Source organism: Carassius auratus, chromosome 10, assembly GCF_003368295.1.
Source record: "Carassius auratus strain Wakin chromosome 10, ASM336829v1, whole genome shotgun sequence".
Lineage (NCBI taxonomy): Eukaryota > Metazoa > Chordata > Actinopteri > Cypriniformes > Cyprinidae > Carassius > Carassius auratus.
The window spans coordinates 9359135-9503313 of NC_039252.1; the positions used below are offsets into that span (position 1 = coordinate 9359135).

At 37.5% G+C, this 144179-nt stretch overlaps 6 protein-coding genes across 7 annotated transcripts in view; 2 read left to right on the top strand and 4 right to left on the bottom strand.

Moving 5' to 3' along the window:
* Positions 1 to 14496: 14496 nt before the first annotated feature.
* On the bottom strand, positions 14497 to 16152 carry LOC113109756 (cornifelin homolog B-like). Its single transcript, XM_026273502.1, has 3 exons — positions 15840 to 16152; positions 15348 to 15502; positions 14497 to 15008 (listed from the first exon to the last, which is right to left on the bottom strand). Exons 1-3 carry the CDS (start codon positions 15943 to 15945, stop codon positions 14886 to 14888), a joined length of 384 nt encoding a protein of 127 aa, XP_026129287.1. The 5' UTR covers positions 15946 to 16152; the 3' UTR covers positions 14497 to 14885.
* A 2827-nt stretch (positions 16153 to 18979) lies between these two features.
* Positions 18980 to 21486, bottom strand: LOC113109753 (cornifelin homolog B). The gene is made up of 4 exons (XM_026273499.1): positions 21385 to 21486; positions 20651 to 20764; positions 19737 to 19891; positions 18980 to 19466 (listed from the first exon to the last, which is right to left on the bottom strand). Exons 1-4 carry the CDS (start codon positions 21473 to 21475, stop codon positions 19344 to 19346), a joined length of 483 nt encoding a protein of 160 aa, XP_026129284.1. The 5' UTR covers positions 21476 to 21486; the 3' UTR covers positions 18980 to 19343.
* A 3064-nt stretch (positions 21487 to 24550) lies between these two features.
* LOC113109755 (calcium/calmodulin-dependent protein kinase II inhibitor 2-like) lies at positions 24551 to 27485 on the top strand. Its single transcript, XM_026273501.1, has 2 exons — positions 24551 to 25315; positions 26958 to 27485. The coding sequence occupies exons 1-2, from the start codon at positions 24994 to 24996 to the stop codon at positions 27047 to 27049; spliced, it is 414 nt and encodes a 137-aa protein (XP_026129286.1). The 5' UTR covers positions 24551 to 24993; the 3' UTR covers positions 27050 to 27485.
* A 2433-nt stretch (positions 27486 to 29918) lies between these two features.
* Positions 29919 to 34608, bottom strand: LOC113109749 (claudin-7-B). The gene is made up of 4 exons (XM_026273494.1): positions 34126 to 34608; positions 31919 to 32083; positions 31582 to 31666; positions 29919 to 31444 (listed from the first exon to the last, which is right to left on the bottom strand). The coding sequence occupies exons 1-4, from the start codon at positions 34346 to 34348 to the stop codon at positions 31288 to 31290; spliced, it is 630 nt and encodes a 209-aa protein (XP_026129279.1). The 5' UTR covers positions 34349 to 34608; the 3' UTR covers positions 29919 to 31287.
* A 6978-nt stretch (positions 34609 to 41586) lies between these two features.
* LOC113109747 (fibroblast growth factor 11-like) lies at positions 41587 to 83437 on the bottom strand. The gene is made up of 5 exons (XM_026273490.1): positions 82040 to 83437; positions 64643 to 64753; positions 61612 to 61715; positions 47735 to 47933; positions 41587 to 46363 (listed from the first exon to the last, which is right to left on the bottom strand). The coding sequence occupies exons 1-5, from the start codon at positions 82230 to 82232 to the stop codon at positions 46230 to 46232; spliced, it is 741 nt and encodes a 246-aa protein (XP_026129275.1). The 5' UTR covers positions 82233 to 83437; the 3' UTR covers positions 41587 to 46229.
* A 31736-nt stretch (positions 83438 to 115173) lies between these two features.
* LOC113109751 (neuroligin-2-like) overlaps positions 115174 to 144179 on the top strand; it is a 40180-nt gene continuing 11174 nt past the window's right edge. The window contains exons 1-2 of one of the 2 annotated variants that reach the window (XM_026273495.1): positions 115174 to 115628; positions 115750 to 115904. The gene's annotated coding sequence lies outside the window, so the exon portion shown is untranslated. The remainder of the gene's footprint in view (positions 115629 to 115749; positions 115905 to 144179) is intronic. The other variant, XM_026273496.1, reaches the window with a different exon arrangement.

Here is a 144179-nt window from a genome sequence, read left to right on the forward strand (position 1 = left end):
AATAACTTGTATTTTAATTTTAATAAAAATAAAGAAAAGAATGTAGCCTTCAACTCTGTGTACATTCTAAAAACAAAATACTTTAACAATTAAATTAACAAAAATAAAATAATTTATTTCATACTCCTTATACAGACAGGTGATCTACTGTCTGATGTAACTAATATATGATTACCAATATACACAAATAGAATAAAGGTAGTAGACAAGCATTTATATAAAAAAAGCATTACAAATTTAAAAACAATTGTTCTCTGCCTATTTTAACAGGTTGCATCATATCTTAAAAAGAAAGACAAGGTATAAATATACATTTGTTTTAACTGCTGATAAAAAATAGAGAAGTAAATAAATGGTTTGCTTACTCTTTCTAGCCTCCTGTTTCTGTGATACGAAAGTAAAAGAGGACGTATTTATACTTGTCTGATTTCAAAGAAATCAAAGCACGGTATGATTAATCAGGCACACACACACAAAAAAGCAGCTAAACCTGAAGATATGTCTAATGAAGTTAGTAGGTCTCAATAGAGAGGAAAAAAAAACAAGAACAAATATTAATTTTCTGATGAATGTCTACATGAATGGAAGTGATAGAATCTCTCCACTTCTTTTTGAATTCTATCAAACTGAAAATGTACCATAATATACTTCAATGACAAATTATATTAAAAGATAGTGCCTAAAGCATAGCAGTGTAGTGGTAACAGAGTACTATTTGCCACTGATAACTGTTTGTGACATCCTCTTAGAAACCTCAGTGCCTTTGTGATCACCTCTGTCAAAGTGAAATGAATTTGAGAAGCTCTGAGGGTGAGTGTTTTTTTCTGTAGGCCAAACGGCCTTATACTTTTCTCCTGTTTATTGGATAGTTAAGGAGATAGGGTATGTTATTGTATATATTTTGTTTTCTTTATTTGTGATTCATAGGGAAGTTAGTTCTTGTGGGAAAGTTAGTTTATTTTTTGTTTGTTATTTTGGCATTAGCTCACCCCTGAAGATTTTGCTTCAACTTTTTCCCCCTTTTCCTCTTTGTTTGATTTTCTGATTTACTCAGGATACTTTGTCAAATCTGAAATGCAATATTCTGAAAACAATCAAGAGAGCAAGAAAAGTCTAGTAAAAAGACTTAATTGAGAAGCAGTGTGTGGTGAGTTCGTAGGAGGAAAGGAAGAGGACAAGGGGTTGGATGGACTGCTGACAATAGTTTTAACAAATAAAAGTAATCGTTACAAATATCAATGGTGACTTTTATTCTGACACTCGCCAACTCTATCGAGAAACACTTCTGGTTGACTCCTTCCGGTGGTCAGCAGTCCATCTCTCTCTCCACTGATTCTGTCTCTACTGCCGTTTTAAACTCTCTCCATGCCAATTACTGAAACAAGAGACAGGTGTTGATCATTTCTGCCCAAACCACTCACTTACCGTTCGTCTCCTAATTCTCTCTCCTGCTGCAGACTTCGCAAAACCACGCCCCCCCTGCCACATACCCCCACCGCCCGACTCAGGCCGGGGAGCCATCCTGGAGAGGAAGTCGGCCACAGCCATCTGAACACCCAGCCTGTGGATCACCTTGAACTTAATAGGCTTTAGAGCCAGATACCAACGAGTGATCCGCGCGTTGGTATCCTTCATGCGGTGGAGCCACTGCAGCGGAGCAAGGTCCGAACAGAGGGTGAATTCCCGTCTCAGGATATAATATGATTATATAGGATGAGGACGGCCCATCCGATGGCGAGGCACTCTTTTTCTGTGGTGCTGTACTTAGCCTCTCTCTTCGAGAGCTTCTGGCTAATGTACAGCACCGGCCGTTCCTTCCCCTCTATCTCCTGCGACAGGACTGCACCCAGCCCCCTGTCCAATGCGTCTGTCTGCAACAGAAAAGGAAGAAAAAAATCAGGAGAGTGTAACAACGGCCCGCCACACAGGGCAGCCTTTACTCGGGTAAAGGCCTGCTGACACTGCTCCATCCACTGGACCTTATCTGGCAACTCCTTTTTAGTAAGATCAGTCAAAGGACTGGCGAGGTCTGAATAATTAGGAATAAACCGTCTATTAAAATCGCACCAGTCCCAAGAACTGCCTTACCTCGTTTTTGGTCTTGGGACATGGGCAGGTCGCAATCGTGGTTGTCTTGTCAATTTGGGGACGCACCTGTCCATGCCCCAAGTGTAAGCCCAGATACCTTACTTCCACACGCCCAATCGCACACTTCTGTGGGTTGGCCGTGAGCCCAGCCCCCTCAGCGATCTCGGGACTGCCCTCAGGTGCTTCATATGCCGCTGCCAATCATTTCTAAATAAAATGATATCATCTAGGTAGGCAGCCGCATATGCAGCATGGGGCCGCATAACCTTATTCATGAGGTGCTGAAAGGTGGCCGGTGCTCTGAATAACCCAAATGGAAGGGTAACAAATTGGTGTAATCCAAATGGCGTTGTGAAAGCTGTCTTTTCTTTGGATAATGGAGACAAGGGATCTGCCAATAACCCTTTGTTAAGTCCAATGTTGAATAAAAGCGAGCTGAGCCTAGCCTATCAAGCAACTCGTCAACCCGCGGCATTGGATACGCATCGAATTTCGACACAGCATTCACCTTGCGGTAATCCACATTGAAACAGACTGTGCTGTCCTTTTTTGGAACTAAAACTATCGGGCTCGCCCTGTTTCTATTGGATTCTTCTGTTACCCTCATGTCGAGCATTGCACCTAATTCAGCTTAAACTGCCTTTTTCTTGTGCTAAGGTAAGAGATTCGGCCGGCTCCGAACTACCACGCCTGGCTCCATCTCGATATGGTGCTGAATGAGGTTGGTATAACCCGGTAGGGGTGAGAACCATTGCCAACATCACTGATTCTGCCTCATTCCATTTTTAGAGGAGCTTGAAGTGGTAAATCTGACGTGCCCCGTTCCTATTGGACCGTTGTAAGAAAGGCCACGCAGATAACTGAACAATCACTTATGCGCAACTCCAGCGCCGACAGATGCGCTTAAACACAACCAGCGTGCATGCAATAATCTGTGAGCAGCGCTCAGTTATGGGTAGAACTGCGCGAGAAAGAAAGCGAAGGCAGTACGTGGGGCTGTGCAGATGCTAGTGTTCATGCCATTCATGTACATAATATAGTTATATTGTGTGCGTTAATGACATAAAGTAAGTTTCTATTCTGACTTCTTATTTAATCATTTAGACTATCGCGTTTGGGTGATATATAGTGTGATTATGACCAGTGTCTAGATGACGCAATGCTAGATTCATTTAATATTTCCCTGTTAACTATTACAAACACAGTGTATATTATGTTTGGATAGATATTTAATAAGATATTTCTGCTATACTGTGTATTGTACAGCTAGATACTTTGAGTTTCAAATCTTTGGCTTTTAAGTTTCACCAGTAATAGGCGTTATAATTGGTGACACACTTTTTATTTAGTCACGTTTCTGTACATGTGACTATGTTTAATGGCCTTCATTATTTCTGTGACGATGCTTGTAATTACACACATTACAGTTTAGTTACTGTTTAGTTATTGAATGTATGTATATGGATACTCTATTTATATGTTATTTATTTTTTGTTATTTCTTTAATTCCAGAACCACACATACACAGAGACGGAAATGTTATAAAGCCAACTGCTAGATTGTTTGCCCATGCCTACTCAACTGTTCATTAAATAACCTAAATTCAGCAATTGGTCTGGTTCCTGTGTCCTGACCGGCACCCGAGAGTGATCACCACACAAAATAGGTCTCGGCGATATATCTCAATATACAGTCCTTCTAAGTCTCACTAATAACCGTATTACCTCATAATCGAGATCTCTGACTTGTCGTGCAAACTCAAACGGTCCCTGCCACTTAGCCATTAACTTAGAGCTCGATGTTGGGAGTAATACAAGTACTTTCTCTCCCGGTGCAAATTTGCACAATCTAGTTCCCCAGTTATACAGCTAGCTCTGGCCGTCCTGGGCTTGTAACAAATTCTCCATTAATAGCCACCCCAAAGTGTGGAGTTTTGTTCTCAAGTCCAGCACATACTGAATTTCGTTTTTGCCCTGAGATGGCCGCTCCTCCCAAGTTTCTCTCAGAACATCCAGCACCCCTCAAGGCTGGCATCCGTAGAGAAGCTCAAAGGGGGAAAACCAAGTGGAGGCTTGTGGAACCTCTCTCACTTATCCCAATTCTTGGCGTCTTCTTGAACGAATTTCCAGATCATGGATTTAAGCGTACGATTAAATCGTACAACCAGGCCGTCGGTCTGTTGGTGATAGACACTAGTTCGAATTGATTTGATGGCCAATAATCTGTACAGTTTGCATAGTGTACGTGACATAAACTCCGTGCCCTAATCGGTGAGGATCTCTTTCAGAACCCCCACCTGGGAGATTAGATGAAACAGGGCATCCACAACACTCTTAGCGGAAATGTTGCGGAGGGCCACTGCTTCAGGATATCGTGTTGCATAGTCAACTATGACTAATGCAAAGTGATGTCCCCGTGAAGATTGCTCTAATGGCCCGATGAGATCCATACCAATTATCTCAAAAGGGACCTGCATAAAGGGAAGGGGGCGCAAAGGCGCTTTTGGGGCGGCCGGTAGATTCACCAACTGACATTCCGGACAAGACGCGTACCACCTGCACACGTTGTCATGAATGCCAGGCCGAAAGAAACGGGTCATGAGGCAATTCAGTGTTGCTGCCTGTCCCAAATGACCCGCCATAGGATTAGAATGAGCCGCATGAAAATCAACAGAATCAACAACTGTGTTGTATTTACTTTTGTCAGAGCGTCTTGGGTCACTCGATACAACCGATCTCTTAAAATGGGAAAATACGGATAGGTTCCCCTGAAGCAGAACCCAGCGGTCCTGGCTCAGTTTCTCCCACCTGCACCTGCGCAGTCCTCTTCCATGCCTTATTTCCCCAAGAGGCATCCGCACATAACGATCCCAATAAAACAGTAAAACGCGGGCCAATTCGTTCCCAGAATTAGACTAACTGCTACCTCCACACTATGCTTTTGACCCCTGAAATAAATAATAATTGGGACTACCGGATAATCCAACACATCCCTGTGTGCATACCGCACCTTAACCTCATGGATTCAACAGGGGGCTACCCAATTCCCCCGGTTGAATCAGGCTTTGATGGATTGAGGTTTGGTTACATCCTGAATCCACCTAGGCCGGATATGTACCCCCCTTGATACTCACAGGTATTTGGTACTCTCCTGCCTGACCGGGGGTGGCCTGTGGGACATCCGGGACCGTGACGTGGGACGGTTGCACTGGACGCACTTGGCTGTTTTCTTTGGAAGCTGAGCGATGAACTGCTCCAGCACCACGAGGTCAATTATGCGTTCCACGTCACTTCCCTCAGTGAGTAGCCACTTGCGGCAGGAGTCCCGGAGCTGCTGGGCCATCGCGAAGGGCCAACCGGATTCCCCCAGGTCCAGTGAACGGAACAGCTGGCGATGTTGCTCTGAGGACCAGCCACCACGCTGAATGATGGCCCTCTTTTAGTCATTGAAGACCAGGAGGTTCGCCACCGGTAGCTATTCTGGTGCAGGGCCGCGAGGGATGCAATGACGTCCCCAAATGGCGTGGAGGACGGGCTCTGCATGGCGGTGTCACTCTTTCCTTTCCCGGGTTTTGGCACAAGTTTAGTGAGTTCTTACGAGGAAAGGAAGAGGACAAGGGGTCGGATGGACTGCTGACAATATTTATCTTTACAAACACCAATGGCAACTTTTATTCTGACACTCGCCAACTCTATCGAGAAACGCTTCCGGTTGACTCCTTCTGGTGGTCAGCAGTCCGTCTCCCTCTCGATTGCTTCTGTCTCTCCTGGCGTTTTAAACTCTCTCCATGCCAATTACTGAAACAAGAGACAGGTGTTGATTGTTTCCGCCCAAACCACTCACATTCGTCTCCCGATTCTCTCTTCCACTGCAGATTTCGCGAAACCACGCCCCCCCCACCACACAGTGTTGTGTTGTTTATGTTACTTCCCTGACGTAGACCAGGGACCATAACAATAAGAATAATCTAATAACAATAAATTATTTTTAATTAACATTTAATGAGCATTGTATGTCAACTCCGAACAAAGAGAGATTAGCTTCCATCTTGAACATAACTCTTCTATTTGGTTATTAAGCCAAAGTCCACCAGCGTACCATAATATGCAAAATGAACTGTTCTATGAAGTTATTAAATGTTGATCTGGAAACACATACACATATTAATTGTAATGTATTTTGTCTGTATACTCCATACAACCACTTCAGTTACAAGTAAATGCTAAAGTGTTTGACAAATGTCATCTATTTCCATTTTTGAAGAACACTGCAGTTTATCTATTTACAGTATTGTTCAAAATAATAGCAGTACAATGTGACTAACCAGAATAATCAAGGTTTTTAGTATATTTTTTATTGCTACGTGGCAAACAAGTTACCAGTAGGTTCAGTAGATTGTCAGAAAACAAACAAGACCCAGCATTCATGATATGCACGCTCTTAAGGCTGTGCAATTGGGCAATTAGTTGAAAGGGGTGTGTTCAAAAAAATAGCAGTGTCTACCTTTGACTGTACAAACTTAAAACTATTTTGTACAAACATTTTTTTTTTTTCTGGGATTTAGCAATCCTGTGAATCACTAAACTAATATTTAGTTGTATGACCACAGTTTTTTAAAACTGCTTGACATCTGGGTGGCATGGAGTCAACCAACTTGTGGCACCTCTCAGCTGTTATTCCACTCCATGATTCTTTAACAACATTCCACAATTCATTCACATTTCTTGGTTTTGCTTCAGAAACAGCATTTTTGATATCACCCCACAAGTTCTCAATTGGATTAAGGTCTGGAGATTGGGCTGGCCACTCCATAACATTAATTTTGTTGGTTTGGAACCAAGACTTTGCCCGTTTACTAGTGTGTTTTGGGTCATTGTCTTGTTGACCATGGTTGACAACCATTTCAAGGGCATGTCCTCTTCAGCATAGGGCAACATGACCTCTTCAAGTATTTTAACATATGCAAACTGATCCATGATCCCTGGTATGCGATAAATAGGCCCAACACCATAGTAGGAGAAACATGCCCATATCATGATGCTTGCACCTCCATGCTTCACTGTCTTCACTGTGTACTGTGGCTTGAATTCAGAGTTTGGGGGTCGTCTCACAAACTGCCTGTGGCCCTTGGACCCAAAAAGAACAATTTTACTCTCATCAGTCCACAAAATGTTCCTCCATTTCTCTTTAGGCCAGTTGATGTGTTCTTTGGCAAATTGTAACCTCTTCTGCACATGCCTTTTTTTAACAGAGGGACTTTGCGGGGGATTCTTGAAAATAGATTAGCTTCACACAGACGTCTTCTAACTGTCACAGTACTTACAGGTAACTCCAGACTGTCTTTGATCATCCTGGAGGTGATCATTGGCTGAGCCTTTGCCATTCTGGTTATTCTTCTATCCATTTTGATGGTTGTCTTCCGTTTTCTTCCACGTCTCTCTGGTTTTGCTCTCCATTTTAAGGCATTGGAGATCATTTTAGCTGAACAGCCTATCATTTTTTGCACCTCTTTATAGGTTTTCCCCTCTCTAATCAACTTTTTAATCAAAGTACGCTGTTCTTCTGAACAATGTCTTGAACGACCCATTTTCCTCAGCTTTCAAATGCATGTTCAACAAGTGTTGGCTTCATCCTTAAATAGGGGCCACCTGATTCACACCTGTTTCTTCACAAAATTGATGACCTCAGTGATTGAATGCCACACTGCTATTTTTTTGAACACACCCCTTTCAACTAATTCAACTAATTGCCCAATTGCACAGCCTTAAGAGTGTGCATATCATGAATGCTGGGTCTCATTTGTTTTCTGAGAATCTACTGAACCTACTGGTAACTTGTTTGCCACGTAGCAATAAAAAAATATACGAAAAACCTTGATTATTCTGGTTAGTCACATTGTACTGCTATTATTTTGAACAATACTGTATTCCTGTAAACAGTTCATCAGACATTTAAAAAAGTTTGCTCAGTTTTTAGCTAAACCAAACAAGGAAAACAAATACAAATATTAACTAATTTAAAGTATACAATATAAACACATTTTCCAAGTGCACCCAAGCCATTCACTCAGAAAAAATGATATTGATTAAACTGGATAGCTGTTACTCTATGGATCCCTTTTGATATTTTTTAAGCAAGATACATGTGGAAGACCTGTGGTGAACTTCAACATATCAACTGTCTTAATTGGTGCCATCTGGACTGCAGGACCGGTGCGGCACCAATCACTGTTGGGTGCTGCATAACGGTTAACTGCCATTGGAACCGACTGCATCATGGGATTTCTTTGCACTACTTTGATGACTTTTTTTGCGTGCTTTAATTTATCTACTCATCTGACACCAAGAACACCAGATACAACAGCAAGACACCATGATGTCCTCACAGAGACTGCCCTGTAGCAACACATACAAACAAATGATTGTTTTGCGGCCCTCTTTCTTGTATCGGTAGAGGGACAGAAATAAAAACTCACCCCAATTTGTTGTTTGTAGTGAACTACCACCCTCATTGCCAGACCCAAAATGCACATAATGTGATATTATTTGCATGTAATTTTGTAAAAATGGAAAGGCATTTAGATTCGAATTCGGCCGAATACTGGGCTTTTTGACGGGGTTCGGTTTCGGCCAAACCTTAGTTTGTTTTTTCACCGAACCCTAGGCTTGTGCTAAGCTGGTCGACGTCACGCAGCCGTTGATTGCGTGAAGGTGTTTATATGAGGAGGAACACAGCCCCTACAGTTCGCTCTAAATTAACTGTTCAGGAATCTTGAGCGGCTGGGACGATTTATACCGTAGCAATACAGAGCCAGCCAGTCGCATAAGGTGCTGACGTGGAGATAATTTTTTAGGTGCGCCTTTGATTCCTCTTAGAGAGGATCCTCTTCAGTGGTGGAAGACAAACCGGCAATGGTTTCCAATTCTGGCAAAAATCTACCTCTGTGCCCAGTGAAAGACTTTTCAGTACTGCTGGGGACATTAGTTCCCACACTCGCAACCGGCTGTCAACTGTTAATGCAGTGCGTCTTGTTTTTTTATTCTAATTAAACTCTCATTTCATGTGAAAGATTAGAGGTTTTACGTTAATTTAATTATGATGCAGGAAATGTGTGTGTGATCTTCCGTAATATTTTTCGTAATATTTGGCTACTGTTCTAATCGTAGCCTATTATAAACGGAAACTAAACAGCCTACTATCCATGTTTATTGAGTTAATGTTCAATTACATTAATTTCAGTTAAGTCATCAAACATATTCAGATTTTTAAAAAGAAAAGAAAAACACTTTTCTTTGCGTTGCTGCACTTTTATTGAAAGGTTTTGGTTGTTTACTTGGGTAAGCATAAGCTTGGTAATTGTCAAAAAAGTTTTTCTCACTTGTCATCCTGGCATAATGTTTACATTTAAAATAAAATAAAATGAAAAATACATTGCTGTGGACGTTGTTTACTTCATTAATGTGTTTAACTGTGTTAATGGAATAAGGATGCGAGTAGGATTTGGTATTCGGTTTCGGATCCGGCCGAATCTTATTAAACAGTGGATTCGGTATTCGACCGAACCCCAAAAATCTGGATTCGGTGCATCCCTACTTTAAATATACTTACAAGAACTCAAGTCCTCGCAACAGTCACATATTCCTGAATTCCACGCTTCTGTCCCAGCCTTGCCAAGAGGCTGCTGAACAACTACAGTCATCATAATGATTTGATCTTACTGATATGGAAATATGACAGAAATGTTAAAGTTTCACTGATCCTGGTGATTTGTTATCTGATATATTAAATTCTAATGTCATGCAGATTCATTTCTAGCTATAATTCAAAACCATGCATGCATTGCAGTGGACGACATTTCAGGAAAAACTGTTGATGGAGCATGTTTTAACAAGTTGAAGTAAATCAACTTAGATCCAGAAATCTTTAGTTGCTTGCAATGTGTTCAAAAACTAGTGTTCTTTCCACAAGTTAAAGCTGCAGTTGGTAACTTTTGACGCTCTAGCGGTAAATAAACAGAACTGCTTGCATCTTGCGGAAGAACATCTTAGCCGGAACTACTCTTCTCTGTTTATGCCTATGAAGAATCACAAAGGTACTGGGTTACTCCGCCGCGGTACCCCCGAAACAATCTTTAAAAATCCGAATATAAACACTTATTATAGGTGCACTTTAGTGATTCAGGGCAAGCTAAAAACACGGTTTGGGAAATGGATTCATGGTGTACTCGCTTATTATAAACATTTTTCTACATTTTGAACACAAACAAAGTTACGGACCGCAGCTCTGATTGGTTGTTTTCTTACCGGGAGCGGTCAGTAATTGCAAATGGCAATAGGACCACTGGGAGGAGCCAGAGGAGCTTGATTTTTTCACAGATTATCTGTCTCATATTCTACTGTCAGGACATAATGACAGGTTTAACAAATATGTAAAAAAAAATGTATTTTTACAAAAGTTACCTACTACAGAATATGTTATGCACTTACATTTTGAATTGTTCAAAAACAGTACAAAATAATAATAATACCCTTAGCCTGGTGTATAGTTGCAATGATGCCTACAAACTAACTACGCTGCATTAAAAAAAGAAAAAAAAGAAAAGAAAAACAGTTGGGCTCGTGAGGATGGTGAGTGTATGTACAGCAAAGATAATAACAACAAAAGATATAACTGTAATCTATTTATCTATCCACAAATTTCCAAATGAATTCATAACTTTTACTGGATTATTCTTGTGATGCCCAGAATAATCTTTAATTGATCATTTTTATTCCAAAGAATCTTAAATTACAGCATTAAAAATGCTGCATAAAAAAATAAAATAAAAAATAAATGTTTTAATTGTAACCCTACAATAAAAATAATTTGTTTATAATTATTCCATATTTTATGTACTATATTCTCTGTGTTCTTAAACTAAAACTTCTTTCATATTCATTAGACTTACAGATTTACAGTTTGTTGTGAAGGTTTTCATATTTCATATTTACTACTAATTCTTTATAAAACCCTCTTTAAACCACATTTAAATTACGGCAATATTATATGGTGCAATACTTATTCTACTCACCTAAAAAAATTCGAAATTCTACAAAAAAAAATAATTCGTGCCATATCATGGTCTGATTTCAATGCTCCAACTCGCTCTATTTTTTTTAGGTATGGTCTTTTAAGACTAACTGAATATAATATATTTCACAATGCATGTACTATGTATCAGGTGGTCTTTGGTTTGAATAACAGACTATGTGAACTTGTTCCAATCCACTATCCCCGGCACACTTACCTCACTAGAAACATGCATATCATTACTGGTAAAAACGGAGATTAAAAAGCACTGGTATGAGTGTAGTGTGCCGGGGACCGCGGATCTGGAATGAGCTGGATGAAAGTCTGAAAACCTCAAGCTTTATTTCTTCTTTTAAACAAAACCTCAAGAAACAATTACTAAACTTGTATACATCTTTCTGATGTACATACTGTTTCTCACTCTGCATGTATTTCAGTATAAATTTCTCAACCTCAAGGTAAACTGTTAAACAAAATTGTATCTGTTAAATGGGATCTCCTTCCTTTTGTTGTATGAATGTGATGTATGAAATGTATTATATGTAGGCCACACCTTTTTTTGTAATTTCTTTTTTCTTTCTCCCCTGGCTTGTCATGGCCCCCTATTATAAGCTTTAGATAGCTTCTTTGGGGGCCAGTTCACATGCATGCTCATCTTAAGTTTATATGAATATATGTATGTGTAAAAATGTGAATAAACTCTTCTTCTTCTTTATTATTTATTTCACCCATATTTCATATTTAGAGTGCATCCAATAATAGCAATAGCATGACATCATGTTGTGTTCAAGTTTGCAAATTAATTTACAAAAAGAACATTGACTAATTACCAGTGTACACAAATAGAATTTGAAAAAACGTTTTGAAAAAACCCTTGTAAAATTTTAAAAAGACAGAATGTAACTTATACATTTGGTTTAACTGCTGAAAAAAGAGAGAAGCAATAATAAATGGCTTACTTATTCTTAGTGCAACTGCTCCAGCCTTTTGTCAAAAGGAAGTAAAAGCAAACTTATGTGTGCAAGATTTAACTATACTGAAAACAAACAAACAAAAGAAAAATGTTTACTGAACCATAGAACATATGCAGTTAAACCTGAAATCATATTCAGTAAAGTATGCAAAGGAAAAAAGGTGTTGTGCTGTCTGATTTATCATGAATGGATGTGATGGAATCTCTCCTCCTCTCACTCCTTGTATTCTAACCAGAGATTTCAAACCAACCATTTATGGCACCGTTCTACATTTACTTTCATTTACTCCAATTACAAATAATATTAAATGATAGGGCCCCATTTGTAACAAAATAAGATATAAATAAATAAAACAATCCAAGATCAATAAATAGAATTTTAATCAACATAAAAAAAAAATTACATGTAAACTGGAGGCAGCTAAATTTGTCAACTGATATACGGATTTGTGAGATACCAGATAACATGAAAAGCCTTTAACTGTAATATCAACACAAAGAGCACAACATATAATACAATTATATATACATGTGCTGGTCATATAATATCATCAAAAAGTTTTCTTATTTCACTAATTTCATTCAAAAAGTGAAACTTATATATTATATTAATTCATTACACAGACTGATATATTTCAAATGTTTATTTCTTTGAATTTTGATGTTAATGACTGACAACTAACGAAAATCCCAAATTCAGTATCTCAGAAAATTAGAATATTGTGAAAGGTTCAATATTGAAGACACCTGGTGCCACACTCTAATCAGTTAATTAACTCAAAACACCTGCAAAGGCCTTTAAAAGGTCTCTCAGTCTAGTTCTGTAGGCTACAAAATCATGGGTAAGACTGCTGACTTGACAGTTGTCCAAAAGACGACCATTGACACCTTGCACAAGGAGGGCAAGACACAAAAGGTCATTGCAAAAGAGGCTGGCTGTTCACAGAGCTCTGTGTCAAAGACCAGAGATATCCTGGACTTAATAGATCCTAGTACTTTTTAAATTAGCATTTCTGCCCAGTATGGTAATTTATGTTGAATATTAATGAGCCAGCAACATATAGGAGAGAGATTAAACAGGAAACCGAAACAAGGAAATGGATGTACTTTTTTAAGAAAACCAAATAGAAAATAGAAAATTTTTGTACACAAGCACATAGAAAATGAATTTTTGTCAGTTTTTTAACTGTAATTTCATAAATATAATAGCTTAATGTGTTTGTTGGTCTTCGAGTGACGGGGATGGAGATAATACACCAATTTTATTAGCTGTTATTTTCCTATTTTTCCTCCAGTAAAAACAAAAAATTTCATACACGAGCTGTATGTTATCTTTATGTTTCATATAGCACTGGTGCTACAGACGCGGAATGTTTTTACATTAATATTCTGTACAGGGCACACTGGTGCTGCAAACAGATTAATATTCTGTACAGGGCACACTGGTGCTACAGACACTGAATGTTTTTACATTTATGTTCTGTACAGGGCACACTGGTGCTACAGACACTGAATGTTTTTACACTTGTGTTCTGTACAGGGCACACTGGTGCTACAGACACTGAATGTTTTTACACTTGTGTTCTGTACAGGGCACACTGGTGCTACAGACACTGAATGTTTTACATTTGTGTTCTGTACAGGGCACACTGGTGCTACAGACACTGAATGTTTTTACACTTGTGTTCTGTACAGGGCACACTGGTGCTACAGACACTGAATGTTTTTACATTTGTGTTCTGTTCAGGGCACACTGGTGCTACAGACACTGAATGTTCTTACACTTGTGTTCTGTACAGGGCACACTGGTGCTACAGACACTGAATGTTCTTACACTTGTGTTCTGTACAGGGCACACTGGTGCTACAGACACTGAATGTTCTTACATTTGTGTTCTGTACAGGGCACACTGGTGCTACAGACACTGAATGTTCTTACACTTGTGTTCTGTACAGGGCACACTGGTGCTACAGACACTGAATGTTCTTACACTTGTGTTCTGTACAGGGCACACTGGTGCTACAGACACTGAATGTTCTTACACTTGTGTTCTGTTCAGGGCACACTGGTGCTACAGACACTGAATGTTTTTTACATTTGTGTTCTGTACAGGGCACACTGGTGCTACAGACACTGAATGTTCTTACACTTGTGTTCTGTACAGGGCACACTGGTGCTACAGACACTGAATGTTCTTACATTTGTGTTCTGTACAGGGCACACTGGTGCTACAGACACTGAATGTTTTTACATTTGTGTTCTGTACAGGGCACACTGGTGCTACAGACACTGAATGTTCTTACATTTGTGTTCTGTACAGGGCACACTGGTGCTACAGACACTGAATGTTCTTACATTTGTGTTCTGTACAGGGCACACTGGTGCTACAGACACTGAATGTTTTTACATTTATGTTCTGTTCAGGGCACACTGGTGCTGCAGACACTGAATGTTTTTCACACTTATGTTCTGTACAGGGCACCCAACAATCCAAACCTTGGTTTTCAGACATTTTCAACATTTTCTTTATTTGAAATGAAGGCCAAAAGGTATTAATATTAGTAATATAGTTATTCATTAGGCACTAGTACCTTTTGTAATCACTACTAGTAACTATTCTTATCTTACTAGTCAGATCTGCTGTTTTTTATTTGCATCTGCAGTTTTACTCATCTTAATGCTATAAAAAGGACTTTTTAAATATCAGCCGTGTGTCAGGATTATTTACACAACACCACAGCTGCTTCAAAACACATTACAAATTCCTTGCACCAACAAGAGTGACCTGTAGATCTCGTGCTTTCATCTCTCGTGACATCTGACACCAAACACAAGCTCTGCAGAATGTGGCCACCAAGCAGTCATTACACATGTCTCCCTGCAAATCAACACAACAATATATTAGCTATACACATCACCCTACTCATTTAAAACATGTATGACATATTGTCACAATTAAAATAATGTGCATTTTTTTTTTTTCGTTACACATTAACCAAAAGCTATGGGGAAAATATAATTTGCTGTATCATTCTAAATGAAGACATGTTTGAATAGGTTTATTAAAATCACTAAAAATAAAAATTTGTGTAGGCTAATTTCACTTTTGGCCTATAACTTTCTTGTTATACAGTAGCCTACATGTGACAGCTAGCACGGCTCATTCTTAAAGGTGAAGTAAATGAAGTAAATTCTATTTTTGATTAATGATTCTTACCTCAATGCCATAACGCTGGCGCATTGAGACCCTTATGGACATTGTTATAGGTGGGACGATGCCACAGACATCCAAAAGGGGGAGACATAAACACTCACCGTATTCCTTTGCTATTATGCATGTGAAACACGAGAAACACCAGTAAGCAAAGCAACCTGTTCACAGAGAGGGACGTAATAATAATATTGATATAATGCTTTTCAGGGATTTATGACACAATTTAAACTGTTAAGTGCTGCAATAGTCTGGGTGTTAAAGATGTGAGCACTGAGCAGGTAAGTCAAAGCATCATCCCGGGGTTAAGTGCAGGACGCTTCAGGGGGAGCTGTCTCTGGTTCTGATCTATGACCGCACTAATTAGCAAATACCACTCGAAATATCTTTTGAGTTTCACTGACGAAATAAGTCATACAGGTTTGGAATGGAATGAGGGTGAGTCAATAATTTTTTCTTCCTCACTTGTTTTTTTTATTTCATACAAACTTTACTTACATTCAGGAACGTCATTGCAACAGTCACAGATACCAGACCCCCACTGATCTGAATCTCTGGAGACCATAACAGGCTGGGGCTGCATGACTACCATTGAATTCGACATGTTTACACCTACACAACAGAGAATATGATTTCAGCATCACAAACATTCAAATGATTTCTTATATTCATGCACTACCATATATGGGCTACTACTGCTTAATATTTATATCTTTTTCAAAAGGTTTGAAATAGACATATTTTGTGACATTTTAAATGTCTTTATTGCCATGCTGCTTAAAAAAAAAGTTACCACAAACGTTTCAATGATGTAACAACAATTCCCATGAAAATATTAAGCAGCATTTTTTTTTCAATATTGAAATTAAGAAATGTTTCATGGGCTGCAAATCAGCATATTACAATTATTTTTTGGAGGATCACGTGACACTGAGTTCTGGCTGCTGAAAATTAAGCTTTGCACCACATTAAAAAAAATATTAAATATAATAAATATATTAAAATAGAAAATGCATTATTCTGAAGTCATTCTAAATTATTGTATTTCACAATATTACTGTTTTTGCTGTATTTATCAAATAAATGCAACCTTGTTGAGCATGAGAGACTTCTTAAAAAATTATTCCAAAGTTTTGACTGGAAGCATATACATAAAGTTTTTTTTTTTAATTTAAATAAAAATGTATAATAATATCAAAATTATGAATTTAATACTTTTTAATCAGATGATTTCTTCATATAAAAGATTGCGTGCATCTTAAAGTGTTTACAACTTTATATGGCATTCAGAACACACGTGTCACAGTAAAAACTATTCAAGTCCAAAAGGTTAAATAATCTTAAACATTCACAGATAAGAATAATAAAAATATCTTATGATCCTGATATCGGTGTAGGAAATCTTCACTCACCTCGGTCTTGACGGCTCCAATGTAATGCAAAGTACCTGTGGTTTCTAAATCTGTGATCACAGAATTGCCTGGTGACCACACCAAATGAAAAAGAAGAAAAAAGAAAAAAAAAAAAAAAAAAAATTCACCACATTGGCTCTAAAGGAAACCCCCTTAACCTGTTAGACCGGTTCACGGCAGCATCTTTTAAGCATTACACTTAAAAAAAAAAAAAAAAAAAAGCACACAACATGGTAGAGAACTAGATTGCATTCCTCCATGCATGAGGAATACAGACATGCTTATAGTATGCAAATATTGGGATTCATGAAACTGTTGACATGAATGTCTGTACACTCAGATAAAAGGTGCTTTTCAAAAGAATATTATTAACTCCTTGTTAGGACCTTATAATTAGTACCTTAAAGGTACATATAAGTACCCAAAGCATTCATATTAGTATTTAGAAAGAAACATTAGTAATTAATATGAATACATATTAAAGCACAATCCCCACTGACAGCTTTTATATGAAAGCAATCATTCAAATCTGCATAATAAAAACTAGTTCAGAGAACAAACCAGAAATATATACAGAAAGTTTGAAAATATTTTCAAATGGTTATGATGTTAAATTCAAAAGCAGTAATTGGGAGAATGCAGCCATCTTTAACAGAAACAGAATCTTTTACAGATAGCTACATCTTTAACAGTTTTTGTCAGATGAAAGCGACTTCTGGACATCCCCTGCTGAGGTAAAGAAATAGCAGTAGCATCCATTAAACATTTCCCATAAGTGCTTCTCACTCATGAAAAATGCAATATATTAAGGACAGGACCCAGTAACATACTGAAACTCATATCTTGACATCACGCAGAATTATTAAAATGATGATGAGAGTCATTGCACAACTTGAGGCTTTTGTTACCATTATTTAACAGTCTAAGCCAAGAACCAAAGGAAATATCTGAAGCATTTTGCAGGTTATGTAAAATCACTTGGACATCTTCCAAGGTGCGTCAACTAATAAGTCTCAACTTTCTTTCTAATCAGTTTGGATTTTAACCTCTTCCTATTGTCGTTTTCATTCTGACTCATGTGACGCAGCATCTTTAGTGGTTCCACTTTATATATTTTCTGAAAACATGATTTCAAGATGCACATGATGAGCCGTGTCCTCTTCAGTAATCTCTGAGACGGACTGTGATTGAAGAGCAGAGTTACAGCTTTCTCTATGGATTTATTAGTTTGGTTCCAGGATTAAACCGTAAGCTTGATTACAGCTGGGCAGCATACAAGAGTCTTGACATAAGGCGGAGTAGGATGGGGATATCTCGGAGTCACGAAATCCTCGTCCTTTCTTTGTTGAAATGTTTGACAGAGACAACACGCCTAGTATGAAAGTTCTATTGGAATTCCTATTAAAATTAGGAATCCAACAAAAAGGATCCTAATGTGTTTTTCCTCATACAATTCCAACATTAACACAGAACAAGTAGCTCTTTCAAAGTAGTTCTAAATAATCAAATGTTCCCAAAGTATATTTTGTATTGTAAATATACTGTGCATATGCAGTATGGACTTACAGAAAATTATGCATACAAGCAACTAACCAAACCCTAGAAGTACACCACGTGCATAATAAGGCACCTTGATAGTCCCCCCCAAAAGCACAATATACCATTTCCAAATCTCACAAATCTTAATAACGACCATTGATTTAGTACTTAATCATTTATGAGTGATATATAATTGTCCATGAGGGCTGGAAGTGTGCAGAACTATTTGGCATGTTTTCATTTACGGATTAAAAAAAATAAGTATAAATTAAAAATAAAGAAGGTTCAACTCAGACGTCCAAAATTGTCAAATACCCATGAGAAATATTAAAAACTAACAAAATGGAGAAAATGCAAAATGAAGACATGACCATCGGACAGCAAAATGCTCACCGGGACTGCAGGGTCAGAAAAACAGGTGGAGAAAATAAGATGTTAACTGCAAAAGTATTAAGAAAGAATGTGAACAATTAGGTGTAAAAGTATAAGGGGACAAGCGCTACCATTTTCCAGAACTGCAACCTGGAGTTTGCAGAATTATAAAAGGTGTCAAATTCTCAGACTTTATTTGGGTAAAAAAAAAAAAAATAATAATATATATATATATATATATTTAGAGGACCGCTTACTCAAGAATAAAACGCTGAAGTATTGTGAAATTCATTAAGAATTAAGTTTTCCCCAAAGCCATTTTGGAAATCAGTATTTATTTCTGAATGGTTTAATATGCTTGAAGCAAAAAACCGTAGCATTTTAAAAGTTATATTTTTACAAATGATGTGGAGAATATTCACTTGTCAAATCTACAACATCACATCTAGTTTAGCGGATTAGCGATTAGTGATGCTCATTAAAAACTGAAGTAAGTGACATTAAAGATACAACAATACACATACCCGTAGAAGAACTTCAACATCCCTGTGTTACCACAAATTCCACTAAGATTTTGACTGAAAAATGTCATAAGCATCTTAATGCTATAAAAAGGACTTTAAATATCAGCCAGTGTGTCAGGATTATTTACACAACAGCAGAACTGCTTCAAAACACATTACAAATTCCTGGCACCAACAAGAGTGACCTGTCGATCTCGTGCTTTCATCTCTCGTGACATCTGACACCAAACACAAGCTGTGCAGAACGTGGACACCAAGCAGTCATTACACATGTCTCCCTGCAAATCAAAATATATTGGCTATTATACATCAGCTTATAGCAGTAGGAAACCCATTTTGTGGTTCAATTTGACAGATTGCTACAGTTAAAATAAGAGTATGTGAATTGAACGGTTCACAAAAGTTTGAATATGACATGAAAACCACGGTGCTTGAAAGAATAAACAAGAGTAAATTCACTTTCGGCTCAAAACCGTTGAGAAATAGAAACTAGCCCTAGTCACCCCTAAAGAGTGCTGTAAATTCTGTTTTTGATTGACGATGCTTACCCTAATGCCATAACGCTGGCGCATTGAGACCCTTATGGACATGGTTATGGGTGGAATTAAACCACCGAAATCCAGCAGGGGGAGACATAAACATTCACCATATTTCTTTGCTTTCATGCACGTGAAACACCAGAAACACCAACAAGCCAAGCAGCCTGTTCACAGAGAGGGACACAATCATAATAAATGTGTTTTATATTGCTTCATAACACTTAAATGCTTTGGAAGTATAGTAGCCTGGATGTTAAAAGTTGAGCTAGTAAGTCAAAGCATAGGGTGCAAGTTAAAACCCAGCCAGGGGTTAAATGGATTAACGGTCTCTTTAACTTTAAGATGGTTCGGAGCGATAACAAAACAGAGTAGGAAATACTACAACAGATCTTACTCCAGAACAGTGGTTTTCAACCTGTGGCCCGCGGTCCCCTAGTGGGTCGCGATGGTATTGCAGGTGGGCTGCAAATTACTGTTAAAAGAAATAATATTGTTCATATGTAAAAATGTCTAAGTCATAACATAATATCACTTCATATATAGAAGTGAATAAGAAAAAAATTATTAAACTATGCTTCCACTATTCGAGCTCGCTGATTGGTTTAAGAATAAACCGCCAAGTTCTTATATTTTTTTTTTACATCTGCTACAGAACAACAGCAGTTGTGCAAAGCGGTTAAAAAGTTATTTTCGGTTCATTGCCAGTTCATTCAATAAAGACAGTTAACAATCTAGCTTCTGAGTACCTAGTTATTAACCCAACAATAGCGGGGTCAGATCATTTTTTTGCAGTGGGCCATGCAAACACATGTGTCTGGTTGTGTGGGCCACGAGTTGAAAAAGGTTGGGAACCACTGCTCCAGAGGGTTAGTAAATGGTGACAATTTAATTCCACTTTTCATTTTATTCCAAACTTTACTTACATTCAGGCACGTCATCACAACAGTCACAGATTCCAGACCCCCACTGACCAGAATCACAAAAGAGCGGAACAGGCTGTGGCTGCATGACTACCATTTGATGCGACATACTTACACCTTTATACATAAAAAATATATATAAATAAAGTACAACAGGCAGAAGAGTTTGTCATGATTGTCAAGAACATGCTAATTAGGGGTCTCTTTAATGACTTCTTATGGGTTTCAAAATTAGAATATGGTGATGGGGTTTTTGTAACATTTCAAAGTGAAGTTTTCTAGATTCATTACATGTATATTTAAAAAAAAACAAAACACCACTTTAATTTTGATTCGAGCTTACAGCTCAAGAAAGCCAAAAATCCAGTATCTCAAAACTTGAATATTTCCGAAGATTAATACGTTTTGATGGATGAGCAGGTGGAAGCATAAAGAAAACACAGCCTTGTGAAGCACAAGAGGCTTCCTTAATTCAAAACTTTCTAAAGGTTTAACTGGCAGCCTATGATATAATAAACAGTTGATAAGTTTTCCTTTTTTAAAAGCGGTTTTCATAATACATTACATTTTAAAGCATAAGCATTTACATCTTTATACGGCATTCAAAACTGAAGTATCGCAGTAAAAACTACTTCGTTTTAATACAAAAGATTAAACAATAATTTTACAAATACAGATACGAATAATGAAAAATAAACTTCTGATCCTGCATAACTCTGTAGGGAATCTGCACTTACCACTGTGTTGACAGATCCAAGGTAATACAAAGTATCTGTTATTTCTAAAACTGTGATCACAATTAACACCATTCAGAAAATATGGTCCCATCGACAAGACTGTTAAAGTAACACTGAAGCAGATTTAAAGTTAATTAGATAATTACCTGATGTATTAAGCGGTGATTGAGTATTAGTGATGAACACCTGCTGTTAACAAACAATCGCTGAAGAGAAAAGAACTACTGACTTCCGACCGCAGCCTTAGATTAAATCAACTGAAATAAAAGACATTAAATCTCTCAATATCTCTGATTAAACAACTCCACAAACAGCTTTACCAGTTTCATACATTACTAACCAGTTTGAGTTTTTTTGTCATGTGTTTAAAAAAAGTCCTTAGATGTTTAAAAGGTTTAGATGTTGATGTTTATTGAAAATAATAAAGTTTGAAGTCACCCTTGTGGAAATAACCCTTTGATGTAGTTGGGCCCTTGACCCTTTACTACTTTAAAATTAGTTTTTCTTTAAATGCAGGTTATATTGGCCAATTATTGATAAAGTCAAAATTATCAAACAATAGCTTGATTCACTGATGTCATCAGTGGTGATGTGTAACTTATTTTCTACTATTGATCACAGCTGTGTTTAAATGCAGTGATATAAAGAAACTTAAAAACACTTAGCACCCCAGTTTTAAATTTGTACTGTTCAGACAGACATAAAAAATCTCAACAATTATGACAATATTAGACTGATTCATGTTGGATTGCATTTTAGGTGCACCGATCAACACTCATCTATGGCTCCCAGGATGCATTGCAACATAAATAAATTATGCAGCTGTATTGTCTTAATATTTTTTTCCCCTTCTATTTGCTTGATTACTTTTTGTTGTGACATTCAAAAATCATATAAAATTATGAGAATATTGTGTTGTCAACATTGTCTACGAGTTCCAGAATTGAAACCCTGTTTGTTCACCATGCTTATAAAATTTATCACATGGTCACAGTTCTTTTTATACTCATTTCATAGGATTACAATAATGCAAAAAATTATAGAAGTTTTACAGGTTTAGCTCAGTAACTTAATCAGTAACTCTAAGACTGCACATGATTTTAACATAACCAAGTTTCTTGCCATAACAAGTGTGTTTCATACAAACAATTGCAGCTAGAGAAAAACTAACATTTAAAAAGTCATGGGTCAAGAGGCAAATAAAGTAAACTATTTTCACCAAAATGGTAAATAAAAAAAATATATGTCATACATAATTCTATTTAACAACTTACGTATGAGATAGACTAGGAATAAAGTTTAGACTGTTTAAATGAAGGTATAAATGAAGCTGGTGATGGTGTTTGTGTAGTTGTTCAATCATCCTCTGCTGAGATCTTGAGAGATTTACTGTCTTCTTTTATTTCAGCTGATTTCATCTAGGCTGTGGCTGGAAGTTTCTTCAGTGATTCAACAGCAGGTGTTCATCCCTAATGCTCAAACAGCACATAATTATCTCATTAACTTTAACTCCGCTTCAGTGTTACTTTAACACTCTTGTTGAGTGCGACCATATATGATCTGAGCAGTTTTAATTTAATACTTATTATGTGACGGCAGCCATAGTGTGCCAGAAACACTCACCACACACCAGCTTATTGGTGAAAAGGAGAGTGATGAAGCCAATCAGCAGATATGGGGATTGTTAGGAGGCCATGATGGTCAGAGGCCAATGGGGGAATTTTATGGACCCACATAGACCACAGGGTGAGGACCCCATGCTGGCCTCACTAGCACCTCTTCCAGCAGCAACCTAGTTTTCCCAGGAGGTCTCCCATCCAGGTATACTGACCAGACTCAGCCCTGCTTAGCTTCTGGGGGAAACCAGTCTTTGGCTCCAGGGTGACATGGCTGCCGGCCACTTTTGCACCTTTTTAAGATTCTAGAATCATTGGAAACCTCACAATAAAACCGCCTCAGAGAGCAAGTTAGAAATATTCAGACGCCAAAGCATCAATGTTCAGAATGTTAAATTCAAAACCTGTCACTGGAAGAAAATAGCTAAGCTACTGAACAAAATCAGAAGACTTCCTCACTGAGATTCTTGCTCCGTTTTTGACAGATGAAAGCTGTTATTTAATTATTTTTCTTCTGAACATTCTCTGCTAAGGTAAAGAAATCCTGTTAACAGTAGCATCCATCAAACATTTCCCATAAGTGCTTCTCACTCATGAAAAATGCGATATATTAAGGACAGACCCAGTAACATACTGGAACTCATATCTTGACATCATGCAGAAATATTAAAATGATGATGAGAGTCATTGCACAACTTTAGGCTTTTGTTATCGTTATTTAACAGTTGCCAAAGAACCAAAGGAAATATCTGAAGCATTTTGCAGGTTATTTACATTTGCCAAGGTATGTCAACTAATAAGTCCAATCTTTCTTTCTAATCAGTTTGGATTCTATCCTCTTTCTATTGTCTTTTTCATTCTGAACTCATGTGACGCAGCATCTTTAGTTGTTTCACTTTATATATTTACTGAACGCATGATTTCAACATGCACATGATGAGCTGTGTCCCCTTCAGTATCTCTGAGACAGACTGTGATTGAAGAGCAGAGTTGCAGCTTTCTCTATTTCTCGATTTATTAGTTTGGTTCCAGGATTAAATTGTAAACTTGATTACAGCTGGGCAGCATACAAGAGTCTTGACATGTATTTATTATTGAACAGGGACAGTGCTCATTTATTAACAGCAAAATACTTTACATAAGCCAGAGTTAGCCCCAATGGCTAATTTTCATCTCTTGCCCCTTGCCAGATAGGCAACCCAGATTTAAAAAGGCATCATAAAAATCTAAAATACAGTAAATTATCACAAAAACATACAATGTACAATTACATACAATAACACTAAGGGTATAATGGCAGTATCATATACAGATAGATAGATAGATAGATAGACAGACAGATAGATAGATAGATAGATAGATAGATAGATAGATAGATAGATAGATAGATAGATAGATAGATAGATAGATAGATAGATAGATAGATAGATAGATAGATAGATAGGCCTACTATACCAACATAATAATACTATATAACTACCCCTATCTAAAGTTTTATTTATTTTTGCTTGCTGTTTCATAACTCATTTAAAATCTGACATTTGATTCTTAAAGGATTCTTATTAAATCCAGTTGCATAATTCAATAGAATTCCTGTAGACATTTCTTTAAGAAATTTGAGGGATTAACTGGAATTAGGAGAGCAGTAAATATTCCCTGGCCGTGTTTAGTCGCAAAAACACCAAAGTCATTGAAGCAGAGCGAGTGAATGACTAATGTGATACTCAGCAGAAAGAGGTGCTTTACGCCATCCGGTCCACGGCATCCTTTGACTGGAAGACACGGAACACGAGGACGGTCATTAAAGAGGGATAGGGATGCTGGTCAAGAGCAGTTGAATCCTGCTGTTTTCAACCTGATCACGAAGTGGAATGCAACACGAGCTCACAGCAGAGACAACGACAAACTGCTAACATTGAGCAAACTGAACCACCCACTGAACATAACGGTTATATCCTCGCTACGTCCGTTTCGTCGTCCGCTACACTTCTGAATGTTGTACTGTTGCGGTGGAAGGGAGAAGGGGGAGAAGGAGCACACGGGCGCGGAGGAGGCGTTGATGAACAGCGGGGAAACGGACACCGTCACCGCAGGAAACCGGGAAGAAACTCCAGCTGCAGGGATGTTTGTCGCAACGGATATGCCTGAGCTCCTGCCGCCCTCGGGGCAACTTCAACCGAGTCCTCGTGACTCGGTGTGTCAGATGCAGCATTTGCGGGTTGAGTTCAACAGAGTCTTCTTGAGCCCCGAATCCCCTCAACGGAGGTTAGGCCAGAGGGCCCCCAAACTCGGACAAATTGGACGGTCAAAGAGAGGTCAGTAATATATGTATGTGTGTGTGTGTGTGTGTGTGTGTGTGTGTGTGTGTGTGTGTGTGTGTGATTTTGTATGGTACACCTGAGCCTGGTTTTTATGTTGACCTAGACAACACTTCAGGGCCCCCATGGACTTATTTCTGACAAAGCTTCTTGTTTACAATATATCAATATAAACTACAATCTGTAAAAAAATAAATAAATAAACCCTTGGACAGATTGAATGGTCAAAATGAGGTCAGTCATTTTGTTTTGTTTATTTGGATAATTGATAATTTTTCATCCCATTTTTTTAAAAGTATATTTCATATATATTTAGAAGATTTCAAACATTGTAGATTTCAAACATTAAGCTTTAATGAAATGTATTGTGCCATTTAAAATTGAATTATGAAACAAACTGGGATATATATTCTTCATTTAGCAGACACTTTTATCTAAAGTGCCTTACAAATGAGAACAATAGAAGCAATCAAAACCAAAAAAAAAAAGGGAAATAAAGTGTAAGTGCTTGTAAGTGCAAGTCTCAGTTAGCTTAACGCAGTACACATAGCAAGTTTTTATACAATAAAAAGAATAGGGAATGCTGATGTTAGAGGGTCATTTTTATAATAATAATAATAAAAACAAGACGATAGAATAGAAAAAGAATAGAGAATGCTAGTGTTAGAGGCTCAGTTATATATATAAAAGAGTGTTGGGTTTTTTTATTTTTTCCTTAGAATTAGAATAAAGAGTGGGACAAATGAAAAGAAGTGTTTTAGCTGGTTAAGGACTTAGTTGCTTGGATTGAGTTGGGCAGGTCATTCCAGGTTAATATAAAAGTCTGGGAAAGTGACTTTGTGTGTGCACTTTGGATGGGTTAAAAGCAGAGCACGAATTCTGAGTATGGGTCACCATACTTGGCCGTATGTCATGTCACCATATGTCACAATGAATGGTGCTAAGCTAGCATAGTGGCACCGCGTGCTATAGTGATTGAGTGCATGCTCTGAGAAGGGAGAGGTACGTATCAACTTGTCATCAAGTTGAGGGAAGAACATAGTGGTATATGGAAAAACAAAATAATATTGAAAAAGCTTTTAATGCCCATTTAATTAGCCTAGTGCTCAAGATTATGGTATTAAAAGATGTTTATTGGAAAGACAATTTAATGCTGATATTTCTACAAGCATACAATGTTTAATAATCAGCTCATACAAAATCATACTGGGTTGACAGTTTCATATTTCACTTGTGCTAAAGGCCATGTAACAAAGATGTTAAAGCAGAGAACTCTTGATATATCTATAAATACCCAGTTTTTTTTAAATAATTTGTACAAATGCATAGATGAAGATTCAAGAATATCCCTTACTAGGAAACTTAAAAAAGATAGAAAGGAGACACTTAATTTGTAACATTTATATATTTTTTAATGGAGTTTCAGTGACATTTTATAACATTACTGGAGCTTGTGTGGTGATTTATGGAATAACATATTTAACAGAATATTTACATATTAAGTAAGGTTATACCTTTTTCATTAATGTAGTTCTATACTGATTTAATTAAACTGTGCACAGTGTAATTGAACACCAAAGCATGACCTAAATTTCAAACATCTCTGTTTAAAGCAAGATATGTGAACTTTATTTTATAGTGGTCATAGAGGATGAAGATCTGGACGACATCATGAACAACAACAACAACAGTGGACCTCTACCTGTCCCTCTCAGCAATGAGCCATCCTGAGCCTCTCTAGTAATATTCTAGACCAGCTATTCGGGAAATACGCTCTTCTGCCACAGGACAGTCGGGACACTTTCAGCAGGAGAAAAGGCAGACACCTCTCCCAGTATCAGATTCACACGAGATCCGCATGCGTTTCAGCTGTAGTTTAGTAGTCGCATGGCAGCAGCTGTCAGCCTACAGCAGGCCACACAGGTGATTTGTTGTGTAGTAGCTTCTTAGACCAGAGCTGTGTGTGTAACACTCGTGCCTCCCCGAGGAAGAAATGTGTATATGTAGGCTGGTTAACATATTTCTGACCAAAGGCAAAGACCAGCCACTGTAGATCACTCTGTCCTGGCTTGTGCTGTTATATATCTTTTGTCTTTCAACTTATTCATTTAGACATCTGGTAAGAAGAATAGCACAATGTTCTTGTGTTTCACTTTGTCTCTCTAAACTCTGGAAATGGATGTTGCTTCTTAGAGCAATGTTTGTATCCAATTGTGTCAACTAAAAAGGTTTTCCCTCTGGTTTTTCTGACTTTTTATTAACAGAAACTAGAAGTACATAAAGGTTAAAAAAACAATACATTTCTTGATTGCAGTGATTCCAGAACTAAACTTCTTTGATCACTTTTATTTATTAAATTACTTTTTTTTTTTTTTTTTTTTTTTACGGCATCTTGTGCCCTGAAGCTGAGTATTACATTTTTTAAGAATTTGCATCTCTAGCTGGTTTACATGCTTTTATGCCTTAAGAAACATTGCACGTTGCATTAGTTATCACTGTGAAAAACTATGCACTTGATTATTGCTATGACACATTACATTTGATGAAGTATGTAACAAGCTTTTATTTAGTTGGCTGAATGATTATGTTGCATGTATGAAGAATTTATGTTGTTTTATTGTTGCTTGAACTTTGTAACTATTTAAGCACTGGAAAATGTGTAAAGTTTGACAATAAATGACTAATGTAGAGGCTGAGCTGCGTTGCTCTGTGTCAAACTGTTCCATCTTTGTCCACTGGATGGCCACATAACCTAAAAAAATTAAAGGTTCTCCTTTAAGGCTCTAGCAATTGTCATTATTTATTGCATTTGCTACTGTTTATAGGCTTTAGTCTATAATAAAACCGCCTCAGAATATGCAGGTTTAATGTCTGGAAAAAGCCTGGATTACAAGGTGGGTTGTTTAAGGAATTTCCATAAAACATGTTCTGTCTAGGTTCACCTAACCCAATCAAAATTTTAACTTCTTGGAGCCACAATTATGAAAACATCTGCAATGTTACAGACTTTTTGAGATCTTGTATGAAGAATAAGACAATTAGACTTTTATTTCAAGCTTCTATTTTCAAGCTTAGTCTGAATTAGCAGCACCCATCAGGTTTAGCCACTTTGACCAACAAGATACACATTAGCATTTCCCCACATAGGTGCTTCATCTGGAATAATCAGCTTATTAAATTCAAGAATAAATCCTTGTTTTTTAAGACTTGGTTCAATAATAACATAATTCTAGTTTCCCAACTAATAAATGATAGTGGATCTTTGATGAATTATTCTGAATTCCTTAACACTTTTGGCATTCCAGTCACCCCAAGAGAGTTTGCAATTGTTATGGATGCCATCCCATCTGGTATTTTAATTCTCTTAAAAGGGGCTGGAAAACCAGATTGCCTACCAGATTTGGACCCTAAATTGACCTCAGTTGGTAAAATATGTTTCGCAACCACAATGAGGAATAATAATCGTAATATTCGCTCTTTATTCCAGAAAGATGTTACCAGCATACCTAATGTTGTTCCTTATTGGTCTAACTTTGTTAACAACCTGAATTGGGGGAATATATGGAACCTTCCTTACAAATATCTCCTTACGAATAAAGTAAGAGAGGTCTCTTTCAAAATCATACATAGGTATTATCCTGCTAAGCATTATCTCCTTAGGTTTAAGCTTGACATATGTGTTAACTGTTCTTTTTGTGGAATATGTCCAGAAACAATGGTACATCTGTTCTGGCAATGTCCCTATGCCATCACTTTCTGGAAAGATCTGTCCCGATACATTTCTGTTAATCTTATTGCAGATTTTTCTTTGTTTTGGAAAAATGTACTGTTTGGCTTCCATGATAACAAAAAACAGAAAGAAATATACCTAGTTAATCTATTGATCATTTTAGGGAAATATCATATTCACAAAGCGAAATTTAGTAATTCTAAACCTTCTTTTATTGCTTTTGGTAAGGAGACAGAACAGTACATCAATTCCATCCATGATTCAAAAAATAAGAAGGCTGCTAAAACCATTCAGCTATGCTCTATCTTTAATGTATTTATTTGAAACTCCCCCTGGCTCTGTTCTTTTATATATTTTTTTGTTTCTGTATTAATGACTCTATTTGTGTGTTCTTATTGTTTGTATCGTAAAGATTTAATAAAGATGTAAAAAAAAAAAAAAAAAAAAAAAAAAATACACATTAGCAGGAAATGATCTCTGATTGGCAGTATAAAGAGCAACAACTACCACAGGTTGAGCATTGTGGTAAAGTACCTTGCATTTTGTCACAAATATTTAAGTGAAACGTAAATCCTCTTTGTAAACATGTTTCATGTCATTTATTATAACAAATTATAACATTTAAATACAAATGGCTGTAATTGTTACCCATGCATATGCTACCACTTGATGACCTATTTTCTTTTCACACATATTATCCCATTACAGGATTATTTACATTTACGGCACATTTGCAGTGTTAGCCAGAATAATCAAACTATGCTGAAACAGAAGTCGGAGGACCATGTGTCTCAAAAGGCAAATTACTAAAATGGGTAAACGGTCACAGATTTCATTAGGCACATATAAAGAACGTTACAAAAGGCCAAATCTTGTTTTAAAAAATTTATTTACATAATTTTTTATAATGCAAACCAAACAGTCATAAACGTTTCAAAAAGTTAAATATTTGCATAAGCTGGTTACACATATAATATCGACTATCCTAAATAGACTTGAGGGCAACCCACCTCAAGTGGTCTAAGCACGAAGACCAAAGAAAGAAAGAACAACAGCCATAGAGAACCAGATTTTGCATGTCACATACTCATGTACATGTGGATAAAAAGAGACATGTAATTCTTGGTCTTGGACTCAGCAAATATCTACAACCTTTTCTCCTGACCAAAAAATGGTGTATAAAGCAAGAAAGGAGTGCCAAAAGATTTTGTAACATTATCTTAATAACAGGAAGGACACTGAGGAGCTGAAGCAAAAAAAAAAAAAAAAAAAATCGTTTAACTTTGCTTAAATAAGAGCCATTCCTTTGATTTACACCCCCCTCCCCCCCAAAAAAAAAGAAACAACAACAAAAAAACAGGCTTCACTGATAAATTTAGTGCTTTAGTTTCTTTATCTTTAGCCTCACCACAAAAAAAGTCAAGCTTTTGTTTATCCACCTAGTTTCAATCTAGCTGTGTAAAGCATGCCAGCAATTTCAATCTAATTCCATCAACATACCACTCGGTAACATTATAGTTCTCTTTGAGTAGTTCAGTACTTTACTACTTCCTTTCAAAAACTGTCTTTCAATAGCAATGAGTGAAACTTCCCTCAGATCATTTGTATAAAGTGAAGTATTGTTTGAAAAGAGAAGGTCTGGTATGTCACCGTCACCGGCCTGAAATTATGCAGCAAAGTGAACCAGAAATTTGTATGTTGGTCTTGGCTCTTAAAAAAATTATAAAGAAATTTAAATTGTTCTTTTCATGCACCTCAGTGTCAGACAACATAGCATAAAGTGAAACACAAAGCAAAAAAGTCAGATGAGGTCAGGACATGGCTTTAGAATAGAGATGTGTTAATGAACGGTATGAGTGATGATTTTTCCCTGAGCATGCCTCTCTCTTTAAAGTTCCCTAAACATGGCAGTCTTATAAAAGGAGGAACATACTGGGGAAGATCCCCCTCTTTCCAAACTCACATCAGTAACATGATTTATAATAGGAAAAAACAGACTTGGTGCTTATCAAAAGAAAGAAAACATAAGTGACCTCTTTTTCTGAAGTGGGCTGCTGTATCGGAGCACGAGTAAAATTTTCCCAAGGCCACTGATCTTAGCTGTCTGTTCTATTCTAAGTCAAACACAATACACGAAATTAAAATCTAAAAAGATCTGAGATCAGCTGACTAGGGAAACTTCTACAGATGCTTTGTTATTCATTATGATCTTCTCCAGCTTGTGAACTGCTGCCATGGCTCAAACGTACTCCTTGCTGCTGCTGGGGGGTCTGGAGGACTTGGGGTACTTGGGAGATGGTTTACCCTTTGGGCAGGAGGCAGCCAACATGCCTCCACCCATTATGTCCAGGAACGCACCTGCCCAGGCAATGAAAATGGCTGCACCGAACTCATACCTATAGAAATATATGATAAGAATATTATGATATGAGTATTGGCTTTCCTTTCTGGAGGAACTATAAAACAAGGTAAAGCACATGGATAAAGGACTAAACATAATTTGCTTGTGGTTTGCACCCACTTTTGAACTTACTTTGTGTTGACTGGTGTGAAGGGGTTATAGAAGTCCCGGACGATTTGATTTGTAAACCAGCCGCAGGCGACAATGCTACAGAGGGCTGAGGAATGGAAGAGAAGAGATAAATAAGTTACTTATGAAAAAAAGATTCCAAACATGTTTTTGACCATTTTTGTCCCCAAAGAGGAGGAAGTGAACATTTAAGTCAGGCGACAGATTCTGGAGCAATAACAAAGCACTGATTCCTAACCTGGCAAGAATTCCTTTAACCTTGGCATTTAATACCTTATCTAGATCTTTTTGATGAAAAAGTACTGCATTACAAAACTAGCATTAATATAAGTGAACGCACCTCCAACAATGAGGACTATACCGCCGGTCATGGCAATGCGGGACTTTTTGACCTTGTCATCACCACCACAGTTAGTGCACTTCATGCCCATGCTGGCCACACCCAGTCCTGCTACTGTGAGAAGGATCCCGACGATCATCAGGGCACGAGTTGCCTGGAGAGAACCTGAAAGAGGGGGAGGGTAGAGAATGAGTGAGATACAAAGAGAAAAAGGTAAATAATTCTTGATGCAGTAGATTTGTAATTTGTTCAATTATATAAAAACTCGAAGTAAATGTTATCCACTAGGCTAAAGGTATGATTATTCCCTTCATTGTTTATGATGGTTAAACTCAACTCGGCACACAAAACAGGCAAGTGCTTTAATAGTGAATCAGAGAGATTATAGGCTGACTAAAGGGTTTTGAAATGGCCTAATTCTCTACAGGCGTTTGTTTTTTTCCTCTGACTTACAAAAAGGCCCTTCCCCCAGCCACACCTGCAGTCAGGTGCGACTGAGACCGGTTCCAACCGGAAGCCTCCTTTGAGAGCGCAGTGAGATTGTACACATACGTGGGCAGCGATTTGCCCTTTAGCTTTGGAGAAGGAACAGGTTTAACCAGTCAGTGGGAGCTTGGGTATGACTGCAACAATCTGTTTTCTTTTTCTTTATGGGTACGGTTTGGCTTTCCAAAGTATTAAAACACTTTTAGTATCAAGATGAATTAAGAAGAAATCACTTTACTAGGTGTGTATCACCTGAAATGAAATGTAGATTAAAATCTTACAGGATAAACAAAATGGCTGCCTAGGGCGGTTACATCACCTTGCTTTTTGTGTTTCATGTTATATCTCATGGTTTATCCATAACAGTAGTGCTACAGCAAAATATTAAATAGGCTATCAAAGTTTTGTGCATAAACTCACTGATAAGTGTCTGTTTTACACAAGCTAAATCAAATGACTGATATGGTAATTGATTATATGACTTTAGTGTGTATAAACATACAGCCATAAGCACTGAAGTGAGCCTTTTCAATCAATCTCTGGTGTGAATAGTAAAGATGGGATGAAATAATGGCATGAAATGAGGGGAATAAACATCAAATAAAGAGCAAACGCCTCTACTATTATTCTAAAAAGGCACTATTTGAGTTCAAAAAGCTTCATTGTCTGCGTTTAGGTGCTTTCACAAAGGACTCTTTTTTTTCTTGTTGTGTTTAATAAACTGTTGCAAAATACACAAGTCATTCAAAGACAATGCCTGACTCCCCCACCTGACACAGGAGCACAGTTTCCGCGAGGGGAGGAAGGGTGGGAGTCACGCCCGTGTAATCATTACTTCGAGTAACCAGCTGTATCACCCAACACTAAACTAGCATTGTCCCAGTCAGAAAGTTCACCCAAATGTTAAAACGGTTCACATTTTGAGATAATTATCATGGTGAATCTCCTATTTAGGAAACTCTGGCTTTAAATTTGACCTCATACTTTGTTTACACATTCCCGAAGGACGGCTGCCCTTTCCTTTTACCCAAAACATAACCGAGGTAAAAACAAAAAGCATTATCTATCAATCAGCTCTGTAGGAGTGTGAGTGTTATGCTATTCATACACATTTTATGTAATCACTGCCAGAATGAGTTAGCGTGAATTTATTTATTTATTTATTTTAGGTAACTTGTGGAACAACAGGTGCTTGTCCTTATTATTGTAACTCTAGAGGAGTTGCCGCAAAATGGCTCTAGGGCGTGGTAACGTCCTGGCTTTCATGTAGCTACGGATAAGAAAAGCATCACTACAACAATCTGGAGTAATTTGCACCTTATATTTGATAATTAAAAATTAAAATAAATGGTTTTAAAATGATTTTCATGTTATCAACCAATATTTTTTTAAGTTTCAATTTCATAATTAATAACTAACGTAGCTATGACAGGACACAAATAAATTATATCAGTAGCTTGGCACCATTTGGAGCCAAAATACTCTTATAATTATCATCAGAGTGTGAAGAAGTGATCATATGCCAGTACGTTCAACAGTGCGCGCATGCGCGCTTACAGGTTTCGTGAGTTTTAAACCACAACTAATATGAACAAACAGACCGGTGCAAATGAAAGTACTTTTTAGAGACATCCAGCAGTGTTATTAATAATATATGCTAAAGCTACCCCTTGTTAGAAAGAAAAAGAAAAAAGAAATGCTGTTTGTAGGCTGTTACTTACTATCGAGTTGTAGGATGGAGTCGTACACCTTGCACTGCATTTGTCCGGTGCTCTGGAAAGCGCACGACATCCAAAGACCTTGATACATCGCTATCGCTGTGATAATATTATCTCCAACGTAGGCAGACATCTTCCATTGGGGTAAGATTGTGCCAACGATGAGCCCAATCAACCCCAGAAGCGATAGAGTAAATCCCAGAAGCTGCAGTCCTTTATTTGCCATCTTCTCGCAACGAACTTAAAAGATAAACGATATCTGAAAGCAGCAGGTCAGGTCTAATGCTTTTCCAAATGAGTTCGGTTTTCGTAATCCTCCAACGTCTTAAATAATCAAAAACGTATTTTTGAAATATGTATTATATTTTTTAAATGTTAGGTAAAATGCAGTAAAGCGCCGTTGCTGATTCCCCAACTCAGATACCTGTCCTGTGAAGCCGCACCTTGAATAGCTGCTGATTTGAGCTTTTAGAGCGTCGTCCTCTTTATGGGCGGAGACTTCCTGAGTTTCGTCTTCAGTTCACTCCGGTGTGTTGTTTTGAGGTCTGAGGGTATCGTGACGACATCTTATCGTAGTATGAGTAAAATCATTTGTTATCACAAATAGCAGATTTGTCATACTTTCATTTACAATCTGTATCGCATTTTTCATGTCTCGGAACTTATTGCCAAGTTGTCTCGGTCTTTAGAAATGGTTATGCTAGGCTACTACTGCCTAAACACTTCTCCATATAAATTAAAAGAACCAAAATCAGTCTGTGTGAGTTGAGTTTATTTAATACTCGAGTTTTACAACTTGAGTTGAATTACTGAAACAAATGAACTTTATCACGACATTCTAATTTATTGAGAAGCCCCTGTACATTCACACACTGAATGATGATGCAACGTTATTTAACCTATATTTTGATATTTTATGAAAAGCATACCACTTGTGTTTAATTATGCTTTTATATAAAATCTACATATTGCTATATATATAGGCTATATATTGAGAATTATAACTACATGGTCACAGTTTACATTTATGTATTTAAGCTCATAACTATATATTCTGATTTACTTCTGACAAAGAAATTTATTAAACCAAAAATAATTTTTTCATGACAGAGATTTGGCCTGTCTGAATGTACAATATAGACTTACACTTAGCTCACATTTAACCAACGCTATGACAGTTAATAGTGTTAAATTGTGTTTAAGAAGTAAGTGTTAAAAGTGCTGACACTATTGTGTATTTGGTGTAACAGAATATGTTGACATGCTTTAATGTCCAAAAAACTAATTATTTTTCAAACACTGTACATTATTGTAGGTCGTCAATGCCCCGCCTCTCTATAAACGTGTCATTTTCTACAAAGTCCGCTCTGATTGGCCAACTGACAAAGAACATTGTGATTGGCTGAACACCGCAAGTACAACGGAAATATAACCATAATTACAAGCTTCTTCTTTCAAAATAAATGTAAAGACAGTTAATAATGTCCTTAGTTTTACCATCAGTTCAAGCCTGAAAGGGGAAAAGAGTCGCGTGACAGACAGTGATAAAGCTCGTATATGTTTGCAGTACACAAGCCACTGACGGTTAAGACAGCCGACTCCACTGTGTGACCCTCTCTCCATCTCTCTTTCTCACACACACACATGAGACACTCAAAACTCTGCATTTGAATATTCAATAAGCAGATACTTAAACTAATAAAAACAACTTAGTAGCTTATTCAGAAGCATCAGATTGCCATAGCAAAGTCAGAATTACCTCCTCTCCTAGGTTCACGAAACTGTCCATAAAATGCATTGCTTTTGTGTTGTAATTGATCTTAAAGATTGCTAAATGAATCTACTTTCAGGAAGGAAAAATAAAGTGCTTTTGTTTCCTCCTAGATCCCTGACATGGCTGCTTCAACAGTAGCTGCTGTTACTGAAACCACTCCTTCTTTCTTTGCTGAACATTTGGGTGGCATTATGCAAATATTTCCATATAGTGAAGTAGACATGTGGTGGCATGTTTTATTGAGCTGTTTTAGGGGGCCGTGGAAGAGTCTTACCATTGATAAAGAATATCTCTTTGGGTTTGAGACTTTAGTCTTTGCAGCTTTACAGATCTTCTTTATGCACCAAGAGCTTGTGACACTCCAAAGAGAAATGAAAAATATAAATCACATAATATGACCCCTTTGAGAGAAGTGCCTGACACAGCAATAAAGTCATGACTATAAGCCACATAAAGTTAGTTTGGAAACTCACAGGCCACATGTCAGAACCTTTACAGGAAATGTTTTAAACTGTCATTTGAGTGAATGTTTTGCCCGGCACCCTGAGGCTTCCTCTGTATACCAGTTTAAAAACCTGCAGCCAACCCAACACACTTTTCAACTTTTTCATCTGAGTATCTGTTTTAGAACTTGTTAGTAAATATACTGTAAAAAGCCGAAGTGTTTTCTTAGGAACCAGTCTTTAGTTCCATTGTACTGTATTGTTTCCAGGGAAGTGATTCCACATAAGGACAGTTTTTCTTTGCTGTTAGTCTAGCCACATTACACAAACATAGAGAAAGAGAAAAGGGAGTGTCTTTATGAATCATACGAGCTATACGTCACAGGTTTCAGCCAGAAAAAAAAATTCCTGATATAATTCATAAACAAATGAGCATGTACAAATGGATCTACACTTCCTTGTTTATGAGTGCGAAACTGTTTACTAAAGCATTATTTGCCACCGTTCTCACAGGGTGGAGGGTTCTAACGTACCAGAACTGGTCAGACAGGTTCTCCCATAAACCACAGATCACCAGCCCTGAGCACTTCCTGAAATCTAATGCAAACACATTCATACATACAAAGAAATATCTACTTTATATTCCTCCACACACTTATGCACATCCACATATCGCATCTCTTCTCATACTCTTATGGTCCAGTGAGACATTTCACACAATCCACCGGTCACTGTCTCAGAGAGCGTGAGAAACTCGGAAGTTTATTTCTGATGTTGTGTGCAAATGCAAAATTCCTATAAATATCTTCGCCATGGCTGTACAAGAATCATTTTTGTTTCTCACTGTGCTTCTTCCTGAGCAGAGACTTCAATGTCACCTCTGTGCTTGGGTGGTGGGGGAGAGGGTTTGGGGGCTGGTCTTATTTGACACACCCCTATAATTGTTTAGAGTCTCAAGGCAAGTAATTCGAACTGTCATCTGTAAGTGACTCATAGCCGAGAGGAAATGGGACTAGTATCAGTGGAAAGCATAGTAATTCTGACAACTGCTGCTTAGTTTACATGGTAATATTATCATGTATTGCTATATATAGTTGAATTAGCTCTGGGCTGTTTGCAAACATATATTTCTTGTATCATTATTATCACTTTTATCTTAACCACAGTTTCTAGATGGGTTTCGTGGAAACTCTCTCTTCTCACGCTCTCTGTCATCAAGTTTTTACTTACTACGCCCCCTAGTGGAAACCCCCCGCTAGAGTTCAGGTCAGCCACTAGAGGGAGTCGTGGCCTTTCAGTGTAGCTCAGTCCAGAGAGCTCTGACATTTGTTTTGTTCCTTCCTTTATTGGTGTAATGGATGCTGAACATCACCAAAATGTCTCGTCTCAGCAGACTCTCTCTGTTTCTCTCTTTGTTCTTCCTTATCCCATCTGATAAAAAATAATTTCCATTTACATCCTAATGAGAACAAGAAGGTGTGATGGGGAGAATGAAGGAATAGAGGAGAGAGGAGAATGTGTGGGAATGAGATAAAAGTGAAATCAATGATGATGTTACCTGGGCCTCACAGGGAAGGATAATGGAGGACATTAGGAAAAATACTGAGTGTGTTTTTGTAAGAGGCTATACAGTCCATAAGTCTGAGACCAGTATAGCAAAAATGCTACTATTTGCATAATTTAATAGATTTTCTTGTAATTACAAATTGGATTATGACTTTAAAGGTTTTTTTTGTTGTTTGTCTCTCCTTTTCTTTATTTGACAGCACAACTATAAATTTTAGAATGATCCTACCTACACTGTAATATATATATATATATATATATATATATATATATATATATATATATATATATATATATATATATATATATATATTTAGAAGTCTTTCTACTTAATTAAATTTTTAATGCAGCATGTTACATGCCATTTCTATGTGAATATATGTGAGCTTTACTAGCAATTTATGAGTGAGAATTGTTTTTTCACTGTAAAAAAAAAAAAAAAGATAATTTTCTGCCAAAACATTATTCATTAATTTTACAGACATTTCTATTAACCCTACAACACAAGCCAGTGCAAAATTCAAAATATAAAAACAGAGAACACCTGTAAAAAAATCAATATGGAAAATCCCTTCATACTTTAGGCCATATTTGTATGATTTTTTATTTTCCGTCTGTACACCATTGGTGTATTATTTAAGCATATTAAGTTTATTTATGCATTTTAACTTAAGTAATTTCTTTCTTTGTTTTGAAGTTGAAGTTGCAATTTCTGTGATCACCTCTCATAAGATAACAAAATTAAGTATCCACCTAATGTTAAGTGTTAAAATAAATATATAAAAGTAACACATCACACTCTTTTTAAAATAAAGTTCCAAAAAGGCAATCAAATGGGTACCCCAAAAATCATTCACTGAACAAATCTTAAAAGAACAATCTTTTTTTCGTGTGTGAAGAACCTTGTCCACTTGTAAAGTGTGTGCTATAGAAATGTTCTATGGATGTTACAGGTTCTTTATGTAACCATCAATGCCAATAAAGAACCTTATTTGTATTTTAGGTAATCAGTTCAAATAATATCAGAACGAAGGCTGCTGACTCAGGTATCATTTGCGTTGTGGACGCCGCGTCTCTTACATCCACTAGAGAGCAGTATAGAACAAGTCTTGAACTCTTGCAATCTCATTCGCCAAAGACCTTGACGATCAGTTTAAGTAGGTACAATCTGGGGAGAGTCTGGAGATGTGTTCAGGAGGCTTCAGGGCAGAGCTGAAGGCCTGAGGGAAGAGTTCAAATAGTGTGAAGGATGTCAGGTTTGAATGCACACAAACATACAGAGCAAGCGGCTTTAAGAAGATGCCATGTTGGATCAAAATCATTATCTGAGAGATCATAGAGGCTTATAAGGGAACACAGTTGTGTCTGTGAGCATTTATTTGCTCGCCAGTGTGCAAGTAGAGACTTGTTTCTGTATGCATTATACCAGCAGCCTGTGTGTGAGTGTATAGGGTGAGATCAGAAAGTGAAGGGAAGCCCTGGTCTAAACGCTGAGCCCAGATGGCAAATGTAACGAGGAGCAGATAGCAGAGGTGCATTCTCTGACCCTGCCACCCTTGCCTTCCTCTTCCTTCCTCCCCAGGGACACATCCATGAATAATGCATGGATCAATTATTACTTCTAACATTTAGCTCTATTTTAGCAAGATTGCAGCAGGGTGCCTTAGCAATCTGTGTTTATGTGGTCACTTGAAAGTCTTACCATTAGAACTTAGCCATGGGAAGAAAGAAAAAAAGCTACAGAGCATTTATCTCCCTTGACAGATTTGTGCATTACTGTTGTGGTTTACCTTTATCAAGAGTTGCGGAGGTTTGCTGCAGGTGAGGGTCTGATACAACCATGACTCATAGCTTCTCTGATGCTTTCAGATTCAGCCTGGGGACTCAAAACCAAGTTCTGGTGCGTGTTTGTCAGTGGGTGTGTAAAATTCAGTCAAATCAAACGTGCTTGTGATGTAAAATAGGTTACTGCTGCCAAGTATAAGAAGCACATGAATAATTATTTTGATTTTGCTGTGATTATGATCTTATTTCCTTGTCAAAAAGGGTTCACAAAATTCTCTCGCTCGTTTTTCTTTGTTTTGATGTTACAAACGCCATTTCTAAGCACGTTATGTATATTACTGCATTATGAATAAGCGAAGTTGTTTGTTTTTTCGTTGTTCAGGGACTCATTACAGCTCTAATAGCTCTATGTATGTCAGCGGTAGACAACTTCCAAGTCAGTGAGCGTCACTCACTAAATATTTTTTAACAAATTTTGTATTTATGAGCTCAAAAACACGCACATTAACCGGATGATTCACAACAGGTCTGTCCGCAAATAGTTTGTACTTAACCGGTTTCTTGAACACGTGCTGGTAGATCGTAATTTGCATAATACGCGCACAACCCATGCCCACAAAAGGGATTTCCGTACTACCTCACCTGTCTCTCCCGCTCGCTCCCGCTCTCTTTCGCGCGCGCATTCTCAATTAAGTGCATGCGCAGACAGTGTTTCGAAGAGTTATTATTCTATAAACCCGTTTCGTATTGGCCGTTTTATCACATAATTTTTATTTTTACTTATTTAAGATAAACATTTAGTTAGTAAGTGATATTGATTATATTATTTATTTAATTTTGTAAATATGTGGCTTCGGTTGGTTTTAAATGTTATCGTATAAAATGTTCAAATTTACCGATTAGATGTTTAAAACATGCCACTTAAATGGTTCAGAAAAGCTGACATCATGACAATTTTTTTTTAATGTAGTTCTTGTGAAAATTAGCCTGTGACCTCGAGAAAACAAGTAAAATCTTCTAGTGTTTTCTAAAACTTCCAACAGTATTTTAGTCTCATCCCTTCATCATGCAGAGAAATGATCACAGCGCAACCATCCTTTTTGATTTATCCCATACTTTTGATGTCTTCTCATTTCCCTTGTTTAATCAACATGGTGTCATTATCTCCAATAAGCAATCTGCCTTCAAAATATTTCTGAATATTCTCGCAGCAGGAATCCTGATCTAGAATTAGTTTCTAGGATTACTTTTAGTTAACCGGCGGAGGGATCTGAATTATGTTTTGCCCTCCCACGCTGCAATTCAAACCCTGTTCTGCATGTAATTTTCTCATATTAATCCATCAACTGCCAGCTAATCCTCAAATATATAGAAGAAACTTGTTTTAAGAGTTTGTAGGGTCTGTAAAGGCATTAAAGGCAATTATCTCGGCTTGCTTGAAGGGGCTGGAAGATGATCTACGATTATATAACGAGTCTGAATGCGCGAGTGAGAGTGGGCTGTGGTTTATATTCCACCCTGCGGTATTAATTCTGTTCTTCATCTGATTAGCGAGACTTCCTGTAATGCAGTGACATGATGCAGATGTTCATAGGTGGCCTGTGAGAGGATTAGTCGAGGCCTGGTGACATAAAAGGGAGAAGTTGAATAAATACTGCACAAAGTGAGCGTCTCTCGTGTGTGGATGTGTTGTCCATGTGCAGTGTGCCAATGCTAAGTGGAGGGACCAGAGGTTGTCTGTCACCTGTCACCTGACTGCTCACCTGTGAGTACCTGCATCTGTCTGTGCCATCTGTTTCCTGCATGCTTCTGATATTATGCGTGGTCATTTTCTAAAACCAGGAACAGCGGACATCTAAAAACACATATTATATACAATACAGTCCATCACACATCTTACAATAATACAAATATAACTGTTTATTCAGTAATATGTAGTAATAAGACACACCCCCTTCCTCCTCCTAACCCAGAGATGTATAATTGCTCTAGAAACGTACACAGGATGTCAAGTTAGAGGCCAGGAGAAGGTGCTAAGGAGATCCTGTGCTCTGTAAAGGGGAGTCATTGCCTAGTATTTCCGAAGTGGGATGCATGCAGTAGAGTCCCAGTACTCTCCCAGGTGTGTCGGCTTTCAGAGCAGCACGTCTGCCATGCTGGTTAGGGGCGCAGGGGATGGCCAAATGACCCAGGCTGTTGGTCTATGGTCAGCCTTCGGTGAGTCTCCACGCAGGCCTCCATGCTGAGGTGTGTGTAGCTCCGCCTCCAGTGGCTGCAGCCAATCAGCCTGTTCCTGCATCCACTGTAAGATCAGGGGCGGGGCTTAAGCAGGAAGCCACATTCTGTTTGGCAGTTATTGCCACACTCAGGCAAGCCCTGGCTAGTGGAAGACTTTGCTTTTTCGGAAGACAAGAGGATAGGGAAGAAAAGGACTGGCTTGTTTTCTTTTCATTTCGTTTGGAAGACCTGTTCAGAAAAAGGTGCGTTGGCTTTTAGTTTGAGTATTTTTTTTTTCTTTTTTGCTTAAGTCACAAATCATGTATTTAAGTATGGGTGAGGAGGTCTTAAAAGTCCAATTAGTCCATTAACAAGAAAAAAAAGCATAAAAAACAAGTTTGCACAAGGGAAAATATAGCAGTAAAAGAAAACAATCAAACAAATACAAGGTTTCAGGTTCATACATATTTTCCACTAAATATAAAAGCAAATTACAAGTACCCATCAGTTCTTTAAAATGACAATTTTTTTTTTTTTACTGTGGGTAAAATGGCCTTCGGTTGCAATTAATATTACAATTTAATAAAAACAAATACAAAAAGGAACTCAAATCTGTACATGTCCAAAGTCCTTATGGCTCACAGCAGGTTTGGCAAGACCAGGCAGTCCATCTCCCCAAAAGCACCCATTTACAGTACTGTCATCACTGCTTGATTGCATTTAATATTACTTTTTAATCATTCTTTGATTTATATACACATATTGTTCTCTTTTACTTCTCTGAGATAGATATTATGAAATCTCTTTTTCATCACAAAAATACAGCATGAAAATTTCATAAGTGTTCCCTTGATCAGCTCGCTCTTTTTGCATGCTTGAATTGAGGGCAAATGAAACAGAGGGTGGACTCAGTGTGTCCTTGAGAACTTGCCCTGATTTAAAAGAGAGAGCGAGAGTCAGGAGAGATATAATACTAGCAAATTCACAGCAAAACCAGGTCTGGACAGAAGCAATAGAGGGGGAGCGAGCGAGCAAGGCCCATTTGACAATACCCAAATTGGGTTTGCGATCTGGATGTCACTTTATCTCCATGTTGTCCTTTCTTCTGCCGCTTTCTCTCCCACTGGATAAAGTCCCACAAAAAATAAAGAAATAAAAAAATCATCTCAGTTCATCGTCTGCTAATGTCCTCGAGTTCCTCAGTTGAACAGGGAAATTATTGCTCACAGCGCTGGGCTATTGCTCTCCAGTTTGGCTTTTATTGAGTCAATCGATCGTTACCTCTCTCTCTCTCTCTCTCTCTCTCACTCACTCGTACACATACACACACAGAGCTGGAGGGAAGGTTAATAGCCACTGGACACACAGGAGAGGGTTTGTGGAGATTGCTCAGGAAATGGAGCATGACTTTGGAGCACACATGAGGGGACATATTTGCGCAACATTCGTCCTTGTGTTCTTAGCGTCAGGTAGATACGCTACACATAACGCGTTCTCCTCCCCCCATCCTCAGAGAGACTATGTTCCTCAACTTCCTCTCAATCGGCAAGAATTTGTGTCGGATCTCACTCTCATCATTAGCACCAAAGCACACGTTCTCCTCCAAGAATCCAACTTAATGATCTTCTGGTTTTGCTCCTCATAATCGAATGTCGTCTTCCTCTCCACCAGCTAACTTCAATCACAGAGCTGCCCTCAGGATTTTCACAGACTCTCGCAGCCAGCAAATTGTCTTCATCCCAAATCTCGTCATGCATAACCAAACTTTCTCCAGCCTTTCTCATGCTACACATTACAGGAATGTTCCAGGCTCAATACAAGTTAAGTGCAATGAACAGCACTTGTGGCATTATGTTGATTAACACAAAAATGTATTTTCAATTGTCCCCCCTTTTCTCTAAAGAAAAAAAAGTAGAAGCAACAAAAATCAGTGAAGCACTTACAATGAAAGTGAAGAGGATAAATTTCAATATATTCTTTCTTTAATAAAACGGCACAAGATATAAAAATGTGCATGTTAACATGATTTTAGTGTACAAAAAAATGTTTACTAAATTTTGGTATAAAAGTGTATTCAATTTTACTTGAAAACAAAACAGTTAAAACCATAAAAATGATTAAAAAGGGCAATTTAAATTGCTTTACTGCTATATTAATGCACAAGTTTAAACGGAACAATAAATGTACATCTTTTATTAAATGAAAAGCTTTGAATATCTACTTGAAAATTATCTAAAAAATCAATTAATATTAATTTCAAGTGCATCACTTTTTTATTTTATTTTATTTTTTTCTGTAGAAAATTAGGAAAAGATTTAAATGCATTTTTAGTTAAATCAACATTATGCCACATCTGCTGTTCATTCAATTCAGTTGAACTGGAATATTCCTTTAATATTCAACTTGCTAATAACTTTCATTGAGACACATACACGTACCTTGCTTCAACATGCTAAACACTTTCTGCAACTTGCACAAACCCTCACTAACATCCACTATACATTCTTCCTACTTCCTGATGCATTTTCCAAAATATTTTATGTCCTTTGATTTAATTTTTAGTCAAATATTGATTCATTTTATGTATGTATTTATTTCTTTTTTTCTTTTTCTTGCTGGTCAGATGTTAGGGCACAGCTCAAAGAGATCTATGTGAACGTCTATGTGAACACAAATAAGAATTAACAAATGACCTTTCTCAGACAGAACAGCAGCAAAACCAACAAAAGACATGCAAGCCATACCTTTACAGCCTCAGCAACTGCTATTGGCCCACAAATGCATGTCATCATCTAAGAGGCGGTTGCTTCCCTTCTGTAGGACAAAAGGTCACCATTTGGAAGCTGGTTGACCAATGCACTTGCAAACGCACACATTGCAAACAACTAACTGAGTGTGGTGTGTGTAAACTGATAAGATGCCTGTGGAATTACAAAGAGATCCTGGATGTCACAGCACATCCGCTTGGTTATGTGTCAATTATGAAACCTGGAGAGGGTCATCAGTCAACATCTCCAGGCAGATTAAAATGCCCAGACTCTACCGAGCCATTAAAATGATCAACTGTGGTGTGCGAGCCAATGCGTTTACACGTGTGTCCAGACTGCCGCACACACAAATAAATAATGGAAGCAGATGTTCATTTCACATCGTTCTGTCTCTTTCACACTCTAATACGCACGTCTAAACGCACACAAACATTGCGTCATTGATCAGCTTGCCGCAATTTAAATTTGCATATTAAAATCTCTTGTCCGAGCTGCTTGAACAAGCGGAACGTTCCCGGGAAAAGGAGTAAATAATTCAAGCAATCATGGCTCGACTCCATGTAATCCCCTGTAAGAATTCCATCAAAGAGCTATCAAACAACTGCCCCGAATAATCTTCACTCGTTTGCCAATGATACAGAAGCCACTTCAAGCCAACTGGCCATTAAACATGAATAGAGTTTCACACGAGAATTTCTTTTTTTCTTTTTTTTTCTTTTTTTTGGATCTTACAGTCCGCAGTTGTAGCCATAATTAAACCAAAAACAGATGTGTTTTGAGTTGTGGATTCAATCTAAATTCATAATCCTCCTCATTGGGTTGTTTTTGAGAATATCAGACAGTGGAAAGAAGTACAACTACAGATTTATGTTTGATTTCAAAAGCTGCCCAATCACATATTATGCACAACACCACTGGCTTCCCTGGCAGCAGTCCAGCAGAAATCAATGGACACCTGCTGACCATTAGAACTGGATCCTCATTGAATGGTCCAATAAAAACTAATTTTACTATGCTCCTTCGTATAGTTCTGACTGGCACAGAGCAGCCTTTGGCAAAGTGATGGCAGGAAAAAAAAATGAACCAGCGAGGGTCTCATCTGCTGAAATCATTATGATGATATGGGATAATAACCTCTCTCTCCTTCGCTTTTATTCTTGCACTAAAACTCTTTGTTCAAACAAAAAGAAACCGTAGGGAAAGAAAAGTCAATTGAATTCTTCAGTTAGGATGGATATTGTTTGCATTTTTCGTCTGACACTGTGACAGAACTCAAGTAGGGCACATGGGTGCATGGAAAATGTTTTTGCAGAGGATTATGGGATCATACGGGGGAGGGGGGGGTCAGGTTTCATGCTGGGTCAGTGGAAATATATGTGAGCTGGTTCGATGGAGAGAGGCAGGGATTCTCCACTTGTCCATCTGATCTTGCCCCGTTCAAAAACCCACAACTGACAGCCGCTCACACAGCTCTTCCTGCCCTCATTACATGAAGGAAAATGGAGTTCTCAGTGTCTATGTAGTCCCTCACCCTCCCTGCGTGCGCCCCCTGTGCTATGAAGCATCAGCTCTGGGGGCCTCTTTCCTGCCATTCTTGTGAGACGGGGAGTCTGAAGTCTTTACGGTTTTGCGTGGAGGACTCTGCTCCGCTACAAGCTCATGCAGTGAAGGTTCCTTGTACATGGCCACTAAAGGGAACAAGAAGAATAAAGACACACTGAGGTTATTTAAAGCAACAACAGAGTAACTAAAGTTATTGTCTCTGGAATAGTGCAATACATTTATTTTTAAGAATCTGCCATTAAAAAAAACCCTTGTTTGGACCACTAATTTGAATATTGGGAGGGCCATTAGCTGGTACAAACTAATTATTATCCAGTATAAGATGGCCAAATTTGGATATAAGCTCATCTATGACATCTGGTTCAAGCTGAATATAGACTGGTTTAAGATGGTGCAAAATCTTGTATTTTTAAGGCTAGTCTAAATATTTTATGCCACCATGCCTCTGGTCTGAGATAGGGCAAGCTGGCTACTAGCTGGTCTAAACTAGGGCTGCTGGTTATTGGCTGGTCTTTAGCTTGTTTAGACTGGTTATTATCTGCTCTAAGATTGGATGGTTACTAGTTGGTCTATGCTAGTGCAAGCTGGTTATAAGTTGGTCCAAGATACCTAGTCTAAGTTTGTCATTATTGGGTCTACAGCTAGTGGAAGCTAAATATTATTCATTAGTCAGTGCAAGCTGTTTATTAGCTACTCTTTGTTGGCCAGCCACCAACTTCCAAAAACAGCCTTGACCACCTTGGTTTGCTAATAGACCATCCAAACTGGTCTATTGTCACCTGTTTGGACCAATTACTTACAAGCTTTAACCAGCTAGAAACTAAAACACAGTTACCCCTTTAAGTTAGATTTTCCATCTTGGAATTAGTCTCTGGTAATCTATATTCTGCATTGGAATTATGGCTGCACAATTAATTGAAATTAAATCGCAAAGGCGATAAATCGCTGTTTAGGCAGAAACTGTGATTGTCATGCATATCTTTCATTAAAGCACAGTTCTGTGATCAGTAGTGAATCTCCATCCGAATGCCAGAGTGTGCTCTCGTGCTGAAACTTCAGAAACGTCCACAGAAAAAATCCAGGAAATCCCTATGGTGGTTGCTGAATAAACAGAAGATTTAACTGCTTTCATTGATTCGACATGACTAAAAAGCACACGACAACGACAATATATGGTTTATCCGGGTTTGTCTTATTAAATTTTTAATTATAATAAAGTATATATTAATGCAATGCTAATCGACACAGCCATTATCACTGCTTAGAATATATTAAATATTGTGTGGCTTATTTGGTATAAGAAGCCACATCATCTCAAAGAAGAATTTATTTAAGTTATTGTCAGTGAACTGCGGCTCTGTGTAGTAAATGCTTCTCCATCTGAAAGCACGTGATGAGGCTTTACTACTGATCACAGAACCATCTCTACTGACAAGATGCGTATGACAGTCACATTTGATTAATCATGCAGCCGTGATCTCAAAGTTTGATCTGACCTTCGATGACTTTAGGTAGGAAGTGTGCGGCTGCTTTGGTCTTCTTCACACGGTTGCCCTTCATTACTTGGCCATCCCGGTTGATGCCAATGTACCACGAGCGTCCAGACTGGCTTTGGCGGTACAGCATGGAGGAGTACGTCACATAGTAGTTCTCAAACACACTCTCTTTGAATTTGCACTCTGGGTTGAAATTCTCCTGCCAAAGAATGAAAAAACACAAATATGCTAATAAGTACAGTCATCTGTAATGCATACACATTCATGTATGAGAAAACGAAAGATGAAAAAGTTAGCATGTTTCTAACAGAAATACCATTGCACCATACTTTTGATTGGTTGGTCTGCATCTGTAGAGGGTAAGTGGAAATCCCATCATGGTGCTTCCTTGAAAGCAATGTTCTCCAGAGAGCAGGAGGTAGATTATTCTACTCAAAAACTGCATTCATTTGCATGACTGATGAACTTAACACTGTCCCCAAAGGTACTCCGTGAGTGGAGAAGCAGCACGCTCCACTCAACATATGTACCAGCATGCACATGTAAATGCACACACTTGAAAGCAGAAGCCACAAATCTATAGATACTCAAAATGTCATGACCTGCTATGAAGAAAAACACATTCCGCTTTCAACCTAAAAGTTTAATTTAGCCCGTTCTGAACAGAACCTCGCCATTCCCATTCATCTCCTTTTACTTTGAACCTTTTCCACCAATCCAAGCCACTAAAGCCAGGTGACTGTAACCAGGAGCGACATGTATACATCTCTCTTAGTCTTCGTCAGGGTCCTTGCCCTGTCAGAGAGCAGACCCAATCAGCAGGATTGATTTACTGAGGGTAGTCAAGCAGAAACGGCTGACTGAAGACTTTTGGCAAACCACCGGAGATTGAGAGATTCGGACTGAGTGAGGAAAGGAGAAACAGAGATGATTCTGGGGTCTGAAGGTGGATGAAAGGGTTACGGGGGTTTTTCTTCCCCAATCTTAAGCAGCTCAGCTCGACTTGAGTGAAAACCGGCGCATAGGTCCAAATTTCTGCCTGTCTGCTTTTAGTCTATGCAATGCTCAGGATTTTTTCTTAGATTTGTCTTCATCAGCACTCACGTTCTTTTTCTTTCACTTATTTTATCTAACCCACCTTCCCTTCCTCTTGGCCTATACATCAAACTAAGCAGCTTTTGCCTCACGTATTTGATTTCCTTAAAATCTCACTGACGGAGGAGATCAATAGATGATCAGCCTCATGGAATACTAATAACAATCTAATCACGTGAATCGTGTTACCACGGCCACCGGGAAGGACATCGTCACATCCAACCTCAAATGTACAAGTTCAGTCTTCAAATATTAAGCCCCAAAGTTGACCTTTGTCCAGTTTTACAACATACATTACATTATAGCTTGTGGTGGTACCATCTTAAGACATTAAGAACTTGATCTTGACCTGAGGACAACCTTTTTGATGCCAAGGACCCCTAAATATGTTAGGAAAAAATGTGTGGAATAAAAAATTAAGTGTGATATTATAAAGATAAGATAATTCTTTCCAAATTTAAAATCCATTTGAATTAAATTTACATTTATATTTATATATTTTCAAACAAATTGTCATAATTAATATTCTTTAAAATATATCTTATTTATTAAGCTATCTGAGATTAACAATTAACACACTATTTTATTATATATAAAAATAGTAAATATAAATGTATACAAATAGGAATAATTTAAATACCGTTAATTTAAACAGCTTCTATGTTTTCAATCAGAACATAACACACACTTCATTAAAATCTTAATTGTGTCAGTATCACATTAACATTGAAATTTGTATACATTTATATTATTAAAAGGTCAGATATAAAATACACTTATAGCATACTTTTAAATAAACATAAATAATTATATTTATGTGATATAAGAAAAACGAATATGTATAAATACACACTGTGTGTGTCTATGTGTGTGTTGCTTGTATAGTCGCTGTACAAAGCCACGCCCCCTGATGGCATATACAAACACAGACCAGACGACCAGAGACAACATTACTGCAATACATCATGTGCCATTCACTGGTGAGAAAACTTAATAGTACAGTTAGTAAAAGTACTACAATACCAGGAAGGAAGATCAGGTTGTTGATGCTTGCCTGCCATTCTCGCTCTGTCTGCACAGCGTGCGTGAACGCATTGATGATGTATCCTGTCTGCGCGAACAGGGTGTGCAGGGTCTCGGAACGAGCATTTCTTGGTCCTACGCCTTCCACAGAATATATAAATACATAAATACATTTAGACCATGTTACTTAATGATTGCTATTGGAATGTGAAAAGACTTTCAACCAGCATAACGAAAACAATTCTGAAGACAATCATCTATTGCACCTGTAAGCGCATACATTAACTTAGATTATTATTATTATTATTTCCTGCTAATTGTTTTTTTTACGGACCCCCTAGCACCCCCTTGTGGTCCCCTTTGAGGTTCTGGACCCCAGTCTGAAAACCCCTGACCCAGATGGCCAGCTCCTATCTGTGCTTGGGAGAGTTAGCATTGAGTAGCCATGATTACAGGCTTAAATGAAAAGCTAATCCTTTCGCTCTGACTCATGAAGTTATACTGCCTCCTTCAGCTTGAGTGTCTTGGTGGAATGGGTTGGAATGACATGTGGAGAAAGAGGTAATATCTGGCCTGCGTGCAGAGAATCCTGACAAAGATGCCAAGTCGCCAACATCTTTATCATGCAGAGCAGCACTCTGACCTTCCCCTCGCTCCACCCCCTCTCCTCCCCTTCTCTTCCTTCTCGCTGCCTTCCTCCATTTTTTTTTTTACTTTCGCATGCAAAGGTCTGATTGCATCTATTTACCTGGTCATAAAGTAATGCCCATTCATTAGCCTCTGTCTAAAAAAGTCTAAAAATCTTTAAACATCCTCCATTTCGAAATCACTTTGTTCAATACATAAACACAGACAGGTGACCTTTAAAGTCTGCAGGAAATCAAACCTGACCCTATTTTATTTTATTTTTATTTTTTTACAACTAATGTTAGATGGTAAAGGGGTGCATTACAATCAAGCCCCGCCCTCATTTTTTCTTTTTTTCTTTCTTTCATATTTAGTATTCTGCTTCATTTGGAAACACATTACAATACAAGACTATGAATTCCAGTTCATGCAGACTTTAACAATGAGACGTTTGTCGGGATTTTAACTTTTTCTAAGTGTAAAGTAATATGTGTGACTTTCTGAACTACTTCTAGAAGTATAAATTCATTGTTTTAATTAGTATTTGTGCTTTTTTAATTTTGATGATTAGAGCTTAAAGATCATGAAAGTCAAAAATCCAGTATCTGAAAATATTAGAATATTTACATTTGAATTTCATTAATGACCATCCCTACAGTATAAACTCTGGGTATCTCTTTTTCTTTGAAAACCACAATAATGGTGAGACTGCTGACTTGGTAATGGTCCAGAAGTCGATCATTGACACCCTCCAGAAAAAGGGTAAGTCACAGAAGGTCATTACTGAAAGGGGTGGCTGTTCCCAGAGTGCTGTATCAAAGCATATTAAAAGTCACCAAGCTTAGACGTCTTTAGGAAAAGGGTTACTTCTGAAAAAGAAACAACGTCAGAAACATCTTACCTGGGCTAAAGAGAAAAAGAACTGGACTGTTGCTCAGTGATCCAAAGTCCTTTTTTTTTCAGATAAAAGTGAATTTAGCATTTCATTTGGAACTCAAGGTCTGGAGTCTGGAGGAAGACTGGAGAGGCACAGAATCCAAAATCCTGGGTGAAGTTTCTTAAGTCAGAGATGATTTGGGGTGCCGTGGCATCTGCTGGTGTTGGCCCATTATGTTTATTAAGTCCAAAGTCAATACAGCCATCTACCAGGAGATTTTGGAGCACCTTATGCTTCCATCTGCTGACAAGCTATATGGAGATGCTGATTTCCTTTTCCAGCAGGACTCTAGCACCTGTCCACAGAGTCAAACCCCCTTCCAAGTGCTTTGCTGACCGTGATATTACTGTGCTTGATTCGGCAGCCAACATGCCTGACATGAACACTATATGGAATCTATGGAATGTAATTAACATTTAATCATTACATGCAATGAATCTAAAGTTTCACTGTTTGAAATAAGTTACAAAACAGAGATAACTTTTTTTTCTTCTGTATAATATTATTTGAGATGCACCCGTACAGCATATGTGTGTGTGTGCTACACTATCATAAATAAAATTAAATATATATATATATATATATATATATATATATATATATATATATATATATATATATATATATATATATATATATAGTTAACCAGCAAATACATGGTTTGTATAAATTAATTTAATAATTATAGTTAATTAAAATTTCACCGTAGTAGTTTTAAAACTAAAAATACAGAGTTTATAAATATTGTTTTATTGAATTAAACCTACAAAGCTACATGCTATAGTATACATACCTATACTTTGGTGTGACTATTTAATCATATAGTGACATGCAAAGTATTATTTTTTTATTTAACTCCACAACATTCAGTTTCATGTAGTTAGGTGAGTCTATGGTAATGGCAACAATATGTTTGAATTGATATATTTACTACAGTAATACAGCTGCAGTACTACACAGAGACTTGGAAATGTGCTGTATAATGTTGCTTGAATTTTTTAAGCTTCCAATCATTTTATTATTATTTTTTTCCCCCATCAATTTATTCAAGTGACTACACATACTACAACGTGCAGACAAACATATACCCAGACATTCCGCAGCCACCACAAGATGTTCTGCAAGTTTCTTCTCACAGCCTTTGGCTCAGAGAGCATGAAATTGACATACCGAGGGTGTGGGATCCTACTGCTGTGCTGTTTCTGTTATTGACCTTGTTACTCCCACGTGGCAAATGCAAAAATGCTTGATGTGAGGGCAGTTTACAGTGCCCGCTCAAGTGCAGCAAAAAGCAGTCTTAAGGCTGTCACACCTTTAATGCCCATCACAATAACTTTAACAGATGAAAAATTTAACAGTCACATTAAACTGCCAACGACAAGCAAAGCATCCGTCCTGTCGATGAGTTCATAACATGGGGTTTCAGTCTTGCAACACAGATGTTTTGAAATTTTCTTGACATTTTGGGACCAACGTGACCTCTATGTCCATTACGTTTCTCAGCAGGAAGTTGGGAAGGAAATGTAACACAATGCTGGAGACACGGTTGAATAATTGATATCAATTATGCTATTTCAAAGACACATGTATTATTCAGTGAAACTGTATTAGTCCCAAATCCATAACTACAGCTATAGGCGTTATACTGAGACTGGAAGTGGACGAGAAATATGCCCTTCATCTCAAGAACCTGGGAAACACGCAAAACAAGCATCTTGGCCACAAAGGAACACTGGGATAGCAAAGTTATGACTCAAGCTGTAAATGAGTGCTGTACTTCCTGTTAGTGGAGGAGGCCTATGGCACTGGCGGAGAACGGAAAATGAAAGAGAGGAACTGGATAGCTAGCAGCTAAGGAATGAAAGGCATGCTTGGAAAATATTTGTATTTGCAAAATACAATATGAGTCTTATTTACTCTGAATGCATGGCTACTTTTAATGGCTGTCAATAGAGCGCTGCAGTGATGATGTATTTTTGTAGGCAAACTCACCCTGGTTCCCTTAACAAAAACCCAATAGTTGCTGACCGAAAGTGGCCCCAGTGGTGCCATAATCTCTGTCTGTATATGTCATTTGGGGCCAGTCTTGCCCATGATCATATCTAAACATAAAGCTCCTTACTGGGGATTATGTTTCATGCGTTAGAATGTATGTGTGTGTGTGTGTTTGTGGCCCAATATGTTTATGCCTCAGTTAATCCTTGCACTTGAGTGCATATGTGTACAGTTCATACGTGTAATGTGTGTTGCTACTTATACGTACATGTGTGGGAAGACGCATTCACTGATGTAAGTTTGTGTGTTCAGCGGATGTTCAGTGGCATACAACATTACATAAGTCTATAAAGAATGCAGGGCTGCATTAGGAAACATCAATGGATGGATGGACGAATGTAGGCGAGGACATAATCCATTTACGCTCTGCCTATGGTGACGTTTACTGATGGTCGTGCAGCTGGTGAGGGTGGGCGGGGCTATTCCAGATCGCTGATGGCATTTATCATCGTTTTGAGTGACGAATGGAGGGTCCCTATCAATAAGATTCATGTTATGGGATGTTAGATGGTATCTCCTGCTTTAATGAATGATCTGGAACAGGGCTGACAGAATTACTAATAAGCATGTAGCAAAGTAATGGGATCTCATTTTTACTTGTATGTAAATTGTGAATCTAGCAAACGTACATTTACAATATCAAGGTGCTGGCAGCATCTATTCTAAACTTTCAACTTTAGAGATGTACAAATCTTTACCAGTCTTTTGAGATTCAAAGATTAATGGAGTTGGTTGTTTAAATTGTATTTACAATAAATGAGTTTAATCATTTAACACCATCATATTGATTAGTTAACCCATTTACCTAATTTGACTTGATGTTTTCATTCTGTTGTGTGTGTAAAGATCGATTAGAACTGTTGTGAAACCAGTGACACATATGAATCTGTAACGTGTGAAATGCATAGAATAGCATACTATTCTTACATTTTCTTGACGTTAGAGAAGCTCCGTCCATTTTTTAACACTGCACTAATCTCTTCTGTCTTCCATATGCATTTCTACAGCGTGACAGTAAGGTTGTATGAATTTATGAACAAACTGCTTGTTTTTTCAAAACTTTCCGGTCTGCTGACATTTGCTATGACATCCATCTGCTATAAACATTAGAATGCATGATAATTTTCGTTAACTCTACAATAAGTAAATCCATTTCCTCAGCTAATTACTCTTCAACAGCGGTGCTATAATGGAAGTTCAAAGATAAACTTCTAAAGATGGCTGCAGGCTTGTTTCTCGGATGCGTAAGGTCTATATGTGCATTTTCTGTATGCGTAGATTGCTGGGATGAACTAGATTTTCCAAAATGTGCGATATAAATCAGAACACAGAATGAGATACTGTGTCCCACTGTGCAGTGCACTCAACTTGACCTTTCCATTTCCAGTGTGATGAATATACTGTTGGTTAAATCAACTGTTAGTAATTCATTATTTGATCAGACTGGCAAGGATAACACTACAAACATTTTTACAGAAAAAAAGTATTAACAATACAAAAATATCAATTTTAATACAGGACATGCAATGTAGTGTAGCATACTATAGTTTGAAATGACTCAGAATAATGCCAATTATTGACTTTTTAAGGATGCATTAAATTGATTGAAAGTGACAGTAAAGACATGTTGCAAAATCTTTCATAATAATAAATGTCTCTTGAGCACCAAATCAGTATATAAGAATGATTTCTGAAGGATCATGTGGTACTGAAGACTAGAGTATTGAGGATGAAAATTCTAAATTCAGCTATACTTCATTTTAAGACGTACAATTACATACAATTTAAAACTGTACTAACATTTGAAACATTTTGATCAGATAAATTCAGCCTTGTATGCCATAAGAGCATAAAAAACAATCTTTCCAACCCCAAACTTTTATATTATATTATATTATGTTATGTTATATTATATTATATTATATTATATTATATTATATTATATTATATTATATTATATTATATATTTAAGAAAATAACAAATTTTTGTGTGAGCTCCTCTCCTTTTTAAACTAAATTTTATCTACAGTGGGATTCATATTTATTTCATCCCCTGCTGCTTTTGTAAGTTTGCCCACTTACATTTATTTATTTATTTACTTATTTTTTGGTCTGTAATTTTTATGGTAGGTTTATTGTAACGTAGACGTAACGTAACGAGACAGAATGGTTTTTTTTTTTTTTTTTTTTTTTTTTTTTAGTTTGTCACCAGGTTTGCACATATTTCAGGAAGGATTTTGGTCCACTCCTCTTTACAGATTCTCTCGAAATCCTTAAGGTCGTTTAGCAACAGAAAGTTTCAGGTCCCTCCACAGGATTGAGGTCTGGAGACTGGCTAGGCCACTCCATGACCTTAATGTGCTTCTTCTTGAGCCACTCCTTTGTTGCTTTGGCGGTATGTTATGGGTCATTGAGATCCAGGAAGACCCATCCATGACCCATCTTCAGTGTCCTGGCTGAGGAAAGGAAGTTCTTGTCCAAGATTTTATTGTACATGGCCCTGTGCATTTACCCCTCAGTGCGGTGAAGTCGTCCTGTACCCTTAACAGAAAAACAGCCCCACAGCATAATGTTTCCACCTCTGTGTTTGACTGTAGGGATGGTGTTCTTGGGGTCAAAGTCAGCATTTCTCTCCTTTCAAACACGGCGAGTTGAGTAAATGCCAAAGAGCTCAATTTTGTTCTCATCTGACTACATCACTTTCTCCCAAGCCTTCTCTGAATCATTTACATGTTCTTTGGCAAACTTTAAATGGGCCTGTACAAGTGCCTTCTTGAGTAGTGGGACCCTTTTTAGGATTTTAGTCCATTGTGGCATAGTGTGTTACCAATGGTTTTCTTGGTGACTGTGGTCCCAACTTCCTTAAGATCATTAACAAGCTCCTTCCGAATTGTTCTGGGCTGATTCCTCACCTTTTTAATGATCATCCTTACCCCATGAGGCAAGATCTTGCTTGGAGCTCCAGACTTGTATTTCTTCCATTTCCGAACAGTTTTTCTCCTTCTTGCTTATGGCAGTGTAGCCCATTCTAGCCTTGTGCATATAATATATAACATAGAATCTTGTCTCTGACATCCTTTGACAGCCCTTTGGTCTTGCCCATGGTGGTGGGAGATGTTGAAATGGAAAATACAGATTGTGTAAACAGGTGTCTTTTATACACCTAACGAGCTGACATTAGGAAACACTTCTTAAAGTGACAGGACTAATCTGTGTTCCACATGGGCACATAACCAGTCCGTGAGAGCCAGAATACTAGCTGGTTGGTAGGGGATCAACTACTTAATTCACTGAAATGCAAATCAATCTTTATCCTTTATATAATGTTTTTTTTTTTTTTTTTTTTTTTTTTTTACAGGATTATTTTGGTTGGTATTCTGTCTCTATCCATTCAAATTAATCTACTATAAAAATTATAGACCCTTAATTTCTTTGTAAGTGGGTAAACTTACAAAATCAGCAAGGGATCAAATAAATACTTTCCCTACTGTACATGATATTTTACATATTAGTGTCTATCAACATGTTTAAAAATCTGTAGAAATACTAATAAGATTACTTTGGGCAAAGACAGAGAGGCCACAGAATAACAAGATTCTCAACTGAAGGGTACTATAGGGTTCATAAGGGGGCTTATGGGAAATGGAGGCAGCTTAAAATGCCGCAGAGGGTTTATGGGGATGAACAGCTACAATCTGCAGTTCATTACCTGCAAGGGGAAAAGAGAAGATTACTGAGCCACTTACACTTCTGTTTCTCTCTCGCTCTCTCTCCCCGTCCCTCGCCGGCTTGTGAGGGAATGCTGGGAATGAGGTGTGTTTGGAAGCAACTAGATGTTCTAGTTTGGATTCAGTAAGTCTCTGGCTTTTCATTTGCCTTTAGAAACTACATGTCTCTTTGAGTCTGCACTGTGATGGGTGTGATTGCATCTCAGTGACGGGAGCATTTTGAATCTCAATACCATCTGTGGAGGAGAGAGACTATAGAAACCATTTATCAAAGCTGAGATAAAGGCACCACAACACACATTATACACGTTTTGTCTGAGGTCACACAATCACACACACCCACACATGCACCTATTGTGCTCAGACAGTGCCATTATACCGCAAGTTATCTGGTGGAAAGTTTGTTTGGAGTGTGGAGTTTTAAATCGAAGCCTGTGTCCCCTGAATAATGACTGATCATGGCATCAGGCCCACAACTATTTCTGTCAAAAACCTTACAACTGTGTCAGCGCCTCCCACTCCTCATATCTTTCTCGTGCTCTCTTTCTCACCCTCTCTCGATCAGCCCAGGAGGGTTTTTCCAGAGCATATTGTATGTAAAATGGGTCAGGACAGGACCGGCTCTATTTTTATCTAGAAACAATTTTCTTAACTTCACAACAGGTATATCACAGATCTCAATGCCCACACAACCCCCTCTACTGTAGACCAATAGTGTGGAGGTTCCCTCAGCAATCCATTCCCATCGTTCTCCAGGGCTACTGTGCCAAGCGCGCTCACACGCACGCACGCACACACACACACAAACACAAACACACACAGCTAGTGCCTTGATAATTAAAACGATGAAGGCTCTAAAAAAGCTTTTAGCTCAGTGCTGATCTCTGTATAGTTGAAACTTGGAAATGGAATAGTTTAGCCAGAAATGTAAATTTTTTCATCATTCATGTTGTTCCAAACCATGTGACTTTCTTTATTTTGTGGAAAACAAAAGGATATGTTTAACTTAACTTTTTTTTTAATCCATGAAATTAAAATGGGTGGTGTTTTATATGGTAAAAATACTTTAAATATTTCCTTTTGTTTCCAGTAGAAAAAAGAAAAATCTCATATTTGCAGTGATTATGACAGAATTGACCCTTCGCATTTTCATAACCATTCAAGCCATTTTTGTGAACCATTTGATCAATTAACAGAAAATAACCAAAGAACAATTTGTTTGCAAGCAGGTTTTGCTTTAACACAAAATAAATATTTAGCTACTGAAATATTTTGGATCATGAATTTTAAGATTCCATTAAATTACTTTTCCAGACATTTCCTGTTTTTCTTTTCCTTTTTTTCTCTCATGCGTTTCTGTGTTTAATGTTGATCAAATTATGTGATTTCTAATTACATTAGTGAATGCCAATAACCATCATAGACAATTTTCATCAGATTTTGATGATAAGGGCTTCAAATGTTGCTTTGGCTGTTAACGGTAAAATAAATAAATTAAGGTTAACATTACTATTAAACATCTGTTCCTTTACAGGCGATGTCCAGCATTAAATACTAAATAGAAAAAAAATGGCAGTACTTTAAGATAGCTATGAAAAGTCTTCGTTTTTTTTTTTTTTTTTATAAATGTGCCATTTTCAAAAAGCATTTTGACTTAAGTGCAAATTTGCATCTGAATTGCCCCTTTCAGATCTGATGGTACATTTTAAACCTTAATGGTCATTACAGGCTTTGCACCAAACACTGCATGAGGACATGAGGAATGTCTGCCCAAGGGGATGTATGAAATCCATTATATGGCAGAAGAGCACAATCCCTGAGGCAGCTCGTCTAATTTACGTAGGATTATTACAATGAGATACTTACAGAGCTTGACAATATAGTGGCATATTATGAATGACCTTCTCTTTAACTGCAGTGAGGAGAGGAGGGGAGGGGACAGGAGCATGCGGAGAAGAAAAATGCCCTGGAGAGTGAGGTGTTTCCCCATTGGCTATGTTCTCAGAGTCTCACATATTTGTCTGGTCAGTTATACACGTTTTCTCTGAGCCAATGGTTATCATACTCTTGCACTTGCATATAAACCTTATGTTTAAACAATCTTATGCACAGACTGGTGATATAACAAAATAATTTCCCTGATTTCCTGCATCCAGATGCCAGTTAAGCAGCACTGAAAAACATAGATATCATTCCCAAATTAATCTGCTTATGTAACCCCTCTGACATTGATTAAAATAAACCATCCCATCGCACATAATTTACCCAGAATTCAATGTAATGTTCTTTGATACGTCTGGAAGCAAAAAATAATGTGTGTTTGAGTGCCAAAGACTGAAATAAGGCTCAGAGAGGACAGATTCAGATGGTTACGGTAGCAAGGAAAGGACAAAGCTGTTAAGGATGAGTCCGAATGAAAGGGAATGGTGAAAATGACAAGGACAGGACGGACAGACCAGACTTAAGACCGGGGGAGGAGGGACAGTTTTAGGATAGCAGACACAGGACAGGATGTCCCAAAGCTTGCAGCGCATCGGTAAGCAATGCAGGCTCTGAATTAAAATCAGTTGCCTTTGAACCAAATGCCTCTCTCTACTTCTGAGAAGAAAATCTCTTCATTTCTTAGTTCACAGAGAGGCAGGAGACAAAAGCTCTCTCATCCCCCATTCTAATCGGCAGCTCTGGGATGAACGCTCACACACACATATGTACAGCTTAACAAACACACACTCAATATCTTTCTCTGCGAGCTGTCTCATCACACTCTCTGTTCTCTTTATCCTGCTCTAGCCGTGACACAGTCTAAATATCTGCTCCACCTTGCCTGCTAATACTGCCGCTTTCCACTCTACTCCACATCAAGCACAATTTGGGTAATTGGTCACACTGCATGGGCTAATCCTTTTGTTATTGTTTTTATTTTTTGGGGAAAGCTTGACCTTTGGGAACATTAATGGCACATATCCAATATGGCTATAGGGTTTCTAGTATGCTTAACATAGGGTTTGAAATGTCTCCAGAACCACAAGAGATTTGTAAAAAAAAAAAAAAAAAAAAAAAAAAAAAGAGAGAGAGAGAGAATGTTTAACTTTTTGAATTTTCTACTTAGTCACTATATATATATATATATATATATATATATATATATATATATATATATATATATATATACACACACACACACCACATATAATTTTATTAAATGAGGATGCATTAAATTGACCAAAATGACAGTAAGGTAATCATTACATAATTTTACAAAATACTTTTACTTTAGCCTAAATTCTGAGTTAATGAATGTTGAAATCAAAGGAATACATTGCATTTTAAGATATATTCAAATAGTAAAGTTATTTTAAATTGTAATAATATTTCACAGTATTACTGTTTTTACTGTATTTTGATCAAATACATGTAACCTTGGTGAGCATAAGATACTTCTTTCAAACACATTTATTATTCTACATTAGTGTATATAGAACTGCATACTTAACCATTTTATTTGGCATTGTGACATTAAAACTGTTTCGGCCTTTGTTTTGGCCACCAAAGCATGGTAGCGGGCCTTGTCTTGAACACACATCATTCCATGAAATGCTTATTCATTCTTCTTATTTATTTAGGTAAATAATTGACCAAAAAAAAAAAAAAAAGATTATTCAAACAAAAACGTATAAAGTGGTCAAACAATTATGTCCGACCATTTTCCTTTCTTCCGGCATACTGCCGTCCAATTTACCACGCCCTTGTGATTTTTACCATTTTGAACTAAACAAAACACAAACAAATAATAATTGAACATAAATAATATAAAATAAAAATACACTTTCTTAAATGGCTACAACAAGAATGCTGGAAAAATCTGGAAAAAGGCAACAAGATCACAAAAATGTTATTCCGATGGAGGGAACCTAAACAATTCTGATGCCTTCCTTTACCTCAAACCTGTCCTAAACACCTTGTTGACCTGGTTAAGGTGTGTTTAATTAGCTAAACTCTGCCGAAATGTGACCCTCTGTAAACTGTATTGGACGCTTTGATATAGCCAGAGAAGTTCAGCACCATGGAGAGCAACCTGACAATTCAGCACCATGGAGAGCATCTTAGAGCTTCACTGCTAGGTCCAAAATAGGCAATTGTGTGCTATAAACAAGGCCTGCAGTTTTTAGAACTAATGATGGAGTCCGCATCCTCCTAATTACGCTATCCTTTTTCACACAAGTATGTTTGGCCAAACTCTTTTTTTTTATAAGGAGAGTAATTAAACACTCATGCATAATTATTTACCCCTCAAATAGCTGCACATCGTCAATTATCTGTGAATCATTATTGTGGAGACACATGGAGGACACCGGCATAATGATTCTAATTATGATAATCATCAATCCTTAAAAGAGCTTTCAGTCACTTACGGAGGTGTAGAGGTATCCCTCGCTGTTCATGCCCAGGTAAAAGCCAGTCTTCGCTCCCTGAATCGCCACTATCCGCAGACCCACAGGAATCAAGTTGAACTGTGCTGTGGAATGAAATCAGAGAAATTCATGCTCAGAAAAATAGATTAAACACTCAACGCTTTTAAAGTGTCAGAAAGAATGGAATATGCAAGTAAAAACACTGCTTGGTTGCTTTAGAAGTCAGTCCAAATTTATTTCTAAGTGGGCGTTTCATGGGTAGAATAAGCTGCAATGGCAACCCGACTTTTTGCCTTGAGTCAAAAGTCTAGCTTTGCGAGACTAGGGACATCATGACATAGGATGAAACAGGATAAGAGAGATGAAGATGAGAGTGACACAGAAGAGCGGATGTAAAACTGACAGGGATGGAAAAGATAATGGCATGAGGTGGGGGAAGGCATACAGGAGGGACTATCTTTCCTACGTCTGTTGTCCTTGATAGAAAGATGGATTGTGTTTGATATGGATCATTTATGGAACATCACACAGTTAATGCTTCTGAGAGATCGCAGAAGATAAAACCATGAAAAATAAAAGGCAATGAGAGGGAGACAGATATTCTCACACAGGCTGAGGAACACTGCGTAAATATTTCTGCAATTAGTCTTCATTGGGATTCCCGCTAGTGTTTGACAGATATATGACAGTATCTAATTGGTGTCGGACAGTATAGCAACAATTTAGCACCATCAAATTCACCTCATTGGACATGGAGTGTTTAGGATTCACATCAGACTGCCCTGTCACAACGTTCATGGGATGCCACAGTCGTATGGTTATTTAATATGTGCGACAGTCATTTCAGTAGACAAGCATGGCATGTAAGATAGTCCCTGACAACCCAGGCAGGAATGTGCTACACTTGTGCACCCTGACAACTGCTATCCAAATAAAATACTTCTCAATACGTTACTCCCAAACTAAAAAAAAAAAACTTACATAGAGCACAAAAGGCACAAGAATTCATGACACATCACATGTCTGCTCTCATTGGAATGCTTTTCTCTCTCCTTTACTGTCTCTTCCCCTTCATGAACAGCATTTTATGGTGACTAAACATAAAATGCAACATTGTATCACTGAGGCCTCAGGCTGAACCTGTACAGAAAAATTGACTTCCAGAAATTCAATCTTTGGTTGACTCCAGGATGCATATTTTTTGGTTTGCTTAAGGTACTGTACATCCACTCTGAATTTGAGTTTGTCAAGTTGTGATGCTGTCAGTTACTAATAGGTGTTCTACACTGAACTACAGTGGAATTGACAGTGGTGGCCACTGCAGTGCATAATTCTTCACTTACATACAGTAAAACTCTGTTCAACTTGTTGCATCACCAGTGGTTGCTTGCAAGCCACAAAAAGGCAACTAATTAAAAATGAATTAATTCTGAGCATCCATTTAATCATCTTTCCAAACCTGTAACACCTTCGTTCATCTTCGGAACACAAATTAAGATATTTTCTGATGAAATCCGAGAGCTTTCTGACCCTCCATAGACATTAACGCAACTACTAATTACTATGCCCAGAAATGCACACAGGTGAACTGCTACTCTCAAAGACCAACATGGAAAATGACAAATTGTTGAATAAAGTTTGTTTTCTTTGTGCACAAAAGGTATTCTCTTGGCTTCACAAAATTCAGGTTGAACCACTGTTGTCACTTGGACTATTTAAACAATGTCCTTAATACCTTATTGGACAGTGAACGTTATATTTTTGTCGTTGTCTATGCAGGGTCAGAAAGCACTCAGATTTCATAAAAAGTATCTTAAGTTGTGTTCTGAAGATGATCGAAGTTCTTGTTGTTTTAGAACAACATGAAGGCGACAGAATGACAGATTCTTCATTTTGGGTTGAACTAATCCATTAATGCAAATACAGTAAGCATATTAGTTGCATAAACAATACTAAAGTTTAATTTATTTATTTTTTTATATTCAACATTTTAATATTAAAATATGAAATAATAAATATATATATATATTTTTAAAGATAAAGCTGCAAGAAGGTGATGGCTTAAAAGATAAGTCAATTTCCAGAATAAAAATGTCTCAAATAAATACTTTTTGAATACTGTAACTCTGCGATGGGCATGCATGTCTTCACACATTACGTAATCATGCTAGAAATATCACACGGTTTTTGAACATTAGTGTGCGTATATATATATATATATATATATATATATATATATATATATATATATATATATATATATATATATATATATACATATAGAAAAATGCTGGAATGTTTTCCTCAAAAAACTTAATTTCTTTGCGATTTAAGAAAACAGACATGTCTGTTAAATCTTGCCTTTATTTAATGGGTCATTGAATGTGTTACTGAATCATTCACTTAAATGATTTATTCAAAAATGCAGATTCATTCAATAACGAAACTATGTTATGATCACAAATACTTTGTTTTTGCAATTTGAATGAGATACTTTATAATCAGCTCAGACAGTGTTAAAAACATAAATTACAAAATTATTGTAGATGATTCATATAGCACATAACCCTGTAAACAGTGTACAACAACCTGCAACAGTGAAAAAGCGAATTACTTCTAGATACATAAATGAAAGAACACAACATGGCCAAGTAAATGTGAGCATCCTATTCTAATTCTCTGCTTTGGCTAGGTCCCTTAGTCCAGACAAATATTAATATTCTGGCATGTGATCTTCAATCATATTGCTAAGTGTGAATCCACTATAGTGGCACCAGTGACCATGGGCTAAGTGTTATACACCTGGCCTTAGGCCTGACATACCGGATATACTGTATGTCAACATTGGGCTCTCAAATAATTATAACACACCATGATGCCATGAACAACAGATGTTCATTTTATGTCTGTCTAGCGGTCACAGGGACGGACACAAGCAGACACACCTCAATAGTTTCTACAACTGACCCAACCATAGGTCACACTGTGCCTGTCAGCCGTGAATAACGAGCGAAAAAGAACAGACGCTTACAGAAGCAGCTGTTCTCGTCCCTTGTGCCGTCCATGGTGCCATCCGGCAGCATCTGCAGGTAGTAGCCGTGCTGGCTGTACAGACGGGTGACGATGCCTTTTAGCTGTGGCTCTGCAGAGAGAAAACACAAACACAGGCACACAGTGTTAGTCTGGGAAGAAAGCATCACAGCTTGACCTATACAGGCACGACTTCATTAAAGCGTATGCAGAGTCTATTCATTATCAGCAGCTACTTATTTTGCCCAGGTCATGCTGCCATTTTTAAGACATTTATAGTATGACAGGGAATTCAGTTCAAACTTCTTTATGTAAATATATATATATATATATATATATATATATATATATATATATATATATATATATATATATATATATATATATATATATATATATATATATATATATATATATATAACTGAATAAAACTGTTTAGATCCATAAATACACTAATTTTTCTAATATTTGGGGTCAGTAAGCTTTTTGTTATTGTTGTTATTCAGCAAAAGACTCATTCAATTGACCAAAAGTGACAGGGCACATTTATAAATGCTGTTCTTTCGAACTTTCTATTGGTCCAAAAATCCTGTCAAACAATGTATCACAGTCTCTATAAAAATATTACATTGCAAAAACTGTTTTCAACATTGGTAATAATAAGAAATGTTTCTTGAGCATATCATCATATTGCACTGATTTCTGAAGGATCATGTGACACTGAAGACTTGAGTAATGATGCTGAAATTTCAGCATTGCTGTGAAAGAAAAAATATATCACAATATTATTATTGTTTTCGATAGCAAAATATGAACTCCTCTGTTTAATTTACCCATTTATTTTTTTTATAGAATATTAGAAACTTTACAACAACAACAAAAAGTGTTTATATGTCTGTGTGTGTGTTGCATAATTTTAAACCTACAAAACACACTGCAACAATTTTTGGTAGTCGAAACTTTTTGGAACATGCATTTCATCACATTAACTATTAATACCTGTGGCTACTCTGCTAGGACACCTTGAGGGGAAGTGATTTCATACATCCATTAAAAAGCACCCAGGGGCCAGTTGGTTTAAAGTAATTGCAAAAACGACTAGGAAACATTAGCTATTAGAAAATTAGCTTGCAGTTGCCGCTGCCATTTGGATTGATATTTTGTCATTGAATGCAATGAAATTCATCAAATTTTCCCCAATCAAAGGAATACTTAAGCATATTGATAGCTAAAAGGTAAATTTAATTAGAGTGAATTATAACAAGAATATGTCTGAATTGCATAAATTAATTACTTTCATCTTTCATCTACGATTAATTCAGTGGCTCTCAACTGGTTTGTTTGATTAATGAATGATGCATTTATATTTAATAACTAAATGTCTCTCAGCAGCACAAACCAGCCGTGTTTATACTCCATGCAAGCAAACTTGATGCATTTTGATACGTTTGCATTTTTTCTTCTTTCAGAGATAAAGGGCTGTGTCTAACAACATGTCTATGTTGGCCTAATTTCACTAGCTTCTACCAGGTGGCAGATACATTTCTGCCAAAATACAACAGAATTTGGTTGGATGCTCAATTTTGATGTCAACAACAACAACAAAAAATATCCCTTTTAAAAGTTCGTAAGTCTAGTTTTGGTTTGTTTTTGCCATGCTAGGTTTTTTGCATGTGCTGCCCACAATGCCAAAAGCACAGACCTGTGACCCATTTTTTTTCACCAGTTGAAAAACAACTGAACTATTTTAGCACCGTTATCCAGAGCACAGCTGTTTCTTCTGCACATGAAGATGCCTCAAAGACCTGAAGGGTCAGATCAGTATAGACCACCTTTCTCAGGCCTCCAGAAATATATTCCAGATAATGCATTAGTCATGAACATTTAATATGCACAACTCACTTGACATTTAAACTTGCTCATGTAAAACTGCTTGAAGACAGTGTTTGTCAGTCTCTTTTTCCCTGTGCCTGTTATACTTTGAACGCTTCAATGTCCATCTCATAGCATTGTATTGACGCTCACCTCATCTTTATTTTTAGAGAAGCTTCGGTCACCACAGGACTTTGGCAAATAAAATATGTTTGCTATAAAAGATGTACTCACATTGCACGTTTATTTATGAGTCTAGAGGAGAAGAACAAAAGCTGAATGTTTTTTTAGCACAGTCCCCCCGGCCTACTTTGTGTTCATTTTAGAAACAAGCGAAAGGGAAGCTAAACAGAAAGTTGCTTGTAAACAGACTAGTAGCTGTGTTAAATAGTGACCACACTAAGAACAGTTTCCTTGGACCAGCTGATTCATCCCCCACAGTGAAATTCAAATGAAAGAAATCTCTCAAGGAAAAGGGTAATTTAAAAACGATTATCTGGAGGGGTAGGCTGGCTTGTTATGAGTTTCCACTGCGAAGGACTATTAGTTAAAGGTTTGTATTGTAGAAATGTCAAGCCGGTGGGTTAAAAAGACAGCCAGTCTCAAATTTGCATGCTTCATCATGTCAAACTCAAAATGAACTGCTTTGTATCTAATGCTTAATCGGGCGATCCAAACACAATTGGATATGAAGATCTTTTCTCACTTGTACAGTGAGTGTGTGTTCTGGAGTATGTGTGGCCTTTTATTTCTCTTTGCTGTCACGTCACTTTTAGCGGTGCAGAGGACTGTGGTAGAATCTGCTGAACTTTTCCCAAGACCCGGTAAAAGCTTGTATCGATTTCACCCACGCAAATCCTGATAAAAATTCCACTGACACAAAGAGGTTGCGAAGCTCAGGTTTGTGTGTGTCTGATTGTGTGTTAGTTTTGCTGCTGTGCTATTATCTCTGATCTGAGATCAGCAAGAAGCATGGGTAGGAATAGGAAATGATTCTGCTTTCAAGTACACACGAAAAGCTCCTACTTCTGAATTGAGCGATCAGGTGTGTTGGGTGTTTTTCAACTATAGGCAATCTGGATCCTGTGCAGTACAAAATAAAACACACTTTTAACACTTCCAGTGTTTTATCTGTCCACTCTTATGTCTAACAGTCTATGCAATTACAGAACATTTCCAGAGCATTTCCACCAGTGTCATTTTTGGCATTTATGTTTGGTTTTTATTTATTTATTTTCACATACTTGATTTGGTTGTAAATAATGCACTATAGAAAATATATTTACCTTGATTGTACTTCACAAATCATGTCTCAAATTTCATCTCCGGCTGCTCTTCTGAGACTGTTGTCTCATTGATAAAGTACACTAAATTTAGAAAAAAATCATTTGTTACTTGATGGCAAAAACTACAAAATACATTTCCCATATTAAATATTATAATCATTGCAGTCTTTTTTTCTTTCTTTTTTAAAATGTTATATGGTAATTATATATTTTTTTTCTGATAGATTTTTATATTTTAAGATTACTACACAATCTATACAAAGCAACATTTTGAAAAGAATCAAAAATAGATGTTTCCTGGGCCGTTTTCATGTGTCTTTTATAAAACAAAAAGAAACAAAATATATATGTTGAAGGTCTGTGCCCTCTCTCCCACTTCACTTCCTGTCTAAAATACTGTCCTATCATAATACAGGCAAAAACAAGAAAAGTAAATCTTAAAAAAAAAAAAAAGCATGCCAGTTATAATTACTGTCAGTAATGTCTGCAACTGAATGAATTATTACACATATATGTTAAAAAAGTGGCCAAAACAAATAAACAATGTACAGAACGAAAAAGCTCTGTTTTTCTGTTGTAAAAGTGGATAAGCAAAAGGGAATACACCTGCATCACATTACACAATCAATGTTATTTATTTATTAATGTTACCTAGAAAAGAATGAATTTGTATATAGCAAACCACAAAGGGTGAGTCATTAGCTCTACATTAGCTGACTATAAGCTCTGTTATATATATAACAAATATTACTAAAATACTGCAATAGAATTACTTTTACAATTTTATTTGCTACAAAATATTGCAAAGCTGCTTCCCATCTCCTTTCATCTGGACATCACAACCTCTCAATTCTGCGTTTCCCCTTCATTTGCCGGGTCATTTACATGAAACGAAATTCATGATTACAATATTTCTAATTAATTTCCTCTGGTTTCTGACTCTTCCTCCACCATCTCTCTTTCATTTACCCATATGTTGTAATAATATAATGCATTATCCAACCAAAAGCGGAAGCAAGTGATTATTTGCAAAGTGAGGTTGGGGGAGGGGGGGATGCATCTGACATAATTTCATTAGAGAAGATGGCTCTGTATGTATTGGACATGCATAAAGTATACACTAACAGCCTCATTTGATAGACAGCTGAAGCATGACAGGGCTAATCAGAATCTCAGCTGCCCTCCGCTGGAACGGCGACGCTGATGATACACTTTGGAGTATCACCATAAAGCACCGGGTTGTGAACACCATCCCACGCTACTGTTAAACAGCAGGAACCGCGGCTATCAGGGCTCTTCAACACCACATCCAAAAACCAGCATGACACAGCAAAGCGACAGAACACACACATACACACGCCATCATGGTGTTTAGCAGCATTTAATGCAGCATGACATTTTGTACTAATTTAGTCATGCGTAGGAACACAAGTAACTGGTTGGTTGCACTTGGTATATATTGATACTAGAGTGTTTGAATTTGCGTGGTTAGTCACCATGCTACGTTCCTGCGTCTTGAGAGTCTGTAGTCACATGGCATTTACATCTTATATGATTGGCTTACCAGGTATTATAGAGCTTATATGCATTATGAATTTTTATTTTAAATAAAAATGGAATGGAAAGGAATTAAACTAATGACAAAGGGAGAAAAAGAAGAGAAAGAGAGTTCATACAGTTATTTTGGCTTACAAAGAACTATATGAGAAAGAGATCCCCCTCTGTTTAAAAATCTTAGCAGAAGAGAAAAGAAAGCGAGTGGCCGCTCTGATTTCCCCCCTGGGTGCTGTTTATCCGGTGGAGGTGAGGTGTGTGTGGGGAGTGGTAGTGTGCTGTGTCCAGTTCCAGGCTGTTACAGATGGTAATTTTGTCAGAAATCACTGAGCTGCTGCCAACTCCACGCTGGAGATACAGCAAGCGACGGTTTGTGTGCTGAGCTGAATCCTGCCTGTGAGGACCAGCCACCAGCTTTTATCCTCTCTCTCTCATTCAGACTCGCATGCACTGGATAAAATACTGTTTGCCAGGATTTAGCAAAGCGACTGGAAGCTGCAACTAGAGAAATAAATGCTTGAATTCTGTTTATGTTAGATTTTTTTTATCTGTCATTATTTGTCTTTTAGCTTCTCATCTCTTCACAGTTATCTTGTAGTTCCAAACTCATTTTCTTTCTTTTCGTTGAATTTTTTAATAACTGTGGTTGCTCTTTTCCATTACAATGAAAAGTGCTCCAGTGCAAATCAAGATTACAGTATTTAATTGTATTAACATCATTCAAGTAGTATTGATTCAGTTCATAGAATGGGCAGAGATTTAACAAAGGGCTAAAATGTACACAAAATATTTTTAGCTGTTTGCTTACTGTAAGCGTTTGATGCATCACTTTTCAGCGGCAGCTCGAGTTAAGTTCGAAATCTGTATCGAATGTATAAAGATGTATAAAGCAAAACAACGGTAAGAAATCTGTGTAGTCCAAGGTTTTATTATGAGTGTACCCAGAAACATACAAGCAAACATAAAGCGTGAACAATTCATTAGAAAATGATTCTTATGAGCCAGTTCTTTTAGCAAATCATACAAAGAGACCTCACGAGTCCAGACGAATCATCTTTTCTGAACCGGTCAAAGTGGTTACAAACAATCAATACTTGATTCACTGAACTTTGTAAGCTTTTGTCTTTTTTAAAGCCACATTTCCTGGAATTGATTTTGTAAGCCTGATTCAACTCATCAGCTCATGATTAAAACTGATGACTTTATACAGAACATATTGAAGTACACTTAAATAATGTATTTTATTTCAGAACTCTATCATTTATGCAACCAGAACATCATGATGCGTTTTGGAGGTTGTAAGATACCAAGGATATGAATAGCATATGCACTCACTGGCCACTTTATTAGGTACACCTTGCTAGTACCAGGTTGAGCCCCCTTTTGCCTTAAGAACTGCCTTAATTCTTAATGGCATAGATTCAACAAGGTGTTGGAAACATTCCTCAGAGATTTTGGTCCATATTGACATGATAGCATCACGCAGAAGCTGCAGATTTTATGGCTACAAATCCGTAATGTGGATCTTCCGTTCGACTACATCCCAAAGCTGCTCTATTGGATTGAGATCTGGTGACTCTGGAGGACATTTAAGTAAAGTGAACTCATTGTCATGTTCAAGAAACCACTCTGAGATGATTTGAGCTTTGTGACATTGTGGATTATCCTGCTGGAAGTAGCACAGATAGTACGTACACAGTAGTCATAAAGGGATGGACAGGGTCAGCAACAATACTCAGGTATGCTGTGGCATTTAAACGAGGCTCAGTTGGTACTAAGGGGCCCAAAGTGTGCCAAGAAAATATCCCCCATACCATTACACCACCACCACCAGCCTGAACCGCTGAGACAAGGCAGGATGGATTCATGCTTTCATGTTCTTTACGCCAAATTCTGACCCTACCATCTAAATGTTGCCGCAGAAATCGAGACTCATCAGACCTGGCAACGTTTTTCCAGTCTTCTATTGTCCAATTTTGTTGAGCCTGTGTGAATTGTAGCCTTTCTTTCCTGTTCTTAGCTGACAGGAGCAGCTCCCGGTGTGGTCTTCTGCTGCTGTAGCCCATTTACTTTAGGGTTAGACGTGTTTTGTGTTCAGAGATGGTATTCTACATACCTTGGTTGTAACGAGTAGTTATTTGATTTACTCTTGTCTTTCTCCTCTGACATCAACAAGGCATTTTCGTCCCCACAACTGCCGCTCACTGGATATTTTCTCTTTTTTTGGACCTTTCTCTGTAAACCCTAGAGATGGTTGTGTGTGAAAATCCCAGTAGATCAGCAGTTTTTGAAAGACCAGCCCGTCTGGCAGCAACAACCATTAAACGTTCAAAGTCACTTAAATCCCCTTTCTTACCCATTCTGATGCTCGGTTTGAACTACAGCAAGTCTAGATGCCTAAATGCATTGAGTTGTTTCCATGTGATTGTGTTACCAAGCAATTGAACAAGTGTACCTAATATAGTGGCCAGAGAGTATATGTTGATTGGCTCATATCTGCCCAAGGAGAAAGGGACTGTGGAAAACATTTTCTTGCTTTATTTATTTATTTAATTAACTTATTTTTTTCTTTTACACTTAATTTCATGTATGTTTTATGTTTAGGTTGAGGCTGTTATCTTGCTGCTGTTCCTCCAATTACAAAAGGTCCAAAGTGTTTCTCCTCAGGCATTTGTTGAGGTCTCTGAAGGTATTTTTTAATTGTACCTTTTTTTCCAAATGGAAGTGTAGATTGATTGAGTCTTTCGAATGTGTATGCTGTTTTACCATTCTTTCCTGCTCTGCATTAGGAATCACAAATAGGGTATCCAGAAACTCTACATCATCATGGACAAGAAGGCGATGAAAAGCAATATGCGAGTGTTTTCGACATTGATGAACTCTTCAAAGCTCACTTCGTATCCAGCACATCATACAGTGAAGCACTTTACAGTTGCACTACAGCAGACATCAGGAACAAAGTTACTGAGAGGTAACTGATGGTTATTGATTTAACAGGTCAGGTTTAAAACTTCAGCATTTTTCGTCATGTCATCTGTGCAAACTGTTTTGTGTTTCTACTGTCCATCACTGCTAATTAAATATTTTTTTGGTTTTGTTTTGTTTTTTTTACTCTTTGAGGTTACCATACAGTGTGGAATTTGAGTAGTTTTGATTTTAGTCAATATACCACATGGGTTATATTTCCTTCTCACAGTTTTAAATATGCACTGAGCCAGAGGAATAAATAGAAAGCTTTACACTAATACATTTAATTCTGGCTAGTGTTCAAATTCACCACTATTCCTCTCTTACTAGAGGTCAAATTTAGCTCTATGTGGAGTATGTTATATATATATATATATATATATATATATATATATATATATATATATGTATATATATATATATGTATATATATGTATATATATATATGTATATATATGTATATATATATACATATATATATATATATATATATATATATATATATATATATATATATATATATATATATATATATATATATATTGCACTCTTTGTAGAAAATCCCTGATTTGGGGCTTCTGAGTCAGAAACAGTAACTGTGAGGAACAGAGCATGGTGAAGGAACCGTCTGCTTCACAAGTCTGCTTTTTGTACTCTGTGAGTGTGGGAAGATTAAAGAAAGGATAAATAATGGTAGAACTGATACAACAGGGAAGTCATTTGCGAGGTGGGACAAACTACTGCATGTTGATGAAAGATCATAAACATATCCTTTTTTTTTTTTTTGCTTAGGTATAACATGTACTACCGAATCATACACAGGACAAGGAATGAGTTTTAATAAAGTACATTTTGATTGTTTTATTACTTTAAGCAAGTTTTTCCACTTTATTGATACTTCACTAGAGCAGTGTTGCAAATGTCACATTATCAATACTGTTTGTGTAATTATTTTACCCACAAGAAAATAGTTGCAATCTTCTAGTTGGTTTTCTTTCTATCTCTGCACCCATCTTACAGTGATCCCCTTTTCACCCCTAGCTCTGTCTAATTTAATCTCATGCATCGATGACTTTTAATTAATATGATTGGCTGAGGGTTTCTCGTGCTGTTACATGGTATTTTTCTGCCTTTCTAAGGATGACAAAGGCTAAGGAAATAAACAGCAAATATACAACATATAAACCAGCAATCCTCTCTGTACAACCAAGCCCACTGGGAGCAGATTTAAGCAATGTTCATCATTATTAGTCAAGCACTGATATTCCCTACACTAGCTAGAGTGATACAAATGCAGTAATGCTAATCATGTTCCTGCTGGTGCTTTCTGGCTTTGTCTCTTGCTTATCTTTTGCCCACTTGTGAAATCACCACACACATTGTAATGATAGACTCTTGAACGGAGCAGGATGTCCTCTTCGGTCGTCTGTATTGAGAGCTCTGGCTGTTTATTTAAAATGCGGCAGTGCCCAGTGCAGCTCCTCAAAGTCAGACAGAAAATGCAATAACCGAGACGAAGCCTCCATGTGTTCGTTCAATTATGTGTGCGTTGTTTGATCGGTCACAATGTAGCAGAACCAAAAGTCGCACCCTTTTTTCTGCTGGTGTTCACAGGATCGATAGAGGTTAACTGTCAAGTAACCTTTGGTGTATGTGTAGGAGCGTGTATTTGTGGGTGTGTTTGTGTATGGGAGGTTCTGGACAGAGCGTCTGGTACAGCGCGGTGTGCTGCTTTATAGCTGTGAGATGCCAGCTTACCCCGTAATGATAAGAGAGTGCAGAGTAATTACAGGCGCTGCTTCAGCGAGCAGCCAAGGGCATCTGTGACTCCCCTCCCTGACTAAGGCCAAACTACCAGGGCTTCCCTCAACCTTTATTAGGACTCCCCACCAGTCCCCTCTCTCTCTCTGCTGTCTCTCATTCTCTGCAGCTCTCAGCAGATTTTCCCCTCTTATCTCGCTCACATTTCTCATTCTTCTTTACCCTCTCTCTATTTCTTTCTCCTCCATCAGATCTTCCCTATTGGTCTCTCCTCTTTCTTATCTTACCCCATTTCTTATTCTTTCAACCTCTCTATTGCAGGGGTTTTCAATGTCTTAAACTGTGGGCCTCCCCATAAACACTGCATCATATACTTTAGTTCATCTGTGATAAAATGTATTACACAAGTTTATCTCATCCTAAAAAGTCTATGGAAATCCATATTTAAACGGGAGCCCATAGGCATCTCTAATTGTTTTTTGTTTATTTTTGTTCTATTTGTGTCTTTAATTCAGTTGGCTAAATTCAATATTGGTTTGCTTAATTTTTTGAAGTGCACAAAACCTGTTTCATGTTTTGCCTTTTCCAAAAATACACAAAATTATTGGATGTTCCATTTCAGGAATTATAGACTTATTAGTTTTTCCTCTTTTAAATGGGGATAAAGATATATCGTCTACTAAGCTGAGGCATAGTTGCCTATTCTTTGTTATATTCAGTAGTGATGCACTAAAACATTTTATTTATTTTTTTAAACACAGTACCAAGTTCCAGTTTATACCAAAAGTTTCCATTAAGCCAAATACTGAAAATAAAGTTTTGGTTATTAAAAAGTGAACTCAGTATGTAATTCAGCTGTGCTCTTGTGTAAAGTTCTTCTGCAATGCGTTGCCTTACCTGGAAATATTTTACACAATGCTTGTCTTGCATAATTTTGGTCATATTGAGGTGCGTCCATTCTTACTTAGTAGCTTATCTAAGTTATCTTAGTTCATCTAAGTTATTGCACAAAAATATACACTGACATGGTTAAAACACATCTTTGGAGAAACGCTAATTAAATGTCACTGTTTGGGTTATTAATTTCAGCCCGCCAAAACGATTTCAGACAAAACTAATTTTTTTTATTAGTGCATGAATAATTTAAGAATGCAATTTTAATTCCCTGTACTTAACCATAAACATTAGCTACCCTCAGAAAAATAGAGAAAAATAAGAACTTCTGAACATTACAAATCTTATCAGTTGATTGTAATATTGTTCCAGGACCAGCATGATTGTTGATCTATGAACTTTGTTTTGTTAAATCACTGTGAGAATGTGTCCTTATCTTCACTATCTCTATTCTTTCTTTAGTTCTTATCCTTTGCTCTCTACTGCAATGCCTCTTGTTATTTTGTTATATTCACTCCGTGAAGAACCAGAGTCGGGGAAAAAAAGGCCAAGTGACTTGCTTTTCAAAAACAATTACATTTCTAATGCCATGATTCTATCACAAGTCCCAACTGAGTGAACCTTAACTGAGTGTTTATGGTATTAATCTTTTGGAGGTCAATAATCCATTTAGACACTTCAGTCTTCTGTCTTCCTTGTATTGTATGCTTGACATGACCTTGTAAGCATCATTGTGTGACCGACCTCAAGGGACCATCCCCTGAGATGACAGCCATGTCCACTCGATTATCATTTATTGTGAATTGACAAAATGAGAGATTGAAAGCATGGATCAATGGCAACTAGCATGTTTTGAAATACTGTAGCGCAGGCTGCTGAATGTACAGGACTTGAATGAAGGGTGGTTTTACAAGCTGATTTGGTTCCGGTACTTGCAGTGGTGGACGTGTTATATGTAACTATAAAGCAATCTGTCTTTCTGGGATGACAGGCCAACAGTAATGGAGCCTTGCCCGCTCATGACGTCAACACCAGCACTTAAGTGCTCAGAAATTACAGACGTAAATGTCTACCTTTTCTGTCTGCTGCTCCTTATCCTCTGCCCCTTCTAAAACACACACACACACACATATACACACTTCTTTTGTGTGTCTCCCTCTTGTTAGAGGTCAAACTCAATCTGTCCTTGTCAGGTTTAATCAAAGTATCCACAAATTCAATTTCAGCTGCTGTGTGAGAGAGGCTATTAAGGTGTTCTTTGTCATTCACAATGTCATTAGGCGGTGAGGCGAGAGGGCATGGGGGAGTTTCCGATTCTGATGCATTTACTCATCGTTTTAGGGTAAATAAAGCCCAAGTGCTCTCTGTCAGTACCTAAAGGTGCCAGAATTCCTTTACTCTCTGAGAAATGAGCTGTCAAACATGAACTGTAATATTAAGACTCAAAATCTCATTCTACATTGTTCTGTGCATCAAAATGTCACACTGGTCAAAATCACTCTTAAACTGTATTTCTTGTTTTCTAGAAGAGACACACTTAAAATAAGACTCATTTAAAGCACAGTTCCATTAGTGTGGCTTGAATTAAGTTTATTTTTCTGTTTTACTGGTTTCAAACGCATAAATGTAAGAAAAATTACCAAGTTACAAACGTTACATTTAAACTTTAAAACATTACATTTACGTTGCCTGCCTTTAAATTTAAATTTTAATGATTTTTTTTTTTTCCCAGAAAGCTCCTTTTTGGTGACAGCAGGCTGTGGTATAATCAAAAAGCTCCACAAAGATAAAGCATTTTTCATTCTTTATTCTTATAAAGCTCTGCTTCACCTGCTAATTTTAGATTTTCCCCTCAAATACCAAATTGAGCATTGCAAAGATACATTTCCCCCCTCTATTTCATGCCAATTTTCTGAGCATCATTTCCTGTTTCAGTGCTTTTTTTGGTGCTTTTTTTATTATTATTATCAATCATGTTTGATGAATATGATACATGATTTTTTGCTCCAGTATGCATTCACTCATACTAATCACAGGCTAGTGGCATTTATCTCAGTACTGCCTTTTCTCTGATCTCTTTCAGGCAAATTTAGTCCTAATCTGATCTCATCCAAACTGCTGGAACTTTTCTACAATCCGCTTTTACAAGTCCAGCCTTCCAACCCGAGGCAGCACTGAAATAACCCTTCAAAACAAAAGCAGGAATCCCTTCAGCTTTAATTATCTTTTCATCTGGAATTAAATTCTTGATAGATGATGAAACCCTTCTCAATCTTTGGTTGTGTAACGGCATAAGCTGATGTTTGTATGTTTGGCGTCCTCATTATCAACAAAAGAGTCTGGGAAACTCATTTGGCTGCTGTTGCAGCCGCAAAACTAATCGGATATTCATTTCATACAGATGGGGGTGAGCAGTGATTGCTGCAGCTGAGATTTGTCAGAATTTGGGCTCTCAGGACAGCCAAAGAGGAAGACGTTTTGTAGTGTCAGTGTCATTGTAGATGTTACACTCCAAGTCCATAAAAATAGGGCACAGTGTACTGTGTTAATTATCCATATTGTGTAGTCACTGGTGTTTTACCCGTATTTTGAATAACGTATTGCATTTTGTTTTTCTAAATTTTTAGGGTCATAGGAATGTCTGGGAATTTACTAGTACTTTTTCAGGTTTTAACACATGTTTTTTTTCATACAGTTTATGTATTTTAAAACTGAGCCAAAATGTGAATTTCTAAATGTGACCCACATGCAACCTGTCAAATGCAGAATGCACTAATTATTTAATTAATAGCCTCTAAAGGCTGTTTCTCAGTTCATTTTGGAAGGCTGCTAGTGGAGGATAGAGCAGATTGATGCTGTAAGCTCTGAGAAAGCCTCAGCTAATGTTAACACCAATAAAGCATGCACAGTAGGGTGTATTAGTCACGTGTGGATTTTTTTTCCTGCCACATTATTAGACTCTTTTGGGTCTCAATCGTCCCACCGGTTTTGACATGGAGATCAATAGTGTTAACCGTCCAGTAACTTGATGCCTTGGTGTCTTTCATTTCTGTCATATTTACTTCTTTCGTCCAGTATATTTATTCGCTCCTGCTTCTAGGATCGTCCAGAGGGACCTAACCACACAGTACATCTTTGGTTCATTTGTTGACTAACAAAATCATTACATCTTAATTCATTAATTACTTAAGGGAGGTGCTGTGTTGTGAGATCAGAGAGAGAACAAACAAAATTCAGTTTCAATTACTGTACCAGCATTTTGATAATCAATATCTATATCAATATAATATATATATATATATATATATATATATATATATATATATATATATATATATATATATATATATATATATATAGATATATATATATATTAATATAATTGATATAAACACAAGGCTCTCTGTATAAAAATGTGTCGCAAATGTGTAGATAAATATTTACAGTAAAAAAAAAAAAATCTAAATAAAATTTTACATTTAGCTGTTGATCTACTGTCCTTTGCTGTTCTTGCTTGTAGCTATGGATAGCAGATAAAATACCTAAGAAAACATAAGAAAACAAAACAAACCTTAATGCAGTGAAAGTAAGGGCTGCCAATATTAATTTAACATCCTCTCTGTCATCAGTGATTTTCTCTCTTCCTCTGAATTGCCTCTGCATGTCCTTCTGTCTTTTGCAGTGACTCACTTTTTGTCTTTCCACCTGTCTCTCCTCCATTTTCTCCTTTCCTCCCTCTTCCATCTCTCCTCTACTTCCTTCCTCTGCATTACGATCTCTTCCCCCCTCTCTCTTTCACTCACTCTTCCTTTCTGACCCCTGGCACTCTCAGTACTCAAATGAGAGGCTACCTAACACTGTGCAGTGTGATCAGGTGTTGTTGAGTAAGCAAGATAGACAGCCCATCTTCAGCGGTCAGCTTAATGCTGTCCTCCTCCAGTGCCACGTCCTCGTGCCCTGAGCGACTCCTTTAGTCCGAACCCAGAGCAGAACTACTGCATTCCCCTTGCTACACATCTGCAGATATCTCCTATCTCTTTATCTTCTTTTTAATTCAATTATATTTTGAAGGTTGTATGCAGGACGGGAAATAAATGTTTCGTTTAGCTCTCTGTGTTTAGAAGAAATCACTAAATGTTGCAAGCTGTAATCTCATATTAGTGGATTATCTTCAAAAGAAAACCTACATTATAAGCTGATTGCACCCTGAACTTTTCCTGAGCTGGTCTAAGATCTAATCAAAATGTAGACATATAAACAAGTATACTACGTAGCGACAGCATTTTTTTCCGAGGCCAGTCTAAATGTTTCCCACCACAGAACTTGTTCACCCACAAAACAAATAATAATAATAAATTCTTATTATTGGCTGGTGACAGTTGTTAACTTCCCTCCCTATCGGAGTGCACTAAAACTTGTAAAGCTATGTTTATCCAGCAGCATAAATGTGCATGGTTCTCTGTCAGTTTTACTGTGATTAAATATGGTTTCACACACAGTTTGTTTATTAATGACAGTGGTGAAGTGGGGCTCTGGAGATGTGTTATGTTAATGAAGTGTCATATGAAGGTTCATCTCCAGATGCTGTTTTCCACTGTTATCTTGTTAAAAAATAAAACATTCAAAGCCAAAGTCAGTTCATTAGAATTTGACAGGTGAACATGTGCCTTAGTTGCATTAATTTATTATACTGTCGTGATAATTGTGGAAAGAGTTTCTAGAGTTAGGAAGGATGCTTTCTTTAATCTTTACTTGTATTAAATATTAAACACCTGATTTCGGGTGTTTCTTCCAGTTATTGACTTGACATTGATTATTCATTCATATAGACAGTATTCAATCCACTCCTGTAAGTGTTGTATATTGTAAAGGGAAATTGGAACATAGCCTGTGTTAGGGGTTTTCTCACTCCTTTGCTGATAATAATCAGTTTTCTCCTGCTCAGTCCCTGTTCTCCTCTATAAGGAGATTTGTTGTTGAATAAAGCCAAACTCACAGAAGTGTTCCATAAAACTGTTAAGGTGTAAAACACCCTCTGCTATTAAGAGAACAGTGTGTGTGGGAGGGGTTATGTTTCTATACCATCTCCACTTTGCGTGAAACTGGGCTCTGGGCAAACGGAGAGGGCGATCATTGATTAATCAGTATACATTAATGAGCTGCATTGATTGAGAGACCAGTAGACTCAGCGCCGACCTCAGAGAGTGTGAGACCATGACGCCATCTTAGAGCAGAAAGGGAACCCATCCTAAACCAGAGACAGGCGTGTGTGAGACAGATGTGTGAAGGGTGTTGAGGGTGCAGCAGGGGCTTGACATTGTAATGATGGATGTATATGGATCACTGACCTGACAATGCAGCAGTGATCCCATGGTCCCACACTGCTGTGGCTAGGTGACGCCCACTAATTTGTCAATTTTTGGCCGCTTCAGTTCACACATAGTGCTATGGATTGAATTTTGAAGCACAACTCGCATGTCACAGATTGAGGTATTCAATAGGACTTCCCTGCTGGAAAGTACTAGTAAGGTCTAACAGGCCATATTAACCATCCAAACTTAGACAAGCACTAAATCAGCAACTCAAATAAGCTTGTCTAGACCAGCATGAGGATTCAAGTCAATGCAGCGAGAATATATAAGAGTTCACCTAAAAATATCACCTAGTGTATATGCTAGCAATGCAATATTATGTCGTTTCCTGAGCCGGTTTTTGTGTGTTTGCATGTGCAGAAATATATTTGCATTTCAGTATGTTTCTAAATCACATTATGCTAGCGGTACTGGTGCGTAATGTGATAATGTGTTCAGTTGATATCAAAGGAATGTAAATATTACAGAATATGGTCCCAGGAGAAAGACGGGCTATCAGCGTTACCTCAGTATCATAAAAATCCATGCACACATTCTCCCCTTCACATTCATTTCTGTTTATACCCATATTATTTTTCTGATGATTGCAGTGTGGCGTGTTTCATGTTCACTGGTGAGAGAGGCGGATAAAGAGGCAGATTAATATCCCTGACTATAATCATTTTGGTTTACGTACAAAACACCCACTCTCTCTCTTTCACTCTCAAACGCTCACACACTCACTCACTGCCTTATCTCTTTATCTTGTCTTTCACTCGTTTTGTTTTACATTGACAGTTATTTTATTCAGTATGCAGTTATTCAATCTTAGGCTATGGCGTCAACTGCACAATGTCATAAGCGTTTTGTCCCCAAGATATTACAAAACTCCCAACCAGCGGCAGCGACACCAAACAGAGATGTTTTTGTTTCAATAAAACCGCTAGTCAGAGTTGTGGACACTGGTGTTTTGCATTTTTGCCCTGTAGGTTGGCATAACAATAGCAGAGCTTCTGTCTCAGTATCAGTGCTGTAACCAGAGAGCATGCTGTTTTTTTTTTTCTGTTTGGCCAGTGGCAAGGTTACCGGAACTAAAACATGGCCGGAGTCCAACTTCCAATTTCATGGCATCACTGAGTAACAATCTTTTGTGAAACACAGTCGAAATCAAGTATTAATATGCAGACATGCTTGCCCATGTGTGAACATAGAAGAGATAATGTGTCTCGGGGTAGTAATTAGCATCCTAAGGGCAGATCTTCATGCAACCCAGAATAGCCTATGCATGTGGGACGCTTTGAAAGACTGTAAATCATACCTTATAAAGGACTTGCCTCTTCCGGGCTCTGTTCGTGTCATAAAATAGCAGTCAAACCCTTTCCGGCCTTATAAATGTCTGAATAAATCCCCTAAAACTGCAACTTAATGAGCTTAGTGGTTCTCTCCTTTATGTGACCTATGGAGCATCGCTTCACAGAGGCAACTGTATTTCAGACCAGAATGTATTTCCGCTTTGTATCCTTACATTTGTACCACAGACAGTTTGACTGTGAAGTGTCAGTGGAGTACAGTAGCAAAGAAGAATGAATCAGTTTGGAAATGTTGCTCAAACTTTTTTCATTCTGCTTTTTTTTGCAAGAATACAGTTTTTCCTTAGTTGGTGGATAACCAGTTAAATGTGGTTAAAATAGAAAGAGTTATAAACAAACCTACCTGGTCTTTTGTCTGTTCTTCCTCTGCGGCCGCCACATAACCGTACTTTTGATATGAGAACGAGAATTTGTTTCTGGCAAAGAGACTTGTTGCTCTTGGGGCACGGCTTGCGTTTGCTAGCTACTGGCCGGTTGGATTGGTCCTCCTTGACTGCCCGTTTTTGTCTGATGAGAGAACTGGCAAGAGCTGCCATCTTCCCCCCCCTCTCACCTTTGGGAGGGGGGTCTCTGTTTGCCTAAGAGACCCTCTCTGGATGATTGTCTTTTTACCAGCAGCACAAAGAGATAAAAGTCAAGGGTCAAACCTTGCGCGGCGAACCAAGAATTCAAGTAGGTTCCTCACGTGTCCGTGTGTTACCCTCCAGTAAGGGAAGAGGTTAAGTTCTGGTCCACTCACAACCTGTCCATGGTTTGTCCTTCATTATGTTTGTTTCGCTAAATACATATTGACACCACAACAAATCCGTAAAAAATGTAAATTGACGCAGTCACGTTTCCACAAAAAGATACAGAAAGAGGCTGACAAAGTCATCGTTGCGACATTGCCGACATATTTGCCCCCCCCCCCTTCTCTCTTCTCCCCTCCCCTCCCCTTGTGCCTTGTTCCTGAAGACAAAAACACTGACAAAGCTAAAGTTTAGCACACATAGATGAAGAGCTTTCTCACCCACACATGGCTGGTCTTCGTGGAAAGTTCTTCACTTACTGGCAGCAGAATTATTCGACTCAAATCAGATCCTGTCAGAACCGGGCAGATGGTCAGCCTGCAGTCCCTAGGGCTAACTTTAGTTGTGCTGGAGGAAAAAAAAAATATATAATCTGGAAGCGGTAATCCAGTGCTCCTATGTCCAGAGGCACTTCTGCTTCAACTGCTGGGACAGACAAAGCCCTGAGTCGCAGGACGGGAGCCGGCAAAAGAAGAATGGACTCCGAGAAATTTTCCTTCTGCCTCTTCTGGCACGCGCTATCTCTCCCCACAGCCCTACATTACCCTCCACCCCCACCCCCCACAGAAGCCAGCGAGCGTGTGTGTATGTGGGTGTGTGCGCAAATCCAGCGGCTACCACCAATAAAGGTGACATTCATGAGAGAACAAGGGAGGGAGGGAGAGTGAGCGCAACTGAGTGAGGGAAAGAAAGCGAGTGAGTGTAAAAGAGTGTGGGAGAAGAACAAGAATGATGAATGAGAAAAATGGAGAAGAGAAAACAGAAAGATGGAGGGAGAGAAAAAGAGGAGGATGAGAGAGTTAACACTACTGTCCTTCCTTCACTCTGCCGTGTCTGTCCTTGATGGGTAGAGTGGAGGAGAGAGAGAGAGAGAGCGAGAGAAAGAGCGCTTTGGGTGCCAACGGTGACAGTTTTCAGTCACATCAGGAAGAACATCGCAGTCGTGTGTTCCGAGTCAGTTATCACTGCCAAATTCACACACTCACACACACACAGTTACCCCCCCCCCTCTCCTCTCTCTCTCTCTCTCTCTATAACACACATCCTCATGTACACAATCACTTTTAGGGGATTAGGATTGTACCACTTTTATTGGTTTAGCGTTCAGTTTCTTGCAGTCCGTGTGCTGGGAGTGTTTGACGTTTGCTGAAGGTGTAAAACTAACGCAAACGGAAAGACATTCTCTATCTTATATCTCTTATCCTGTTTTTTCTTCATTTACTTGCTCAATTGCTCAATTGCTCTTCATCTCAAAGCTCTTTTCCCCTCCGTCAGTGCCCCCCCCCCATTCTTCTTTCTGACATCACTGCGGTTTTGCTTTATCTCTGTGTATTTTCCAGTCTCTTGGCACTCTGCAAATACAGCATGTGAAATGAGCGGGACCCGAGGGGCGGTTTGTTTAAAGAGACAGTTTCAGGATGGGTGGCTGTCTCTCATTAATAGTGACACAGACAGGTAGAGACAAAAGTCATCTTTGTTCTACCATGCCCTCATCCACAAACAAATATACTATGTTGCCTAATAGGGGTTGAGGATATACTGCTAGACACAATTAACCAGCTGAAATTTGTCAACTGGTAGAGATTTTGGATTATTGTTTCTATCATGGTTCCACGCCCATGTTACGGTGCTGTATTACACGGTCACGAAAATTTATCATTTCAGCGATTTCAGGCTGTTGAGACACAATCAACAGCTAAAAAGAACTAATTTTTCTATATTTCTAGAGAGGTGTGCATGTAGAGATGCTATCGGTTAAATACACACACTCAAAAAATGTCCATCTTTGCAAATATTCTTGTAAACACAATACTTAGGGTAATAAGTGAAAGCAAACAGCTGAGAAAGAAAACACAGGTAACAGTATATGGAATCTGGGCAGCTCTTAAAGTGACAGCAGTCTTATATTCCTGCTGTCTGTCGTTCAAGTTAATCATTCATTTATTTTGTTTCTTATTCTTTTTTGTGTGATATTGAGAACATTTTTATTTTATAAAGACATTATTTAAAGCAAAAATAACTATATTGTGATTAGTTATATGGTGGTGTTTTGGTGTAGGATCATCATTGTTGGTCCTGGATTGGCCATTTTGGGTAAGGACGTAACCACATGTTCAAGATTGTGAAAGTTTAAGAACATGTGGAAGTTTAAGAATCTGCATTTGAAACCCCCATCTTATTAATCTAGCAACACATCTGTGTTCAGTCATACCTGGTAGGCACTTAAACTCTCCCAAAATAAGTTTGCAGACAAATATATCAATATGAACTCTCTAGACATGTTTCCAGGGGGACAACCCCTGACCATGATCTTGGAGTCAAATTGCTTTGTGATTAGCATTGATTGTATGGATATGCAGTGCTAAGAAGTTTAAAATGGGCCTGGTGTAATTGAATCTGTCTTGGCTGTTTACCTCGAAGCAATAGCAAGATGCTTCCACAACATAAAAATGTGCAGCTCTTCAGCGCAGCCTCAATAAATCAAGTATTCAAGAGGCCAGTCAATCAATCAAATTTTATTCGGCATCCTCGCAGAAATCTGCTGTGGAAGCACCTAGAAAGTACCAGCTTGATTTACCTTTGGTTTAGAAATGACGTTGCCACAACAGACAAGGTCACAATCAGTCAACTGCTGATTGTCAGATGACAACTAAAGTTCCTTGGTCCTTAAAAAGAGGGCATACAATTGTGATAATTTAATTAATGTTTCTAAAAAAAAGAAAGAAAAAAAGCATTTAATAAAATATCCTGCTCATAAGCTCAGGATAAAGGAGGCAAAACAATCTTAGAAAGAGAGCACAGAGGAAACATCAACTATTTTAAATTCCTGCTTTCACCAAGTATTGGCCTCATGCCAGTTGCCAATTTGATTTCTCATACACAAAGATAGCAGCCCAGTCAGATCGTTTTTACTTAAAAGTTCATGTTTCATGACACTTCCTAGAGTTGTGTTCATCTGTGGTACATAGATCATTCACCGGACATTTATGTTCCCATGACTTATAACAGCATACTGAATAAAGGCTTGAGAAAGCAGTACCTTGTAAAGTATGTGATTATTTGATTGCACATTTTTGTTTAGAGGACCATTTTGTTACTGTTTAAAAATAGCATTGGAAAGATGTTTGTCAGGGGTTCGATATGTTTTTTTTTTTTTTCACTTTTATAGGACAAGCCAGAATATACTTTCCTTTTTTGTGTGTTTTCTGCTTTAAAAGAGAACATTCTAAAATGTTTGGTTAGTTTAGTCCCATCCTATCTGTCCTAGTGAATATTTTAGGTTTATGTTGTAGATTCAGGAGTAGTTTCTATCATGGCAGTGCGTGTGTTTAACCTCCTCCTGCTTTCCCAAGCAATTACTTTCCACAAAGGTCTCCCTGACCTCCCTGACAAACACGGACAACCCTCCTCTCCTGTTTCCCCATGTGTCTGCACAGCTCAGCCCGACCTAGCTGGCCCAGTTCTGTCTTTATGTCTCTCCCAGTACCTTATCTCTCCTTTTGTCTGTCTCATCTCTTCTCTTTTTCTGTCTCTACTCTATTCATCATTGCCCAAACATATGACAGGAGGTATTCTAACGTAATCCCCTCGTCCTTTATGTAAGCATGCAAAATAACTCAGTTTGAGAAATATTTATAATTAGCTTGACCTCTGGGTCAGGATCTCATTAGAAAAGAGGGGGGCAATATGCTTTTCATTTACATTCGCTGTTACTGTTTACCCAGACAAGCTTGTAATTAGGCTGGAGTCCTAAATGTGCTTCGCTGACTTTAATATAAATGAAATTTGTGTGGATGTGTGAGCAGCTCAGTTGAAAGTTTTCATGCGTGTCCATGTGTGATTTGAAAATCATTATTTCGTTCCATGACTCCTTCTAGTTGATGGTGGTTTAAGTCTCAGTTGAGCATATGTGAACACCAGTTTGAAATCCATCCATCACATTTGATAGTACTCTTTCAAAATGACTTAACTATGGAGAGCAAATGTTTTTCGAATGGGTGGAGGTCTGTCATGACTACATCTCTCTCACTCGTTGGCCCCCAGACCTCGAATTAGAGACTCATGATAAATCTGTGGTCATTCAGTCTCTGAAGCTGATGAATGACTGAAATGCTGTTGCATGCTGATTAACTTCACAATCATGCTGCACTAGCATTCTTTCAAAATGTTCCTCAGAGAAACGTAGTGCTTGAACTATAGTTTCCACCAAAATACCACCGTTGCTAAAGTACAGGGAGTCTCGAAACCACTTTTTCATGTCCAACAGAGATACTTTGAGTATTTTCTTATTTCTTATGTTTTTTAATAGTACAGACATGAAAGATACAATAATACTTAGTAAAAAGTAATAAATAGGCTAAAAATGTCATATTTTTGTTGTATGAAATGAAATGTAACTTCTTGATGATAACCACAGGGGAACGGCTAAACTGTAACCTCAGGTTTTAGTAAATGTCTGGTATTCTAAATAATAAAATGATATTAGATGCTTTAAATCTAAAGTCTTTGAAGGAAGCGGGCTCAAATAACACTGGGCAAGGTAATTTAGTGAGATTGTTACGCTCTGGGTTTACTAGCATCTTCATATCCTAATCCTTCATTCACATCCTTGGACTCTCTCCATTTAAATTTCTTGTGAGGAACTAAAAAGAAAGAATTGACGTATAAAAAGTAAGTATAACAGATAATTTTGACTCTTAATCTTATAGATGGGGAAATAGCTCAGCCCTTTGACTTCTTTAGCGTGTATGATGTCTCTGTTATCAGCGTGAATCTAAAGAGAGAAGTCTTTTATCCCCTCCAAACAGCCTCAGCAAAATACTGATAGAGACTGAAGAGAGGAAGAACCAGTTCAATCCCGTGGGTGGAGATGTGTGTGTGTGTTTTGAATGTCACTGTTTATGTGTGTGAGAGCAAAATGGGGAGAAGATGGTGTGATAACTCAACACTTCTGTGATGTTTTGGTATCTAAGGTATCCAAATGCAGCACATCTGAGGCAGACAAACAGATCAAGAGATACCAGACAAAAAAGAAAGCGAGAAACAAAGTAAGACTGTGTGACGGAAATGTTGGATGAGTTATTCTGCACACTTTAAAGCAGGTCTGTTTCTCAAACGGCCAGCTCACAGGCGACTTTCAGACAGTAAAAGGTGGACTGAAGTCATCATGAAATAAACACAAGTTAGCAAACATCAATGAATCTTTTCTCAAAATTATTTGAGTTAGGAGCAAATCAGATCTCTTTGACTAAATGGCCTGTGACTTACTGGTTTGGCTCAACAATGCTTAGAATATGTGAAAAGTCTTTCCTTCTGTTTTTGTGTCGGCATAGTTACTAAGTTTTGTCTTTTGGCTGACTAGTTTATTCTGCCTTGTTTCTAGTTTTGACAGGCAGCAAGTTGCGTCAATTACTTTGTTTTCCCTGTCCATCTGAAATAAAATGTTCTAATCATTAACTGTATGATTAGTCGCAGAACCTGATTTTACCAAGTGAGACATGCTCCTGGGACAACATTTTTGTTGTCCGTGGAACAACATTGTGATTAACCAATCAGATTTGAAGAACCAGTTTATAGATTTTGTGAAGTTTACGCTTAAAATCACTGTTTGGTGCTTGTACATCAGTGTCATTCATCTATCATTTCCTCTGATTTTAGGGATTACTCATGGTTAAGGTTAGGTTTAGGTGTAGGGATATGGTCAAGAACACATTTTTGGAGTAAAATGTTGTTCCAGGGTCAACAAAATATGTTGACCTAGGAACACATCTAACTCAGCAAAATCAGGACGTGCATGATTAGTCATCATTACATATTTAAATAACATCTGGCCCATACATCAAAACCAACTTCTGATGTTTCTAGTCTCTTATCTTGACAGAGTAAATTGCAGTTCTTAAGAAAAAATTATAATTTTTGGCTTCATCACTAAACTTAATAGAGCAGTCTGCTAGGTTTGAAGGAGAGATGAGTCACTCAACTCCAGAAAGGTCTGTCCATGCATCAATAACTGTATATAGTCATAAAAACATCTCTTTTTGTTGTGGCTGGCCTGTTGCCTCCAGGTCATTTAAGTCTGCCATGCTTGACTTAAAGTGGATGCATGCAGACTTCATAGTGTTTTAGAGATTTTTAGTCATCACAGATCAATTTGCAATTGGAATAACAAGTGGAAATTTTGCAGCATCTCTCTCATCCGCTGTCCCTTAATTCATCATCAGTATCAAAGTGTCTTTGAAAAATATCTGTACTTTGTCATCAGAGAGCATCAGATGACAAAATGGACACTTGCTATATTGGCCATTATGACACAGCTGTTACTTTATGATACATTTATTGCTCATCTGTAGGAATGGTTCAATCAGACACCCAATAAATCAGTTTCTTTCTCAGCAGAAAGAGCTGAGCTTAAGGTTTCACTTGAAATTATTCTTCTGTCCTAACTCTTCTGTTGGCTCAGAGTCTGCTATGATGAATACAGTGTTGTTTAATTTGTTAAATAAAGGCTTAAAATGAAAATAGTGTTCATTTCTGTGATTGCTAAAGGGATAGTTCACCCCAAAATGAAAATGATCATATAATTTACCTACCCTCAAGTAGATTTAGGTGATAAGTCGATAACGATAATTATCCCAATATAACTGTCCACCATTAAATAATGTGAAGAGTGTATTATGTATTAAATGTATTAAAGGAGTTATGGATTATAAGTACAGTATTTTTGTGATTAAGCTAGCATTTGTCCATTTAAAGTAAATGTATTTACAGTATACCACTGTTTTTCATACAAATACCTAAAATCCTTCTAGTTATATTTTACCATGGTACTGAGGTGCTATATGTGTGATTTTTACTGCTATCATGATACAAATGTATGCTTCTATGGAAGGCCAATAGTTAAATTTAATAAAACTCAAACAATCAGAATAATTAAATGTCACCATATAAAAACGAGGTTGCTAATTTTTTACAGATGTTACTGATTTTTTATAATGAACATGAATTTACCTCTGCATCCCAACTCAAGTTAATTTTACTATCAAATGTGCATTTTTAAGAGAAAAAAATAATAATATTAATATCATGCAACACAAACCTGTTTCTTGATTTGAAACAAATTAATACATTTTTCTATTAAGATATTTATTTTGTTAAGGATAATGAATGGAATGAAATGATTAGAACTTTGGAGCAAAAATCTGGCTTTACTCTGGAAAGAAATAAAGATTTGTAAAAGTATAAGTTTGAAGTGAGTGAAGTGACGTGACATTCAGCCAAGTATGGTGACCCATACTCAGAATTTGTGCTCTGCATTTAACCCATCCAAAGTGCACACACACAGAGCAGTGAACACACACACAGAGCAGTGAGCAGCCATTTATGCTGCGGCGCCCGGGGAGCAGTTGAGGGTTCCATGCCTTGCTCAAGGGCACCTAAGTCGTGGTATTGAAGGTGGAGAGAGAACTGTACATGCACTCCCCCACCCACAATTCCTGCCGGCCCGGGACTCGAACTCACAACCTTTCGATTGGGAGTCCAACTCTCTAACCATTAGGCCACAACTTCCCTTAGCTTCCCATAAGTTTTAAAATGTAACTGCAGACTTATAAGTGCATTACCACCACCTATCTCTCAAGTGGACCATTGACACCAATTGAGATTGTAGATAGATTGTCAATGGTCCACTTGAGAAATAGGTGGCAGTAATGCACTTATAAGTCTGCGATCCGCCATAAAGCAAGAAGAAGAAGAAGATGCCTCACACACCTGTTGCTGAGAACACGCACAGGACGACACACTCAGGAGATTTCTAACAGTTTGGACATTGCGTGAATCAGAGGTAAAAAATTATATATTACATAAAAACTCTTCAGTTTCTTGCACAGACCAATCGTTTTGTGTCTTTACACATCTATGTATAATCACGAGCCTCAGGGTTTAATTTGATTTTGTTTGTGTAAAACTCTTTAGTCAATGCGAGTTCAATCGTTTGAAATATGGATATTTTTCTTACACCGACACATCGATTCACTTCAGAGAGCCTTTATTAACCCCCCTGAGCCATGTGGAGTCATTTTTATGATGAATGTTTCCATTTGAAAATCTCGACCACCATTCACTGCCATTATACAGCTTGGAAGAGCCAGGACATTTTTGATTATTATATTTGTATGAAAGAAGAAAGTCATTTAAACCTAGGATGCTTTAATTCATGGGCTAATTTTCATTTTTGGGTGAATGATCCCTTAAACAAAACATGGGTAAATCTTTCTTTGTGATACAATCGTGACATTGCGCTAGATATCTTCTAAAATGGAGAACAACAACAGCAACCACAAAAACAAATCAAACTGTTTGGTTGCTTTACATATCATCCAGACAGTCTCTTTCTGTTTGGTGGTTCTTGGCTAGAGTAAGTTGCAAGGTGAATCTATTCGGTTAATTGATTCTAGCAAACAAAAAGCATTCATTCTTTGTAGTGTCTGTCACTTGTCAATCTCTACAGTCTGTTTTTACATTGCCCCATCAGCCTTCGTTTATTTTAGTGATTTCTTATCACTTTAATTAACCATTAAGAGTGAATGGTATTGATGGGTACATATTTGGTGACCAGGATCTCCTTGAAATCCTTGTATTACAATAGCTGGTAATGCATTTTGCTAGCAATGCCAAGGTCACGGTTTCGATTCTCAGGGAACACTCGTATTGCTAAAATACACCTTGAATGCACTCTAAGTCACTTTGGCTAAAACATCTGCCAAATGCTTGAATGTAAATTAAGGTGAATTGAGACAGGCATTTAATAGAAATGTGTTCTTTAGTTCCCCCTCCCCCTAGAACACTAAGCTAGGGATAAATAAGGCAACAGAACATCTTTGTTTAAAAGCTTTAACAACACGCACTCTCAAGCATGACACAAGCTGGACTGAAGAGTGTGAAAGTGGCGGGAAAGCCAGACTATTGCGAGTTTGGTCAGCATTACCGTGGGAGATTAATCTTCACAATAGTGCGGAGCGTCAGATCGTTCGTGGGAGTGCGGATGTAATTTGTCGCGATTGTGCAGGGCCTTGGCTGTAATGTGGGTTTAGACGAGAAGTTCACATCTGTCTAATCGAGTACAAGCATGACTAAATGCCACTTGTAAACACCGCCATGGTGCTCAGCTATTAATAGATGCAGGATGTTCTCAAACAGTCTAAAACTATCCGCCATTTGCTGAATGTCAACCACCCCCAATTTATCCTTTATTTTTGGTTTAATTAAAAACATTTGAAGGGCATTATGTAAAGGCATTAGCCTGGCACGATGCAAAGTCATTTATAATTGAGATTTTTCAGAAGCAAATGATGTCGTAGTGATACAGGGGCTATACAAATGGTAGAAACACAGTAGGAATGAAAATGGAAAAGGACGAACTATTATGATAGAGAGAGACAGTGTGAGGTAAAATTATTCTGTACAAACTGTGACAGCACTGTGCTTGTGCAGTTATTTTAAAGGCCGATTCCAGCGAGAAATCTGAAAATTAAACTCTTTATTGTTACACTCTTCATTATGTTTGACTAATGATTCATGTTTGAAAGTGATCTGCGTTTGTGTGTGTATCTTTTATAACTTTTAAATTCTTAAACTATTGTGCACTCTTTGTGTTCTTTTTTAACATTCTTTTTTATTTTAGTATTACTGAATTATTCTCCACGAGAGCAGTCATAATGTCTCTTGTTATAAAGTTTCATTAATTTCTCATGGTAGATGGAGACTTTCTTTCTGCTGGAGTGTCTTTTAGCCTCAAGGTTAGCTGATAAGTGTTCCTTGGACGCTGAATTCATTGTTTCGCGAGTGCTATAAAAGCGGGTGTTTTGAGCCTATTTTGCGTATGATGTGCTCTGGAGTATCTCTGAAAACACTTGAGGGTGGCTTTTAGATTTCTTGTAATAAAGAAGCTTTGCATCATCACAAACTGTTTAAAAAATGTGGCATAAATACAGCGGAAATACAAGTTTTATTCCCACAACAAGAGATGTAAAGTTCAAAGAAGCATGCCCAGTGTTGAGTAAATTTACAGGAAGCTCAGGCCTGAATCCCCAGAGTGAGGTTAGACATTTATTTGCTCTCTATCTTTGATTCTGCAGTCTCTCTCTCCATCTCTGTGTGTGCGTCTCTCTCTCTCTCTCTCCTGCCAGCTTTTTTTACTCTGACTCAGGCATGAATAATTCAAAGTGACTGGGCAAATTCACCTGGCGTCTCAATTATCACTTATGTTTTTCCTCTGGTGTCTTTTCTCCTTATCCACTTCTCTTGCTTTCTCTACCGCCGCTTCTTCTGGGGTGAATGATGATTCAGTCCTCATTGTTTCCTGACGCACTCATATTGTTCCAAGCTACCTCAATGATCTGTGAGTCAATACATGATGAGCAGTGCTTCACTTTCTCGTCTATTGAAGCTCTGACAGCTTCAGCGTCCGGTCTCTTCTCCCTAGTCGTCCCACGCATCTCTGGACGCCCACACCAGCACTCTGCAGACACTCTGAAACTGAAGAGTGGAATATAAACAGGTATAAACTACAGACGCACCTGTTCAGAGCACTGAAACATAGCTTGATGTCTGAGAACAATAGTTTGTCAATAATGTGAAATTTAAGGGAATAGTTCATCTTAAAAATTCATCAACTCACCATCATTTAGTTTAAAACCTTTGTAAGTTTCTTTCTTATGTTAAACACAAAATATGATTTTTTTTTAAAGAAATAATCAGTAATTGGTCCTTTATTGACTTTCATGGTAGGGAAAGAAATACTAGTCAATGGGGACCATCAGCTGTTTGATTACCAGCATTCTTTAAAATATAATTTTCTGTGTTGAACATAAGAAAGAAACATTTGGAGCAACATGGGGTAAGTAAATGATGAAAAAAAAAAATATTTTTAAGGTAAACCATCCCTTTAATGCTTTTAAATAATTAATATAAAAAAAAAAACAGGGAAAAAGTCAATTACTTGTAATTAGCATTTGTGCTGAGTAAGAGTTTTGCAATAGAACGGTTGCTACAGTGACTGTGAAAATGTCACATTCAGTATTTATCGTGCTGGGGAAGCTTCTTTGAAAATGTGGTTTTCCAAGCTGATACTAATAATTTAAAAACCATTACAAGCTGCTAATGCAACACAGCTAACTGCACTGCAGCTATTTAAGGAAGCAATGTCATTTTGGAAATATAACTTTCAGATTATGTAAATTACCTTCAGTGGAGTTTTATCTGGCACAAAAACTATGAGAATCTCGGTGTACTCAAAATGATGACACAGTTGCAAAAGCTGTATTTAATTGCAAAAGCAATGCTTATTGTAAATATGCCTAGAATTGTGATACTTTTTTTATTTGTCGGTTTGTTTCTTTTTAGAGGAAATTATTTTGCAACACGTCCTTGGCATTCTCATTTGTGATAGCTATATACATAGTTTTTTTTTCTCTCTTTTAAAAGCTTTTTAATCAACTTTTTTTATTGTTCATGTCTGTGTGGCTTTGTTTTGTTAGGCGCAAGATGCACCAAATGCAAGATGTCAAAATTGGAAATCCACACAGTGATGGATTACATCATTTAACTAAATATTTTTCAGTGGAGTTCTTTTTCTCTTGGTGCCTGGATTATGAAGCTCTCGAGTGTTGTAATAATTCACCTTTGATCCTGGTTCCAGAGGTGAATTTGATTCCAGACAGACTAACAGACAGTTTGTAGACTTTGTGTGAAAGTAATCTGTGAGTGTTGATCTGAGCACTTTGCAGAAAGTTGCGTTTCATAAACAACACCCCTTCCATCTCGTCGTTAACAGGACTATTACATAGCCTGCCATAAACGTAATGTGAATAGAGTGTCCGACTGAGTCACGAAACAGGAACAGAGAGTATCCTGCGAGGTCACCATGACAGTTCAGAGACGGTGCAGAAACAGCTGCCAAGACCCTGGAATTTAATACTGCCGTTTACTCTGCCAGCGTAAAGGCTATTAAATGCTTTCGAGTTTGAGATATTCATCTTATGTTGCACAACATTTGAAAGCTGCCTCATCTTTTTCTCTTCCAAGCTCAGATTTCAATTTTAGAAGTCAATTTCATCAGACACTTACTTGCGACTTCAATGGAAATTGGGGGTTTTACATGATAAGGTCCGATGCTTAAGTTCAAAGATTGGTACACAACCAATTACTGGAATTGTAAAGTAAGAAACATGGCACTTTCTGTCAAAAGATCACTCAGGATTGCGGAACAAAGGCAGAATGTCCATTTTTGACTGGAGTTTATTTCTAAGGCAAGATGTTTTCCTTAATTGTGCTCCTTTTGCCCTTCACGTGTTGTGCCTGACATCTGATCACCTCTCAGATCCAATAGTGAACCTCTAGCCGCCTTTGTCATACTCTATTAAAGAAAAAACACACAAGGAAAGCCATTACTGAAAAGAAGTATCACCGGTGCCTGTGAATATAGATTCTAATAAGAGATATTCAGATTCGATTGAAAAAATGCAAATAAGTCCCCAGATGCTTAGAGCTCCATAAGAGTGCGTGGGTGAGAGATAGCGGCCACATTGCAGTAACTGAGAGAGAGAAAGATTTTCCCAGGTGCCTTTACAGGATAATACTTCATCCTCCCTCTGTCTCAGTCACTTCCTGTTACCTGTGTATGAAGGCCTTACAGAACATGATGAGGTGATTCAGGCTGTCAACATCACATAACAACCCCCCACACACACTCTCCTGTCTCATCTGCTCATCACCAGCCAAAGTGTGTATGAATCATTACATCCCTTCACATCTGAAGCCAGACATGGACATGCACTGAGGACACAATTCTGTCTGTGTCCTCAGAGCACCCATCAGTTTGGCCTATGTGTGTAGTATGAGACATGTCAGACTTTAATATTTTTGGTTACTGGATACTTGAAGGCCTTTGCGCCAGCTTCAGTTTAGATCCATCCTTTGCGGAGATTTCTGGCAACACCGACAATAGCAAAGATGTCAGATATCTCTGAATCTACTTTCAAAACTGTTAAATATTATCTTTATATTGTACTACTATCCCTGTATTGACATCATTACGATCACACGTTGTAATTTCTGCCCAAACACATTCATTGTCATTCATAATATGTATCTGTATATTACTGCCATATAGATATTAATTATACTGATACACTGATCACTTGATTGTGACAGTCAAAACATTTGCTGTAAACTGCTCTAAAACATATATGTGTTGTGAAAAACTAATTGCACTGAATTTTAAAAGAATAATTTGTGTCAAACTTTTTCATTATATGAATAGTTCAGCCATGAAACTCTATTTGCATTCAATATAGTTCATTCAGTTCAGTGTTCCCAGCCAATCGGATTCACATACTCATTATGCTTTACTTATATCAGGCAATGAATACTATATCTGCATGCTACGCGTGTCCTCATCTTAGCCCACCACCTCCCCAGCACCACATGTCTAGATCTGCTGTGGGAGAACTTCGTCTCTCTAGCAGCAGCATGCTTACTTTTAATTTTGTGATCCGAACATTTAGCAGAAGCAAGTCTACTTGCTCTAAAGCAGCGTTACATTAATAAACATTTTACAATCTTATCTGAGAGTTTTCTTTGATTTCCATGGAATAAAACGTTTATTTTTCATCAGAATGTTTCATTCATCAGAATGAAAGTTGCTGAAATATCTTGAATTTCAGTCTTTTCAATACACAAAGATGTTGAATGGCTTCAGAAGAACTGGGATATAGTGTGTGAGTGATGTTATGATGCTTTATGGTGTTCTCTGCACCCACCCAACTTTCCACTTTGATTGTAGGTACAGTAGGGGAAGACATTCTTGAAAACGTCCCTTTTTGTGATCCACAAAAAAAAGTCAAAAACAGTTTGGAACTACACAAGGGTGAGTAAATCATAGTAGATTTTGCTGGAGCATTTGTACAATGTTTGTATATTCCCTTAGGTATGAATAATGAATTGCCAATGCATTTTTGGAAATCCTAATACTTTAAAGGGCTACTTTGGTTTAAGATGAGATTTTCTCTCAGTCAGAACAATAAAATATTTTGATACAGCAGCTTTTGCAGTTGTTGGGAAACTATTTTCTGCTTCCTTCCACACAATCTCAAACAGCATACTTTGAAGCCTATATACAGTATAAGCTCTGCTGCCCACATTTATGTGTACCCAGTGGCACAGCTGAGGTGTGAGTTCTCACACCAGTGTGGCAAATGTACACTCCAAGGGGAACACATCATGCCAAACTCAATGTCTCAGAGCCATAGAGTAGAGATCACTGAACGGGAGTGATGGGAAATAGATTTTATGTCTTCTGCCTCTGCCAGAATGGAAAATTCTTGGTCTCATTCTGTAAAGCACTAAGGGGGAAGTAGAAAAAGAGAGAAAATATGGTTGAGGGAGAAGTGCCAACTTAAATTGAGCAAGTGGAAGAAAGGGGAAAAGAAAGAGACAGGAATATCCCAACGAATCATAATCCAGTTTTCATCCAACGTTGCCCAAGCAATTTCACTTCAAAGCTTTAGAGGGCTGGCCAATTACTGCATATCCCTGAGTTTCCTTTGGATGTGAGAGAAATATATAATTTAAGAAATTTTAATTAACATCTCTCATCTGCTTATGAAGGCAAGGAGGAGAATAAATGGCAGTCACTTCTGCCTGCCTTTAAAACACAGCATCTCATACGCACAAGTGCTCCTTCATTTTTTAGGCCAATTACAGAGTGTCTGATGTCTCTGAATTCAAGCCAAACCCTTTCAGAGAAACGAGTATAAGACTGAAGGAAAAGAAACAGGCAGAGTCCTAAATGAAAGATGTGGTGAAACAGAAAACCAGAAGGTAAGAAAGAGCAGTGAGTGTTGTAAAATCATTGTCCAATTATGAATTTACTACAGGTTGAAATTGCTAACATACTGAATTAAAATGATCTGAGGCTTGGTGATAGAATTTAATTTATAGCAATATGGGAATGTTGTATGAAATTTCGGACTCATATTAAAAAAAAGCAAGCAGTTCTAGACACTGAAACAAACTGTCACACTCCCTGTTCTCCCCTACCCCACTCGATTATGGCGTTTATTTTCTCGATAAATCCCCATCACCCTTCTTCCCTCCAATATGTACAGTAGCTGCAACATCCTTCATGTGTTGCCCCAGAATCTATTAATACTTTTACTCTGTTAATGAAGATAAATGCACAAGACTAACAATGTTCCATAGAGAGAAGGAGAGAGAGACAGTATGATACTTGCAAAAAAAAAAAAAAAAAAACGGAGGATAGGAGAGAAAGAAAGGGGCAAATTAGGGTGGATAGAAAACAAGGACAGAGTGAAAGATGGATGGATTACATTAGAAGCAGAAGGGGGAACACTGGCTGGCTCAGTGAAAAACACCTTGATAAACAGGCTGTGAACACCCCCACCCCCCAGCAAGGTGTCCTCCTAACGATTCCTATCCTGCACCTGCTGAGAGAACCTGAGTCATACTTACACACCACTGCAGATGGTGCGCAGAGAGAAAATCGCACAGCATAGGGTTTTGCCTTGCTGTAAAACACCCACTCTGTCTATTCAATCAAAACTTGACATTTTATTGTAACATTTTTATTTATTTAATTTTTGTCTGATTGGTGTAAAAGCCTGAAGAAAGGCCATATGGGAGAAATGTGTGAAGAAAAAGCTCTATCGGAGAGCTGGTGCTTTTATTTAGAGCATTAGGCTGGGCGTCTGGCCATCATTTACTGGGTCACAATCAACATGCACCTGTTTTTGCTGCACCAAAAAGGCTAAAATAAGTTTGATGGTGTATATTTCATAAGAAAGATATGAACAAGCTATAGTGCAAGTTGTTATAGAGACAGAGCAACACGCGTCATAATCTGAAAACCACACCCACTGTTGCGGGAAGCTGCCTCCTTGTCAGTTGTGTCTTATAACAAAAAACAGAGCAATGCATAAAAGCTGCTATGTGACAAGGTTTACAGTAAACAAGCTAAAAAAAAACAGAACTACGTTGTTATAAGCTGTCGAGCCAAAAATCAAGCGTTTAGGACACAAAAGTAGTGCGCAAAGTGTCATATTACTCTGAGAACTGTGCCTATTGTAGGGAAACATAATCTGCGACAAGACCATTCATTATTTTTAACCGTGTCAAAGGATTATTACACCACTCTATGTGAATCTGAGAGGAGAAGATATTAAGAAACATTTTATCGGTCTATGTCAGTGCCCCTTTTCCTAACATTCCTTTTAAGAAATGATTCAGCTGAATGGTGAGAAATACCCCAGTGTGAAATACCCCGACATCTACAACTATCTGTTTCCTAAATGCTTGTTTTTTGGGTCGACAGCTTATAAAAACTCAGTTCTGGGTTTTTAGCTTGTTTACTGTACACCTTGTCACATAGCAGCATTTAGGCATTGCTCTGTTATTAGTTATAGGTCAGAATATAGACATTCCCGCAATAGAAAGTCAATGGAGAGCGTTGTGGGCATGGCCTAATGTGCTCTGTCTCTATTGACTTTAATAATAATTATTAATATTTTTTCTATTATCAATTTACCATTTAGAAATCAATAGCTATGGTTCTCTGGAGTGCATCAAACTAGTTTTTACATTGACTGAAGCAAATGTGAGCCTACGCTGTTTTGGGAGGTAGGTTTCTCCATATGATAAAAATCAAAAGGGTCCAGTCTTGTTTTGGACCCCACTGACTTTCAATGCATGAACAAAACAGCATTGTGAATGCTGAACCTTTGAAAACTGAAAGTCTCTCTTCAACAAGCTCCATTATTTTAGTTATCATTAACAGGAGTTATATCATGAGAAACCCAAAAGATTACAGCATGGTAAATGTATTTGGTCTTTGTATGTATTTGAATTGCTGCTGCTGTTGGTTATTGCTGTTTTTGTAGATTATTGCTGCTGCTGCAAAGCAAGTTTAGGTACTTGCTACTGCCAATGCATACAGCAATATGGTGCTGTGAGTATTTAAGACATACTGGTGCTGCACAAATAGCATATAAAATAACCCATATCAGTTCTATACAGGTGGAGCTGGGGAAGGTGGAGGGTTTCAGAGGAACTCTGAAAGTGAGCTGCAAAATGCTTAAGTAAATGCAAACCGCCATTTAGATACAAGGCAGTAAGTTCATTGGCAGCAAATGCAACAGAACCAATCAGTTTTTGCCAAGTAGTTCAACACTATGAATATAAATTCATGACAGAACTAGGCATTTATGCACCAAAGTTTGATACTACAAACCCCTTACCCCAAGTATGAGCAATAGTAGTAGTGCTTTCCTTTTTGCCAAGAATCAATAAATATTTTTCTTGCATTACATCTGTACATCTTGAGAGAAACTCACATATATCAAGTGAACATCTGAGGGACTATCTGTTTTGACTGTTTATTCCATCCTGTCTCTGAGGATTGATGGCCGTTCTGGATCCTCTTTGGGAATTTTTATCACTCTGCACCAAATATGTGGAGGCCATTTTAAACATCAAGCATGGTGTGATTGTAAAGAGAGAGAGCTGGAAGCAATTTCCCATACTGAAGTCTAGGAGCAACAAAGATGCTACAGTGACAGCGAGTAAAGGTTTAAAGTTAATTCCAGTTGAGCCAAAGTCATTTAACTTTTAAAGCAGGGAAATCTAAAGTTATAATGAAATCATTATTGTAACATGGTCATTTGTAAGTAGTGTTACGTGTAATTAGATTTCATAACTAAAATGATGAAACCAGACTTACGTTGAGGCAGAATTAGAGACTAGACTGACTCTCTAGTGGTGTTTTGGGACTATGGTGACAATGTTTTGACAGCATGGTAACTGAAACATTGGCTGGTTACATAACCAGGACAGGCTGGTGGATCTAGGATGTCATTGGGGACCACTCCCAGCACATTCCAGGAAACCCTGTGTATTTAATCTGCTTATCCTCAGCAGATTGGTGCCATGTGCTTCTGTGTGTATGTGTGTGTGAGTGCATTGTGTTTATCCTAGCCGTTCCTCCAACTTGTCAACATCTTTCCCCTATCCTGTCAGTTCTCTCATCTTTAAGTTAAATCTCTCTCAGTGCTAGCTATATTAATCCACTCATGGATCATCACCAAATAAACACTTGGCCCACACCTAATTTCCTAGCATCTTTAACTATGTACAGATCATTTAAAGAGATAGTCCAACCAAAAATGAAAGTTGTCACCGTCGTTGCAAAGCATGACTTCCTTCTGTGGATCACAAACAATATTTTAAAGAATGTTAGCTAACGACTTTATTGACTTTGATTATATTCACAAAAAACACGCATTACAATATTTAGATCAAATTGTAAAATGCAGTCACACAAGAATATAGTCAGATTTTACTTATGCATGTGTCATGTAATTATGTTAAACCAATGTTCTGGTTTCTAGAAATGTACATAATGTTCATTATTATCTGTGCATGTTCATATGCAAGTCAATACAAGTCAATGTTATGGAAGTCAAGTTGCACTCTCAGAAAGATGTGTACAAAACAGCTTTGGGGATAACTGTTCATTCTTCACTTCTATTGCAAATTGTATTGACCTATGAACCTTTTTGAGATAAATATGGTAAAAAAAAAAAAAAGGTCCCTTTGAGGCTACACGAATAGTCTATATTTTGCATTTCATTATTTTCTTGAGTGCTGATGTCAAGGATGAGGAGTTGATTAATGTGTAAAAATAATAATAATAATGATAAATTAACTAATATTGTAAATGGCATGGAACACTTTTCCAGTGTTTGCATAAGAGAACAGCAGTAAAAAAAAAAAAAAAAAAAAAAAAAAGGTTTCTTTGGAATATTTTGAGTATTCCAATAGCTGTGAATAGAGGCTTACTCAGAATATGGTTAATCACAAAATGATGTGCATGTAAACATGGTCAATGAGAGAAGCAAGAGAGGGAGTGTTAGGGGAGATGGTAAAATGGAATAAAGGAGGTGCCGAATGGTGTGCATCTGGCCCTGAGGTGGAGTGAGCGGGGCCTGGTTTGTGCTGATTGTGTGAAATAGCATCCCACATCCACACATATTAGAAAGAGAGAGAAAGAGAGGATGGGATGGGATGGAGAAGAGAGTCCAGAGCAGATCAAAGCTTCCAGAGCCAGCAGGACCAGAGTGCAGACACACAGTCTCAGCCATGTCCTTAAGGAGAGCAACTCCATCCCCAATCTCTCTCACACGCTCTCTCGCTTTCCACTTCTTACTCTCCCTTCTCGCAACCTCATTCCTGATAGTTTTACTCAAAGCGTGACTATCTCCAGCAAACAGAGCTTCCAATGGATTAGGACAGAGAGGGAGACAGAATGAGAAAGAACGTAAACGAGGGGTAGATGTGCAGGACCTAGGAAATGTGGCATGCTATTGCTGCCCTCTGGTGACTCTTGTTACAGCATCACAGCTGAGTGGCACATGCATAAATCATTGAGATGGACGACTCGACACGTCTTGCATTCGATTTCGCTGATTCTTTTTTAATGAATCATCAGTGACTCTGTAATCATCAGGACTCTTGGGGCCGACAGATTCTCTGATGGGTTCCGAATTGGTTGATTTGGCAGGTTTGACAGGCATATGGTGTGTTATCTAAGGAGATGGCACTGATGTGCTGTAATTAGAAAGCCTGTGATTTCTCATGCGAGTTACATTCCCTCACTTTATGCTGCTGCCACTGAGGTGGGAGAGAATGACAAGCCTCGGGGACACCAATCAGGAACCAAGGGAAAACGGCACTGCTTGCTGGAATGTGTGTAAATCCGGAAGTGTGTGTTACCAACTGTCATAACAAAGTTGCACCTGAATGTAAAGGATATTTGCTGAAAGGAGTTTTCTCTAATCGAATCGAATGTGATAATTAATTGCCGAATGAAAATGTTGTGAAACTGCAGCTCGTTCCACATTCATTCTCTCCTGACCAGGCCCTGGGGCTCCTGTTAAAAAAATTAATAAATAAAAACACCCAAAGGACATTATGTCTCCTGCCAGCACATTAGGAAGACCCTGCTGTCCGCCCAAACTCAGATTAGGGTCACATGTACTCCCTCATTTCACAACAAATTAACTGTTTTCACAAATTTGACTATGGTTCCCAGACTATCCCAGTAGAGCCCCATAAATTAAGATAGAGTTCTTATAGTGTGCTTGTCAGTAACTAGAAACATTTTTGTTTGAAGGATAGACTGAATCATAATTTCCTTGTTATATTTTTAGTGTCCCCCACATGTGGATTGTTTAAAACGGCTGTTAATCATTTCAAAGTTTGACCCGTTTAATGTGTCTCATACGAAGACATATAGTAAATCCATTAGCTCTCCTCCATATCAACTTAAGAGGGATTCTCACTGACTGCATTTGTATAATAAACAGTATCCCATTTATTATCAAACTGTGGTCATGTTCTGACTGTGTACAATATGTTTCATATGAACCCATTGACTTTAACGGACTAAACTGGACTATTTTATTTCCTGGTAATCTGAATAAGACAGCTATTTCTGCATTATTCAGAACTATGAACATGTAAACATTGGCTGTATTCTTTAAAGGGATAGTTCACTTTGAAATTACATTTTGATATGTTTCAGCTTACCTCAAGGGCATCCAATATGTAGGTGTCTTTGTTTCCGCAGTAGCTTCCATTTTCCATTGTCTTGTTGAAACAACCATTTCAAGGGCATGTCCTCTTCAGCATAGGGCAACATGACCTCTTCAAGTATTTTAACATATGCAAACTGATCCATGATCCCTGGTATGCGATAAATAGGCCCAACACCATAGTAGGAGAAACATGCCCATATCATGATGCTTGCACCTCCATGCTTCACTGTCTTCACTGTGTACTGTGGCTTGAAATCAGAGTTTGGGGGTCGTCTCACAAACTGCCTGTGGCCCTTGGACCCAAAAAGAACAATTTTACTCTCATCAGTCCACAAAATGTTCCTCCATTTCTCTTTAGGCCAGTTGATGTGTTCTTTGGCAAATTGTAACCTCTTCTGCACATGCCTTTTTTTTAACAGAGGGACTTTGCGGGGGATTCTTGAAAATAGATTAGCTTCACACAGACGTCTTCTAACTGTCACAGTACTTACAGGTAACTCCAGACTGTCTTTGATCATCCTGGAGGTGATCATTGGCTGAGCCTTTGCCATTCTGGTTATTCTTCTATCCATTTTGATGGTTGTCTTCCGTTTTCTTCCACGTCTCTCTGGTTTTGCTCTCCATTTTAAGGCATTGGAGATCATTTTAGCTGAACAGCCTATCATTTTTTGCACCTCTTTATAGGTTTTCCCCTCTCTAATCAACTTTTTAATCAAAGTACGCTGTTCTTCTGAACAATGTCTTGAACGACCCATTTTCCTCAGCTTTCAAATGCATGTTCAACAAGTGTTGGCTTCATCCTTAAATAGGGGCCACCTGATTCACACCTGTTTCTTCACAAAATTGATGACCTCAGTGATTGAATGCCACACTGCTATTTTTTTTAACACACCCCTTTCAACTAATTCAACTAATTGCCCAATTGCACAGCCTTAAGAGCGTGCATATCATGAATGCTGGGTCTCATTTGTTTTCTGACAATCTACTGAACCTACTGGTAACTTGTTTGCCACGTAGCAATAAAAAAATATACGAAAAACCTTGATTATTCTGGTTAGTCACATTGTACTGCTATTATTTTGAACAATACTGTATATAGTTGTACACAATCACGTCCAACTGATCTGTGTGTGACGTGTGCGCGCGTTCTGGCTTAGTCTGCGCAAGCGCCGGAAGTGATCTCTTGTGCGTGTACGTCACTCATTGTTTACTGTTTACCACACGATACGCCACCAATCTGCACTGTCTGAAATAATACAATAATAATAAAAATACAACACATTACTCACTCTATTGACAGCGTGCCATTGGGTCCCTCTGGCATTGGACGTCGCCTCCAGTTTATACATGGCAAACTAAACACAACATGCAAACCGCTGCGGCTCAACAGCGGAGAAAACTCAGGATCTTCAGTCAGGCAGGTGTGATACGATACTGTCAATGTCCTCGTTTTCATCTTGTAGTTGTGGCATTGCTATGTTCCATTCGTGACAACATATGCTCTCCACTTCTGTTGGCATCTCACAACACTTGCTACTAAAACACCACCAATTTTGAAGAGATCTCTGTCTCTCTGAGGCTTTAAGACGTGCTGCTGCAGCGAATGCTTCCTCCATCGCTCTGAGTACTTGATCTGTGTATTCTGGTTTAAATAAATATGGTTGTGAAAAAAACTTTTCAAAGAAGCAGCTGTCTGTTGATATATCGAAATCGTCTTCCATTGTAATTTCCTGTATGTCTAAATATGTTTAGATCTTCACAGTGAAAGGTAACATTTCGGAAATCTGTGTAAACGAGTGACGTACACGTGAGAGATCACTTCCGGCCCTTGCGCAGACTAACTGTGCATTCACACCGCCGCGTCAAAGTGGCCGGAAGTCATTCATTTTCAATGTAAGCTGGTGCTGAGCAGCGGTGAGGAGCGGCGCGGCGCGGCACAGCGCTACTTGGCCATTGAGAGCATCGAGGAGAGTTGATGTAGGTGCCAGGTTTGGATTGATGTCTTTATTTTTAAATTCACTTTCAATTTGTGATGTCACTTGACACAGGTGCATATTATCTGTTAGTTTGCGTGTGGTTAGGAGGTAGGAAGGGGGTGAGTAGCTGGGACGCTCACTTTCTGTTGACCGTTTTCATTTAATTTTATTTTATTTTATTTTATTTTATTTTATTTCATTGTTTTGTTTACTTTACTGTTATTCAATGTTACAATAAATCACCAGGATTTGCAGTGGAAACGCGTCATCATTTACTACCTCAGTCTCTTAGCAGTTACTGGCTGCCGCTACAGTTGAAATCAAGGCAACTTTATGGTAATGAGCTATGACGCAGCTGGGCAGCAACCAATCAGAACGTAGAAGTCCACCCCTTGAGAGGATTCCAGAGAACGCAGCTCCGACCACATTAGTTCCCGAGCACAATGGAGGAAAGGTTGATTATTGCTGTTGCGCATTTGCAATAATCTATAATGTGTCCCTGTTTGCATACAGGGACATAAAAAAAATTAATTAAAAGTGATACGTGGACCAAGGTGTCTGAGATTGTTACTTTTCCTGGTGAGTTGCTGATGTGCAGTAACGTTATAGGAATAACAATTTAATGATCTATATATATATAATAATACTGTAGTCCCAGTTTACTTTTAAACAAATGTCCCTGTTATGCTTATACTTGATTATATTTACTTAAGTAGCATTTTCAATGCAAGACTTTTACTTGCATCAGAGTATTTTTACAGTGTTTTATACATTATTAGGTAAAGGATCTTAATACTTCGTCCACAACAATATTTAATGAGGTTAACTTCTAATGTTATCCTCCTTGTGGTTAGTCTGCACGAGATCAACAAGCTTGTTTGCTTTGCGGACAATTTAAATACAAAACAAGCATTCGATCTACGTCAGAGCATCTGAGCGCTCACAAATCTTTCTGCAGCGTCATGAGCAGAGCGGCAAGAGCGATTTTTGATGCTCTCAGCGCCGGCGGTGTGAACGCACTGTAAGCCAGAATGCGCGCACACGTCACACACCAGCACGCGCGCCCTCAGATCACTTGGAAGTGGATGTGTACAAGAGGTAAAAACAATATAAATACTGTTAGTTTTCTCACGCAAACCACTCATTTCGTATCTTAGGCCATCAAAGTGTCCTTGTTTTATTTGGACTTCTCTGTGCATGCTCTTTGAGGTGGTGACCATAGACTTGCATTATGTGAGTCACAGACAAGTTTGAACGGTTTGATCTAAAAATATCAAAATGGACACCTACATCTTGGATGCTCTTGAGGTAAGCTAAAACATACCAAAATTGAATTTTAAAGTGAACTATCCCTTTAAGAATGTCTATTAGAATATTCTATTATTATTATTATTATTATTATCAATCTGTGCTCATGTTTTGATTGTGTACAGTATATGTCAGGTAAACCCATTAAATCAATTGGCATAACCAGACTAAACCAAGATTGCAGTTTCAAGTAATCTGATTATTTATTCAGTTATTGAATTATTATTGTATTAATCAGAACTTTTCATAAATACATATAAGAGAATATAAGCTATATAAGGTAATTGCGACTTTTTATCTCACAATTTTGACTTTTTTTCTTGCAGTTTTGAGGTTACATTTGGCAATTCTGACTCTTTTTTTTTTTTCTCTCAGAATTGCATAATATAAACATGCAAGTACGAGTTATACAGTAAAGCCATAATTGTAAGAAATAAAGTCAGAGTTGTGGGATATAAGCTCACAATTGGCAGAAATAAAGTGAAAATAGTGTTGTTTAAATTGAGAAGAAAAAAAATTTCTGACAAAAAAATTGCGAGTTCGTATCAAACCGGAAACGGGCTTCCATAAATGTTGAAATTCATAGCTGATATAAACGTTACAGCAAATCGTCTTCTGTTAAAGAGTGTTTACAGTATGTTGAATTGTATTTTTGTCATTTCATTGTTAATGGCATTGAAAGACTTTTCGTGTCCAGTTTGTGTGATCAAGGCATCTTCAGGGTTTTCTAAAGGGACATGAATACCTTCTCTTTCAGAATCAGAGCTTCAATACTGTTAAAAGGACCATATAGTTAAGTGAATGAAGAAAAAGTAGAGAAAATGTAAACCCTACAGGGTTTCTCAGCTTAGATTTAAATCCTTTAACAAGATTTCTCTTATCTGGTTACTGTCTTGGTTATGGAAAGTGTTTGATCGTGTGTGTGTGTGTGTGATGTTTGTGTGTGTGTGTGTGTGTGTATGCATTAGGATTCATAAACATTAATGTGAAACAAGATTTAGAGTTTCATTTATATTCATTAATGGTTATGTGCGTTACCTATAATTATACTTCAACTTACTGTAAATTATTTTGTTTTGTGGTTTGTCTTAAAACAGGAAGGTTTGGCATTCATAGTGTTTAATGCCACACCATGTTTTTTTGTGCCAATGCATGATTTTCTTAGGTAACACCTACAGACGTTCCAATTCCATCCATATTTTGCAGAGAATCCACTGACCTGGGCCTTCACAAACTCTGAAAAGTCCTCTCTCACATTTACTATGGCAATTAAATTGGAAAGTGATCGAGGAGAGAATGAGTCAGAGGAGGAATGAAAAGACAGAATGGGAAATGAGGCGAATGTCCCCACTGATTGAATCTTCTTTTTCTCCCCTTTGAGAAGAAAGCCCCACCATTCGCAGGAAAAGATCCTAAGAGGCTTACAACTGTCATTTAAGTGATATTGAGAGAAAAGGGGAATTAGACACAAAGAGAGGGGGATGACTAGGTTGAAGACGGTGGAAAAAAGAGGGAAAAGAATGTGCGTGGGAGGGAAAGCTCTGAAAAGTGGGGCACTCGAGCTGTACATGAGCACCACCCTCTGGACAAATGCTGGGAAGTTTAAAGCAATAATTCAGCTAAAACTGAATTATTTCATTGTTTACTCACATTCATGATGTTTCAGCTCTTTTTGATTAACAAATGTGGAAAATCACAAAAGAAGATACTTAGCAGAATGTTAATCCTGCTCTTTTACATACAAAGAAAGCATGGCTTTAGAAGACATCAAATAAAGTGCATAAATCGTCTAGTTACAGTATTTTTTTTATGCTTTTAATTAAGATTTTTTCTTAGTAGAGCAACACATCCCCATCAATTTGCACTTCAAGGGAAATTGAAGGATGGAAAAATATGATAGTGAACAGCAATGATAGTCATTTTATTTTTCAGTATACTGTTCATTTAGATTTATACAGCACTTGTTTGTTGTTTGACTCACTCTCCTCTAATAACCCTTAGCTTTTGAGAGCACACTCAAACCCCCACTGAGACCCCTATGGTGTGATGTAGAGCAGGACCTTCAGTTGGTTAAAAAAATCAATCTAGCACATACATTAAATGTAATGAGCAAGAGAGAGCAGATAAACAACTTTCTCATCCATTATAAATGACTACATTCTTTTTAAATGCTGGGCTGTTGTTATGCTAGTATTTTTTGCCATCATTCTGCCCTTCTTATGTCTGTTTGAACTTCTTTTTCCCTTGGGTATGATGTCATAAACTCTTTGAACGTAAGAGATGACAATGCTTTTCTCTTTTCTGTCACCCTGTCAGATGTCACCTTCAAACTCATAAAGAGCTCTGGGTTCATGGTTGGAATTCTCGAGAACTTTAGACGATGTGTGCATCTATGGCAAGCAGTCACTGATTGAGAGATAGCGCTTGAAAAACGAGAGGATCTATGTCTTTGTTTGTATCTTATGTAAACAAGCAGTGGATCTGTCTATGGTGGTTTAAGCAGCTAACTGATGCTTGTGTGGGTGTAGAATTGATTCTAAATAGGAAAACCATTTGGTATTACAGTGGTAGGCCTATCTGTTTTGTGATAATGATGAGTAGTAATCCTAAATCAATTAAACTATGCTCTCCGCTGTGGCCATAAAATTACCTAAAGACAAATGATAAACTGGCAAAACAAGAAGAGAGGAGTTTTGCATTATCCTGAAGGGGTTTATTATGCATTAATGACCGGCTGGCAAAATAAATACATGGACATTACTGAGAAAAGTAGTCCACTAGTGGCGCAAACGATTAGCGTAGTAACAACACAAACACTTGTTACACTATTAATTTACAGTATATATAAAGCAATTAAATGTTTGCTTGGAAGAGATTGATAATATACTATATTTCAAGTGGTTTCTCCTCTAGCTCGTTTCTTTGTGTATCTTGCAGGTTTGTTGTTTTTCAGATGTTATTGCTTTAACTGGCACCTCACTAACATCCATCAAAGGTTTTTTAAGGTGTCTTTTAATAAATTAACATAGTAGTCATAGCAACCGCTTTGAGTCACAAGATGGCGCCAGTGAGCTACTGTTTAACATTGCATTACATTTAGTCATTTAGCAGACGCTTTTATCCAAAGATAAAGAGAGACATGAGACATGAAGGATGTGAAAATAGTTCATACATTCCTTATACAGTCAGTGTATTTCACTACTCAATGTCACAATTGTCCGGTTAAAATGGAGTATTCCAGACAGTTATGTAATATCAAACAACATTATTTGTTTGAAATAACAATTTATAGATTTTTATTATTATCTTATGTTCTTCAAAATAAATATTCATACAGTACATGTTTGAAATTATAAAAAAATAAATCTGTTACATTTACAGTAAAATTCCACAACTGTGGTTGCCAGAACTTTGCCATAAAAATATGTTAGCAACTTTTTAAGTTTTAAATTCACGATAATATATATATATATATATATATATATATATATATATATATATATATATATATATATATATATATATATATATATATATATATATATATAATTAACTGATGTAATATTAATAAACCAACATATTAAAGTACTTATATCTGTTTTGAACCATTGTAATGCACTGATAACCACCAAAAACTGGTGGTGATGAGAAAGTCACATGATGAACCAAAGTTCAGCACAAACAGCTTTTCTACAAGCTGAGGAGGGCAATATTTACATATAGAAGATGTACAGTCTCATTCACACACTAAACAACACTAAACCCCATCATGGTGACACAGATGATAATGAAATAATGCGCTGCAGCCATATCACCCTGCATCCCAAGACTGGTTGCCCACTGAAGCTAAGCAGGGTTGAGTCTGGTCAGTACCTTGATGGGAGACCTCCTGGGAAAACTAGGTTGCTGTTGGTTGTCAATGAGGCCAGCAGGGGGAGCTCACCCTGTGGTCTTTGTGGGTCCTAATGCCCCAGTGTAGTGATGGGGACACTATACTGTCAAAAAGCACAACTTTCGGATGAATCGTTAAACCAAGGTCCTGACTCTCTGTGTTCATAGAAAAATCCCATGCCACTTCTCGCAAAGGGTAGGGGTGTCCTGGCCAAATTGCCCCCCAGACCTTTGTCGATCATGGCCATCCCCAACCACTTGATTGGATCTATCTCTCTCTCCTCTCCATCTGTAGCTGGTGTGTGGTGAGCGCACTGGTGCCGTTGTCCTGTGGCTGCCATCGCATCATCCAAGTGGATGCCGAACACTGGTGGTGGTTGACGAGAGACCCCCCACATGATTGTAAAGTGCTTTGGGTGTACAACAATACACAATAAAGTGCTATATAAATGCATCATTCATTCATTCAATAAACATTAATTTAACAACATGTAAGATTAAACCCAAATGTACACAACTGATAAGAAAAAAAAAAACAGAAGAAACGTTATTTCAGCAACAAAAAAAGCATCAAATATGAAGTGCCATGCAGGGATTTCTGGGAGTGTCAATTTCTGGTTTTCACATACAATTACTTTTTCTTTTTCACTTCCAAAAACAGTATTTTTAACAGTATTTTATTGTAAAATTACATTATAATTACATTTATTCACCGAATATATTATAGAAACTTACTGTTAACCAATGAACAGGTTTTTACTGTAGCATTTTTACAGTCTTTTACAGTTAAAATCACAATCATTTTAGTATATACTGAGATTTCTGACCATTTTATTTGTATAACAACACAGTAAAATATGATAAGATATTAACAAGAGGGCGATGTTTAACAAATTATGTTTTAATGTTGTTGCCCAAATGAATTTCCAAAATTCAGATCACCTCTAAGTGGACTAATAGAGCACACAAGCACGTCAGTGCAACCTTAATGCCCAACACTTGCACACATTAACATTTCATACAAATATTTTTAAATGCACTATTTTATCAGTTGTGTGTATTGGAACAATTATGTTATATATATATATATATATATATATATATATATATATATATATATATATATATATATATATATATATATATATATATATAGGGGTGGGGTAAAGGACAGGGTTATAATTAGTTGATCTGGGTACTTATCATTAGCTTCCACACTAAGGGCTATAAATTTATGAAAGATATTTCCTGTGTGTTTATGCAAGTATAATTTATAAGAAATAGCTATATTGTTATTATTATTATAATTATTAAATGCACTGCACTAAAACCATGGACATATGTGTTTTCTGTCATGATATTTTAAGTGTCTTGGTGCATGAATATGGTTATCATTATTTCCCATATAGCCCATTGTTTATGGAAATTCTATTGGTATTACATTACTTTGGTATACCGTACTTTGTGATACCTACTGACTACATTTCTCCCTCACACACACCTGCCATTTCTGGCAACTAGTTTACCAGTAGCAACAGTGTAACGTCATAGTGAGCTCATGATGCAAGATGAAGAGAGGACACTTTGACGCTTTTTCTGACGTCACGTCGATGCAGATCCTCAAGGCGGGAGAAATGTTTCACCGTAGAGGCGCATTCAGATGGTTCAATGTGAAATCATGTCCTAATCACGTTGATTAATTAATTAGAGCCGGATGAAAGTACTCAAAGCAGCAGCACGGAATGTAAATTCAGTACAGACAAAGCGTCAGTATGTGAAAAACGTGAACATGAGGGACGCTACAGCCACCGGAGGTAGTGCTAAGAATTGCAATCAATCTGCGGTAGTTGTTAAATATGTGTGAGTGTGGCAAGCAGTTTTAACATTTATTCCTTAAAACCATTTTGCTTCTAGTACTTATTTTCTAATTACTAGTGATTTGCTAGACTGCCAGATTTTTTTTTTTCAAAATGTTAATTTCTTAGATATTTGTGTGAATATCTGAACATGCAAATTGAACATGTCAAAAAAGAGCAAATCCTGCAGATAAAACGACAACAGGCAAATAACACATCATGCTTTTTTAATAATCACCAATGTGAGTATGCTTAATTAAAAAAAGAAAAAATATCAGTTGCATGGGGACCAGAACTTGGCCATCTTTAGGTTTCAGCTCCATATAGAAAAATTGGAGGTCATAAGCATGATCCTAAGCTCTCATTGATTTGATGGTGTTTTTGCTACCAAAAACAGGTAAAACAATATGCCTGGGGTACTTAGTAACACTACTGTTATACTCATTGAGTTACAAATTTCATCAGCTCAGCAGAACGTTAATGTCATCTTCTGCTTCAGCTAGGGATCTTATAGCGAAAGTTAAAGTTAGTGAGTCCATGCTAATTTACAAATAATGTACGAGGAAGTCATGGCCTAATGGTTAGAGAGTCGGACTTGCAATCGAAAGGTTGTGAGTTCAAGTTCGAGTTCAATTCCGGCAGGAATTGTAGGTGGGGGGAGTGCATGTACAGTTCTCTCTCCACTTTCAATACCACGACTTAGGTGGCCATGAGCAAGGCATGGAACCCCCAACTGCTCCCCGGGCACAGCAGCATAAATGGCTGCCCACTGCTCTGGGTGTGTGTTCACAGTGTGTGTGTGTGTTCACTGCTCTGTGTGTGTGCACTTCGGATGGGTTAAATGCAGAGCACAAATTCTGAGTATGGGTCACCATACTTGGCTGAATGTCACATCACTCAAATATATGTAGCCAACTGTTCTCACGTCATGTACAGTTTTAGGTTAATGAAATTCTACATATCAGTGCCTCTCCATATTAAACTGGTTAAATGTAAATTAATTTAATCGTACCTTGTCGTACATGAACAGTGTTGGTCTTGAAGGTTGTCATCTGCAATCTTGAGGACCATAACATGAGGTTTCTCCGGCTTACATTGTGATCTGTAAAACCTTGCTTCCAAATTAAACTTGTTACCCACAACATTCATTTAAAAATATTTTATATATCCCTCCATGTCATATTTTAGACCCACTTGAATGCTCCTCAATGAGAGGTGGTCCTTCTGTGTCCAAAATTGATCAAAAACGTCTTAGGAGAAGGTTTTTACACTGACAGCTCTAACTGTAAGACATTTAGCATCTCTGTTTGTTTGTCTGAGGCAGCAAGGGGGGAAAAGGCTTACTGAAAGGTCAATTACAATAGCAGTTTATGGTTTTAATCTTACTAGTAATATTTTTTTTGAATGTTAAAATACATTTTTTTTGAGCGATTTTGAGTCGTGACATGTCAATGGAGAACAAAAACTGTGTACACAAGATGGGTCAGATGTGTTCTGCGAGGTCCTGCAAACATACTGGCAAAATGAGGTATCTTTATTATCTTTTGAAAATAGTAAAGTATAACAAATATTTTCTGAAGTGGTACTTGGTATAAAAAGTTTGAGAACCACTGGTTTAAAGAAATGGTATAAAATGAAATCCTCCTTTTTAAGAACTTTTTAGTAAACCATTTCTTCTTTCCCCTTCAGGTCGTCGAGAATCCAGCTTATTCTTGAAACATTGGTAAGAATTTATTCATCTGCTACATTGCACTGTCACTTCTAGTAGAGATGCATTGACCTTTTGTAATAGGTTTTGATTCTACTTAGTTTAATAAAAATGTACTGAATTTTATTTTACTTGTTTTACTACACTGTATTGCTAGTGTTCTGATTAAAACAGTGTAACTGGGGGCTCTGAAAACACTACTTGTGAATACTTTGTTAATATTGTAAACTTTCATCTGAAAACATTAAATAAGTGTTTAATGAATAGTGTTGTCTACTTTGTTTCCAGCCCCACTGTTACTGAACTGTAAAGTGAAAATATTGTGTGATTTATTTTGCATTCAGTTTTCAGTTAAATATATTTCACAATATCAAAGTTGATATTTTATGAGGATTTATTTTTGGTGTTTTTGTGTTCATTTATACAGGACAGTACAGAAAGTGCACAAGTGGGAGAGAGTGGAGGGGACGGTGTAAGAAAGGACCAAGAGCTGGGAGACTTTCAAGGATCACCCGACACACAACAAGCACATCAGCTGGTTTCAGTCATAAAGGTACAATGGTTTCTCTTGCAAGTATCACAAAAAATATGCAGTTATATGCAAAAATATTATTATATTTGGATTGTTCTACTAAATGTTTTTAACAATACATCCATGCATACTCTGCAAAATAAGTTTGGGATTTTTTCATCTGTTTTATACAGTATGTTTCCAAAATAAAACTGTTGTTTTACAATTTTGAGCATGTGGTAGTTTATTGCAGTTGATTGTAAAGCCATTGCTGCCAGTCATTAGATTTTTAGCCTTTATCATGTACAATGTTGATCTAAATGCAAACTAGGATCTAATTGAACATACAATTGTGTATTTATATATGGTGCAAGGTACGACGGTGAAACAACATCATGATTTTAACATTGATCCAATCTGCAAAATCGAAAGGTAATTCAACATTGATTCAACCCTGGTACCTGATGTTGTTTCAGCATTAAATCATTGTTGAAATGCCGGCCAGGAGACTGCCTTTTACTGTTTGGATAGCGACTAGCAAATAAACAGTTAATAGTATCAGGAAAATTATTACTAGTGAAACTGAAAAAAATTAGGAGACTAAATGACTTGAAATTATTGGAGCTCTAGAAAAAAATATATATATATGTGCAAACGGCTTGCCATAGCGCGTGCGCGTGTAAGGGAGTGAGTGAGAGAGAGAGAGAGAGAGAGAGAGAGAGAGAGAGAGAGAGAGAGAGAGAGGCGGATATCGGGATTCTGGACTTCTGAATCTTGACAGCTGTGCGTGAAGTGCGAGATGGATATCTGAGAGACATACATCCTTATTGTTCCCGAGTGGGAATAATAGGCTAATAATAATTATCGCTATTGTCAGTTAGCGGTGAGAGAAAGGAAGACGAAAGTCAATAGATTTCCCACCTGTACGCAAAAGAAGAGGACTGGTTTATGAGTGAGACAGACTGAGAGCAGATGAGAAGTCGTGCCACCGGATGGTTTTTGTTATTTGGTGTTCTTTGATGCACGAACGGACTCTGAAATGGGTCGCCATGACGACAGAGCGCTGAGTTAGCTGCTAATGCGTTATACGCATTTGTTTCTGTTATTGTTTTATTTTATCATTTCCCTACCTCCTTTATAGTGATAAAAATATGTTGTAACCTCGCCGTCAGAAGACACAGGTGTTGTCAGATAAAACGAAAGAAAAAGGAGGAGGAGGTGTCAAGAGGTGTTTATTCCCCATTCTTTATTCCATTTCTTAATTTCCCCTATCCTCTTGCCTTTTTATGTCTTCTTTCTTTTCTTTCCGTTTTTCTTTTATTGTTTTGGGAACGCCGACTGACGCGAAGAAGGCAAATTGATGTGCGAGAGCCTGCGACACATTCATGACGAATTACCTCAGAAAAAAATACCGATGGCATAAACACCGGGTTCAGCACTGAAGTACGAATAATCACCGGGAAAGAAACGGAGACGCATCGACTACAACATCCCTTTCATCGCGGTAAGCGGGTTTCTGTTTAGGCTAGTGACAATGCCCCTGAATTTTCGAGATACCCCTACCGGAGGTAGAACTAAAGCCAACAATGTTTTTCCTCATCTCTAAGGTCTCCCATATATGAAATGGATTCTTGGCTAAAAATATTTTACTGCTAAGATTGTTAAATTAACAGATATTGTTATACACCACAAAACCAATAAAGGACTAAAATATAGCCTGTCCGTATGGGAGTTAAGGCATATAAACTAATGCAGATCAATCACACAAGCTCTGAGAGCTTTGAAACTTGACATGTTTGTAGTCAGGAAGTTGATTTAACTACTAGAAAAGACTGAATGTGAATATCTTGATGTATGGAATAAATAGACACATGTAAAGACATATCTAAAATAAGCGGACATGCACAAATTTAATATCTATGCAGAATGTTTTCATTTACTTTGTGCTTGCTTTGCCTGGCATTATTATAGAAACACATATGATGGCTTGTTGGAAAGGTGGGGTTGTGCTGAATCCAGCAATACCAAATATGTAAATATATAATAAAAGAGAAGTGTTCTGTCACTCAATGTATGAGGTGTCCAAAATGAATGAAAATGGAACACTGACATAATTGAGTCCAAACCCATTCATTATCAGTGGTGAGAAGAATGTTGACAAATTCAAATATAAGAGACATCAAAAAATATTTAATATGGCACCTTGTACTATATGGAAACAAAGATTGAAATCGAAAGATAACACCTTACCATAGCACAAACAGGAGACCAGGAGTTTTAACTTAATGAACGTTTTAATAAAACTATAACTTAACTGCACACAATACAACTTAAATTACTGTCTTAAATAAAACAAATGGCAATCTAACTAAAAAAACAAACACTTCGAGGAAATGAGCCCTGTCTTCTCAGGCTGTTTAGTTTATTTTCTAGCAGCAACCATTTGGAACATCAACTGCTTTTGGTAACCATTGGAGAAGGGTCTGGCTGCAGACTTGCACTTGCACTCTCAGACACTGCTTCTGCTAGCGACGTCACTTGCAGTCTTTATTTTTTATTTTGTTCTATTTATTGATAACTTTTTGTTTGAATTTCCCAACATTTTATAACAGTTGCCATGTGGCGAAGACAAGAAAAAATAAACTAAATTACAATGTCAATTGCAATCGCTACTTGCACTCTCCGCTACCTGTGACTTCACTTGCAATCAACACAAATCTTGCATGTTGCCAGTGGAGACAAGACGCTGTGGTTGTGATTAAACGATTAAAACTAATTTAGTACTATAACGTACAGGGTCCTGCAAGAAAAAGACAAGCACAGACCTTGGCCACAGAACAGCAGAATATGAACGCAATGCACAAAGTCTTTCGTTAAGCGTTTTCCTCCTGTAGAAAAAAACTAACACTTAATGTGGCATAATGTATTCAGACACATTAAGTTCAATTAAAAGACCAAATTCGATATATAGTTATTATTCAATGTACTACAAGGCACGCAAATGGCTATGAACACAATGTGCAAACTTTGTCCTCCCATACAACATAACGCTTAATGTGGACTAATAACAGACTAAGATGATAAAGACAATTTAGTAGGCCTAGCCTAGCCTATATGTCTTGTTGTTGACTCTAAGTATATACAGACCCGCAAATATGAACGGGCATTATGCATTAAGTGATTTTAAAAGGATCAACTCTGTACAGGCAAGCAGACGAGTACAGAACGCAGTGCGTTAAATTGTACATTCAACGTTTTTCTCCTATAGAAAATCATTATAAATAAAACACATAATGTAGGTTAATGGACAAAGACAGTGATATAAACAAGTTGTAGACAGTTTATTCTATATTGAAAAATGCTTAATGTGAAACTTTGCGTGTTGCGTTTATTCTGGGCTCACCTGCTTGCCTGTACATATTAGTTATGTATTTTAATAAAGTAGAGAAACATTGAGTTTGGCCTTTCTCATCTATGTCCATTATGCCACATTTTGCAGTATGTGAGGAAAATACTATATACATATTCCTTATATTAATGAACTGTACATTTAATTTGATATTTTAATAGCATCTTAATATATTAAGCCATGTTAAGTGTTTTGTTTCTACGCTTAGCTAGAGACGTCACAGGTAGCGGAGAGTTCAAGTAGCAATTGCAAGTGACATTGTAATTTAGTTTCTTTTTTCTTGTCTTCACCACCTGGCTTTATAAAATGTTGGGAAATTCAAACGAAAAGTAATAAAAAAAAATAAACAAAATAAAAAATAAAGACTGCAAGTGATGTCACTAGCGGAAGTGCAAATGTCTGAGTGTGCAAGTCTGAGAGTGCAAGTACAAGCCTGCAGCCAGACCCTCTTGAAACATTTTGGGGTCAACCCCCCATGATGTTACAACTGCAACACACCACTCATCCACATTGTCATCAGTGACAAAGTGGGTCATATTTGGACAGTCAGGGCAAGAGCAAAACCCTGTGCAGGTCAAGCCCACAGAAAGACACTGGCATTTGGTGGCATCGGTGCAGTTTCCGTCTTTACAGTAGAGGTGGGTGAACTCCTTTAGGTGCTGGTGCCTTCTGGAACATCACAGATTAAATGCAGCCACCTTCTCTGAGCCTCCATCCTCTACAAACTGGGATCCAGAGAAGAGTTTTGGCCAGGTGGCTGGCATCTTCTGTTGGGGGTAGATTTGCTGCTGACACCTCAGCTCATCCAGGTTGGTACAAGGATGCCCATCTTGGTGCCTCTTCTTTGTCTTTCAAGATCTTTGATTGAGTGTTGGTGGTCATATCTATCAAAAACTATAACGACACAGCTGTTACCTTCCTTTCCAATTAAAGTTGCGATCTTTTTCCAGACACACTCACCCAGGTCATTGTATGTTTGAAAGGCTGAATCATTGAGACTTTGAAGAAGATCCATGCCATCAATGATATATGCTGATGGTTATTTTACACTTGGCAGCTGCTGTTGTCTTCTTTATGCTTCCATCATCAAAAAACAAAGAGGGTGGGACAAAATCATGTTTAATCTGAGATACGAGATTTTTATGACTTGGGAGCGGGGAGATACGAGGTTATGCACTCATTGATAAGAATGATACAGACACAGACGTCGCTGCTGCCAGCAGTGTTCATCAAAGTCTGCGGTCGTGTCGAGCCTTTTGACAAGAGATAAGGCTTTAAGGGGTAACTAAACCCCTGGTCAGAGCCTGACTCCACCCACTGGCAATATTTGAAAAATGCTGAAAAGTGGGCAGAGCACAGCGGAGATAGAGGGGACAAACCAAGGGCAGGGCTGAGCCGGTGGGGCGTGAACCTGAGACCCTCAGTGAGAGATTAATTGACAGCTGCTGTTAGAGTCGCTAAAATGGAGAGTGACTCTAGTGACGCAAGTAGTTTTGCAACAGAGCGTTCATTTGAAGTAGAGGACTTTTCTCCCCCACCTTCACCTGAAGTGGAGGATGTCGAGGTGTCTGAGGACACAGGGCCAGGGCCTGAGCCATATCAATTCAAGCCATTGGCTCAAACTGCGGTCTTAACTCCCGGATTCTGATAGGCATCCGATGATGCTAGCGAAGCAGTGCCAACTTTGAGTCAGTAAAATAATTATAAAAACAATAATTTAATGCTGGTATCCAAAACATTTAATTCAATACAAGTAGAATTAGAAATTAGATACATTTTAAAACTTCAATGCACATGTATAATAAGCCTAGTAATAATAACCCTAGTACTATCGATCATAACATACTTCTACAGAGACTGGAAAACTGGGTTGGGCTTTCTGGGATGGTACTCAAATGGTTCAGGTCATACTTAGAAGGGAGAGGCTATTATGTGAGACTAGGAGAGCATAAGTCTGAGTGGACGTCCATGACGTGTGGAGTGCCACAAGGGTCAATTCTTGCACCGCTCTTGTTTAGCCTGTATATGCTTCCACTAAGTCAAATAATCAGAAAGAACCAAATTGCCTATCACAGCTATGCTGATGATACCCAGATTTACCTAGCCTTATCTCCAAATGACTGCAGCCCAACAGGAGGATCTTTGATGACATCTTTGTACGCATACGCGAGTGGTTGTGTGGCAACAAAACAAACAGTATGGCGGGCTGTAAAGACGCAACGAGCACTTTCAAGTGAGTTAAGGCCCGTTCACACCAAGCACGATAACTATAAAGATAACTATAAAGATAACGATATTAGCGTCCACACCAGCGAACGATATTGTCTGTGTATTTTAAGCGGACGCGGCACGTCTGCTGCTTTAAATTCTCGAGCTCATTACAGCAGGATTGATTCTGATTGGTTGGCAATGTTTTATCGTTAATCAGGGGGAAAAAAAATCATTCTGAAAGTGATTCCAACGATATAGTTTCTCTGTGCCTTTATCGTTATAGTTATGGTGTGGACTCTGCTATTCTTTCATATTGAGAACGATTTTTAGAACTATATCTTTATCGTTATCTTTATAGTTATAGTGCTTGGTGTGAACGGGCCTTTAGCGGGCAAAATCCTCAATATATAAGCACTTTAACATCTGGGGAAGTCGTGGCCTAATAGTTAGAGGGTTGGACTCCCAATCGAAGGGTTGTGAGTTCTAGTCTTGGGCTGGACAGAATTGTGGGTGGGGGGAGTGCATGTACAGTTCTCTCTCCACCTTCAATACCACGACTTAGGTGCCCTTGAGCAAGGCATCGAACCCCCAACTGCTCCCCGGGCGCCGCAGCATAAATGGCTGCCCACTGCTCCGGGTGTGTGCTCACAGTGTGTGTGTGTGTGTGTTCACTGCTCTGTGTGTGTGCATTTCGGATGGGTTAAATGCAGAGCACAAATTCTGAGTATGGGTCACCATACTTGGCTGAATGTCACTTCACACTGAAGACCGGAGGAGGTTTGGAGAGAAGCTCAAAATTTGTTTTGGTGACAAAATCGAAGCTATTCAAAGCCCATATGAGATCTGGGATGACAAAAAACGTTGGTCCGACTCGCCAGAGTCTTGGCCACCAATCTGCTGGGGAGACATTTATTCTCATTTAATAGAAACCCCTGGACCCTTCACTCATGAAAGATTAAAGGCTTTCAAAAGTCTGAAGGCCTATGATTATTTTGTTTCTCGAAAAGTTGGGCCAATCTTTTCTGCCAAACAGAAAGCAGTGATTGGCTAAAAGCAGAGGTTAGACCTGGCCAAGCAGAGTCACAGCATGATTCGCTTCTCCCGTGGGTGATCGCCAAAGAGAACGGCGAAATAATCACTGCTCACTGCGACTGCAAAGCCTTGTAAGTCTTCATTGACCAGTGTTCTTATTTACTTATTTATTTACTGAAAATGTAGTGACTGTTGTACCAATTCAATTGTTTTCAGTGTGAGACTTTCAATGGTTTCTGTACTAATGGTGAAAAATTGTATATCACAGCTTACACATTTCTCCTTCTTTCAAATCCAGTCTTGGAGAAATATGCAGTCGTGTAGCAGCTTTAATGTTTAAAGTAGAAGCAGCTGTCAGGATAGGACTTACAAATGCTGCATGTACTAGTGAGGCTTGCAGCAAAGCACAGCTACAGAATGATGTGAGGAACATAGTCTGGGTGCTGTGGATTGCGGTTTGGGACACCTGAATCAGAAAGCGAAAACATATGACTCGGTTGATTTGACTCATTTTTATTTATTTTTATTCAATCTTCTATAAATACATAGTCACTAAGACTTACCATGAACAAAATGTGCCTCACAAACTCGTTCAGAAGCTGCAGGCTTTCTTCGGAACGTCCAGGTTCAATCGCCTAATTGCACGCAACCATTTCTTTCATTTTTCGCTATCCTTTTCGGAGGGAATTCGAAAAAACTTTTTATCAGGCCCCCAACTAACCGTACAATCGACCACACAGCAAGAGTGAACCATCCTCTTCTCTAAATCCTCCTCCAAACGTGCAAAACAATCAAATTACAGGTATCTAGCGGTGTTTCCTGCCACACGATTCCCATGATGCAACGCGACAAACATAAACAATGACGTCACAAAAGATCCGCCTATTGACTCCCTCTGCCAATGCATTGATAAAATTAATAGTTGGATGTGCCATAGCTTTCTTCAGCTAAACAAGGAAAAAACTGAAGTCACTGCATTTGGAAACAAACATGAAGTGTTCAAGGTGAATGCATACCTTGACTCTAGGGGTCAGCCAACTAAAAATCATGTCAGGAATCTTGGTGTGATTCTGGAGACCGGTCTGAGTTTCAGTAGTCATGTCAAAGCAGTAGCTAAATCAGCATACTATCATCTCAAAAACATTGCAAGAATTAGAGGTTTTGTTTCCAGCCAAGACTTGGAGAAACTAGTTCATGCCTTTATCACCAGCAGGGTGGACTATTGTAATGGGCTCCTCACTGGCCTTCCCAAAAAGATCATTAGACAGCTTCAGCTCATGCAGAACGCTGCTGCCAGGATTCTGACTAGAACCAGAAAATCTGAGCATATCACACCAGTCCTCAGGTTCTTACACTGGCTTCCAGTTACATTTAGGATTGATTTTAAAGTACTTTTACTCATATATAAGTCACTAAATGACCTAGGACTGAAATATATTGCAGATATGTTCACTGAATATAAACCTAACAGAGCACTCAGATCACTAGGATCAAGTCAGTTAGAAATACCAAGGGTTCACACAAAACAAGAGGAGTCCTCCTTTAGTTACTATGCCGCCCGCAGCTGGAATCAGCTTCCAGAAGAGATCAGATGGCTAAAACACTAGTCACATTTAAATCTAGACTCAAAACTCATCTGTTTAGCTGTGCAATTATTGAATGAGCACTGTGCAATGTCCGAACTGATTGCACTATATTTTCACTGTTTTTTTATGTAAAATCATTTTCTAACTGTTTTTAAATTCATTTTAGTTAAGTAGTTTTTTTCATAATTTTAAAAGTTTAAAAATTGCTTGTCTTTATTTTTATTATTTTTCTTCATGATTATTTTACTTTATTTTATGTAAAGCACTTTGAATTACCATTGTGTATGAAATGTGCTATATAAATAAACTTGCCTTGCCTTGCCTAGTAATAAGTAGACATTTAAAATACATCAATAACTGATATCATAGTTTAAAATAGATAAAATCAGAGTTAAGGCTTGCTTTATGTGTTGCTCGACGAGGATTTCTCAATCGTTGCGACTTTAAATCCTGAGGACACAAAATGCCTTGGAAGCTCCTGCCACGGAGAAAGAAGAGGTGGAGTTACGAGGATTCTCAGACAGTTGAAGTGTCCAATGGAGTTAAGAGATTTGCTCTCAATCTATTTTCAACACTTTAGATTGTTTACCACGTGGGGTTTGACCAATAGCATTGAATTGTGAAAAAATATGAAATAGACAAAATTTGGACATGCAAGGATTCTGCCCGTCAGTGACGATATTTTAATAAAGGTGTTACATTCCAATGTTAACCTGATTCAATTGGATCTGTGGTTCATATGAATTGTATAGTATACTGTGCCCTATGAAATGTATCATTATTAAATGTATCATAAATATAGATCAGCACTTACCTAGTGTAAGTTACTTTGCAGTAACCATGAATTTGTCAACATTCTTCTCACTACTGATAATGTGATTTGGACTTGAGGCTATTTTGTCCAGCGTTCTTTCATTTTGGACACCTCATACATTGAGTGACAGAACACTTCTCTTTTATCATATATTTACATATTTGGTATTGCTGGATTCAGCACAACCCCAACTTTCCAACAAGCCATCATATGTGTTTCTATAATAATGCCAGGCAAAGCAAGCACAAAGTAAATGAAAACATTCTGCATAGATATTAAATTTGTGCATGTCCGCTTATTTTAGATATGTGTTTACATGTGTCTATTTATTCCATAAATCAAGATATTCACATCCAGTCTTTTCTAGTAGTTAAATCAACTTCCTGACTACAAACATGTCAAGTTTCAAAGCTCTCAGAGCTTGTGTGATTGATCTGCATTAGTTTATATGCCTTAACTCCCATACGGACAGGCTATATTTTAGTCCTTTATTGGTTTTGTGGTGTATAACAATATCTGTTAATTTAACAATCTTAGCAGTAAAATATTTTTAGCCAAGAATCCATTTCATATATGGGAGACCTTAGAGATGAGGAAAAACATTGTTGGCTTTAGTTCTACCTCCGGTAGGGGTATCTCGAAAACTAAAGCACTTTTTGACCATTTGTCACTAGCCTAGTTGTCTGTTATTATTATACATATATGTACATTTGCACGATGTGCGCGAGTAACGCGTCTGTATCGGTTTGGCGCACCGTTCACGAAAGAGATGTCTAATTAGAACATCTAATTAGTGTTTAATAAAGGTGCGCTTTTGTCAGGCAATTCCGACTACCATGGCCTGTTGATGAGAAAATAAAGGTTTTGTGATTGACACACTTGGCCAATATCCCCATATCCTACTATTTATGCCATGTCTCGTCTGCTTCAAAGAAAAACGACGCGTTCTTCATATCTAGATCAAATGATCTCGGCGCGAGGTTGTCGCGTGGCCTTTACCGGCCATTTGCGCCTCTAATTGCATCCATCGCTCGTCCCTCTGGCAACGTGAGGATTGATTTATTTTTGCACTTGATAGATAATGGTAATGCGCCCTGAATGATGGCAAACATCCGCAACCCACGGACTTCCCATCGCCTGTTAAATGTTTAATGACATTTACGTAAGTGTGAGATAGGAAGGAGCAAAGACAACCCACCTAACCCAACTGCACACCCACGACGCCCATGCATGCATAGGTATGGAGGTGTATAGGAAGCCATGGGTCTCACAGAGGGGCACATTTATATGCTGTGGTGGTTGGGCAGTGCTCTGTCAATGGCAGAATTCAGCACAGACAAGGAGTCCTCTGTTCTCCTGGAGGCTGAGGATGTGCCTGTTTCCAACCCAAGTGCTGGTTGATCGTTCTAATGTCTGATATGACCCGATGTAGATTGTTTAGTGCTATTAAATCTGTCTGCTGTCCTTGTATGATGTAGCAGAGGTGAGGTCTCCATGCTGCTCAAACCTTTCCATTCTTTGCTGGAGTTCTGCTGCAGTCCGTCACGTGGATTGAGAAAAAAACTAGTAGTTGATTTCAGAGCATGTGTCTATGTGAAGCATTCAGCTTTCAGACTTCATTTGTGTTACTGTGCACATCCATGTAACACCGTGCACATCTGTGACCCATTCTAATGAGGACAAAACAACAACAACAGATTATATATATATATATATATATATATATATATATATATGTTGATAAAAATAAGCTAGCTGTGGTATATTGTTTTTGATGATTTACAAACATAAATTATGTAAGGACCGGAAAGAAAATAATGTTTTAAAGCGCTTCAGACCAAGAGAAAGATCTAAGTGATGATTTAGATTGAAAATGACTGATTCTATATGTAATTCAATAAAATATTTGTTAACAATTGTACATTTAATTTGGTGACAATTGCGTTTTCAGAATACAAAGACAAGGCCATGAAGCAACAACAAAGCACTTGTTAGAGACTAATGAAACTCCTGTTACATTAATGTCATAAAATACTATTCAAGTCACAATGATGGATAATGATCAGTCGTTCGACAATCTGAAGTTTTGCTCGTTGTTTTTACAGGGTCAAGCCTTTGTTCTATTGCTGCAGTTCGAGTGCATTATCACCTCTCCCATTCTTCTTTCTGCTGTGTTCATCTGAATGCCTACATCAAACCTGATTTTTTAATGAGTCTTACAATATGTTGATAGATGGATGAAGCACAGCCGGAATGCCCTGAAGTCGTTACTGTGAGCAGAACAACGTTAGAGTGCTGTGTACCCAGGGCTGGAGTGTTTGTGATGTAAGGGGGACAAAGAATTGCTTATGTCTTAGTTTGGCCCAGGCCTCAGAACGGGTAAATAATGAAGAAAAGTGCAGTGTTAGCTTGATGTAACCCCCTCCATGTGCCCTTCTGTGCAGCCTGTGGTTTGTGTGTGTATGCCGTCTTGGGAAGCACTCACATGGACTGCAGCCTTATTAATCTTTAAAATTCTCTGAGCACTGGGCAAAACGCAAAGAGATGGGTAAAGACTTGGCCCCTTTAAAATGGAGTTTATGAATAAATCAGAAACATCTTTATTGTTTGGTGCTAGTGTCTGGCAGTGATGGACAGCTGTAATTTTGAGAACAGAACTTAGGTCTTGGTTCAGAGTGCTTTACTTATTCACTTATGCAAAAGAGGGATAATTATATTAACAATTCATGATGACAGTAACAATGTTTCCTTTCTTTCACCCCAAGGAATACCCAAGGTCAGAGCATCTTTTTTTTTCAGTTCACATATGCACAACATTATTCGTCAGACATTGTCCAGTGTCCATGCGGAATTTATTGGAAAGCTTTCATCTCCCACAAAAGCCCGACCCCTGTCTAGTCTTGTAAACGCAATGTCAGTGAAACTGCAAAATGCCGTTTTTATTCAACATTATTATCTCTTCGTCCTAGGACGCAGCATTTGAGCGTACAATTGAACAGATAAGCATTTCTGAATGTTTATGCCTCGCACAAGCGGGCATTATAAACCTTCACTCTCCTTGAAGTGTCACACAACTCTTCTTTTACATCTTTCAAAGCGGCCGTGACCTGTGAGTTGGTAGCGGTTGATTTTCTGCAATAATGTCTGAACGTGGTACACGCTTTCTGAACTGCACTTTGTTGTAGTAGAGCTGCGGCTGCTGTATTGTGTGGCCTGATGTGCTCAGACATCTGTGTGCCATTATCTCTGTCCCAGCATGTGCAGCATGATCCGCTCACTGTAGACAGCATTGCCACAAGCAATGAATCATCGGCTGAACCTGACAGCCCCCTCCCGTCTAGATCTATATTTCAGCTTCAATACATGATATGTGGTGCCCGTTGCCCGACAGAGTCCTACCGTTGTTCTGAGCTGTAAATGCACTAATAAAGCTGTAATCTCCCCTCGTAACTTTACCTGGAGGTGTGTACCTCAACTAGCTCCTTTCAGGAGATTGCTGAGTCAAGTTTCCTTCCTGTTCTATATGACAGATGCAGAGACATCTTTTTAGAGAAGCTCTGAATTGACTTTACAGCTCTCTCAAATAATTCCTGTCCGTCAGAAGTCTGGAATCCACTGATAGACATGCTAAATGCCACATCTGTGGTCTATCTTTCTTGGATAGAAATAAAAAAGGCAGGCATGTCCACTCATCTTGAGTTTTGCCCAAGACTGAAAGAAACTGTTATTCGTCAGGAAGATATTTTTTTAGGATGGTGCTGAGCTTTAAAGTTGCCTAGAACATCACGCTCTCTCGCTCGCAGCCTGAATCCGAAAGGAACAGAGAGGGAAATGAACTAAAAGGACAAGAGTAAATGGAGAAAACACAAGTGAAGTCGGTGGATCACCCTGTGGTTCAAGGAGTAACTGTTGATGGTGGGAAAACAGATGCAGTTTCTCCCTGCTGTTCTGAAAACTGTATTTAATTATTCATTTGTTTGGAAACCGAAATCACAACAGGGGCTACGTTGCGGCTTCAGAGAATTTCTGGAGGTTCATTAGTCCTGGAAAAACTCCAAACAAAATGGCAGTGACAGGAAACAGACGAATGGATGGTCCGTTTCCATCCGGTGTTCCTTGATTTAGTCAGAATTTGATCTGTTAAGCTCTCTGGTTTAGTAAAGCTTCTGTGCACTTTAAGTGTGCTGCCTTCATTATCTTACCATAATGGCATAAATCCAGCGTTACGAATTAATTACAGAATGTAAAATGTGTCCTATTTCAGGCACAGTAAGTTGCCCTGAAGGTGAGCATCTGGCTTTGTTGCAGTGTGTTTTTAGAGTGGAAAATGCACCAAAAAATTATGTTGAATAGTAGGAGTTTGTCAAGGGTGTATGTTTAATGACTCATTCGCCATTACAAGAAGACAAGAGTGAATGGTGACACTCTCGAACTGATATTGACATTCTGCAGGTTCATTTCAAGCCAATTATGGATGAGGTGATGATTGTAAAATTGCGTATTGATCTTGGGTTTTAGTGTGGACCCTCCCGCCCTTGAGTGTTAAACATAGTTGAGTGCTGCCCGGTGTAATCACATCAAGAAACCTCCCCAAGATTCTTCCTCTCACTTCCTCTCTTCATTCTGAATGTGGATTGTCTCAGTCTCTCTGCAATGCAATTGGTTCTCCCTCACCCAGTGTCTTTGGTTGATGAAAGTTCCTAGACTTAGTCCAACAGGCTTTGAGAGAATCCAGAGATTTTTGATGGTTGTGAACTACAAGAAAGGCAAACTCTGTTATGGGCTCATGCTAATATAGAACCAAGATCATCTATTTCTAGGTTCAGGTTTCTTTATTGGCATCATTGTTATGGGGAAACAACGGAAGATTTCCATTGCACAATTGGTTCTTCACATTAAGAAAAAAATTGCTTTGTTTTAGAATTGGTTCTTTTAAGAGTGTAGATTCTGTAAAGATTTTGGGAGGTAATGGATGCCAGAAATGTTTTTTTTTTTTTAGAGTCCTCCTCTCTGTATTACTGTATCAATAGAAGTACTACGTGCAGCTGTCGCCTTGGAATGAGGATTAAAAGCTTGTGAAAAATTAAGGCCAGTATTCGTTTCATAGTTTTGTAATGCTGTTGTTTTGTGTCTCCGGCAATATGTTGGTAAACAACTCCTGCACTTTTCCATTTTTCCTACAGATGGAGTGAATGCAAGCTGCTCTGGCAACATTTTATTTTTTTATTTTTTGAGGAAGCAGGCAGTAATGACAGAAGCATTGGATGATGTGAGAAAATATAATAGCATTTCATTTCCAAACCAGCTTCAGCAACGACTTCTAATCATGCGTGTCTTCACATAGCAGGCGTTAATATCTCCTGTGCTAATGTGAGAATGAAAAATAGCGACATTATGAACCTGAATTAATAATAAATACTAACTATTGATTGTCTTGCTGGTTAAGTCATTCTCAGAATGCGTAAATCGATCCGTTACTGACTGAGTTCTCATCAACAACTCGTGCACTGACATTCAAGTCTAGCAGAGATTTTTTAAAATGCTGTTTTCTATTTTGTATGTGTTAAAAACGCAGTGCAATATTATTTATGCATTCCCTCAGATTATATTATACGCTAAAACGATCAGTTTAAACTGATTAGAGAAATTTAATCTACAAGAAAGCTCTCAAACATGCTCTGGTGTGGATGCTGAGCAATTTGAAATTTAACTGCATTACTTCTTGTTTGACCTTTAAGCCGGGATGTAGAACTAATGGCTCCATAAATTTGTATCCAGTAAAGTGTTAATGTGCCTTGTAGACTTTGGGTTTATTTTTTAACAGGCAGCTAAAATTCCAAGTGTAATTGTCCAGTACCTGAACATCATTCAGTCATGTGCAGAAATCATTAAATTGACCATTGCATAATGCGAGAAAGGTTAAGTGACAAGAGAGAAGAATTGCTACACATGCAGCGTAGTTTTATGTGTCATGCCGGTGTATCTAAATGTTGTGGAAATTACAGTCCACTCTATACAAGTAAAGTGGAATATTTAGTGGCAGAAACAACAAGGAAAAAAAAGATTCCATAACTGCTCTCAAAGCTGGCTAGCACGGCCCGTAGATGTTTCAGCACCTCTTCCTCGTGGACAGCGACAGATTTAGAGCAGGCATGTTGATGGGCCTGTTCCAGAAATTAAATGAAGCTGCCTAGTTTCTCTTGCTGCCAAAGTTGTGTTTGATTGCTGCACAACAAGGAAGTCATCACTTAGAGTGTGGCATTAATTTTTTTCTGCTCACATTTAAAGTTCATGAATGGTGTAGCTTAAAATCTGAAATATTTCTCTGTGTAGAAATATGTAGTTTTTGGCTCTTTGATTTGACAATGAAGAATAAGCTTTTCAATACTTTATATCTTTGCTAGGTATTATGTCTCTATTTCTTGATTAGACAACTACAGTCCACTTTTTTCCCCATATCCTTTCGTCACTCTCTCTCTCACAACCCATTATTTTGAAACGGAACGACAGAATAGCTGAAGTCCCAAAAGGCTGATAGCATATCACCATGTTAGCAGAGGGATCACCCATGTACTTCAATCACTCTCATGGCTACTGCCATTAAACCAGGCGTACAGCATGTCTGACTGACAGCCCTGTCTCTGAGGGAAACAAATAGGGCCGGGCCAGCCTCTCGACCCCCAATCAATATGCCTGCCCAGCTGGGACCAGTGCCACCAATCACTCTGTCTGGAGAGGGACGGAGACAGACAGGACGCCCGAGAACTTGACTTGTGCTGTGTTTAGCGGTAACTGTGTTGAAAGACAACATGGCTGAGAAAATGTTCAAACATCCCCCGAGGACAGGAGTGTGATGTTAAAGGCGGAAAAGTACACCACTACAGTTCACTGAGTGATGCTCATGTACAGTGAGTTGAATTTCTCTTTGCTTTTAAAATATATCTCTATTGTACAGCCATACAGTAAAAGCCTTAGCAACAAAAAAGATATGTTCTATATTGCATGTCAGATTTTTATCGCTCTTTAAGCTTAAAAACGCAATGTTACTGTTAAAGCGCTCATCTCTCTCCTTCTGGCCTGCTACTTGTAGCGAGTGGTGATTTATAAAGCCATGGAGAGGCCGACGTCCCCCCTCCAATGTGGAGCGTCAATGCGTAATTACTTTGGAAGATGGATGGGGCCCATCCAGGCTGTCCTGGACCCTGAGTTAAATCACAGCCCCCCTTCTTTCCTCAGGGTTCATGTACACTCACAGAAACAGCCAACATCTTAGCAACGAGCGTGGCTCTGTTTCACCCATTCATATTGGTTCTCGCTCATACACCTTCTCCTTGTGCACCTTACATCCATCTAACAAGACCAGATGCCAGAGATCAGGTTCATTTCCCTTCTGAGGGTGAATGCGAGAGGCAGAGAGAATTGAATGAAATGTGAAGTAGGTGCAGAAGATAGAGCCAGTGGAACTGATGCGTAGACATAATTTTGGACAAATTTAGCAATTCCCAGTTGACTGCGACAATCTCAGATGTGCAAAGAGTCAATTAGTGATTATAAAGTACAGTTTCCCTTACCAAAAGGTAATCTAAATTATGTGTGTGTTTGTATTTGTGTGTGTGTGTGTGAGAGAGAGAGAGTTTGTGTATTCATTTACTGTAAGATAATAAAGAGAAAACTGTGCCATTGCTATAATAGCATGGTATTATTTGATTACGACATTCATATATCATGATTTTGAAACACCATTATTTGGCTGGTGTTTTTAAAGGTCAAGGACCACCAAAATGCTGATTCTTTCACAAGGGAACCCCATTTAAAAAATGTAAAGGCAGAAAATTTCAAATGCCATTTCAAACTCTTTGTATATTATGTTTGTATGTTATGTATGAGTAAAATTGTAATAGATACAACTAGTGGTCGACCGATATATCGGCAAGGCCAATATATCAGCCGATATTTGGCATCTATTTAAATATCGGCATCGACCGATATGTTTTCCTTTTTGGCCAACTAGTAATAGAAAGGCATACATAATAATTTCTAGTTTACCGTCAACATTCAGAAAATACGTGCTTATATAATTTAATCAAATGTTTGAATGACTAATAAACATTTGATTTTGCAAACTTCGAATCCAGTTGTGAGATCTTGTTAAGTGTTAAGTGTTGTTAATTTGTTTATCGCATGTTCTCTGTGTGATGGTCGTTCTATGTGAATTGAATGCGGACATTAGGAGAATTCAGCTTCACTGAAGACGGGTGATCAACAAACTTTAAACTTGAAATTATGCTGTGCTTTATGCATTTTTTCTAATGCAACATTCTTGTCATTTCCACTGTGTGCTGTATGTAAAATGAGTGTTCCCTTGGCTTTATTTTAAAAAATATGATTCCCAATGCACACAGACTTCCCAGAATACTGAGTACCCGGTTGGTTACGGTGTTTACTTACTTTTTATTTATTTATTTATTTATTTATTTATTTATTTATTTATTTATTATTTATGAAAATTACTTTGTCATCTGAAGTATATCTGTTTCTTTGACACATTTATTTTTAACCCATTGTCAAATTATTAAAAATGTCTTAAATATTAATTAAAATAAATAAAATTACATCAACTTTATATCGGCCATCGCCCCCCCTGTTTTCCAGGATATCGGCATCGGCTGTCCAAAAAAATATATCGGTCGACCACTAGATACAAATGTAAAACTTTTCAAATTTATTGAGGAAGCAGCACTGGTCTGATTGTTCAGATAGGTGATAAAACACTACGTCCTGTTAACAGCAGGAAAGCTTATTGTATTCATATGTGAACATAAAATATTACAAACACAACTGTTGAATCAGTCAATGTAATACATATTTCGTAATGGTCAGACATAATAAAATGTGACATGAATGATATTGCATTAAGTGTACATCACGTTGCGCCTCGCATTATGAAAATAATGTTACATATAGACAGTTTGATGTTGAATATTCATCCAAATTACAGTGAACAAATAATTTGTGTGTTAAAATAGCATTCGTGTGTTCAAAATGTAAATAAATGCTTATATTACTGCAATGGCCATCAGAGCGAACCAACCCCGTGACATCATAAATGGTGGTACTGCAAGATGGGAGCGCCCTTGCTCCAAAAGCTATAACAAAACATCCTTTTTTCTTTAAAATGATTACATAAATCAATCATGTTTGTTAAATATTTTTTAATTAAAGTGGAAATCACTTTACTAAATAATGTCAACGTTATCTATCCATTAAATTACTTTTTATTGAATGTTTCTTTGTGGAACCAAAAATGGTTCTTCTATGGCATCACTGTGAAGAACCTTTTAAGCACCTTTATGTTTAAGAGTGTTGGATTCTAGTTTGAAAACCCCTTCTGTAAGGAACATCGTCATGTTCTACTAGCTTAGTTTAAGGGACATCATACAAAAACACCATGTTACATATTGTAAACATCACCTCTTTAACTGCACATACTCTTCCTTTTTTAAACCTGCATATAAGCACTGTACTCATTCATATGGAAGCGCACTCAGATGCATGCATGTGCCACAGTGGAATTGGTGTTTTTAGCCAAAGCTCTGTCTTCTGCCTTCCTCTGAGCTCCTCGGTTAGGGCCAGTTAGCTTGGCTAGTGCTGAAGGTTTAATCCCTCCCTCAGAAATCTGTGGGTGCCTCTAAACAGAAGAGAGTGGCCTCGGGAGACTGCAGCCTGGCTCTCCTCTGCTGTCTCTCTTGCTTTCATGTGTGGGTTAACTCGCTGAGGTTGCAGGACCGGCGAGGGGCGCTGGCGAGAGCTGGAGCTGCTTTTTAAGCCGTGGATGTGTGTGGGGTCTGCTGGGGAATTTGGCATGACTGTCTGCATGTAGTTTGGCAGGCCTAGACTGTACAGAGGCTGGATTTAATGATGCCAGAGAGAGAATTTGATACAAAAGGCAGAATAAGAGGAAAATCTGTGTTTCTTGGTGCATAGACAGTCAACTCTGATGCAACCAGCATCCACAAAAAAAAAAAAAAAAAACTTTTGCTTGAAGCCTGAATGTATAATGTAGTATAAAGCTAATTCCTTATGGACCTTATTCAAAGTAGACACCATTTAATCATATGAAAATGAAAACAGGGATATGGAAGAATAGATATACAGTCTGTTCAGTGGGTTGTGCTGTTGTCAATCATCACAAAATGTGATTTAAGTACAAAATAAACTTAAGATATCCTGTCAATAAAAAAGCACTGTTCATAGCCTTGATATCATTCATAATGGAAAGAAAACTAATTAAATGTCATACTCTTCACAGCAAGGATGGTCACACCACCACCTGATAAAATATAACATATAGGATATAGAAAGTAGGCCTGGGTGATAAAACGGGATCAATATTTATCAATGGTACTCCTTTATTGATAACGATAGAAATAATATTTGATATCGTGCACAAATGATATAGTGGCATAAATAATTATGAACAAAACAGCATCACATAGTTATGCATTTTTAATACAAAGACCCGAATCGCCCATCACACAGATTGCATTTAAAAACATATGAGACGCAGTGAAAAGGAATAAACCTCCACAAATTTGTGATGTGTTTTGTGTACTCGATTGAGCAAATCGAGGGAACAAATTAGTAAATCGTGCAGAAAATTTATAAATCAAGGGAACTAAATAGTAAATTGTGCGCACTATTTAGCCTACTTTTTTTTCCTGTATGTCATGTGCGGTGTTCGTCACTATATCAAAAAAAAAAAAAAAAAAGTATATTGCTATCGAAGAAGGTGTACTGTCGATAAATATCGATACCATTTTAGTGCCCAGGCCCATGTTGTTGCATTTTAATGTTTTGTGAGTCTAGCCCATGAGAGGCACCACTGCTGCATTATTCATTCAAAATATTAGAGAAATATAGTAGCTCAATACTGCCATTTACACAGTACGGATATTCAGCAAATTTTTTTAGACAGACAATTATGACTGCCAGAGGTAGGTAGAACACCCAAAAACTGTACTCAAGTAAAAGTAAAAGTACTTCTAGAAATATTTAATCAAGTAAAAGTAAAAGTACTAATCTGAATAGTTACTTGAGTAAGAGTAAAAGAGTATCGGATAAAAAATCTACTCAAGTAGTTAGTTACTAGTTACTTTGGGTCATATATACTGAGCCTATTTTTATTTAGATATATAGATAAAATGTATGTAATGTATGTGTGTGTGTATAAATATATATATTCCATCAGCCTTTACTCCAGTCTTCAATGCCACATAATCCTTCAGAAATCATTCCAATATGTTGATTTACTATCAATGATGTTCTTTTTACCTTTCTATACATCAAATAATCCTAAACAAAATGTCATAGGTTCCAAAAAAATATTAAGCAGCAAAACTGTTTCCAGCACTAGTAATAATTAATTTAATAATAATTAATTAATATAATTAATTAATAATAATAATATTTTTTAAAGTATGTATTATTTATAAATAACCTCTGACACAGAGAAGAGAGAAAATTCCTCACATGACCGCTAAGTTACCGAACATCTGAACATAACGAACCAAATGCACATTGACAGAAGTATATGATGCACGCAGAAGTATATTTCTGCAAGTGTAAATATTGTGGAAATATCATAATTAATTGTGTCTAGGCATATGAGGGTCATCATGTGACATGCAGCCACAACAGCATATTGGCAAATTATTATTAAGCACTATTTTTTTTTTTTTTTTTTCATTTTTATTAGAAACATTCCCAGACGCATGAACTATATAATGAAATATCTCGATTCTCGCATTTCATAGAATGTTAATAATGATAATATACGATGGTCAAAGTAGCCTAATTATGTAATTTATTAAAAAAACCCTGTCTGTTTACTTAAGTAACAGATATAGGTGCCATGCCATAACATATTTTTAATATGAATGACTTTATATTAAATGTGAATTTAACATTGAAAGTTAATGTGATTTAAAAATTGCTACTAATTTCATTGTTCAGAAAGAGAGCAAATAACATTTAAATTATCAAAGATAATTTTCACTGACAGTCTACAGTTCAATCACTCTCAGAAACTCCCATTAAAATCTCTGAAACTGTTAACACTGTGAGATCAATATCTTATTTACAGAATCGTACACACATCTGCACTTTGTTGTTTCTGATGAGAGAATTCACCAGAAAGAGGTCTCCAGTCAGCGAGAGTGAAGGAAGCACCGGCATTTTAGTGATGAATCATCTGAACGCCTCTGATTGGCCATTGCATTCAAAAGCTCAACAGAACCGTGTGTGATTGGTTATAATGCGCAGCGCTGTAAAAACGCATTTATCTCTGGCTCAGTGCCAGCAAGCGATCACAGATCTGAATTTAGCAGCTGATGATATGACTTGCTGAACGCACTCGCACCGGTGTGATTGTATTAAAATTAATTAAACTTTAATCGGCTATTTTTTGTCTTTTGGAAGCTGCATTCAACTTGACTCCCCTCTGTTATAAGCCACACGTACAACAAACTAATGTCACAGGTATCGTGTACTGTAATCGAATGTAGCCCAAGTTATGACCTGTTGAACAGTAGACAGCACACATGGTGTTCATCTAATAAATTGTCTCTCCAACGCAAGCAAACAATAGCCTTTGCAGATTTGCTTTCAATTCAGTGAAGTTCCATAGCCCCGTTTTCAACGCTGCTGATGATCTTAAACGTTACAACTCTGAGTGAACCGCTTCAGATGCTCAGCATGTGCGACAGGGAACTGAACGAATCATTCAAACTGATTCATGAACCAATTCACTCGTTTTCCAATTGGTTTGATCAGGCCTTTGAACAGAATTGACTCAAAAGAATGATTAATTCGCGAATGGGCATCGCTCATTGTGCAGAGAAAAGTAGATGGCGCGTTTGGATCAAACTGAAGCATTAAGATAAAGTAACGAGAGGAGCGTCACCCACAGTAACGAAGTAAAAGTACAGATTGTCCCCCCAAAATTTTCTCAAGTAAGAGTAAAAGTACCCAACATAATATACTCCAAAAAGTATTAGTTACCCCCAAAAATTACTCAAGTAAATGTAATGAAGAAAAATGTAACTCATTAGTACCCACCTCTTTTGACTGCTGCACTTGCGTCTCACATAAGAGATGTATAGAAAGCCATGCAAAGTTTAAACAGTTTTAAACTTTTAGAAAACATGCCGCAAATTTGTGGAGTTTTATTCCTTTTCACTGCATCTCATACAGTGTGTTATCTGCGATTCGGCTCTTTGTTTAATTATGCAATACATAAATACATGATGCTGTTTTGTTCACAATGATTTATGCAATTCTAAAATTATATTTGATTTATATATGTTAATATATAACGTAAACGTTATGCACATTTTTATTTGGTCGATTATTTCATTGCATTGACAATTTAATATGCTGCATTGTTTTGCTCATTGCACCCTTCTGTGGTCTCGGGAGACGAGCCAAAAATTTCCTCAAGACTTGTTTAATCTGCATATAACATATAAAGAATAGTTGTTTAAATGTTAATTTGTGGTTGACTGTTAAAATAAAATAAAATAAAATAAAATAAATAAAAAATAAATAAAATAAATAAAATAAATAAAATAAATAAAATAAATAAAATAAATAAAATAAATAAATAAAATAAATAAAATAAATAAATAAAATCTTGTCTCAATAAATTGGGTAAATTAAAAACATAGTGGTTAAATTTAAATTTGTTTTTCCTATTGTGCTTTGTTTTAAAAAAGGTTATTAAAAAGTTTCAATAATTATCGATACCGTATCATATGAAACATTATATTGTTGATAATTTTTTTAGCTATATCACCCTACCCTACTGATGGATACTGATGATCCGACTATGTAAAATGCCTAAAAACACTAACTTGATTAAATTAATACTTGGCTTTAATAAATAGAATATTGATTACATTGTTAATGTTAAAATATATACATAATTGTTTTCTTTGATCTGATCGTGTAAGTAATATTTATTTAACCAATAATATGTGACTGGGACATGAATGTACCTGTACATTTGATTTATTTTTATATTTTTATCAGTTATCTTTTTAAGTTTTATTTTATTATGTAATTGTTACATTATTAGCTGAAAACATTCATGTACAGTACCACGAAAGCAGATGCTGCTTTTGGGAGTGAGTGCGACATCTATTCTCTCTCTCTCTCTCTCTTACACACACACACACACACACACAGAGAGAGAGAGACGCTCACACGCAACCCACACAACAAAACAGGACAGTTTGTCCTCATGTGGTGTAAAAAGGTGGGATTGAAACAAATTGGTGTAAAAGGACTTAATAAACTAAAAGGCAGTGCTGTGAATAAGCCATGAGTCACTGCAGTCAGCTGTAGGGTAGGCGTTACAGACCAGACTGACTAATGGAAAACATACAGTTTATTAACTTAACTGTCCTCACTGAACTCTTTTAGCACATTAGCTAAAATTTAAAGGTGAAATTAAATTAGGAAATTAACAAACGTATTAGTGGAAACGTAAACGTAATCAGCTTTATATTTATCTGTGTGTTTTCCTCTAAAAGGATGCTTGTTTCCATAGTGAGGTTTTAATTGTCTGACCAAACAGGTTGAGATGTGTTTGTGTGTGTTTTTTTTTTAAATCATTTTGTTTTTCACACCTATCTGTCTTCCCGCTGGGTCGTGTCCTGAGTCTCCTTCAGTCATTCATCAATAGCTTCTCCTCCTGCTTCATTAAAGCCTTCTTTAATGACTTTTATTTGATTATTCATGAGTTTGTTTAGTTGATTGTTTTTTATCATGCTGTGACCTGGGGGATGCATTTTGGGAAATAAAACCAAAGTGTGCACACAGACTTTGCATAGAATAAAATACCAGCACAGTGTTCATTGCACAATATTGAATATTATATTTAGATTATTTATATTATTATATATACCGGCACTGCTTACATACAAACACGCTAAACAGTTTCATTAAAGGGGGGGGGAGGGGCGGGGGTGGGGGGTGAAATGCTCGTTTTCACTCAATATCCTGTTGATTTTGAGTACCTATAGAGTAGTACTGCATCCTTCATAACTCCACAAAGTCTTTAGTTATATTGTATTTATAAGAGAAAGATAGTCTGTACCGTTTTTTCCCAGAAAAACACGAGCGCCTGGAGGCGTGACGTGTGGGCGGAGCTAAAGAATCACGAGCGCCAGTAGGCTTTTGCGTTGAGAGCATGTGGAAGCTGACATTACCGTGAGGAAAAAAAACATCATCCACAGCAAACCATGGCTAACAGTCAGATTCAGCCGTTTATTTATGATCCAGAATCAGATCCAGAGGCTGAAATTTAACAAGAGCAGCATCAGCAACAACGTCTCTATGTAGTATGTATTGAAACTGTATATATTTGCTTAGCGGTTTTGGAAAATGACTAAGTTCCACTTTATGTCGTTTTTTTTTATTTATTTTTTTAAGCTGTACATGTGGAAAGTACAGTTTGATGACTACATCGCATGTTGTTTACTTGATTTGCTTACGCGCCGATAGCTAAGTTAACAACACAGAGATATTTGAAGCAGTTTTACTCACTGCATATGGTTCCAACACACGATCGTGACCCATTTTAGTTGGGACTGCATTATCCTTAAGAAATAAACGATGTGCAAATCCGGCGTCAAACTGGGCCTTGTTTGTAAAACAAGCATCTTCGAAATGCAGGGAACAAACAAAAACACTTGCACAACTCCGTTGATGCTCTGTAAAAATAAACTCCATCCACTGGTCCCTTAATGCTGTTTTTTTGGGGTAATCTGTGCAGGGTTGTCTTGCCCTGGCAACCAAAAACACACATCTTTTGTGACATTTCGCTCTCGCTCTGATCAGTGAATGTCTCTGCTCTCAGTGCTCTGCTATACAGGAGCGCGCTCTTCTGGCAGAAGTGCCTTAGGACCCATATAAGGAAATTCCGCTCCATCTAACGTCACACAGACCCATACTCGAAAAAACCTTTCCGAAACTTGTGAAAAACCGGAAGGAGTATTTTTGGAACAAACTTAATTTTTGAAACTTTGTCCATGTTTAGCATGGGAATCCAAATCTTTAACAGTGTAAAAAACTCAGTATGCATGAAATAGCATCCCCCCCCCCCACCCCCTTTAATAAAATAGTATAATAGCCCCAAAAACGGATTATACATATGAAATTGTTCATATCTGAGATGGTTATTGCACTATTTTGTGGGTTCATACATATACATATATATATACATAATAGATAAAATGCTAGCATGCATGCACGCACGTGCACACGCACACAAATATAAGGCTGAATAGTTGCACAGCACTAGTATACTGTATACTTCATATATTTTTTTAAATGCTACTTTTAATTAGATTCCCTTTGTGCTATATATATAATTTTAACAATTTATGCATTTAGCAGACACTTTTATCCAAAGCGACTTACATTGCATTCAGGCTAACAATTTTCTACTATCATGTATTCCCTTTGATTCGAACCCCCAACCTTGCACTTGCTAACGCAATGCTCTGTATTTACATATAAAAATCTAAATAAATACTAATCACTGTTTTTATTATTTCTAATTGCATTAGGACAGGAAATCAAAGGTCAGCTGGAGAGCATTGTGGGATACAGTGCTCCACTTAGTAGTAGCATGCTTCACTTTCTGGGGAATGTAGTAGGTCATTCATGATTTCAGAAATTTGCTAACTGCATAAATAGCATGAGCAGTATGGTAGTATGCAGTTTCAAACACAGCCTGATCCATCTTCATTTATCTTCTTTCTGACCAGAAACTTGCTCTCTTGTTATTACGGGTGTAGGGAAACTGTTTAGTGTTATCACAGTTAAGCTGGACTCAGCTAGACCCCTATGATTAGCTCTGTCTCGCACACACAAAAATACTCGCACATATTTTTAGCAGGCTGAAAAGAGGGAATTGTGGGATAAGGCTCTGAACTCACAGATGATGACAGTGCAATGTCTCCGAGTAATTATGGGGTCATCCTGAAATTAACACAGAAACATGAACTCCCATTCTAAAATGATTGTTCTCACGGACAGCTTAACCTCCAGCTCCAATGGTGCTGTCAAGAAGAGATCAGCTAAGAATAGATTTAGCCACAAATCATTCCAGACTTCCCTCAGTCAGGGTATTACAGTTTGGAGTGGATTAATTTATAGATTAATAAGGAATATCATTAAAAAAGTAGAATTACCCCATACTAGATATTACTGTAAACCAGAGTTCGGGAAGCTACTATTAACTAGCTTGCCAAGCTGCATGATGCTCATCATTTAAAGGAACTAAACTGCCTTTTTGAAAAAGGATACACTACACTACAAGCTGCTAATAAACAGCAGCTAACTTTCTTTTTAAACATAATATAATTTCTAATTTAATCAGTCATATTTTGGCACACACAATGTGAGGGGTTTTGAAAATAAATAAAAATTATAATTAAGTTGAAAGCATGATGAACTGCAGCATTTAGCTAAGTATTCTGCTATAATCAATTGACTCAAATCAATTATTTTTAATCAATCTGTTTTAGGGTGCTTTTTCATCTTTCTGTGTATTGTCCAATATGGGAGAGGACATTTATGAGGGCATGTTTGTTTATTGCTTCAGCTCACTTGGCATTAAAGCAGCATGTGCAACACAATTTGAAGTTAAAAATAGGAGGCATTAAAAAAGGTAGCACATACGCTATCGGTCAAAAATGTGGAATTATTCAGATTTTAACATCATGGGATTCATTTAAATTTTGAAATAGACTACAATATGAATGATTTTATTTCAGAAACATTTAAAACTGAATTATTCCAAACTTTTGACTGGTAGTGTTTTGTGCTGCTCAGCAAAATCTCTAGTGTTGAACTCTTAGTTTTACAGACTTTTAGAGTGAAGTGTTAAAGTTGTGATGTTAAATTTGAGGGGATTAACAGAAGCTAGTGTAAACAGCAACTTTTGGCCAATGTAACACTGCTAAAAGTTATTAATCACATTGGGGACATTTGCATATATATGACAACACAACAGAAATAGAAATGAGCTGCAACACAAAACATTACTGTTGTAAGTTAGTGCCAACAACATCTAAAATACAACTAACATTCAAGATGATTCCATGTTTTTATAGTTTTTACTTTTATTTCGTTTAGAATTTTTGTTTTCAAATTCAGTTTAGTTTTTAAAGTGGGTTTGCTTGTTTAGTTTTTTTTTTTTTTTTAAATGCTTAGTTCTAGTTTAGTTTTTATTAGTTTTAGTCTTTTTTTGGGGGGGGGTTATTTGTCAGGCACAAGATTCAAAAAGGTCATTATAGTACTGTGTAATAATAACAAAAACATCATACAATGTACACATGGGCACAAATATGTAAACAGTCTCAACACTCAGCAGTAAGTGCAAAATGTGTAAATAAAAAACCTAAAGAGCCAACAGACTAAACAAGACATACATGAACCACATGTATTCAACCCATTTTTGAGCAACAACAAGACTTTTCTGTCAGATTGTAAGGGAGTTCAGTCGGAAAAATAACATGACAAATATCAGAAAAAAAAGTTAAATAAAGTTTTTTTCTTTTTCTTTTTCTTTTTTTCGTGGGTGTGTGCATGAGTGTGTGTGCATGGGTGAGAAAGAGAGAGATGGCTTTACTTCAGTCAAACAATAATTTTCTATACATAATTCCCACCCTATACAAATATCACAGCTGTACATTTTTCACACCATATACTACATTTACCCTATGTAATAGCCTACTCATCTGGAATGAAGCAGCAAACAGTGTAAGAGTAAACAAATTACATAACATTATTTAATATTTGAATCACAGCTTATATAAGTTAGTGTTTTGACATCGACAACCCAAGTGCATTTTACCTCAAACTTGCGACTAGTTAACTTTCTAAAGTAGCAATCGCTTCTCGGGTCGACATTAACTCACTGAAAAATTATATTCAGAATTAAAAATATTTTTATACCACTTTTTAATGTGTGATTGTGTAAAGGTCTTCACGAGATACCAAACTTTCGAGAACTTGCTTTAAACGTCGAACATGCGTTCTCATGGAGATGTGGCGTGCACTAGGGGAGGGGCTGTGTGTGTGTGTGTGTGTGAGAGAGATGCAGGGAAAAGAAATGCAGCTGAACGTTATTTTACTCTATGAAAGACCTTGACAAAGATGAAAACTAAGGACATTTAATCTATAATTTTATTTTAGTTAGTTTTGCCAAACACACATTACAGTTTTGGTTAGTTATAATTTTTATTTTTATTTCAGTTAATAACAATGTTTTTTTTTCCCTCCTAATTTTAGTTTTTTCATTCGTTTTCGTTAATGCTTATAACCTTGCTGTGCACACTGAGTCTGTCATTTTTGTATGCGTTTTTTCATTTTTTTGTCATCCTAAAAATGTATCACACACAGAAACCTTACACACCGAGTCCGATGTGTTTTAATTAATTAATTAATGATTCTGTTGTCCTCTCGCTTCTTAAAAAGAGAAAAAGTAAGGAAATATTTAGTCCATCCAATCCTGAGATATAGAGACTCCTTATTAAGGAGCAGCGGGATTACCACCGCTGATTCAAAGTTTAAGGATGTCAGAAGCTAGGTTTGATGCATTGCTAGTGAAACTAAAGTGATGCTTTGCTAGTGATACTAAAGCCACATATTAAAAAGAATTTCTGTGAACTCAGTGTGTAAGAATCTTAATGGTGCTTTGTACTGAGAGATAAAATTTATGAACTTGACGATTGGCATTCTGGATCTTGGTGTCCGCTTGTACGGTGGCTCTAAAATATAAAAAAAAACCTCTCAAAATATTTGCTAAGTATGCAAAATTTTCAGAAAATCGAACCCGATCTGATTTTTTTTAATAATGGACAAAAGTTTCAGATCGTATTTATTTTTTAATGTGCAAAAATTTCAGCTGAAAATTGTGTGCAAGTATTGCATTGGTGGTAATGGACTAACAAAACGCTGATTTGAAAAATTTGTTGTATCATACCATACCAATTTCTTTATTTTTATTTTATTTATTTTTTGGATGGTCTCTTGAACTTCAAACTTATTATTACTGTTGAATTAATTTCACAACACTGTTTCTCCTGGCCACATAATCGATGCTTTAAAGCTAAAATTTGGTCGAACAATTAATGGTCTAATACAGTGGTTCCGAAACCAGGTCCCCCTGCCCTAAACATTTTGTATGTCTCCCTAATCAGACGCAACCAATTTAGTTATTGAATTCTCTACTAACGAGCTGATGAGTGGAATCAGGTGTGTTAGATATGGGGGACACATACAAAAGGTGCAGGCCTTTAAATGACGCTTGAAATTTGCATTGCCGTACAAATGACTTGGCTGTTGTTAAAAGTAAATAAATTAATAATTGGTACTATAGTAAAACGTCCAAAATTTGGATTTCATTAAATCATTACCTCTGGTATAAAGTGTTTAGCTTTAACACATCCCTTACCAAAAGGAAGTATACTTCAAGTTTATTTTATTTCGTATAAGTAAAGTTCAAGTTTATTTTTATACTTATAATTTATGTAGTACGTATACAAAAATCATTGTAATAGTAGTATACTTGTAAGTGTAATATTTCAATTCTCATGTGGACCAAATTGGCCCTCTTTCTGGTGTATAAAAGTATACTTTAAGTATAACAAGTAA

Excerpts from the sequence above, each read along its gene's own strand:
- LOC113109756 (XM_026273502.1), bottom strand. The coding sequence starts at position 15,945 with ATGTCGAATTCAATGGTAGTCATGCAGCCCCAGCCTGTTATGGTCTCC. Across the intron at positions 15,503-15,839 it reads TTGCAATGACGTTCCTGAAT|GTTGCTTTGCTTACTGGTGT; the intron begins GTAAGTAAAGTT and ends CTCTGTGAACAG. Across the intron at positions 15,009-15,347 it reads GCCAGCGTTATGGCATTGAG|GGAGACATGTGTAATGACTG; the intron begins GTAAGAATCATT and ends GTTGATTTGCAG.
- LOC113109753 (XM_026273499.1), bottom strand. The coding sequence starts at position 21,475 with ATGGGACCATATTTTCTGAATGGTGTTAATTGTGATCACAGTTTTAGA. Across the intron at positions 19,892-20,650 it reads TTGTGATGACGTGCCTGAAT|GCTGCTTGGCTTGTTGGTGT; the intron begins GTAAGTAAAGTT and ends CTCTGTGAACAG. Across the intron at positions 19,467-19,736 it reads GCCAGCGTTATGGCATTAGG|GGAGACATGTGTAATGACTG; the intron begins GTAAGCATCGTC and ends TTTGATTTGCAG.
- LOC113109755 (XM_026273501.1), top strand. The coding sequence starts at position 24,994 with ATGTTGTACTGTTGCGGTGGAAGGGAGAAGGGGGAGAAGGAGCACACG. Across the intron at positions 25,316-26,957 it reads AATTGGACGGTCAAAGAGAG|TGGTCATAGAGGATGAAGAT; the intron begins GTCAGTAATATA and ends TTTATTTTATAG.
- LOC113109749 (XM_026273494.1), bottom strand. The coding sequence starts at position 34,348 with ATGGCAAATAAAGGACTGCAGCTTCTGGGATTTACTCTATCGCTTCTG. Across the intron at positions 31,667-31,918 it reads TATAGTCCTCATTGTTGGAG|CCCTCTGTAGCATTGTCGCC; the intron begins GTGCGTTCACTT and ends TCCATTCCTCAG. Across the intron at positions 31,445-31,581 it reads TTCACACCAGTCAACACAAA|GTATGAGTTCGGTGCAGCCA; the intron begins GTAAGTTCAAAA and ends ATATTTCTATAG.
- LOC113109747 (XM_026273490.1), bottom strand. The coding sequence starts at position 82,232 with ATGGCAGCTCTTGCCAGTTCTCTCATCAGACAAAAACGGGCAGTCAAG. Across the intron at positions 64,754-82,039 it reads AAGAACAGACAAAAGACCAG|AGCCACAGCTAAAAGGCATC; the intron begins GTAGGTTTGTTT and ends TTCTCTCTGCAG. Across the intron at positions 61,716-64,642 it reads GGACGAGAACAGCTGCTTCT|CACAGTTCAACTTGATTCCT; the intron begins GTAAGCGTCTGT and ends TTCATTCCACAG.